This window comes from Daucus carota, chromosome 8 (assembly GCF_001625215.2).
Source record: "Daucus carota subsp. sativus chromosome 8, DH1 v3.0, whole genome shotgun sequence".
Taxonomy (NCBI): domain Eukaryota; kingdom Viridiplantae; phylum Streptophyta; class Magnoliopsida; order Apiales; family Apiaceae; genus Daucus; species Daucus carota.
The window spans coordinates 2,929,024-3,073,202 of NC_030388.2; the positions used below are offsets into that span (position 1 = coordinate 2,929,024).

General features: G+C 33.9%; 15 protein-coding genes across 19 annotated transcripts; 10 read left to right on the plus strand and 5 right to left on the minus strand.

The window, feature by feature from the left end:
- The first annotated feature begins 6,926 nt into the window (after nt 1-6,926).
- LOC108197943 (nuclear transcription factor Y subunit C-2-like) lies at nt 6,927-7,715 on the plus strand. The gene is made up of 2 exons (XM_017365681.2): nt 6,927-7,313; nt 7,434-7,715. The coding sequence occupies exons 1-2, from the start codon at nt 6,927-6,929 to the stop codon at nt 7,713-7,715; spliced, it is 669 nt and encodes a 222-aa protein (XP_017221170.2).
- A 1,786-nt stretch (nt 7,716-9,501) lies between these two features.
- LOC108197944 (uncharacterized) lies at nt 9,502-10,289 on the plus strand. The gene is made up of 2 exons (XM_064083017.1): nt 9,502-9,891; nt 9,954-10,289. Exons 1-2 carry the CDS (start codon nt 9,502-9,504, stop codon nt 10,287-10,289), a joined length of 726 nt encoding a protein of 241 aa, XP_063939087.1.
- Nucleotides 10,290-12,093: 1,804 nt separating this feature from the next.
- On the plus strand, nt 12,094-12,881 carry LOC108197945 (nuclear transcription factor Y subunit C-2-like). Its single transcript, XM_064083018.1, has 2 exons — nt 12,094-12,483; nt 12,546-12,881. Exons 1-2 carry the CDS (start codon nt 12,094-12,096, stop codon nt 12,879-12,881), a joined length of 726 nt encoding a protein of 241 aa, XP_063939088.1.
- Nucleotides 12,882-16,518: 3,637 nt separating this feature from the next.
- On the plus strand, nt 16,519-19,975 carry LOC108214306 (uncharacterized). 3 transcript variants are annotated; one of them, XM_064082458.1, is made up of 7 exons: nt 16,519-17,190; nt 17,353-17,386; nt 17,464-17,539; nt 18,645-18,892; nt 18,973-19,065; nt 19,147-19,263; nt 19,363-19,975. In XM_064082458.1, exons 5-7 carry the CDS (start codon nt 19,063-19,065, stop codon nt 19,738-19,740), a joined length of 498 nt encoding a protein of 165 aa, XP_063938528.1. In that variant the 5' UTR covers nt 16,519-17,190; nt 17,353-17,386; nt 17,464-17,539; nt 18,645-18,892; nt 18,973-19,062; the 3' UTR covers nt 19,741-19,975. The 3 variants fall into 3 exon arrangements, with proteins under 3 accessions (XP_063938528.1, XP_063938526.1, XP_063938527.1); XM_064082456.1 differs by having other exon boundaries at nt 16,519-17,386; nt 18,406-18,892; XM_064082457.1 differs by having other exon boundaries at nt 16,519-17,386.
- A 6,812-nt stretch (nt 19,976-26,787) lies between these two features.
- On the plus strand, nt 26,788-27,575 carry LOC108197947 (uncharacterized). Its single transcript, XM_017365685.1, has 2 exons — nt 26,788-27,153; nt 27,240-27,575. Exons 1-2 carry the CDS (start codon nt 26,788-26,790, stop codon nt 27,573-27,575), a joined length of 702 nt encoding a protein of 233 aa, XP_017221174.1.
- Nucleotides 27,576-29,381: 1,806 nt separating this feature from the next.
- Nucleotides 29,382-30,169, plus strand: LOC108197948 (uncharacterized). The gene is made up of 2 exons (XM_017365686.2): nt 29,382-29,747; nt 29,834-30,169. Exons 1-2 carry the CDS (start codon nt 29,382-29,384, stop codon nt 30,167-30,169), a joined length of 702 nt encoding a protein of 233 aa, XP_017221175.2.
- Nucleotides 30,170-32,564: 2,395 nt separating this feature from the next.
- LOC108197950 (uncharacterized) lies at nt 32,565-33,352 on the plus strand. Its single transcript, XM_064083019.1, has 2 exons — nt 32,565-32,870; nt 32,927-33,352. The coding sequence occupies exons 1-2, from the start codon at nt 32,565-32,567 to the stop codon at nt 33,350-33,352; spliced, it is 732 nt and encodes a 243-aa protein (XP_063939089.1).
- An 18,603-nt stretch (nt 33,353-51,955) lies between these two features.
- Nucleotides 51,956-54,353, plus strand: LOC108197952 (nuclear transcription factor Y subunit C-4-like). Its single transcript, XM_017365689.2, has 3 exons — nt 51,956-52,373; nt 54,038-54,136; nt 54,187-54,353. The coding sequence occupies exons 1-3, from the start codon at nt 51,956-51,958 to the stop codon at nt 54,351-54,353; spliced, it is 684 nt and encodes a 227-aa protein (XP_017221178.2).
- A 2,591-nt stretch (nt 54,354-56,944) lies between these two features.
- Nucleotides 56,945-59,978, minus strand: LOC108197953 (uncharacterized). The gene is made up of 5 exons (XM_064083020.1): nt 59,672-59,978; nt 58,585-58,867; nt 58,358-58,457; nt 58,175-58,303; nt 56,945-57,169 (listed from the first exon to the last, which is right to left on the minus strand). The coding sequence occupies exons 1-5, from the start codon at nt 59,976-59,978 to the stop codon at nt 56,945-56,947; spliced, it is 1,044 nt and encodes a 347-aa protein (XP_063939090.1).
- A 5,049-nt stretch (nt 59,979-65,027) lies between these two features.
- Nucleotides 65,028-67,812, plus strand: LOC108197954 (putative aldehyde oxidase Art an 7). Its single transcript, XM_017365690.2, has 3 exons — nt 65,028-65,785; nt 65,872-66,032; nt 66,376-67,812. Exons 1-3 carry the CDS (start codon nt 65,078-65,080, stop codon nt 67,562-67,564), a joined length of 2,058 nt encoding a protein of 685 aa, XP_017221179.1. The 5' UTR covers nt 65,028-65,077; the 3' UTR covers nt 67,565-67,812.
- Nucleotides 67,813-67,948: 136 nt separating this feature from the next.
- On the minus strand, nt 67,949-69,502 carry LOC108198746 (probable xyloglucan endotransglucosylase/hydrolase protein 26). Its single transcript, XM_017366525.2, has 3 exons — nt 69,184-69,502; nt 68,689-68,882; nt 67,949-68,542 (listed from the first exon to the last, which is right to left on the minus strand). Exons 1-3 carry the CDS (start codon nt 69,454-69,456, stop codon nt 68,134-68,136), a joined length of 876 nt encoding a protein of 291 aa, XP_017222014.1. The 5' UTR covers nt 69,457-69,502; the 3' UTR covers nt 67,949-68,133.
- Nucleotides 69,503-71,366: 1,864 nt separating this feature from the next.
- LOC108199024 (putative aldehyde oxidase Art an 7) lies at nt 71,367-73,746 on the minus strand. The gene is made up of 3 exons (XM_017366788.2): nt 73,132-73,746; nt 72,871-73,031; nt 71,367-72,790 (listed from the first exon to the last, which is right to left on the minus strand). The coding sequence occupies exons 1-3, from the start codon at nt 73,537-73,539 to the stop codon at nt 71,587-71,589; spliced, it is 1,773 nt and encodes a 590-aa protein (XP_017222277.1). The 5' UTR covers nt 73,540-73,746; the 3' UTR covers nt 71,367-71,586.
- A 133-nt stretch (nt 73,747-73,879) lies between these two features.
- LOC108197449 (probable RNA methyltransferase At5g51130) lies at nt 73,880-80,022 on the minus strand. Of its 3 annotated transcripts, XR_010286494.1 has the most exons (9): nt 79,773-80,022; nt 79,462-79,576; nt 77,967-78,014; nt 77,104-77,365; nt 75,719-75,806; nt 75,496-75,561; nt 74,850-74,919; nt 74,588-74,656; nt 74,420-74,463 (listed from the first exon to the last, which is right to left on the minus strand). XR_010286494.1 is itself a non-coding variant. In XM_017365074.2 (8 exons), the coding sequence occupies exons 1-8, from the start codon at nt 79,899-79,901 to the stop codon at nt 74,374-74,376; spliced, it is 867 nt and encodes a 288-aa protein (XP_017220563.1). In that variant the 5' UTR covers nt 79,902-80,021; the 3' UTR covers nt 73,880-74,373. The 3 variants fall into 3 exon arrangements, 2 of the variants coding, with proteins under 2 accessions (XP_017220563.1, XP_017220564.1); XM_017365074.2 differs by lacking the exon at nt 74,850-74,919 and having other exon boundaries at nt 73,880-74,463; nt 79,773-80,021; XM_017365075.2 differs by lacking the exons at nt 74,588-74,656; nt 74,850-74,919 and having other exon boundaries at nt 73,880-74,463.
- Nucleotides 80,023-82,124: 2,102 nt separating this feature from the next.
- LOC108197190 (probable lactoylglutathione lyase, chloroplastic) lies at nt 82,125-88,940 on the minus strand. The gene is made up of 9 exons (XM_017364734.2): nt 88,613-88,940; nt 85,155-85,356; nt 84,934-85,058; nt 84,732-84,796; nt 83,770-83,982; nt 83,551-83,598; nt 83,359-83,466; nt 83,127-83,267; nt 82,125-82,342 (listed from the first exon to the last, which is right to left on the minus strand). Exons 1-9 carry the CDS (start codon nt 88,731-88,733, stop codon nt 82,301-82,303), a joined length of 1,065 nt encoding a protein of 354 aa, XP_017220223.1. The 5' UTR covers nt 88,734-88,940; the 3' UTR covers nt 82,125-82,300.
- Nucleotides 88,941-112,327: 23,387 nt separating this feature from the next.
- Nucleotides 112,328-116,293, plus strand: LOC108197209 (sugar transport protein 14). Its single transcript, XM_017364760.2, has 4 exons — nt 112,328-112,654; nt 114,573-114,895; nt 114,985-115,611; nt 115,734-116,293. Exons 1-4 carry the CDS (start codon nt 112,516-112,518, stop codon nt 116,169-116,171), a joined length of 1,527 nt encoding a protein of 508 aa, XP_017220249.1. The 5' UTR covers nt 112,328-112,515; the 3' UTR covers nt 116,172-116,293.
- The last annotated feature ends 27,886 nt before the right edge of the window (nt 116,294-144,179 follow it).

The following is a 144,179-nucleotide window of genomic DNA, read 5'->3' on the forward strand; positions in this document are numbered from 1 at the left end:
GACGTGCACTATCGAAGATACTTAGAGAGTCAAAAGGGGTTGCAAAGCGAATACAGATAAAGTATAGCGAGATTGTCTAGAGGTTATGATATGCATAGATTTTCTAGAGGTTATGATATGCATAGATTGTGAGGATTGAAAGGATGAGATTGAGCTGTGAGTTTGGAATCAGATGTAAGGCAAGTATCCTGAACCCTTATTTTGGATATATTGCGAATATTCTCATCCATTCATTTTATATATGTTGCAATTGTTTTGATCAGTGCATGTATATCTTTTGTTGTTTAAACTTAAACCTTGAAACCATGATTTCTATCTTCTAAACACATTTTGATAACCATTGGATACCCCTGATTCTTGAGAATTCCAGATACTGTTTTCATCTCATACCTATACTATACCAATTACAATTTCATTCAATGAGAATACATGATCTATGATCATTCAAATGACCTACAATACAATACCAATTTGAATTTGCCAACTATCTTTCATTTGATAATCCATATAGCTATTATATCCTTGAATTCTTCCTTGACTACCAAACCATTATCATTACTGATTGAATCTCTATTCATATCAGACTTGATTATCATGTACAGATATATATATTGATTGGACTTTTGTTATTTCAAGAATTAATTATCATGTTCAAATGTTGATTCAGAATAAATGTTGTACGTTATCATTGATTATTGCGATTCTGTTTTGTTGATTTATATTGGCTTGTTAAATTGAATTATAAAATTGGATGGTTGTTTTCATAAAAATATGTGGACCAGATTCGTGGTCAGACCATACGAGTTGTCATATTAGGCCAATTTGTGCCTTCGATCCAGTATTAGAGCATGTGAGGGCCTGTTCGAGGTTAGTGCGTGAGTACTGATCAACACCCTAACCTTTGTATTTTAATTAAAATGTGTAGTCAAATTCAATAATTATTTTGAAGGATTGAATTTCCAAATTTTCCATTGCTGCAAAGCATTGTGGATCCTTTCGTGTAGTATCTTGATCTTGCGAACTCGGGTTGAATCCTTTGATAAGGTATCTTGAACCTGTGAATTTCTGTTATATCATTTCAAGATTGTCATTTCTTATCGATACATGCTGAGCATTGTTGCTCACCCTTGCTGTTCCCTTTTAACCATTTCAGAAAGGCTTAAAGATGAATGGCTTAATTGTGATCGCGAGTGACGGGAATGTTAGGAGAGGAGTCAGAATTGCTGAGGAGTAGTGGTAAAGGAGTATCCAGAGAGATTGATATTGAGGTTGGTTCTAGATAGAGTTGTATTATTGAGATTCAGTTGTAAGTCATAGTTATGATAGATTGATAGTGATTCTTCACATCGAAGAAGATCTGAGATTGTAAAGATATTGTCTAATAATGATAGTGGTTGTTTCTAATTTCAATACTGTAACCTGGATGCGATCCTGTTTTAAGGGGGTTAAACTATTCTCTTTTAAATATTTTATTAAAGTTTTCAGATTTTAAATTCTTTGGTTTTTATTATATTTTCAGAAATAAAGGTTTTCAAAAGTGTTTTAAAAAGGTTTTTGTGTGTTGGCATCAAATTCAGACCCCCCGGATTTGAGAGGCATCACATTAACTGGTGGAGCTATATCATGGAAGAGTGCTAAGCAGACACTCATAACTCAATCTATCATGGAAGCAGAATTTATAGCTTTCTATGAGGAAATCAATCATGTTATATGGCGGAATTTTGTCACATGAGCGGGTTGTTGATGGAATTGAAAGGCCATTGAAAGTTACTGTGATCATCGAGCAGCAACCGAGTTTTCAAATAACAATGGAAGTTTCTCAGCTTCTAAACATATAGATATTAAATATTTATTTGTTATAGAGAGTGTAAAAAATCATATAGTGTCTATTGAACAAAGAGGAACAAATTTTATGCTAGCAGACCCACTTACAAAAGCTTTGACACCTAAAGTCTTTCAAGGACATATTGCTCAAATGGGTGTTGTCTCGTTGGAGGATGTTTAGTTCTAGTGGGAGTTTGTTTTGTTCTTATAATTATTCGGTATTTAGTTCATATGTTGACGCTATTGTGACACATTATGTATTTTGAATTTTCTGTAGAATAAAGTTCATATTTTATTCTCTTTAGTTTGCTCCTTATGAGTTATCTTTTAATTGTGCTTTGACATTAAGTTTGAAAGAATAAAGTTTTGATCTCACTAAGGTATTTAGGATCAATTAGAAATAGGCATGATCAATATCACATTGCATGTAATTTCCAGTTACACATCCATTCTTGATCTATGTCATCGAATATACTAATGTGGTGATCATTAGGATCCAGTATGATAATGTGATAAATGTTGCTTTGGTTTCATGTTTTTATATGAGATGGACCAGATTGACTCAAAACGATGTATTTAAAAATAAACAATTTTGTGCGCACCTTTGGTTATTGAATATAATTGTTGTTTGGTATAATTTGTAGCCAAGTGGGAGATTGTGATCAGATTATATTTAATAATCTACTAATAATATGTGTGGCATACAAATTAAAGATAATCATATTTATTATGTTTATTCTAATTATTGGGCTAATTAAGTGGTCTAAAATAGAGATCACTTAGATCATCTTATTTCGTATGTGTTTTGTAATGTGTAATACCTAATAGTAGTTCTTAGTAGGGTTAAAAGGGTCTCATAGGGCTACTATATAAAGAGTAATATAGGGTTTGGTCCCAAGATTGTTCCAACCTCTACTCCTCTATTCTCATCAATTTGAGCGAGATACAGTTAGAGGCGAATCAACGCAGTGTAAGATGAAGTCCCACAATCCGGGTTATAAATATCTATAGCTATGGAATCGTGTAAGATTCCCATATAGAGTTTTATAGGATTTGCTACTTGTGTTGTATTTGCTCCTCTAAATTCAAACGGCAGCAAAGGTAGATTGATTGAAGTTTCTTACTGCGTGCAGACCTTGAATGATGTTATCCTATATGGGACGGGTATTGAAACTCAGTTCTTTCCCAATGAAACAAGATGCTATGAGTCGGATCAGGTCTGGTTAAGTTATATGGTACCTACACCAGACTGGGAAATGAGATGCGAAATAGAAAAGGATGATATTGAAGTTGAACTTCCTATGACATGAAGGAGTGTGATGTAAGACTTATATACGACGATGATGAATTTAAAAGGAGTTGAAGAATAATTGAATGGCTACCTCATTCTGATGAAAATAATGATAAAATTAGTAGTGTTGTCCATTCAGATCATGATGATACTAATATTGATGCTGAATTGCCATGATCCCTCTTGAAACAGACCTTTTGCACAATCAACAAAAGGTTGGAGATAGTTGTAATGATTATATACAACATGAATGATGCATATACTCCCAACTATTATCTTGATATTTGAGCATTTTGCCCACTCCTAACACTTCAACTTCTTATCCTGCAGAAGTGTTATTTGTAGATCACCTGATCTCCACCTAAATTGCTCTTTGTAGAGGATCTTCCAGAGTCTTGGGCTTTATATGTGCTGACTATTCTGTTTTGTAAATTTCGTAAAATTGGTGCATTTAGAATGCCTGGACTGGTTAGCCATGAAGTCGAAGTACAACCAGTTGAAGAAAATCTAAATAATATTGACAAACAACTATTTACGGTGTTCCTCAGTCTAGAAGGAGAAACATCTTAGCTAGGGAATGGGATGTAGATTGTTGGGTGTAGAGCTGTAAACGAACCGAACTCGGACGAAGTATTACCGAACTCGAACAAAATCTTAATGAACCGAACAATGTTCGATAACTTTATCGAACAAATTCTTTTGTCCGAACTCGAGTTCAGTAATGGACGAACCGAACACGAACTATTCACGAACATGTCGAACCGAACCGAACAAGAACAGTTCGCGAACAATGTATATTTTTAAATAATATTTATACTATTTTTAAATTAATTTAATGAAAAAATTAACCCAGATATTTTATTTATATATTTTCCACATATAAAATACCAATTTTAAATAATTCTACAATTATAAAATAAAATTAATACTTAAATTATGGATATTATATATTATTATATTTACATATAGTATTATAAATATATTAATTTATTGTCGAACGAAAAAGAGCTTACCGAACTCGAGCCGAACACCAGCTTAATGAACCGAACACGAATTCCGGTGTTTGGATGAGGATGTACAACTTTGGATTTCTTGGGGTGCAGGCCTCTGAGTTTTAAGTGCTTTAAGAATGGTTAAATATTTTTTACAACCGACAATTAAAATAAGTTGTTTATCTACAACTTGGAAAGCAGAGAAGTTAATACTCTTATAGACACAGAAGGTCGGGACATGCTTTATATTCCAATGAATTACACGCTTTATCATCTGTTGTCCCAGGTCATTGGTTCGACTCTAGCTCACCTGGAGAATGTCTGAGAACAAATACTCAATTTTAATGCTATAAGCCACATTAGTCAAAAAAAGGTCTTGCTTCTATTGAGGGGATGGTGAGTTTTGGAGAAGGAGCTGCAAAATAAGAGAGACAGGAGGCAGCTGCACTCGCTACAACTAATAGCTACTTCATTTTCTCACACAATACAACATCTTATCTCTCTCTTTTATTTGTTAAGTTACACAAATGACAGGTTCCTCATACAACTTAAAATTAACCTCTTGGAAAGTTAACATCAGGTTGAGTTATTTGATAGAGAAATTAAATGCCAATCCTCAAAAAGATAAGTTAAAGGTATATAGCAACATTCCTTACCTTATCTTCATTGTCAGGGAGTAGGAATGAAGTTAAATTAGTCTTGTTGACAATTTCAAAACCGGCCACGAGTTCTATTTCTAACATGTTTTATATCTTGGTTAAAGTTTATATGGTATTTTATACCCTGAAAATAGCATAAGTTGTGAGTCGCGAATAAGTAGGTAATTATATCAAAGTATTAACCGTTTCTAAATTCTATCTAAAAATTAATATCAATGATTTTCTTAAGAATCTATACTGTGTTGTGAATTCTTATTTATAGGGGTAAATATGAGCATTCTCTTGATGTATTGGCAAATGGTAATACTGAGTATGTGCGTTAAAGTAGAGACATATATGACACAATCACTTAGTTAATTGTCATTTTTAATAATTATGTATGATTTTAGAAAATAAATATAGATAATAAGCGGTCCATAATATCGGATTGAAGTTCTCAACTATCCACCGTAAATTAGTATTTTCTCAAATTTTATTTATATCTACAGTTTTGGTGTTTGGCTAATGAGAAAGAATGAAGCATTTTTATAAGGAAAATGGAGAGAATCAAAATCCTTACTTTTTGTCATTATTTTTTTTAAATATCTCAGCTACTAGATACATAATTAGGTCTATAGTTAGTTTCATGGGATGAAGTTGAATTAAAGTTTACTAGGAATGTTCGTATGTGAAATCTAAATTTTCAATCCATGACTTGTACATTCATCTCAAAAATATGTTCCATATTACTTGTATTTATTTATTTAATTAACCAATATATATTTCATTTATTTTGAATATTTTAAAATTTGGATTCTTACTTAGTTAATGAGAAAAGGGTTTCTAAACAAAATATATAGCGCATTAATTTCCTTTAATTTTACCGTGCAGCGTCACATGTGCACTTCACATGATTTCATCCATTGATGCATGTGCACTCCTCGTAATTTCATCCTCGACCTTATGATTTCATCGAGGTTCAACTGTAGTTAAATGAGGGTCATGGTTGTTTCTGTGTACTGGTGTGGTGTAGTGGTGTAACTTGCATCTATAAGTTAAGTAAATGAAACTTCAGTTTGTGTTGCCATTTAGTCATTTCTAATGCAGCAATACAAGATTATGCATATTTATTTATTTTTGATGTTTAATAGTTTCGGAAATTTCGTGAACCGTGTTACGCTAAGCTAAAATGTCATTCTGTAATAAATATAGGAGAGGTATGTTTTTGTAAGTTTTTGCATGCAAAAAATACGTGTCATTCATATATTGCATACGTTTTTATTTGTATGTAATACGTGTCGCCTCAATTTAACGCGTATTCGGTATATCTTTTATTTAAGAAACTCATCTCATCTCCAAAAATCCCACCTCATCTCTGGTTCATCCCCAGCATCTCTACTTCATCGATAACTTCTATTAGCTCTTCAATGGAAACATTTTTTGGTTATAATTCCTTCCTACCTTGATTGTTTCAAATTGTGGCAGTTCTTATTATCTTTTCAATCAAAACATATGTACGTTACAGTTTTTTCTATATAGATTGTGTTCAATTGTTTCCGATTGAGTTTTTCTACATCAATTCAAACACTTGTATAAGGTAATACTATCGTACTCTTCTTCTTTTTTTTCCTTTTATTATATTTGTTGTTCGATGCATTTCATTCGGCGTTTATATTTGCCTAATTTACCGTGTTATATATTAAATTCTTCAGCTCTCCTCTCGGGAAAAGACTTATCAACTGCAATTCTTCAACTCTCAGAAATCCGCAAGTTAGAATACCCGGAAACTAGTGGCTGGTTCACTGTTTATCCGTTTTCAGATTTCGGTAATATCAGTTCTTTCCTAAGCAATCCTTTATGCCCGTGCTTCAGGCTCAGTCCCAGCATTTTACAAGGTTCCTATATCCATTCTTCAATTTTTTGAATTTTATAAGGTTCACGTAGTCCTATAACTTATTTTTAAAAATAAAATATTGATTTATTTATCAGTATTTCCACAGGTTGAAATCAGAAATGAAGAATATATATCAGATTATCAAACATATAAGAAAGACTGTTTTATAAAGGCTTAATGACCTTTTAGCCCTCGAAGTTTGGGTGGAAGTTCCGATGCGGCCTCGATGTTTAAAGTCGTTCGATCGATGTTTAAAGTCGTTCGATTCGACCCTCCAAGTTTTCCGAATGTACCTCAACAAGCACAGCCTCCCGCTTGCTCCTATTAAGAGGATTATGAAAGCGGATAACGATATTAGGATGATCGCGCAGGAAGCTAATTTACCGTTATTTGCTAAAACATGTGAGATGTTCATAGGTGATATGACATCACAAGCCTGGATTGTCACAGAAGAGGACAAGAGAAGGACTGTCCAGAAAAATGATATCGTTGAAGCAGTTTTGAAAAGAAATATGTTTGATTTTCTTGACAACATAATTCCAAGAGATGAATTGAAGGAAAGAATTCTCAAAGCCAAAAATGCGAGACAATTGGCAAGTTCATCTACTGATAGTGGAACTCATGGCAACAATGCATCAAATGTGACAGGAGCAGTTGTTCAGGAAACCCCCACCGTTTGTCCCTAGCCACAAGCCAAGCAGCATCTGTACCACCAGCCCCCGTTTATTCCCTAGCCACAGATTCAGCAGATCCCGGAGCAGCATCTGTCATTTATTCCCTGGCGACAAACTCAGCACCATCTCGACCAGCAGCCGTCGTTATTTCCCTCGCCACAGACTCAGCAGATCCCGGAACAGCATATGTCATTTAATTTCTGGCCACAAGCTCAGCAGCTTCTGGACCAGCAGACCCCGGAGCAGACTCTTATTTCTTGTACTCAAGCTGAGAACACTACTGACCAGCATACCTCACAGCACTATCCTGTATCTTGTATTCTACCTGAGCAGAGTCCGGGACAGCAAAATTTAGAGCAGTCATCGCTTCAACCTGAGCTGCAGCAGGACCAGCAGAATTAGTAGCAGCAAGGATTTAATAGTTCTACTTGCCGCAGAAGTAGAGAGCTAGATGGAAACTGTGTTTGTAGAATGGTTTTTCTAAGTCTGCAAGTTATTAATGTAATTTTAATTTGTTTCTTAGAGTCATAGTTAAATGAAGGTCATCATCGTTACTCTGTACTGGTGTGGTACTTGTAACTTGCATAAACAAGTTAAGTAGATGAAACTTCAGTTTGTGTTGCCATTTAGTCATTTCTAATGCGGCTTAAATCTCAAAGTGCTCACTGAAGTGAAGGACTAGTATCAAATTAGTCATTAAACTTAACCGGGTCCCCCTTGAATCACTATAAAGTCAAAGTAAATATCAAATAGATACCTCGAATATGTGCTCGAAAACTACAAATTATTGAAAAGTTATGAATTTTAGTATTTTGAATAATACAATGGGATTTTAAAAATTTTATCTATTATTTAATTTTAATTTTGTAGTTGTAGTTGTTTTTTTATTTAAATGAAAACAATTAGTACATAATATTTTAAAAATCACACTATATTATCTAAAATACTAGAATTCATAACCTTTCATTTGGTTGTAGTTGCATTCAAGAAAAATGTATAGAACTCCGTAGGTATAATTAATTTTTAGTTCTCGAGCACATATATGAGGTATCTATTTGATCATTAGTTTGACTTTAGTGATTCAAGTGATACCCCGTTAACTTTGATGACTAATTTGATACCAGCCCTTCACGCAATACAAGATTATGCAGTATTATTTATTCTTTGATTTTTAATAGTTTCGGAAATTTCATGAACCGTGTTACGCTAAGCTAAATTGTCATTATGTAATAAATTTAGGAGACGTATATCTTTGTAAGTTTTTGCATGCTAAGAATACGTGTCATTCATATATTGCATGCGTTTTTATTTGTATGTAATACGTGTCATCTTAAATTTAACGCGTATTCGGTATATCTTTTATTTAAGAAACTCATCTCCTCTCCAAAAATCCCATCTAATCTCTGGTTCATCCCCAGCATCTCTACTTCATCCATAACTTCTATTAGCTCTTCAATAGAAACATCTGTTGGTTATAATTCCTTTCTACCTTGATTGTTTCAAATTGTGGCAGTTCTTATTATCTTTTCAATCAAAACATCTGTACGTTACAGTTTTTTCTATATAGATTGTGTTCAATTGTTTCCGATTGAGTTTTTCTACATCAATTCAAACACTTGTATAAGGTAATAATATCGTACTCTTCTTCTTTTTTTTCCTTTTATTATAATTGTTGTTCGATGCATTTCATTCGGCGTTTATATTTGCCTAATTTACCGTGTTATATATTAAATTCTTCAGCTCTCCTCTCGAGAAAAGACTTATCAACTGCAATTCTTCAACTCTCAGAAATCGGCAAGTTAGAATACCAGGAAACTAGTGGCTGGTTCACTGTTTATCCGTTTTCAGATTTTAAAAAAAATCAGTTCTTTCCTAAGCAATCCTTTATGCCCGTGCTTCAGGCTCAGTCCCAGCATTTTACAAAGTTCCTATATTCATTCTTCAATATTTTGAATTTTATAAGGTTCACGTAGTTCTATAACTTATTTTCAAACTAAAATATTGATTTATTTAGCATTATTTCCACAGATTGAAATCAGAAATGAAGAATATATATTAGATTATCAAACGTAGAAGAAAGACTGTTTTATAAAAGCTTAATGACCTTTTAGCCCTCGAAGTTTGGGTGGAAGTTCCAATGCGGCATCGATGTTTAAAGTCGTTCGATTCGACCCTCCAAGTTTTCCGAATGTACCTCAAGAAGCACAGCCTCCCGCTTGCTCCTATTAAGAGGATTATGAAAGCGGATAACAATATTAGGATGATCGCGCAGGAAGCTAATTTACCGTTATTTGCTAAAACATGTGAGATGTTCATGGTTGATATGACATCACAAGCCTGGATTGTCACAGAAGAGGACAAGAGAAGGACTGTCCAAAAAAATGATATCGTTGAAGCAGTTTTGAAAACAAATATGTTTGATTTTCTTGACAACATAATTCCAAGACATGAATTGAAGGAAAGAATTCTCAAAGCCAAAAATGCGAGACAACGGGCAAGTTCATCTACTGACAGTGGAACTCATGGCAACAATGCATCAAATGTGACAGGAGCAGTTGTTCAGAAACCCCCACCGTTTGTCCCTGGCCACAAGCCCAGCAGCATCTGTATCACCAGCCCCCGTTTATTCCCTGGCCACAGATTCAGCATATCCCGGAGCAGCATCTGTCATTTATTCCCTGGCGACAAACTCAGCACCATCTGGACCAGCAGCCGTCGTTATATCCCTGGCCACAGACTCAGCAGATCCCGGAACAGCATATGTCATTTAATATCTGGCCACAAGCTCAGCAGCTTCTGGACCAGCAGACCCCGGAGCAGACTCTTATTTCTTGTACTCAAGCTGAGAACACTACTGACCAGCATACCTCACAGCACTATCCTGTATCTTGTATTCTACCTGAGCAGAGTCCGGGACAGCAAAATTTAGAGCAGTCATCGCTTCAACCTGAGCAGCAGCAGGACCAGCAGAATTAGCAGCAGCAAGTATTTAATAGTTCTACTTGCCGCAGAAGTAGAGAGCTTGATGGAAACTGTGTTTGTAGAATGGTTTTTCTAAGTTTGCAAGTTATTAATGTAATTTAATTTGTTTCTTAGAGTCATAGTTAAATGAAGGTCATCATCGTTACTCTGTAGTGGTGTGGTACTGGTGTAACTTGCATAAACAAGTTAAGTAGATGAAACTTCAGTTTGTGTTGCCATTTAGTCATTTCTAATGCGGCTTAAATCTCAAAGTGCTCACTGAAGTGAAGGACTAGTATCAAATTAGTCATTAAACTTAACTGGGTCCCCCTTGAATCACTAAAGTCAAAGTAAATATCAAATAGATACCTCGAATATATGCTCGAAAACTAAAAATTATTGAAAAGTTATGAATTTAGTATTTTGAATAATACAATGGGATTTTAAAATTTTTATCTATTATTTAATTTTAATTTTGTAGTTGTAGTTGTTTTTTTATTTAAATGAAAACAATTAGTACTTAATATTTTAAAAATCACACTATATTATCTAAAATACTAGAATTCATAACCTTTCATTTGGTTGTAGTTGCATTCAAGAAAAATGTATAGAACTCCGTAGGTATAATTAATTTTTAGTTCTCGAGCACATATATGAGGTATCTATTTGATATTTAGTTTGACTTTAGTGATTCAAATGATACCCCGTTAACTTTGATGACTAATTTGATACCAGCCCTTCACGCAATACAAGATTATGCAGTATTATTTATTCCTTGATTTTTAATAGTTTCGGAAATTTCATGAACCGTGTTACGCTAAGCTAAATTGTCATTATGTAATAAATTTAGGAGACGTATATCTTTGTAAGTTTTTGCATGCTAAGAATACGTGTCATTCATATATTGCATGCGTTTTTATTTGTATGTAATACGTGTCATCTCAAATTTAACGCGTATTCGGTATATCTTTTATTTAAGAAACTCATCTCCTCTCCAAAAATCCCATCTAATCTCTGGTTCATCCCCAGCATCTCTACTTCATCCATAACTTCTTTAGCTCTTCAATATAAACATTTGTTGGTTATAATTCCTTTCTACCTTGATTGTTTCAAATTGTGGCAGTTCTTATTATCTTTTCAATCAAAACATCTGTACGTTACAGTTTTTTCTATATAGATTGTGTTCAATTGTTTCCGATTGAGTTTTTCTACATCAATTTAAACACTTGTATAAGGTAATACTATCGTACTCTTCTTCTTTTTTTTCCTTTTATTATATTTGTTGTTCGATGCATTTCATTCGGCGTTTATATTTGCCTAATTTACCGTGTTATATATTAAATTCTTCAGCTCTCCTCTCGGGAAAAGACTTATCAACTGCAATTCTTCAACTCTCAGAAATCGTCAAGTTGGAATACCAGGAAACTAGTGGCTGGTTCACTGTTTATCCGTTTTCAGATTTTAATAATATCAGTTCTTTCCTAAGCAATCCTTTATGCCCGTGCTTCAGGCTCAGTCCCAGCATTTTACAAGGTTCCTATATCCATTCTTCAATATTTTGAATTTTATAAGGTTCACGTAGTTCTATAACTTATTTTCAAAACTAAAATATTGATTTATTTAGCAATATTTCCACAGATTGAAATCAGAAATGAAGAATATATATTAGATTATCAAACGTAGAAGAAAGACTGTTTTATAAAAGCTTAATGACCTTTTAGCCCTCGAAGTTTGGGTGGAAGTTCCGATGCGGCCTCGATGTTTAAAGTCGTTCGATCGATGTTTAAAGTCGTTCGATTCGACCCTCCAAGTTTTCCAAATGTACCTCAAGAAGCACAGCCTCCCGCTTGCTCCTATTAAGAGGATTATGAAAGCGGATAACAATATTAGGATGATCGCGCAGGAAGCTAATTTACCGTTATTTGCTAAAACATGTGAGATGTTCATAGTTGATATGACATCACAAGCCTGGATTGTCACAGAAGAGGGCAAGAGAAGGACTGTCCAGAAAAATGATATCGTTGAAGCAGTTTTGAAAACAAATATGTTTGATCATCTTGACAACATAATTCCAAGACATGAATTGAAGGAAAGAATTCTCAAAGCCAAAAATGCGAGACAACGGGCAAGTTCATCTCCTGATGGTGGAACTCATGGCAACAATGCATCAAATGTGACAGGAGCAGTTGTTCAGAAACCCCCACCGTTTGTCCCTGGCCACAAGCCCAGCAGCATCTGTACCACCAGCCCCCGTTTATTCCCTGGCCACAGATTCAGCAGATCCCGGATCAGCATCTGTCATTTATTCCCTGGCGACAAACTCAGCACCATCTGGACCAGCAGCCGTCGTTATTTCCCTGGCCACAGACTCAGCAGATCCCGGAACAGCATATGTCATTTAATTTCTGGCCACAAGCTCAGCAGCTTCTGGACCAGCAGACCCCGGAGCAGGCTCTTATTTCTTGTACTCAAGCTGAGAACACTACTGACCAGCATACCTCACAGCACTTTCCTGTATCTTGTATTCTACCTGAGCAGAGTCCGGGACAGCAAAATTTAGAGCAGTCATCGCTTCAACCTGAGCAGCAGCAGGACCAGCAGAATTAGCAGCAGCAAGGATTTAATAGTTCTACTTGGCGCAGAAGAAGAGAGCTTGATGGAAACTGTGTTTGTAGAATGGTTTTTCTAAGTCTGCAAGTTATTAATGTAATTTTAATTTGTTTCTTAGAGTCATAGTTAAATGAAGGTCATCATCGTTACTCTGTACTGGTGTGGTACTGGTGTAACTTGCATAAACAAGTTAAGTAGATGAAACTTCAGTTTGTGTTGCCATTTAGTCATTTCTAATGCGGCTTAAATCTCAAAGTAGTATCAAATTAGTCATTAAACTTAACCGGGTCCCCCTTGAATCACTAAAGTCAAAGTAAATATCAAATAGATACCTCGAATATGTGCTCGAAAACTACAAATTATTGAAAAGTTATGAATTTTAGTATTTTGAATAATACAATGGGATTTTAAAAATTTTATCTATTATTTAATTTTAATTTTGTAGTTGTAGTTGTTTTTTTATTTAAATGAAAATAATTAGTACATAATATTTTTAAAATCACACTATATTATCTAAAATACTAGAATTCATAACCTTTCATTTGGTTGTAGTTGCATTCAAGAAAAATGTATAGAACTCCGTAGGTATAATTAATTTTTAGTTCTCGAGCACATATATGAGGTATCTATTTGATATTTAGTTTGACTTTAGTGATTCAAGTGATACCCCGTTAACTTTGATGACTAATTTGATACCAGCCCTTCACGCAATACAAGATTATGCAGTATTATTTATTCTTTGATTTTTAATAGTTTCGGAAATTTCATGAACCGTGTTACGCTAAGCTAAATTGTCATTATGTAATAAATTTAGGAGACGTATATCTTTGTAAGTTTTTGCATGCTAAGAATACGTGTCATTCATATATTGCATGCGTTTTTATTTGTATGTAATATGTGTCATCTCAAATTTAACGCGTATTCGGTATATCTTTTATTTAAGAAACTCATCTCCTCTCCAAAAATCCCATCTAATCTCTGGTTCATCCCCAGCATCTCTGCTTCATCCATAACTTCTATTAGCTCTTCAATAGAAACATTTGTTGGTTATAATTCCTTTCTACCTTGATTGTTTCAAATTGTGGCAGTTCTTATTATCTTTTCAATCAAAACATCTGTACGTTACAGTTTTTTCTATATAGATTGTGTTCAATTGTTTCCGATTGAGTTTTTCTACATCAATTCAAACACTTGTATAAGGTAATACTATCGTACTCTTCTTCTATTTTTTCCTTTTATTATATTTTTTGTTCGATGCATTTCATTCGGCGTTTATATTTGCCTAATTTACCGTGTTATATATTAAATTCTTCAGCTCTCCTCTCGGGAAAAGACTTATCAACTGCAATTCTTCAACTCTCAGAAATCGGCAAGTTAGAATACCAGGAAACTAGTGGCTGGTTCACTGTTTATCCATTTTCAGATTTTAATAATATCAGTTCTTTCCTAAGCAATCCTTTATGCCCGTGCTTCAGGCTCAGTCCCAGCATTTTACAAGGTTCCTATATCCATTCTTCAATATTTTGAATTTTATAAGGTTCACGTAGTTTTATAACTTATTTTCAAAACTAAAATATTGATTTATTTAGCATTATTTCCACAGATTGAAATCAGAAATGAAGAATATATATTAGATTATCAAACGTAGAAGAAAGACTGTTTTATAAAAACTTAATGACCTTTTAGACCTCGAAGTTTGGGTGGAAGTTCCGATGCGGCATCGATATTTAAAGTCGTTCAATCGGTGTTTAAAGTCGTTCGATTCGACCCTCCAAGTTTTCCGAATGTACCTCAAGAAGCACAGCCTGCCGCTTGCTCCTATTAAGAGGATTATGAAAGCGGATAACAATATTAGGATGATCGCGCAGGAAGCTAATTTACCGTTATTTGCTAAAACATGTGAGATGTTCATGGTTGATATGACATCACAAGCCTGGATTGTCACAGAAGAGGACAAAAGAAGGACTGTCCAGAAAAATGATATCGTTGAAGCAGTTTTGAAAACAAATATGTTTGATTTTCTTGACAACATAATTCCAAGACATGAATTGAAGGAAAGAATTCTCAAAGCCAAAAATGCGAGACAACGGGCAAGTTCATCTACTGATAGTGGAACTCATGGCAACAATGCATCAAATGTGACAGGAGCAGTTGTTCAGAAACCCCCACCGTTTGTCCCTGGCCACAAGCCCAGCAGCATCTGTATCACCAGCCCCCGTTTATTCCCTGGCCACAGATTCAGCAGATCCCGGAGCAGCATCTGTCATTTATTCCCTGGCGACAAACTCAGCACCATCTGGACCAGCAGCCGTCGTTATTTCCCTGGCCACAGACTTAGCAGATCCCGGAACAGCATATGTCATTTAATATCTGGCCACAAGCTCAGCAGCTTCTGGACCAGCAGACCCCGGAGCAGACTCTTATTTCTTGTACTCAAGCTGAGAACACTACTGACCAGCATACCTCACAGCACTATCCTGTATCTTGTATTCTACCTGAGCAGAGTCCGGGACAGCAAAATTTAGAGCAGTCATCGCTTCAACCTGAGCAGCAGCAGGACCAGCAGAATTAGCAGCAGCAAGTATTTAATAGTTCTACTTGCCGCAGAAGTAGAGAGCTTGATGGAAACTGTGTTTGTAGAATGGTTTTTCTAAGTGTGCAAGTTATTAATTTAATTTAATTTGTTTCTTAGAGTCATAGTTAAATGAAGGTCATCATCGTTACTCTGTATTGGTGTGGTACTGGTGTAACTTGCATAAACAAGTTAAGTAGATGAAACTTCAGTTTGTGTTGCCATTTAGTCATTTCTAATGCGGCTTAAATCTCAAAGAGCTCACTGAAGTGAAGGACTGGTATCAAATTAGTCATTAAACTTAACCGGGTCCCCCTTGAATCACTAAAGTCAAAGTAAATATCAAATAGATACCTCGAATATGTGCTCGAAAACTAAAAATTATTGAAAAGTTATGAATTTTAGTATTTTGAATAATGCAATGGGATTTTAAAAAATTTATCTATTATTTAATTTTAATTTTGTAGTTGTAGTTGTTTTTTTATTTAAATTAAAACAATTAGTACATAATATTTTAAAAATCACACTATATTATCTAAAATACTAGAATTCATAACCTTTCATTTGGTTGTAGTTGCATTCAAGAAAAATGTATAGAACTCCGTAGGTATAATTAATTTTTAGTTCTCGAGCACATATATGAGGTATCTATTTGATATTTAGTTTGACTTTAGTGATTCAAGTGATACCCCGTTAACTTTGATGACTAATTTGATACCAGCCCTTCACGCAATACAAGATTATGCAGTATTATTTATTCTTTGATTTTTAATAGTTTCGGAAATTTCGTGAACCGTGTTACGCTAAGCTAAATTGTCATTATGTAATAAATTTAAGAGACGTATATCTTTGTAAGTTTTTGCATGCGAAGAATACGTGTCATTCATATATTGCATACGTTTTTATTTGTATGTAATACGTGTCATCTCAAATTTAACGCGTATTCGGTATATCTTTTATTTAAGAAACTCATCTCATCTCCAAAAATCCCATCTAATCTCTGGTTCATCCCCAGCATCTCTACTTCATCCCACTACGCCATAAAAGGCCTATCGCAACGCGACCTTTGTAAATGTTGCTAAAAAATGTTACCTTAGCTACACTACTTTCACCCTTCCGCAACATAATATTTTTCATGTTAGCTTAGCCAAAAAGGGGATGTTGCCTTTGTTAGAAAGTGTTTAAGGGTGCAACATGGAGACAAATATGTTAGCTTAAGCTATTAAAATGTGAAAATAATATTTTAACTTAAAATTAAAGAAAAAAGTAATTACTTGTATTAAAAATAAAAATAGAAGTTATGTAATAATATAAACTAAAAATATAAAAAATTATATAAAATATTAAATAATTTAATAGGTGAATGATTTTATTTTAAATAATAAATATATGTTTATTTATTTAAAAAGTAAAATAAAATGTAAACAAAAAAATAAAATATAAACTAAATATATGTATATATGTTTATTTGAACAAGCGGGCGTGGTTCCCGGTGAAATCAGACAAGCAGCGGGACTTTGTTTCACTAACACCCCGCCCCATTTTTTCACTTCCTTTTCCACTCACACTCAGTCATCTCTCATTTTCCACACAGTCCTCTCTCGCTCTTCACCCCCACATCTCGTCTCTCTCTCTCTCTTTTCACCCCCACAGTCGCCTCTCTCTCTTTTCACCGTGTCTCTCTCGTCGCTCTGGTCTCTCTGGTCTCTCATCAGCACATCTCTCTCATCTCAGGTTTGGATTTCAAGTTAGGGCATGGTTTGAGGGCTCGATGCTTTGATACTCCTAACTAGGGGTTTCTCTCTTTAAATCAGGGCTTCATTTCTTTATTTTCTTCCATTTACAGGTCTTTCTTCTTTTAAACTACATCTAATCGTACTTTATCTTTGATTTCAGGTATTTTCAGCGGAGGCTTTGCATTTGGAATTAGGTATGGTGGCTTTGATTTAATTTTTTTCATTTGTATATAGTGGGGGCTGTTAATCTAACTTTATTTTCTATTTTCAGGGCTTCTTCGGTTGATTTTAAGGATTTCATTTAAAGGATTTAAAATTAGGGTTTCAGTTTAAAGATTTTGCTACAGGTATCTCCCTCTCTGCTTCAACATTTTTGAGTTTTTGGGTTTGTTTTTGTTGTTATTTGTTTTTATTAGGGAAGTTATCTGATTTTTGTTTTTATTAGGGGTTTGGAATTGCATTTTATGAATCTTTGTTGTTTTCATTTTGTGGCATTTGTTATTTGTTGCATTTTGTAGTTAATATTTGTTACTAGTTAACATTTGATTTATATTTTGTGGTAAGTGTATGTGTCCAGGACTTGTTATTAAATATTTATGCTTGAAATAGGTTGTTCTGGTGACCAGTTATGACTCTGTTTTGTGGTTTCTATATGTATGCTCTGTTTATAACTTAAAAAATTTGACAATTAAGAGTAGCTGGTGTTGATTCTCTGTTGAACATTTGTATATTTTTGTGCTCTGCTGCCATACATGTAAGATTCCATTGTAGATATTGTGAGCTAGTTGGTTAGATGCCATAACATATTATCTTGGCTCATAAACTCTATGTATACTCTATATATAACTTAAGGGAATTGCGATAAATTTCTATGTATGACTTACCTGATTAAAAGAATATTGTTGTTAATGATTTGTATGATTAATAATATGCATGTGTTTGGTCTTATATTTGAAAGTGAAACTATAAATTATGACATATATGTATATTCTGTTTATCTTAACCCCTGGGATGAGGTAGTACATGGCAGATATGTTAACCCCTGTATAGGTTACCATAATAAACATATAGGTTTTGAATGTTTTATTTTAAGTATAATCCATATATGATCTTCAATATATAAAGTAAAATAATGGTCTTGTCTAGGAAAGGCATTGAAATCGTTTGTTTATGTGACCTAAATAATAAATAAACTGAATTGTCTTAATTGTAGCCATGGACGATGTGGATAATACTTGGATAAACCTTCCAAAGTATAGTGTCGAGTACATCAGAGGAATAAAATCCTTTATTCGGAATGCATTCCCTAACGTAGCCGTAGGTGATGAAATGACATGCCCCTGTAGAATATGTAAAAACATAAAGTGGCATAGTCAGGACCTTATATACGATCATCTCATCTGCAATGGCCATTCGCCTTTGTGCTCTGAATGGATTGTGGGAATTGCACAGATTCCTCTCCAGCCAGTTAACGACGAGGATCTTGATTTAGGGGATAAAGAGAATAATTTAAATTTCGAAGATAACCTAGATGAGATGTTTCATCAGCCTAATGGACCAAATGTCGATGCTAAAAAATTTTATGCCCATCTTGAAGAGGGAAAGCAACCCTTATATCCAGGCTCCAAAATAGGCCTGATGATATTCCACTTGAGAGGTTCAAATTGCTGTTGGAATATTGGAATGATGAAAGTATTCAGGTATACTTGTGATTTTAGGCACTAAATATTGTCTTGGGAACATAGTATAAGTTGCTCAACTTTCGTTTAATTTTTTGTAGGATAAAGCCAGGAAAAATTCAAATAGCCGCAAGTCATATACCGAGACTCACACTCTTGGTCCTAAAAGTATCGCACAGCTTCGACACAAAATGGTATATGGTCATCTAATTTAAATTAATGATTTCTGGCTTTCTTGTTCGATAATTTATGTCTCGTATAATCTATTTTTGTAGAAAAAGAATGCCCCAGATGAGTCTGAACCATGTGATGCAGAGGTTTTTGTGAAAACTCGGACTCGTGATGCAGGACGCGAGTACAAGACCAGTACTAAAACAATGAAAAAGAAAATTGTAAGTATTTAACTTAATCAGTTACACATAATATTTGCCCTTTCAGTTTTCTCTGTTTTGCATTTGCTCGTTTATGTTCATGTTATTGTACTTTTGTAGGATAAAATTAACAAAAAAATCAATTCCGGGGAGGCTGCTGATGAAATGCTTTTGGATAAAGAGCATGGCCCGACTTGGCTCTTAGGGAGATGCAAGAAGCCGCAAAAACTATCAGCTGCTGCTCCAACGGATACATATGTCAAAGAATTGACAACAAAAATTAAGGAAGGCCTTGCTGCTGAAGTCGAGGAAAAAGTGAAGAAAATCCAAGAAGAGGTAGATGAGCAGGTAAACAGGAAGGTGCAACAAAATTTGGCATCGGTCCTTAAGAAACTTGGTGAAGCAAACCCGTTCACAATTGATGTTACAGAGCTGTGTGCACATGTGGCCAGTGACAATGACGATGGCACACCAATGACTAAAGGCACCAGCTTCTAGTTTGCTAATAGTATGGTTGTTTAGACTTTGGTTCTTTGAAGTTATTTTGACTAGCTAATAGTATGGGGTTATATATCTAGACTTTTTGTTATTAAACTGTTAGTTTGCTGGTAGTTGGTCGATTCTGGATATTATGTTGGTTTAGCTGTGGATTTGATGTTGGAGTAAATTGGATTTGATGTTGGTTTTTGTATGTTTACAATGGTTTGTTGAAATGATGGACAAATTTTGGGAAGTATTGTATTTTAACAGTAGAATTGCAAATTTTTTTGGATAAAATGTTGCAGTAGCCTATTTAAATGTTGCAAAACTTGTATTTCAAAACTGTTGCAGTATAGGAAAAATATGTTGCCAATTTAGCTGCTGCCACCTGGCAACTTGATGGCCCCCACGTGGGCCCCACAGTGGCCCCCACGTGGGCCCCACAATGGCCCCCACGTGGGCCCCACTTTTTTAAAAAAATAAAATTACTCTAAGGTAACATAATTTTTTGTTGGAGTAGGAGAATAAAATGTTAGATTAAACACTCTTTGCTAACATATCTCGGTTGTTGCTGTAGGCAAACGATATGTTGCCTTAGACCCCCTAAGGCAACGGCAAAAATCCTATCATAAAATAAATGTTGCCTTAGCCCTTTTATGGGCCTTTAGCAACATATTGACCCCATTCTGCAACAATTTTTTTATGTTAGATAAGGCCTTTTATGGTGTAGTGTCCATAACTTCTATTAGCTCTTCAATAGAAACATTTGTTGGTTATAATTCCTTTCTACCTTGATTGTTTCAAATTGTGGCAGTTCATTTGTTGGTTATAATTCCTTTCTACCTTGATTGTTTCAAATTGTGGCAGTTCTTATTATCTTTTCAATCAAAACATCTGTACGTTACAGTTTTTTCTATATAGATTGTGTTCAATTGTTTCCGATTGAGTTTTTCTACATCAATTCAAACACTTGTATAAGGTAATACTATCGTACTCTTCTTCTTTTTTTTCCTTTTATTATATTTGTTGTTTGATGCATTTCATTCGGCGTTTATATTTGCCTAATTTACCGTGTTATTAAATTCTTCAGCTCTCCTCTCGGGAAAAGACTTATCAACTGCAATTCTTCAACTCTCAGAAATCGGCAAGTTAGAATACCAGGAAACTAGTGGCTGGTTCACTGTTTATCCGTTTTCAGATTTTAATAATATCAGTTCTTTCCTAAGCAATCCTTTATGCCCGTGCTTCAGGCTCAGTCCCAGCATTTTACAAGGTTCCTATATCCATTCTTCAATATTTTGAATTTTATAAGGTTCACGTAGTTCTATAACTTATTTTCAAAACTAAAATATTGATTTATTTAGCATTATTTCCACAGATTGAAATCAAAAATGAAGAATATATATTAGATTATCAAACGTAGAAGAAAGACTGTTTTATAAAAGCTTAATGACCTTTTAGCCCTCGAAGGTTGGGTGGAAGTTTCGATGCGGCATCGATGTTTAAAGTCGTTCGATCGATGTTTAAAGTCGTTCGATTCGACCCTCCAAGTTTTCCGAATGTACCTCAAGAAGCACAGCCTCCCGCTTGCTCCTATTAAGAGGATTATGAAAGCGGATAACAATATTAGGATGATCGCGCAGGAAGCTAATTTACCGTTATTTGCTAAAACATGTGAGATGTTCATGGTTGATATGACATCACAAGCCTGGATTGTCACAGAAGAGGACAAAAGAAGGACTGTCCAGAAAAATGATATCGTTGAAGCAGTTTTGAAAACAAATATGTTTGATTTTCTTGACAACATAATTCCAAGACATGAATTGAAGGAAAGAATTCTCAAAGCCAAAAATGCGAGACAACGGGCAAGTTCATCTACTGATAGTGGAACTCATGGCAACAATGCATTAAATGTGACAGGAGCAGTTGTTCAGAAACCCCCACCGTTTGTCCCTGGCCACAAGCCCAGCAGCATCTGTATCACCAGCCCCCGTTTATTCCCTGGCCACAGATTCAGCAGATCCCGGAGCAGCATCTGTCATTTATTCCCTGGCGACAAACTCAGCACTATCTGGACCAGCAGCCGTCGTTATTTCCCTGGCCACAGACTTAGCAGATCCCGGAACAGCATATGTCATTTAATATCTGGCCACAAGCTCAGCAGCTTCTGGACCAGCAGACCCCGGAGCAGACTCTTATTTCTTGTACTCAAGCTGAGAACACTACAGACCAGCATACCTCACAGCACTATCCTGTATCTTGTATTCTACCTGAGCAGAGTCCGGGACAGCAAAATTTAGAGCAGTCATCGCTTCAACCTGAGCAGCAGCAGGACCAGCAGAATTAGCAGCAGCAAGTATTTAATAGTTCTACTTGCCGCAGAAGTAGAGAGCTTGATGGAAACTGTGTTTGTAGAATGGTTTTTCTAAGTGTGCAAGTTATTAATGTAATTTAATTTGTTTCTTAGAGTCATAGTTAAATGAAGGTCATCATCGTTACTCTGTATTGGTGTGGTACTGGTGTAACTTGCATAAACAAGTTAAGTAGATGAAACTTCAGTTTGTGTTGCCATTTAGTCATTTCTAATGCGGCTTAAATCTCAAAGAGCTCACTGAAGTGAAGGACTGGTATCAAATTAGTCATTAAACTTAACCGGGTCCCCCTTGAATCACTAAAGTCAAAGTAAATATCAAATAGATACCTCGAATATGTGCTCGAAAACTAAAAATTATTGAAAAGTTATGAATTTTAGTATTTTGAATAATGCAATGGGATTTTAAAAATTTTATCTATTATTTAATTTTAATTTTGTAGTTGTAGTTGTTTTTTTATTTAAATTAAAACATTTAGTACATAATATTTTAAAAATCACACTATATTATCTAAAATACTAGAATTCATAACCTTTCATTTGGTTGTAGTTGCATTCAAGAAAAATGTATAGAACTCCGTAGGTATAATTAATTTTTAGTTCTCGAGCACATATATGAGGTATCTATTTGATATTTAGTTTGACTTTAGTGATTCAAGTGATACCCCGTTAACTTTGATGACTAATTTGATACCAGCCCTTCACGCAATACAAGATTATGCAGTATTATTTATTCTTTGATTTTTAATAGTTTCGGAAATTTCGTGAACCGTGTTACGCTAAGCTAAATTGTCATTATGTAATAAATTTAGGAGACGTATATCTTTGTAAGTTTTTGCATGCGAAGAATACGTGTCATTCATATATTGCATACGTTTTTATTTGTATGTAATACGTGTCATCTCAAATTTAACGCGTATTCGGTATATCTTTTATTTAAGAAACTCATCTCATCTCCAAAAATCCCATCTAATCTCTGGTTCATCCCCAGCATCTCTACTTCATCCATAACTTCTATTAGCTCTTCAATAGAAACATTTGTTGGTTATAATTCCTTTCTACCTTGATTGTTTCAAATTGTGGCAGTTCTTATTATCTTTTCAATCAAAACATCTGTACGTTACAGTTTTTTCTATATAGATTGTGTTCAATTGTTTCCGATTGAGTTTTTCTACATCAATTCAAACACTTGTATAAGGTAATACTATCGTACTCTTCTTCTTTTTTTTCCTTTTATTATATTTGTTGTTTGATGCATTTCATTCGGCGTTTATATTGGCCTAATTTACCGTGTTATATATTAAATTCTTCAGCTCTCCTCTCGGGAAAAGACTTGTCAACTGCAATTCTTCAACTCTCAGAAATCGGCAAGTTAGAATACTAGGAAACTAGTGGCTGGTTCACTGTTTATCCGTTTTCAGATTTTAATAATATCAGTTCTTTCCTAACCAATCCTTTATGCCCGTGCTTCAGGCTCAGTCCCAGCATTTTACAAGGTTCCTATATCCATTCTTCAATATTTTGAATTTTATAAGGTTCACGTAGTTCTATAACTTATTTTCAAAACTAAAATATTGATTTATTTAGCATTATTTCCACAGCTTGAAATCAGAAATGAAGAATATATATTAGATTATCAAACATAGAAGAAAGACTGTTTTATAAAAGCTTAATGACCTTTTAGCCCTCGAAGTTTGGGTGGAAGTTCCGATGCGGCCTCGATGTTTAAAGTCGTTCGATCGATGTTTAAAGTCGTTCGATTCGATCCTCCAAGTTTTCGGAATGTACCTCAAGAAGCACAGCCTCCCGCTTGCTCCTATTAAGAGGATTATGAAAGCGGATAACGATATTAGGATGATCGCGCAGGAAGCTAATTTACCGTTATTTGCTAAAACATGTGAGATGTTCATAGTTGATATGACATCACAAGCCTGGATTGTCACAGAAGAGGACAAGAGAAGGACTGTCCAGAAAAATGATATCGTTGAAGCAGTTTTGAAAACAAATATGTTTGATTTTCTTGACAACATAATTCCAAGACATGAATTGAAGGAAAGAATTCTCAAAGCCAAAAATGCGAGACAACGGGCAAGTTCATCTACTGATAGTGGAACTCATGGCAACAATGCATCAAATGTGACAGGAGCAGTTGTTCAGCAACCCCCGCCATTTGTCCCTGGCCACAAGCCCAGCAGCATTTGTACCACCAGCCCCCGTTTATTCCCTGGCCACAGATTCAGCAGATCCCGGACCAGCATCTGTCATTTATTCCCTGGCGACAAACTCAGCACCATCTGGACCAGCAGCCGTCGTTATTTCCCTGGCCACAGACTCCGCAGATCCCGGAACAGCATATGTCATTTAATTTCTGGCCACAAGCTCAGCAGCTTCTGGACCAGCAGACCCCGGAGCAGACTCTTATTTCTTGTACTCAAGCTGAGAACACTACTGACCAGCATACCTCACAGCACTTTCCTGTATCTTGTATTCTACCTGAGCAGAGTCCGGGACAGCAAAATTTAGAGCAGTCATCGCTTCAAGCTGAGCAGCAGCAGGACCAGCAGAATTAGCAGCAGCAAGGAATTAATAGTTCTACTTGGCGCAGATGTTGAGAGCTTGATGGAAACTGTGTTTGTAGAATGGTTTTCCTAAGTCTGCAAGTTATTAATGTAAGTTTAATTTGTTTCTTAGAGTCATAGTTAAATGAAGGTCATCATCGTTACTCTGTACTGGTGTGGTACTGGTGTAACTTGCCTAAACAAGTTAAGTAGATGAAACTTCAGTTTGTGTTGCCATTTAGTCATTTCTAATGCGGCTTAAATCTCAAAGAGCTCACTGAAGTGAAGGACTGGTATCAAATTAGTCATTAAACTTAACCGGGTCCCCCTTGAATCACTAAAGTCAAAGTAAATATCAACTAGATACCTCGATTGTGTGCTCGAAAACTAAAAATTATTGAAAAGTTATGAATTTAGTATTTTGAATAATACATTGGGATTTTAAAAATTTTATCTATTATTTAATTTTAATTTTGTTGTTGTAGTTGTTTTTTTATTTAAATTAAAACAATTAGTACATAATATTTTAAAAATCACACTATATTATCTAAAATACTAGAATTCATAACCTTTCATTTGGTTGTAGTTGAATTCAAGAAAAATGTATAGAACTCCGTAGGTATAATTAATTTTTAGTTCTCGAGCACATATATGAGGTATCTATTTGATATTTAGTTTGACTTTAGTGATTCAAGTGATACCCCGTTAACTTTGATGACTAATTTGATACCAGCCCTTCACGCAATACAAGATTATGCAGTATTATTTATTCTTTGATTTTTAATAGTTTCGGAAATTTCGTGAACCGTGTTACGCTAAGCTAAATTGTCATTATGTAATAAATTTAGGAGACGTATATCTTTGTAAGTTTTTGCATGCGAAGAATACGTGTCATTCATATATTGCATACGTTTTTATTTGTATGTAATACGTGTCATCTCAAATTTAACGCGTATTCGGTATATCTTTTATTTAAGAAACTCATCTCATCTCCAAAAATCCCATCTAATCTCTGGTTCATCCCCAGCATCTCTGCTTCATCCATAACTTCTATTAGCTCTTCAATAGAAACATTTGTTGGTTATAATTCCTTTCTACCTTGATTGTTTCAAATTGTGGCAGTTCTTATTATCTTTTCAATCAAAACATCTGTACGTTACAGTTTTTTCTATATAGATTGTGTTCAATTGTTTCCGATTGAGTTTTTCTACATCAATTCAAACACTTGTATAAGGTAATACTATCGTACTCTTCTTCTTTTTTTTCCTTTTATTATATTTGTTGTTTGATGCATTTCATTCGGCGTTTATATTTGCCTAATTTACCGTGTTATATATTAAATTCTTCAGCTCTCCTCTCGGGAAAAGACTTGTCAACTGCAATTCTTCAACTCTCAGAAATCGGCAAGTTAGAATACTAGGAAACTAGTGGCTGGTTCACTGTTTATCCGTTTTCAGATTTTAATAATATCAGTTCTTTCCTAACCAATCCTTTATGCCCGTGCTTCAGGCTCAGTCCCAGCATTTTACAAGGTTCCTATATCCATTCTTCAATATTTTGAATTTTATAAGGTTCACGTAGTTCTATAACTTATTTTCAAAACTAAAATATTGATTTATTTAGCATTATTTCCACAGGTTGAAATCTGAAATGAAGAATATATATTAGATTATCAAACATGGGTCGCGCTCAAGAGAGAACCAGTCCTTAAAATAGAACCATAGAACCACTAAGGTTCTGCTGCAGAACCCTAAATTTTAAATAGATTTTTAGGATCTAAATCTAAATACATATTTTTTTCATGTTTTTTCATCATTGTGTGTGTTCAAAAATAATTTTAAAATTAATACATAGATTTTGACATTTTTTTGCATGTGAAGTTCTGCTGCAGAACCCTAACTAATACTTAAGTTCTGTTGCAGAACCCTTTCTAATAAGGTAAGGGTTCTATGGTTCTCTCTCTAATGGTTCTCTCTGGAACATGACCCTATCAAACATAGCTGAAAGACTGTTTTATAAAGGCTTAATGACCTTTTAGCCCTCGAAGGTTGGGTGGAAGTTCCGATGCGGCCTCGATGTTTAAAGTCGTTCGATCGTTGTTTAAAGTCGTTCGATTCGACCCTCCAAGTTTTCGGAATGTACCTCAAGAAGCACAGCCTCCCGCTTGCTCCTATTAAGAGGATTATGAAAGCGGATAACGATATTAGGATGATCGCGCAGGAAGCTAATTTACCGTTATTTGCTAAAACATGTGAGATGTTCATAGTTGATATGACATCACAAGCCTGGATTGTCACAGAAGAGGACAAGAGAAGGACTGTCCAGAAAAATGATATCGTTGAAGCAGTTTTGAAAACAAATATGTTTGATTTTCTTGACAACATAATTCCAAGACATGAATTGAAGGAAAGAATTCTCAAAGCCAAAAATGCGAGACAACGGGCAAGTTCATCTACTGATAGTGGAACTCATGGCAACAATGCATCAAATGTGACAGGAGCAGTTGTTCAGCAACCCCCGCCATTTGTCCCTGGCCACAAGCCCAGCAGCATTTGTACCACCAGCCCCCGTTTATTCCCTGGCCACAGATTCAGCAGATCCCGGACCAGCATCTGTCATTTATTCCCTGGCGACAAACTCAGCACCATCTGGACCAGCAGCCGTCGTTATTTCCCTGGCCACAGACTCCGCAGATCCCGGAACAGCATATGTCATTTAATTTCTGGCCACAAGCTCAGCAGCTTCTGGACCAGCAGACCCCGGAGCAGACTCTTATTTCTTGTACTCAAGCTGAGAACACTACTGACCAGCATACCTCACAGCACTTTCCTGTATCTTGTATTCTACCTGAGCAGAGTCCGGGACAGCAAAATTTAGAGCAGTCATCGCTTCAAGCTGAGCAGCAGCAGGACCAGCAGAATTAGCAGCAGCAAGGAATTAATAGTTCTACTTGGCGCAGATGTTGAGAGCTTGATGGAAACTGTGTTTGTAGAATGGTTTTCCTAAGTCTGCAAGTTATTAATGTAAGTTTAATTTGTTTCTTAGAGTCATAGTTAAATGAAGGTCATCATCGTTACTCTGTACTGGTGTGGTACTGGTGTAACTTGCCTAAACAAGTTAAGTAGATGAAACTTCAGTTTGTGTTGCCATTTAGTCATTTCTAATGCGGCTTAAATCTCAAAGAGCTCACTGAAGTGAAGGACTGGTATCAAATTAGTCATTAAACTTAACCGGGTCCCCCTTGAATCACTAAAGTCAAAGTAAATATCAACTAGATACCTCGAATATGTGCTCGAAAACTAAAAATTATTGAAAAGTTATGAATTTAGTATTTTGAATAATACATTGGGATTTTAAAAATTTTATCTATTATTTAATTTTAATTTTGTTGTTGTAGTTGTTTTTTTATTTAAATTAAAACAATTAGTACATAATATTTTAAAAATCACACTATATTATCTAAAATACTAGAATTCATAACCTTTCATTTGGTTGTAGTTGAATTCAAGAAAAATGTATAGAACTCCGTAGGTATAATTAATTTTTAGTTCTCGAGCACATATATGAGGTATCTATTTGATATTTAGTTTGACTTTAGTGATTCAAGTGATACCCCGTTAACTTTGATGACTAATTTGATACCAGCCCTTCACGCAATACAAGATTATGCAGTATTATTTATTCTTTGATTTTTAATAGTTTCGGAAATTTCGTGAACCGTGTTACGCTAAGCTAAATTGTCATTATGTAATAAATTTAGGAGACGTATATCTTTGTAAGTTTTTGCATGCGAAGAATACGTGTCATTCATATATTGCATACGTTTTTATTTGTATGTAATACGTGTCATCTCAAATTTAACGCGTATTCGGTATATCTTTTATTTAAGAAACTCATCTCATCTCCAAAAATCCCATCTAATCTCTGGTTCATCCCCAGCATCTCTGCTTCATCCATAACTTCTATTAGCTCTTCAATAGAAACATTTGTTGGTTATAATTCCTTTCTACCTTGATTGTTTCAAATTGTGGCAGTTCTTATTATCTTTTCAATCAAAACATCTGTACGTTACAGTTTTTTCTATATAGATTGTGTTCAATTGTTTCCGATTGAGTTTTTCTACATCAATTCAAACACTTGTATAAGGTAATACTATCGTACTCTTCTTCTTTTTTTTCCTTTTATTATATTTGTTGTTTGATGCATTTCATTCGGCGTTTATATTTGCCTAATTTACCGTGTTATATATTAAATTCTTCAGCTCTCCTCTCGGGAAAAGACTTGTCAACTGCAATTCTTCAACTCTCAGAAATCGGCAAGTTAGAATACTAGGAAACTAGTGGTTGGTTCACTGTTTATCCGTTTTCAGATTTTAATAATATCAGTTCTTTCCTAACCAATCCTTTATGCCCGTGCTTCAGGCTCAGTCCGAGCATTTTACAAGGTTCCTATATCCATTCTTCAATATTTTGAATTTTATAAGGTTCACGTAGTTCTATAACTTATTTTCAAAACTAAAATATTGATTTATTTAGCATTATTTCCACAGGTTGAAATCTGAAATGAAGAATATATATTAGATTATCAAACATAGCTGAAAGACTGTTTTATAAAGGCTTAATGACCTTTTAGCCCTCGAAGGTTGGGTGGAAGTTCCGATGCGGCCTCGATGTTTAAAGTCGTTCGATCGTTGTTTAAAGTCGTTCGATTCGACCCTCCAAGTTTTCGGAATGTACCTCAAGAAGCACAGCCTCCCGCTTGCTCCTATTAAGAGGATTATGAAAGCGGATAACGATATTAGGATGATCGCGCAGGAAGCTAATTTACCGTTATTTGCTAAAACATGTGAGATGTTCATAGTTGATATGACATCACAAGCCTGGATTGTCACAGAAGAGGACAAGAGAAGGACTGTCCAGAAAAATGATATCGTTGAAGCAGTTTTGAAAACAAATATGTTTGATTTTCTTGACAACATAATTCCAAGACATGAATTGAAGGAAAGAATTCTCAAAGCCAAAAATGCGAGACAACGGGCAAGTTCATCTACTGATAGTGGAACTCATGGCAACAATGCATCAAATGTGACAGGAGCAGTTGTTCAGCAACCCCCGCCATTTGTCCCTGGCCACAAGCCCAGCAGCATTTGTACCACCAGCCCCCGTTTATTCCCTGGCCACAGATTCAGCAGATCCCGGACCAGCATCTGTCATTTATTCCCTGGCGACAAACTCAGCACCATCTGGACCAGCAGCCGTCGTTATTTCCCTGGCCACAGACTCCGCAGATCCCGGAACAGCATATGTCATTTAATTTCTGGCCACAAGCTCAGCAGCTTCTGGACCAGCAGACCCCGGAGCAGACTCTTATTTCTTGTACTCAAGCTGAGAACACTACTGACCAGCATACCTCACAACACTTTCCTGTATCTTGTATTCTACCTGAGCAGAGTCCGGGACAGCAAAATTTAGAGCAGTCATCGCTTCAAGCTGAGCAGCAGCAGGACCAGCAGAATTAGCAGCAGCAAGGAATTAATAGTTCTACTTGGCGCAGATGTTGAGAGCTTGATGGAAACTGTGTTTGTAGAATGGTTTTCCTAAGTCTGCAAGTTATTAATGTAATTTTAATTTGTTTCTTAGAGTCATAGTTAAATGAAGGTCATCATCGTTACTCTGTACTGGTGTGGTACTGGTGTAACTTGCCTAAACAAGTTAAGTAGATGAAACTTCAGTTTGTGTTGCCATTTAGTCATTTCTAATGCGGCTTAAATCTCAAAGAGCTCACTGAAGTGAAGGACTGGTATCAAATTAGTCATTAAACTTAACCGGGTCCCCCTTGAATCACTAAAGTCAAAGTAAATATCAACTAGATACCTCGAATATGTGCTCGAAAACTAAAAATTATTGAAAAGTTATGAATTTAGTATTTTGAATAATACATTGGGATTTTAAAAATTTTATCTATTATTTAATTTTAATTTTGTTGTTGTAGTTGTTTTTTTATTTAAATTAAAACAATTAGTACATAATATTTTAAAAATCACACTATATTATCTAAAATACTAGAATTCATAACCTTTCATTTGGTTGTAGTTGAATTCAAGAAAAATGTATAGAACTCCGTAGGTATAATTAATTTTTAGTTCTCGAGCACATATATGAGGTATCTATTTGATATTTAGTTTGACTTTAGTGATTCAAGTGATACCCCGTTAACTTTGATGACTAATTTGATACCAGCCCTTCACGCAATACAAGATTATGCAGTATTATTTATTCTTTGATTTTTAATAGTTTCGGAAATTTCGTGAACCGTGTTACGCTAAGCTAAATTGTCATTATGTAATAAATTTAGGAGACGTATATCTTTGTAAATTTTTGCATGCGAAGAATACGTGTCATTCATATATTGCATACGTTTTTATTTGTATGTAATACGTGTCATCTCAAATTTAACGCGTATTCGGTATATCTTTTATTTAAGAAACTCATCTCATCTCCAAAAATCCCATCTAATCTCTGGTTCATCCCCAGCATCTCTGCTTCATCCATAACTTCTATTAGCTCTTCAATAGAAACATTTGTTGGTTATAATTCCTTTCTACCTTGATTGTTTCAAATTGTGGCAGTTCTTATTATCTTTTCAATCAAAACATCTGTACGTTACAGTTTTTTCTATATAGATTGTGTTCAATTGTTTCCGATTGAGTTTTTCTACATCAATTCAAACACTTGTATAAGGTAATACTATCGTACTCTTCTTCTTTTTTTTCCTTTTATTATATTTGTTGTTTGATGCATTTCATTCGGCGTTTATATTTGCCTAATTTACCGTGTTATATATTAAATTCTTCAGCTCTCCTCTCGGGAAAAGACTTGTCAACTGCAATTCTTCAACTCTCAGAAATCGGCAAGTTAGAATACTAGGAAACTAGTGGTTGGTTCACTGTTTATCCGTTTTCAGATTTTAATAATATCAGTTCTTTCCTAACCAATCCTTTATGCCCGTGCTTCAGGCTCAGTCCGAGCATTTTACAAGGTTCCTATATCCATTCTTCAATATTTTGAATTTTATAAGGTTCACGTAGTTCTATAACTTATTTTCAAAACTAAAATATTGATTTATTTAGCATTATTTCCACAGGTTGAAATCTGAAATGAAGAATATATGGGGCCGTTTGGCTGAGCTTAAAAGAAGTGACTTATTGCTTAAAATAAAGAAGTGGATTAGAAGTGAGAAGTTGGTGTTAACTTATAAGCTACCAGAAGTGTTTGGATACTGTGACTTATAAGCTACGAGAAGTTTTATAAGTGTTTGGATAACTTAACTTTTAAGTTGGTATAGTTTCGTAATTTTATAATATAGTAATTTGTTTCTATTAAAAAATAAATTATAATAATATAAGACCTTTTATTATTAACACATGAAATATATTATAAATACAAAATTTTATTATTAAAATAAATTATGATAATAAATCTACGATTTATTATGCATCTTGAGTCATGAATTAATTAATTTTTTTAAAAAATTATCTCTGGTATAAATGATCTCGTGTGTAGATTTATTTATTTCAAATTTTACAAAGTTTCTTTAGCATGAGACTAAACAATTGTCTAGGATCCGGTACATTAAGCAACAGTGAAGAAGATCAGAAAGAAGCCAGAGTTCGGGAAAAAAGCCAGGTAACCTAGCTTTTTTCTTGGGCTTTTATTACAACATTTAAGCACCTCTGATAATTTGCCAAACGGTAGCTATATTAGATTATCAAACATAGCTGAAAGACTGTTTTATAAAGGCTTAATGACCTTTTAGCCCTCGAAGGTTGGGTGGAAGTTCCGATGCGGCCTCGATGTTTAAAGTCGTTCGATCGTTGTTTAAAGTCGTTCGATTCGACCCTCCAAGTTTTCGGAATGTACCTCAAGAAGCACAGCCTCCCGCTTGCTCCTATTATGAGGATTATGAAAGCGGATAACGATATTAGGATGATCGCGCAGGAAGCTAATTTACCGTTATTTGCTAAAACATGTGAGATGTTCATAGTTGATATGACATCACAAGCCTGGATTGTCACAGAAGAGGACAAGAGAAGGACTGTCCAGAAAAATGATATCGTTGAAGCAGTTTTGAAAACAAATATGTTTGATTTTCTTGACAACATAATTCCAAGACATGAATTGAAGGAAAGAATTCTCAAAGCCAAAAATGCGAGACAACGGGCAAGTTCATCTACTGATAGTGGAACTCATGGCAACAATGCATCAATTTGTGACAGGAGCAGTTGTTCAGCAACCCCCGCCATTTGTCCCTGGCCACAAGCCCAGCAGCATTTGTCCACCAGCCCCCGTTTATTCCCTGGCCACAGATTCAGCAGATCCCGGAGCAGCATCTGTCATTTATTCCCTGGCGACAAACTCAGCACCATCTCGACCAGCAGCCGTCGTTATTTCCCTGGCCACAGACTCAGCAGATCCCGGAACAGCATATGTCATTTAATTTCTGGCCACAAGCTCAGCAGCTTCTGGACCAGCAAACCCCGGAGCAGACTCTTATTTCTTGTACTCAAGCTGAGAACACTACTGACCAGCATACCTCACAGCACTTTCCTGTATCTTGTATTCTACCTGAGCAGAGTCCGGGATGGCAAAATTTAGAGCAGTCATCGCTTCAAGCTGAGCAGCAGCAGGACCAGCAGAATTAGCAGCAGCAAGGATTTAATAGTTGTACTTGGCGCAGAAGTAGAGAGCTTGATGGAAACTGTGTTTGTAGAATGGTTTTTCTAAGTCTGCAAGTTATTAATGTAATTTTAATTTGTATCTTAGAGTCATAGTTAAATGAAGGTCATCATCGTTACTCTGTACTGGTGTGGTACTGGTGTAACTTGCATAAACAAGTTAAGTAGATGAAACTTCAGTTTGTGTTGCCATTTAGTCATTTCTAATGCGGCTTAAATCTCAAAGAGCTCACTGAAGTGAAGGATCTGGTATCAAATTAGTCATTAAACTTAACCGGGTCTCCCTTGAATCACTAAAGTCAAAGTAAATATCAAATAGATACCTCGAATATGTGCTCGAAAACTAAAAATTATTGAAAAGTTATGAATTTTAGTATTTTGAATAATACAATGGGATTTTAAAAATTTTATCTATTATTTAATTTTAATTTTGTAGTTGTAGTTGTTTTTTTATTTAAATTAAAACAATTAGTACATAATATTTTAAAAATCACACTATATTATCTAAAATACTAGAATTCATAACCTTTCATTTGGTTGTAGTTGAATTCAAGAAAAATGTATAGAACTCCGTAGGTATAATTAATTTTTAGTTCTCGAGCACATATATGAGGTATCTATTTGATATTTAGTTTGACTTTAGTGATTCAAGTGATACCCCGTTAACTTTGATGACTAATTTGATACCAGCCCTTCACGCAATACAAGATTATGCAGTATTATTTATTCTTTGATTTTTAATAGTTTCGGAAATTTCATGAACCGTGTTACGCTAAGCTAAATTGTCATTATGTAATAAATTTAGGAGACGTATATCTTTGTAAGTTTTTGCATGCTAAGAATACGTGTCATTCATATATTGCATGCCTTTTTATTTGTATGTAATACGTGTCATCTCAAATTTAACGCGTATTCGGTATATCTTTTATTTAAGAAACTCATCTCCTCTCCAAAAATCCCATCTAATCTCTGGTTCATCCCCAGCATCTCTACTTCATCCATAACTTCTATTAGCTCTTCAATAGAAACATTTGTTGGTTATAATTCCTTTCTACCTTGATTGTTTCAAATTGTGGCAGTTCTTATTATCTTTTCAATCAAAACATCTGTACGTTACAGTTTTTTCTATATAGATTGTGTTTAATTGTTTCCGATTGAGTTTTTCTACATCAATTCAAACACTTGTATAAGGTAATACTATCGTACTCTTCTTCTTTTTTTTCCTTTTATTATATTTGTTGTTCGATGCATTTCATTCGGCGTTTATATTTGCCTAATTTACCGTGTTATATATTAAATTCTTCAGCTATCCTCTCGGGAAAAGACTCGTCAACTGCAATTCTTCAACTCTCAGAAATCGGCAAGTTAGAATACCAGGAAACTAGTGGCTGGTTCACTGTTTATCCGTTTTCAGATTTTAATAATATCAGTTCTTTCCTAAGCAATCCTTTATGCCCGTGCTTCAGGCTCAGTCCCAGCATTTTACAAGGTTCCTATATCCATTCTTCAATATTTTGAATTTTATAAGGTTCACGTAGTTCTATAACTTATTTTCAAAACTAAAATATTGATTTATTTAGCATTATTTCCACAGATTGAAATCAGAAATGAAGAATATATATTAGATTATCAAACGTAGAAGAAAGACTGTTTTATAAAAGCTTAATGACCTTTTAGCCCTCGAAGTTTGGGTGGAAGTTCCGATGCGGCCTCGATGTTTAAAGTCGTTCGATCGTTGTTTAAAGTCGTTCGATTCGACCCTCCAAGTTTTCCGAATGTACCTCAAGAAGCACAGCCTCCCGCTTGCTCCTATTAAGAGGATTATGAAAGCGGATAACCATATTAGGATGATCGCGCAGGAAGCTAATTTACCGCTATTTGCTAAAACATGTGAGATGTTCATGGTTGATATGACATCACAAGCCTGGATTGTCACAGAAGAGGACAAGAGAAGGACTGTCCAGAAAAATGATATCGTTGAAGCAGTTTTGAAAACAAATATGTTTGATTTTCTTGACAACATAATTCCCAGACATGAATTGAAGGAAAGAATTCTCAAAGCCAAAAATGCGAGACAACGGGCAAGTTCATCTACTGATAGTGGAACTCATGGCAACAATGCATCAAATGTGACAGGAGCAGTTGTTCAGAAACCCCCACCGTTTGTCCCTGGCCACAAGCCCAGCAGCATCTGTACCACCAGCCCCCGTTTATTCCCTGGCCACAGATTCAGCAGATCCCGGAGCAGCATCTGTCATTTATTCCCTGGCGACAAACTCAGCACCATCTGGACCAGCAGCCGTCGTTATTTCCCTGGCCACAGACTCAGCAGATCCCGGAACAGCAAGGATTTAATAGTTCTACTTGGCGCAGAAGTAGAGAGCTTGATCGAAACTGTGTTTGTAGAATGGTTTTTCTAAGTCTGCAAGTTATTAATGTAATTTTAATTTGTTTCTTAGAGTCATAGTTAAATGAAGGTCATAATCGTTACTCTGTACTGGTGTGGTATAGTGGTGTAACTTGCATAAACAAGTTAAGTAGATGAAACTTCAGTTTGTGTTGCCATTTAGTCATTTCTAATGCAGCAATACAAGATTATGCAGTATTATTTATTTTTTTATTTTTAATAGTTTCGGAAATTTCGTGAACCGTGTTACGCTAAGCTAAATTGTCATTATGTAACAAATTTAGGAGACGTACATCTTTGTAAGTTTTTGCATGCGAAGAATACGTGTCATTCATATATTGCATACGTTTTTATTTGTATGTGATACGTGTCATCTCAAATTTAACACGTATTCGGTATATCTTTTTTTTAAGAAACTCATTTCATCTCTGGTTCATCCATAGCATCTCTACTTCATCCATAGTTTCTATTAGCTCTTCAATCAAAACATTTGTTGGTTATAATTCCTTTCTACTTCCATTGTTTTCAATTGTTGACAGTTTCTATATCTCTGTTCAATCAAAACATCTGTTCGTTAGAGTTCTTTTTACATAGATTGTGTTCATCAGTTGTGGCAGATTCAGTTTTTCGACATTAATTTGAACACTTGTACAAGGTAATACTATTATTCTCTTGCATCAATTGAACACTTGTATAAGGTAATACTATCATTCTCTTTCTTTTTTTCATTATATTATATGTGTTGTTTGACGCATTTCATTCGCCCTTTATTTTTGCCTAGTTTGCCTTTTTCTATATAAAATTAGCATTTTTTCTAGCATTTAAATTTGCTAAAAATTGTAATGATAGCAAGCCTGTTGTCCATTTTTTGTGGCCTTGAGAATTTGTTCGCTCAATATATGCTTTGAAATTACGTGTTTGAGAAAATCAAAGGTATTTGTTTTATTGCAACAATATCTTCATTTGAACTGTTCCCCTTCCATCTTCCTCGTTGATCCAGGCTTGTGAAGTCATATCAAGGATAAACATCTCGCAAGTCCTGGCAAAGACGGTTACAGTTTCGTGAACGATCATCCTGATATCGTTATCTGCTTTCATTACCCTTTTAATTGGGGCAAGTGGGAGCCTTTGATTCTTTGAGGTCTGCTCGAGTCATTCTAGCATCTGGTTAGCCCAAAATCGCACATGGAAGCAATCTCGGGCTATCCAAATGCATGAAATGATGCCATCAGACCTCAAGAAGCACAGGCTCCCACTTGCTCCGGTTAAAAGGATAATGAGAGCGGAAAATGATATCAAAATGATTGCCCAGGAAACTGTAGTTGTATTTGCTAAAACTTGCGAGATGTTTATACTTGATATGACTTCACAAGCCTGGGTCAACACTGAAAATGATGGAAGAAGAACTGTTCAAAAGAAAAATATTGTTGTGACAAATGTTTGAAACAGATACATTTGATATTCTCGAACACGTGATTCCAAGAGATGAATCGATGAAACAAATTCTAGGGGCCACAAACAATGGACAACAGGCGAGCTCATCTGCTGGTACTAAATTTATTGCTACGATGTTGAGTATAACAAGTGTTGTTGATCAGCAACCTCATCCAATTGTGCCTTTGGTATCAGCGATGGCCAAAGATCCAGAAACTCTTTATGCCTGCCAGTTCCTCAGACTCATTACGAGCAGAGTCCAGAGCAGCAGCCGCCTCAAGCTGAGAAACAGTCCGACCAGCCTAACGACGAGGAGCTAGAGGAAAACTGATTGGATTGTTGGTTCCAATTCCTTTCTACATAAATTTTGTTTAATTGTGGTAGATAAAGTTTTCTTTATGTTGATTAGAACACTTGTATATGGTAGTACTTTCAATCTCTTTCTTCTTTTCCTTATATTGTTTCTTTTGTTTGATGCATCTCATTCAGCCGTTATGTTTGCCTATATCACTTTTTTTATTATAACAAAGCCATTTGCACTTTCAGGTGGACTTGCAAAACTGCCTATCCCTGAGGAAGTGGAGAAAAGATTTGTTTGGCGCCATCCTTACCTTTTAGAACTATAGAGAAGATTTCACAAGAAATGACAGGGGTTTGTAAATTCTACACTTCTTGTGTATTCTATATGCATTATTTTTTTTTATCTGTTGTAATTTGTAAACTCTGAATTATTAACTCAGGCATCAGAAGACTCATCAACCGCATTTATAATTTAACTCTCAGAAAACGGCGAGCTAGAATGTCAGGGAACTTGTGGCTGGTTCACTGTTCAACCACTTCTGCATTTCCTTAATATTGTTGAAATATAAGTATAAGATCCATAAAGGGACCTTCTCTAACACCTTAAAGTTTTAGATGGAATGGTTCACTACATGGTATGAGAGGGTTTTGGGAGAACCTCCTAACACCTTGAGGTTTTGAGAATTGGTTTAATATCAGTTCTTTCTTAAAAAATTCTTTATGCATGTGCCTCAGCAGGCTCAGTCCCAGCATAATCATATCAGCAGCCAAAAGTTGGTTCCTCTATCTCAATGCTGTAATTTTTTTGAATTTTATTATGGATCATATAGTTCGATGACTTATTTTCAAAATTTTAAAAATTGAGACGGGTGTAGTAGCAAAATATTGATTTATTTAGCATTATTTGCACAGGTTGAAATTAGAAGGGAAGGAAATATATCAGATTATAGAACATAGAAGAAAGATTTTTCTGCAACAGTTTTCGTCTCAAATCATGTCCCTGTTTTCTTGGTGGTTGTTCTGCGGCTTCTGCTTTTGCCTCTGTAACTGATAATTGGCCAAGGCACAAAAAGTGTCATGGTGTCATGCAGCTACTGCTGATATGATTAGGCTGCTGGGACATGCATTTATAATTGTTGTATCGCCCAAGTCGTTCTCGCACAATCTCCATGTTGAGGTTGAGGTTGAGCTTGTGCTTCTTGGTATGGGGGTTGGTGCTGTGATGTGGATTCCGGAAGAGGAGAATAGAGCTGAGATGTGGATACCGGAAGAGGAGGCTGCATTATTGTATATTGGTACTGAAACGTTGCTGGTAGCTACAACATCAGGGATGTCATGTTGGTTATTGACGGTTTTATATGTACCCTCTGCAATGTACTGTTGTTGACTCTCCATAATAAATTTTACAAGTTTTTAGTCCTTATAACTCTAGTGTGTCTCCTTGTTGGCTGTCATTCAATAAATCAATGAGTAATCATATCAATCAGTAAATTACTCTACAAGGATGATGAAAACTAACAAAATATTTGATTAAAGAGCTCACCAAACTTGTGAATGATCTAAAAATGAGATCGTTTAATCCCCCACTCGAATTTAATATGAAACCCCTGGATGTTGGTTACAAAAAGGAGAAAATATTTAGGGGAAATTATTGTTGACCAATCTGCGTTGAAACCAAACAATAAAACTATGGTTTTTGTGTGTAATGCAAAACAGTGATCGAGACAAATCAAAAGACAAGGAGATAAGAACAAGTATAACAATACCCGAGTCCACTGCGTGACTGTCTTCTTAAAGCGTATTCGCCCCCTCACCGTATGTGTAGAACGATACATTCCCAGGATAAAACGGGTTATGATGTCGTTGCATAAGAACGGCACCACAAGCGAGTTAAAACTGATGTTGTGACAATAACATTTTTAGCAATTGCTCCTTTTGGATGCAATTCCAAAATTATAACTTGTTGCAGTTGATATGCCCAAAATGTCTAGTTGGGTTAAATATTTTTTACAACCGGAAATCAGAATAAGAAACATGTACAACTTGGCAAGAAGAAAAGTTAATACTCTTATGCTCACAAAAGAGGTAGGGACATGCTTTATATTCCAATGAATTACACGGTTCATCCTCTGTTGTCCCAGGTCATTGGTTCGACTTTGGCTCACCTCGAGAATATTTGAGAACAGATACTCAATTGTAAGGCTATAAGCCATATTATTCAAAAAAAAAAGTCTTGCTTCTATTGAGGGGATGGTGAGTGTCGCAGAAGGAGCTGCAAAAGATGAGAGACATGAGGGAGCTGCACTCGCTACAACTAATAACTACTTCATCTTCTCACAAAATTCAACATCTTACCTCTCTCTTTTATTTGTTAAGTTACACAAATGACAGGTCCGCATACAACTTAAAACTAAACTCTTGGAAAGTTAATGTCTGGTTGAGTTATTTGATGAAAAAATAAATGCGAGTCTGCAAAAAGGTAAGCTATAGGTATATAGCAACATTCCTTACCTTATCTTTAATGTCAAGGAGTAGGAATGAAGTTAAATTCGTCTTGTTGACAATTTCAAAACCAGCGAGGAGTTTTATTTCTCATGTTATATTTTTTTGGTTAAAGTTAATATGGTATTTTCACATACCCTGCTTTAAATATACATTAATTTCCCAAACATTTCATATTGAATGTCATATATATTAAGTGTTTGTGCGTTTATATAATGTACATTTTCATTGTTTTGATATCTAAATGACTATGTTGTTGACTGTTTAAACTCTCGATCTACTTAATGACACATCTTAAAAAGATCACATTAAAGAAATTTATTCCCTTGTTGTATGATGTTAATGAATTATAATTGTTTCTTCGTGGATGCTTCGAATGTTATGGTGTCAGATAATGTGTACAGAATCTCTCAAAAAATTGTTGATGTGTGTGAGTCGATACTTACCTCGACTTCTTTAATTCTATAGGTAATTATTTATAGGGGTCTCTTTTTGTATATGTGTTGATGGCAGAGTTTGAAAATGCAGGTTTTTGGCTTTAAGTGAAAGTGAGGAAATATACAATGACGGAGAGAACAAAAACATCTGGTTATATGCACAACAGTTGATGTTTGTATAAAAATTTCGGAAAATTTGTATTGGAGCCGTCGGCTATTTTTATTGTTATTATAGTTCTGTTATCAATTCAGAATGTTGTTTGATACTTTTGGAGCTTAAGTTATATTTTAGAGTTATTTGAATTAAGAAACTTAAACTTTACATGGGTAATCTAGCTTACTTATATGATGGTGAAATGTGGTGACTTTGATTGGTTGAAACTTAGTAAGAATTTTAGTACAAAGAGCTGGTGGTGAAGTAAAAGACATAGTTGTAGATTGACTATAACTCTAACCAATCTTACATAAACGTGAATATTGTAGATTGACTATTGACAGTTTAGTGTCAGGTGTATAATTTTATGGTTTGTTTATTCTCTGTGTAATTTTCATTACTTTATGTATTTGTTTTGAGGGTAACAATGGTTATTCTATGTTATCTCCTAGTGAACTGCATAAATATTTTCTGATTAAGTCCTTGTTGAAGTGTCAAAGCACACATAAAACGAAACCTAAGATTTTAGCAATAATTTCGGGTTAATAGGCAAAAAGATCACTCAACTCATGACCAACTTGCAGTTGGGTCATTGAACTCAAAATGTTTGCAAACGGATAACAGAACTAAATTTAACTTGCAGTCAACTCACTGAACTAATAAAAACTTAACGGCGCAGTGACCTAAATGCAAATTTTTATTAGTTCACTGAGTTGACTGCAAGTTAAATCTTGTTCTGTGATTCATTTGCAGACTTTTTTAGTTCAGTGATCCAATTGCAAGTTGGCCATCAGTTCAATGACCTTTTTGCCTATTAACCTCAATAATTTCCGCGGTTAGAAAATTAAAGAATTTTTACAACTTGGAATGGAATGATTTGAGAAAAAGTAGAGGGAAATAAATTGGGATGGGAGCTATGGCAGAAGATGTTTACTTGAAAAATATATATGTTAATTGCAGTGTATGTGATATTATTAACCTATATAAATTTGATTATTAATTATTACTTGAAATTCCTCTGCATAAAAAAATTATGTGTTTCCATCAACTTGTTAGTGAATTCTTTTGTATGTATATTGTAGGGTAAGGCGGCACTGGGGATGATGGGGATGGGGATGATGTTGATAAAGGCTTAGGAGTGGTTATGAGAGTACCGTCTTGAAAGACAGTGACATGGGTCATCCCTATGTTGTTGTCTCTACTTTCTAGGGGAGGTCCAATTATTAAGGGTTAATGTTAAATTTTGTGACTCTAATTCAACTTCTTGTGGATGCTTATGAATGTTTGTATGATGACTTTAGCCTTTTGCTTGTGTACAAATATTTGTTAGGCTGTAATTTAATTAAATTGTGATATTGTGAATTGATGAACTATGGTATTGCTAGTTTATTTATTTGTTTAATTAAAAGGTTTGTTATAGTATTAACATTTATTGAGCAGGGATTGGATGTGTGGACAAGTGTTGGACCTATTTTGAATGTCAAAAAATGGCATGAATACAAAAGATAGAGTATGTTCTTGTAATATATAAATTTAAACTTATGACGGAAATATACTTTGTAAGTTTAAGTTTTATCCAAAACTTGCTACGAAAGTTCATAACAGATTCTTTTAGTAGTTACAAAAAGATGGAAAGTTCTCTCTAAACGAGTTATCTTACGACTACGACTAATTATGCGTCGTAAGTTTAGCTATTAGTATTATACAGAAATTGAGAGGTCCACTAGGTTAAACTTGCGACACTTTTTTTACTTACGACGCATGTGGAGAATTGTGATGTTCTTTTAAACTTATTACTCGAGCAAAAATGATTGAACTTTTTCATCATATATTCGGAACTTAAGACGGATTTAATCCTACATTTTCGTCATAAATAGGCTTGTTTCTTGTAGTGAATATAGAATACTATTATATATTTTTTGAAACAATTTAATACTTCAAATTTAAACGAGAGGACGATAAATCTTTAATTATGATTATGTTGTAGAATTATGTTAGAATATTTTATGATTTTTGAAAAAATTATACTCACTTCGTCCCTCTCATTACTTTACAGTTTTTTTCACTGCTCGACACGCATTTTAAGACTCCTATAAAACATGATTTCGTAACTTTTTTTTTTTGAGATTTTCTTTTTGTGTATAAAAATTCAAACATCAAATTTTTATTCAAAAGAAAAAAAAATTAAAAAATAAGTTAAAGAACTATGTTTTCTAGGAGCATTCGAATGCGTGCCAAACTCTCGTCCCCAAGGTAAACTACCTAGGGGGACAGAGGGAGTATGATTTTATTTTTGATTTTTTACTTAAAATTATTAATAAAATTTCATAAAAATATGATAAGTATATGTATTTGTATATTTTTATAATGATATTTTTTTCACAAACTATCGTCTCCTATATTTTTATTTAACTGCCCATTTTCTTGAAAATATGATTATTTTTGTTACATAGATTCATGTTGAGGTGTTGAAGAACTAAAAGCGTGAAAATAGCATTAGTTGTGAGTCGCGAATAAGTAGGTAATTATTTCAGAGTATTAACGGTTTCTCAATTTTATCTAAAAATTGATATAAGTGATTTCCTAAGAATCTACACTTTGTTGTGAATTTTTATTTTAAAAAAATATGAACAAACACTTGATGGATTGGAGAATTATATGGTAAGACTGAGTGTATGTGTTAAAGTCGAGACATATATGACACAATCACTTGATTAATCGTCATTTTCTCATAATTATGTATGATTTCAAAAAACAAATATAGATAATAAATGGTCCATCATACTGGATTGAAGTTCTCAACTATACACCCTAGGTTATTATTTTCTTAAATTTTATTTATATCTACCGTTTTGGTGTTCGGCGGATGAAAAAGAATGAAGCATTTTTATAAGGAAAATGAAGAGAACCAATTAATACGCGGAGAATTTGTCATTATTTTTAAAATATTTAACTGCTAGAAACATAATTAGTCTGTAGGTAATTTCTAGAGATGAAATTGAATTAAAATTTACTAGGAATTTTCGTCTCCAAAATCTTAATTTTACTCTATAACTTTTACATTCATCTCAAAAATATATTCCATATTACTTGTATTTATTTATTTAATATTTAATTAACCAAATAATTTATATATTCCATTCATTTTGGATATTTTAAAATTTGGATTCTTACTTAGTTGATGAGAAAAGAGTTTCTTATCAAAATATATACTGTATTAATTTCCTTTAATTTTGCCGTGCACCTTTACATGTGCACTTATCATGATTTCATCCATTGATGCACGTGCACTCCTCGTGATTTTGTAGCTACGCCTCTTTAAATATAGAAAATCCCTAGATATGTAAACACCAAATCCCCCCCCCCCCCCAAATCCCCAATCTATTGAAAAATCCAAAAAATGTTTCATCTGCGCGGAGTTCCCCGAATTTTTTAAATGTCTGGCGGTAAATCAAAATAAGTGGCTCGTTCCTCACCCCCAATTCACTCGGTTCTTTTTATGCACAAGGATTAAATTATGTAAAGCTAGAATGGTGATGATGGTGGCATATGATGATTTAAATCATAATCCAAACTTCGGAATTTCCGTATATAATAGAGGTTGAAGTAGCTTCATTCTTCACATACTAGAGCCCAATAAACATCTCGATCCCCTAAGTTTCAACCTTAACTTTAACCCGGAAATCATTTTGTTGATTACAAAAACACATCCAGTAAACTAATCATCAACCGGCTGGTACGTTCCTTTAGACCACCTCTCACACCTACTAATGTTGTTATTTGGTACCCTGCAACTAATAGATTTAAGAATATCTTGGTGCCGCATTTTGATATTAAAAATGTGCGTATGATCCTAGTTGATTTTGGATTCAATTGTGTTGTTAATGAGTATAAGATTGTGCGCATCTATGAATTTGAGCTTGAGCTCCCGAATCTTTCATATGAGTTTCGTATGTATTCATGTGAGGATAATTATCGGAAAGAATTGAACCTTTATTTTCTATTGTAATTGGGTTTTGTTGAGTGCAAGGGCGGATGCAAGCAAGGGCCTACGGGGGCACGTGCCCCCACGGAACCAAAAATTAGCGATATTTATTAAAATTTTATAGTATAAATATGTGTATTTGATGAAGTGCCCCCATTAAAAAAAGTTGAGTGCCCCTAGAATAATAGTTATCTTTCATAATTTGAGTCATGTTTATGTATAATTATATGATTATAATGTTCGAAATACTAATTTTTCATCACTTAAATATCAAAAAATTTGGAAAAATCTAATAAAAATGATAAAAAAATAATTAAATTTAGACTACTGACTCTTAACATATTTTCTTAAATACATAGTGCCCCCAGAGGCCCAGACCTCTGGATCCGCCACTGGTTGAGTGTGTGGCTATCAAGAGAAATCCTTACTGGATGTATTTTTTTAATCAACGAAAAGATTTCTGGGTGAAGGTTTAATGCGTGGAAACTGAGGGGATCCACATGCTTGATGGGCATCAGTATGTGAAGATGGGCATACTGGTATGTGAAGAACCAAACTACTTCAACCTCAATTATGGCGCTAGGTGATTTTATTACTCAAGCGAGTGTTTTCATGTGGCGCTGAGGTTGATGATTTGATTCACATGTACACCTTTGAGGAAAATTCCGGTGTTATGATGAGGATGTACAACTTTGGATTTCTTGGGGTGCAAGCCTCTGAGTTTTAAGTGCTTTAAGAATGGTTAAATAATTTTTACAACCGACAATTAAAATAAGTTGTTTATCTACAACTTGGAAAGCAGAGAAGTTAATACTCTTATAGACACGGAAGGTTGGGACATGCTTTATATTCCGATGAATTACACACTTTATCATCTGTTGTCCCAGGTCATTGGTTTGACTCTAGCTCACCTGGAGAATATCTGAGAACAGATACTCAATTTTAATGCTATAAGCCATATTAGTCAAAAAAAGGTCTTGTTTCTATTGAGGGGATGGTGAGTTTTGGAGAAGGAGCTGCAAAATAAGAGAGACAGGAGGCAGCTGCACTCGCTACAACTAATAGCTACTTCATTTTCTCACACAATACAACATCTTATCTCTCTCTTTTATTTGTTAAGTTACACAAATGACAGGTTCCTCATACAACTTAAAATTAACCTCTTGGAAAGTTAACTTCAGGTTGAGTTATTTGATAGAGAAATTAAATGCCCTCTTCAAAAAGATAAGTTAAAGGTATATAGCAACATTCCTTACCTTATCTTCATTGTCAGGGAGTAGGAATGAAGTTGAATTAGTCTTGTTGACAATTTCAAAACCGGCCACGAGTTCTATTTCTAACATGTTTTATATCTTGGTTAAAGTTTATATGGTATTTTGACATACTCTGCCTATAAACACATAATTAAATACAAATATACATTCGATTTACTAAACATTTCATATTCAATGTCATATTAAGTGTTTCTACGTCTATATAATGTACATTTTTATTGTTTTGATAGCTAAATGACTATGTTATTGAGTGTTTAAACTCTCCATCTACTTAATGTAATATCTTAAAAACATCACACAAAAGAATTTTATGCCCATGAATGTTAATGATTTATAATTGTTTCTTCAAGCTATGCTTCTACTGTTATGATGTTAGACAATGGGTACTGAGTCTCTCAAAAAATTGTTGTTGTGTGTGAGTTCGTACTTACCTCTATTTCCTTATTTCTATACGTAATTACTTCGCCGTCTCTTTCTGTATATATGTTGATGGTGGAGTTTTACAATGCAGGTCTTTGGCTTTCAATGAAAGTGAAGAAATATACATTGACGGAGAGAACAAGAATCTGTGGTTATATGCACAGCGGTTGATGGTTGTATAACAATTTTGGAGAATTTGTATTGGAGCTCTCGGCTATTTTTATTGTTATTATATATAGTTCTCTTATCAATTCAGATGTTGTTTGATACTTTTGGAGCTTAAGTTATATTTTAGTTATTTGAGTTACAAAACTTAAATTTTGCTTGGGTAATCTAGCTTACTTATATGATGGTGAAATATGTTGACTTTGATTGGTTGAAGCTCATTAAGAATTTTGGTACGAAGAGCTGGTGGTGAAGTAAAAGACATAGTTGTAGATTGGCTATAACTCCAAACAATATTACATAAACGTGAATACAGTAGATTGGCTATTGAGAGTTCAGGTGTATAATTTTAAGGATTGTTTAGTTTCTGGTATAATTTTCATTACTTTATGTATTTGTTTTGAGGGTGACAACAGCACTATTGACTATTTATTGCATACTATATAAGTATAATTAGGGCTGAGTATTCGGTAAAAACCGAACCGAATTACCGAATACCGAAATAACCGAAATACCGAATAAACTCAAAAACCATAACCGAATAGTGAACCGAAATTTTATAATAGTGAACAAAAATCACAAAAATAATGGATCAGAAACTGAAATCGGAGGTGAATCAACTGATTTCCCAAAAAATCGGAGGTGAAGTTTGATCGAATTGAGTCAATTGACAACAAACCTTAATCGATGATGATGATGAAGATGCAGGGTGAATCAGGAGGAGAAGAACACTGAAGGTGAAGATGCTGGGTTAAAGAAGAATCGAAGATGCTGGCGCCCGTGCTAGTGAATGGTAAATGGTGAGGTGCTCAGTTTGGCCGTCGGGTGTGAGCTTTAACTGATCTTGGTTAATCTGACTTTTAGTATGGTATATATATTCACATAAGATATTAAGATTCATTAATAAATAAACTTCTATGTGTATAATATAATATATAATTTTAAATAATTTGGTTATTCGGTTTTGTCTGTTAATTCGGTAAAAAAACCGAAAAAACCGAAATACCGAAATAGCCAGAAAACCATAACCGAATTAAAAACTGAAATATTTCGGTTTGGTTAACCGAACCGAAATATTAATATTTCGGTAATTTCGGTTCGGTATTCGGTTAACCGAACCGAATGCTCAGTCCTAAGTATAATGATACTTAGTGTCCACTGTATAAATTAACTAATTTATGTTCTTATTTTTAGGATGAAAACATAATTTGTAACTATTTGGGTTACATTCCAATTCTTCTGTCAAATTGAAATTCATAAACAACTCCACTAGATAATGATTTGTTGGTGTAGTTAGAATTTAACTAGCCATTTTCTTGTAAATAAGATTTTTTTTTTGTTAAATTCATGTTGAGGTGCTCAAGAACTAAGACCCTGAAAATAGCATAAGTTGTGAGTCGCGAATAAGTAGGTAATTATATCAAAGTATTAACCGTTTCTAAATTCTATATAAAAATTAATATCAATGATTTTCTTAAGAATCTATACTGTGTTGTGAATTCTTATTTATAGGGGTAAATATGAGCATTCTCTTGATGTATTGGCAAATGGTAATACTGAGTATGTGCGTTAAAGTAGAGACATATATGACACAATCACTTAGTTAATTGTCATTTTTTATAATTATGTATGATTTTAGAAAATAAGTATAGATAATAAGCGGTCCATAATATCGGATTGAAGTTCTCAACTATTCACCGTAAATTAGTATTTTCTTAAATTTTATTTATATCTACAGTTTTGGTGTTTGGCTAATGAGAAAGAATGAAGCATTTTTATAAGGAAAATGGAGAGAATTAAAATCCTTACATGTTGTCATTATTTTTTTAAATATCTCAGCTACTAGATACATAATTAGGTCTATAGGTAGTTTCATGGGATGAAGTTGAATTAAAGTTTACTAGGAATGTTCATATGTGAAATTTTAATTTTCAATCCATAACTTGTACATTCATCTCAAAAATATGTTCCATATTACTTGTATTTATTTATTTAATTAACCAATATATATTTCATTTATTTTGGATATTTTAAAATTTGGATCCTTACTTAGTTAATGAGAAAAGGGTTTCTAAACAAAATATATAGCGCATTAATTTCCTTTAATTTTACCGTGCACCGTTACATGTGCACTTCTCATGATTTCATCCATTGATGCATGTGCACTCCTCGTGATTTCATTCTCGACCTTATGATTTCATCGAGGTTCAACGGTAGTTAAATGAGGGTCATGGTTGTTTCTGGTGTGGTGTAGTGGTGTAACTTGCATCTATAAGTTAAGTAAATGAAACTTCAGTTTGTGTTGCCATTTAGTCATTTTAAATGCAGCAATAAACAAGATTATGCATATTTATTTATTTTTGATTTAATTTTAATAGTTTCGGAAATTTCGTGAACCGTGTTACGCTAAGCGCTAAAATGTCATTCTGTAATAAATATAGGAGAGGTATGTTTTTGTAAGTTTTTGCATGCGAAAAATACGTGTCATTCGTATATTGCATACGTTTTTATTTGTATGTAATACGTGTCATCTCAATTTAACGCGTATTCGGTAAGAAACTCATCTCATCTCCAAAAATCCCATCTCATCTCTGGTTCATCCCCAGCATCTCTACTTCATCTATAACTTCTATTAGCTCTTCAATAGAAATATTTTTTGGTTATAATTCATTTCTACCTTGATTGTTTCAAATTGTGGAAGTTCTTATTATCTTTTCAATCAAAACATTTGTACGTTACAGTTTTTTCTATATAGATTGTGTTCAATTGTTGCCGATTGAGTTTTTCTACATCAATTCAAACACTTGTATAATGTAATACTATCGTACTCTTCTTTTTTTTTTTCCTTTTATTATATTTGTTGTTTGATGCATTTCATTCGGCGTTTATATTTGCCTAATTTACCGTGTTATATATTAAATTCTTCAGCTCTCCTCTCGGGAAAAGACTTGTCAACTGCAATTCTTCAACTCTCAGAAATCGGCAAGTTAGAATACCAGGAAACTAGTGGCTGGTTCACTGTTTATCCGTTTTCAGATTTCGGTAATATCAGTTCTTTCCTAAGCAATCCTTTATGCCCGTGCTTCAGGCTCAGTCACAGCACTTTCCTGTATCTTGTATTCTACCTGAGCAGAGTCCGGGATAGCAAAATTTAGAGCAGTCATCGCTTCAAGCTGAGCAGCAGCAGGACCAGCAGAATTAGCAGCAGCAAGGATTTAATAGTTCTACTTGGCGCAGAAGTAGAGAGCTTGATGGAAACTGTGTTTGTAGAATGGTTTTTCTAAGTCTGCTAGTTATTAATGTAATTTTAATTTGTTTCTTAGAGTCATAGTTAAATGAAGGTCATAATCGTTACTCTGTACTGGTGTGGTACTGGTGTAACTTGCATAAACAAGTTAAGTAGATGAAACTTCAGTTTGTACTGTTGCCATTTAGTCATTTCTAATGCGGCTTAAATCTCAAAGTGCTCACTGAAGTGAAGGACTGGTATCAAATTAGTCATTAAACTTAACCGGGTCTCCCTTGAATCACTAAAGTCAAAGTAAATATCAAATAGATACCTCGAATATGTGCTAGAAAACTAAAAATTATATGTACGAAGTTCTATACATTTTTCTTGAATGCTACCACAACCAAATGAAAAGTTATGAATTTTAGTATTATGAATAATACAATGGGATTTTAAAAATTTTATCTATTATTTAATTTTAATTTTGTAGTTGTTTTTTTATTTAAATGAAAACAATTAGTACATAATATTTTAAAAATCACACTATATTATCTAAAATACTATAATTCATAACCTTTCATTTGGTTGTAGTTGCATTCAAAAAAATGTATAGAACTCTGTAGATATAATTAATTTTTTGTTCTCAAGCACATATATGAGGTATCTATTTGATATTTAGTTTGACTTGATTCAAGTGATACCCGGTTAACTTTGATGACTAATTTGATACCAGCCCTTCACGCAATACAAGATTATGCAGTATTATTTATTCTTTGATTTTTAATAGTTTCGGAAATTTCGTGAACCGTGTTACGTTAAGCTAAATTGTCATTATGTAATAAATTTAGGAGACGTATATCTTTGTAAGTTTTTGCATGCGAAGAATACGTGTCATTCATATATTGCATACGTTTTTATTTGTATGTAATATGTGTCATCTCAAATTTAACGCGTATTCGGTATATCTTTTATTTAAGAAACTCATCTCATCTCCAAAAATCACATCTAATCTCTAGTTCATCCCCACCATCTCTACTTCATCCATAACTTCTATTAGCTCTTCAGTAGAAACATTTGTTGGTTATAATTCCTTTCTACCTTGATTGTTTCAAATTGTGGCAGTTCTTATTATCTTTTCAATCAAAACATCTGTACGTTACAGTTTTTTCTATATAGATTGTGTTCAATTGTTGCCGATTGAGTTTTTCTACATCAATTCATACACTTGTATAAGGTAATACTATCGTACTCTTCGGGGTCATTTGTTAACCTCTGGACGAGACTAGATTAACTGAATGATGTTTCGTTCAGAATTCATCTCATTTGTTTAAGCTTGCAGATCTCTGATGACGCCTCCATATCCTCTGGACGACTGGGCTTTAATTTTGCAGCTGGATGGTTCAAAAGAACACGCACCATGTGCACACTTTCCAACCTTGCTTTTTGTTGGCTTTTATGTAATTTAAGTTTTATAATTTATAATATTTTTTATATGAATATAGTTTATAGTCTTTATTTGCATACTTACTAAATATTTTTGATTATATTATTTATTTATCCGGAAATTTTATTTTTCATCCAGAAATTCGATTCAGATTTAACAAATGACAAAATAAATTATTCGTCCAGAAATTTTACTCCTTCAGATTTTTTACTCATCCAGAAATTTGATTCAGATTTAACAAATGACCCCTTCTTCTTCTTTTTTTTCCTTTTATTATATTTGTTGTTCGATGCATTTCATTCGGCGTTTATATTTGCCTAATTTACCGTGTTATATATTAAATTCTTCAGCTCTCCTCTCGGGAAAAGACTTATTAACTGCAATTCTTCAACTCTCAGAAATCGGCAAGTTAGAATACCAGGAAACTAGTGGCTGGTTCACTGTTTATCCGTTTTCAGATTTTAATAATATCAGTTCTTTCCTAAGCAATCCTTTATGACCGTGCTTCAGGCTCAGTCCCAGCATTTTACAAGGTTCCTATATCCATTCTTCAATTTTTTGAATTTTATAAGGTTCACGTAGTTCTATAACTTATTTTCAAAACTAAAATATTGATTTATTTAGAATTATTTCCACAGGTTGAAATCAGAAATGAAGAATATATATTAGATTATCAAACATAGAAGAAAGACTGTTTTATAAAGGCTTAATGACCTTTTAGCCCTCGAAGTTTGGGTGAAAGTTCCGATGCGGCCTCGATGTTTAAAGTCGTTCGATCGATGTTTAAAGTCGTTCGATTCGACCCTCCAAGTTTTCCGAATGTACCTCAAGAAGCACAGCCTCCCGCTTGCTCCTATTAAGAGGATTATGAAAGCGGATAACGATATTAGGATGATCGCGCAGGAAGCTAATTTACCGTTATTTGCTAAACCATGTGAGATGTTCATAGTTGATATGACATCACAAGCCTGGATTGTCACAGAAGAGGACAAGAGAAGGACTGTCCAGAAAAATGATATCGTTGAAGCAGTTTTGAAAACAAATATGTTTGATTTTCTTGACAACATAATTCCAAGACATGAATTGAAGGAAAGAATTCTCAAAGCCAAAAATGCGAGACAACGGGCAAGTTCATCTACTGATAGTGGAACTCATGGCAACAATGCATCAAATGTGACAGGAGCAGTTGTTCAGCAACCCCCACCGTTTGTCCCTGGCCACAAGCCCAGCAGCATCTGTACCACCAGCCCCCGTTTATTCCCTGGCCACAGATTCAGCAGATCCCGGAGCAGCATCTGTCATTTATTCCCTGGCGACAAACTCAGCACCATCTGGACCAGCAGACGTCGTTATTTCCCTGGCCACAGACTCAGCAGATCCCGGAACAGCAAGGATTTAATAGTTCTACTTGGCGCAGAAGTAGAGAGCTTGATCGAAACTGTGTTTGTAGAATGGTTTTTCTAAGTCTGCAAGTTATTAATGTAATTTTAATTTGTTTCTTAGAGTCATAGTTAAATGAAGGTCATAATCGTTACTCTGTACTGGTGTGGTGTAGTGGTGTAACTTGCATAAACAAGTTAAGTAGATGAAACTTCAGTTTGTGTTGCCATTTAGTCATTTCTAATGCAGCAATACAAGATTATGCAGTATTATTTATTTTTTTATTTTTAATAGTTTCGGAAATTTCGTGAACCGTGTTACGCTAAGCTAAATTGTCATTATGTAACAAATTTAGGAGACGTACATCTTTGTAAGTTTTTGCATGCGAAGAATACGTGTCATTCATATATTGCATACGTTTTTATTTGTATGTGATACGTGTCATCTCAAATTTAACACGTATTCGGTATATCTTTTATTTAAGAAACTCATTTCATCTCTGGTTCATCCATAGCATCTCTACTTCATCCATAGTTTCTATTAGCTCTTCAATCAAAACATTTGTTGGTTATAATTCCTTTCTACTTCCATTGTTTTCAATTGTTGACAGTTTCTATATCTCTGTTCAATCAAAACATCTGTTCGTTAGAGTTCTTTTTACATAGATTGTGTTCATCAGTTGTGGCAGATTCAGTTTTTCGACATTAATTTGAACACTTGTACAAGGTAATACTATTATTCTCTTGCATCAATCGAACACTTGTACAAGGTAATACTATCATTCTCTTTCTTTTTTTCATTATATTATATGTGTTGTTTGACGCATTTCATTCGCCCTTTATTTTTGCCTAGTTTACCTTTTTTCTATATAAAATTAGCATTTTTTCTAGCATATAAATTTGCTAAAAATTGTAATGACAGCAAGCCTGTTGTCCATTTCTTGTGGCCTTGAGAATTTGTTCGCTCAATATATGCTTTGAAATTACGTGTTTGAGAAAATCAAAGGTATTTGTTTTATTGCAACAATATCTTCATTTGAACTGTTCCCCTTCCATCTTCCTCGTTGATCCAGGCTTGTGAAGTCATATCAAGGATAAACATCTCGCAAGTCCTGGCAAAGACGGTTACAGTTTCGTGAACGATCATCCTGATATCGTTATCTGCTTTCATTACCCTTTTAATTGGGGCAAGTGGGAGCCTTTGATTCTTTGAGGTCTGCTCGAGTCATTCTAGCATCTGGTTAGCCCAAAATCGCACATGGAGGCAATCTCGGGCTATCCAAATGCATGAAATGATGCCATCAGACCTCAAGAAGCACAGGCTCCCACTTGCTCCGGTTAAAAGGATAATGAGAGCGGAAAATGATATCAAAATGATTGCCCAGGAAACTGTAGTTGTATTTGCTAAAACTTGCGAGATGTTTATACTTGATATGACTTCACAAGCCTGGGTCAACACTGAAAATGATGGAAGAAGAACTGTTCAAAAGAAAAATATTGTTGTGACAAATGTTTGAAACAGATACATTTGATATTCTCGAACACGTGATTCCAAGAGATGAATCGATGAAACAAATTCTAGGGGCCACAAACAATGGACAACAGGCGAGCTCATCTGCTGGTACTAAATTTATTGCTACGATGTTGAGTATAACAAGTGTTGTTGATCAGCAACCTCGTCCAATTATGCCTTTGGTATCAGCGATGGCCAAAGATCCAGAAACTCTTTATGCCTGCCAGTTCCTCAGACTCATTACGAGCAGAGTCCAGAGCAGCAGCCGCCTCAAGCTGAGAAACAGTCCGACCAGCCTAACGACGAGGAGCTAGAGGAAAACTGATTGGATTGTTGGTTCCAATTCCTTTCTACATAAATTTTGTTTAATTGTGGTAGATAAAGTTTTCTTTATGTTGATTAGAACACTTGTATATGGTAGTACTTTCAATCTCTTTCTTCTTTTCCTTATATTGTTTCTTTTGTTTGATGCATCTCATTCAGCCGTTATGTTTGCCTATATCACTTTTTTTATTATAACAAAGCCATTTGCACTTTCAGGTGGACTTGCAAAACTGCCTATCCCTGAGGAAGTGGAGAAAAGATTTGTTTGGCGCCATCCTTACCTTTTAGAACTATAGAGAAGATTTCACAAGAAATGACAGGGGTTTGTAAATTCTACACTTCTTGTGTATTCTATATGCATTATTTTTTTTTATCTGTTGTAATTTGTAAACTCTGAATTATTAACTCAGGCATCAGAAGACTCATCAACCGCATTTATAATTTAACTCTCAGAAAACGGCGAGCTAGAATGTCAGGGAACTTGTGGCTGGTTCACTGTTCAACCACTTCTGCATTTCCTTAATATTGTTGAAATATAAGTATAAGATCCATAAAGGGACCTTCTCTAACACCTTAAAGTTTTAGATGGAATGGTTCACTACATGGTATGAGAGGGTTTTGGGAGAACCTCCTAACACCTTGAGGTTTTGAGAATTGGTTTAATATCAGTTCTTTCTTAAACAATTCTTTATGCATGTGCCTCAGCAGGCTCAGTCCCAACATAATCATATCAGCAGCCAAAAGTTGGTTCCTCTATCTCAATGCTGTAATTTTTTTGAATTTTATTATGGATCATATAGTTCGATGACTTATTTTCAAAATTTTAAAAATTGAGACGGGTGTAGTAGCAAAATATTGATTTATTTAGCATTATTTGCACAGGTTGAAATTAGAAGGGAAGGAAATATATCAGATTATAGAACATAGAAGAAAGATTTTTCTGCAACAGTTTTCGTCTCAAATCATGTCCCTGTTTTCTTGGTGGTTGTTCTGCGGCTTCTGCTTTTGCCTCTGTAACTGATAATTGGCCAAGGCACAAAAAGTGTCATGGTGTCATGCAGCTACTGCTGATATGATTAGGCTGCTGGGACATGCATTTATAATTGTTGTATCGCCCAAGTCGTTCTCGCACAATCTCCATGTTGAGGTTGAGGTTGAGCTTGTGCTTCTTGGTATGGGGGTTGGTGCTGTGATGTGGATTCCGGAAGAGGAGAATAGAGCTGAGATGTGGATACCGGAAGAGGAGGCTGCATTATTGTATATTGGTACTGAAACGTTGCTGGTAGCTACAACATCAGGGATGTCATGTTGGTTATTGACGGTTTTATATGTACCCTCTGCAATGTACTGTTGTTGACTCTCCATAATAAATTTTACAAGTTTTTAGTCCTTATAACTCTAGTGTGTCTCCTTGTTGGCTGTCATTCAATAAATCAATGAGTAATCATATCAATCAGTAAATTACTCTACAAGGATGATGAAAACTAACAAAATATTTGATTAAAGAGCTCACCAAACTTGTGAATGATCTAAAAATGAGATCGTTTAATCCCCCACTCGAATTTAATATGAAACCCCTGGATGTTGGTTACAAAAAGGAGAAAATATTTAGGGGAAATTATTGTTGACCAATCTGCGTTAAAACCAAACAATAAAACTATGGTTTTTGTGTGTAATGCAAAACAGTGATCGAGACAAATCAAAAGACAAGGAGATAAGAACAAGTATAACAATACCCGAGTCCACTGCGTGACTGTCTTCTTAAAGCGTATTCGCCCCCTCACCGTATGTGTAGAACGATACATTCCCAGGATAAAACGGGTTATGATGTCGTTGCATAAGAACGGCACCACAAGCGAGTTAGAACTGATGTTGTGACAATATATAACATTTTTAGCAATTGCTCCTTTTGGATGCAATTCCCAAATTATAACTTGTTGCAGTTGATATGCCCAAAATGTCTAGTTGGGATGCTATGACAAAACATTAACAAGGTATGTCAATATGAGGCTTTGTCATGCTGGAAATTGGTGAGCATGACAAACACTCATTTTGTCATACTAGAAATTTCGGTATGACAAAGAGCTTGTTTGTCTGTCAAGCTTCAGTTGGTATGACAAGCATATAACTCTTTAAATTATGGGTTCAAATATTTTTGTCTCCCCAAGGATTATGCAATATTTATCACAACTCGAATGAAGTGACAATAACACTTATTGTCACTTTGGGCATAAACTCCTGGAGTATCCTTCAGTATTTATGTTAATGTTTTCTGAAACCAAAGTCGTGTCGTGAGTGTTTAGTTCAAAGGTTTTTTCCCAAAGACCTGCTCCAATTCGAGTTTTAAACATAATGGATATACATAGTTTTCTAAATGAAGAGAGTACAATAACTCAGGAGTATAATGGATATCATTATACCTGAGGGGAGTACAATAACCCCGAATTCCAGACTTTGAACACAAAAACGGCCTATGAGCTGAGAGATGCTAATAATTTACGCTTACCCATGCAAGCAGTCATTTTTCCAGGTCTTTCGAAATAAGATATCGGAAATTATAATTGTAGGGAACCCATTGAATGATCTTCTTGACTACAATTGACATTTTTTTATGCTCTTCGGAACAGATTGAGGTAGAGACTTCTGGATCATCTCCACTGAGCCAGTTGTGCATAAATCAGAATCCTTGGCAAAAGATTCCACAATTTTTGGCAGCACGATTTTGTGGTCTTTACTCACACCAAAGGTAGCTCGAATGTACTCATCTTTTGCAGCTTCCAATTCCTTTGCTATTGACTTTGGTGTATAAAATCGAACCTGAAGAAAAAGAACCACCTTACTGAGAGACATTTCAATCAATTAGTCAGTAGTTATAAACAGAGAGCTAGGCACAGCAAACTTCTAGTTCTTGAGACCAACCAGTAATTAGCATACAAGTAGGCTATCTGGTACAAGTTAATTGTCATAAAGGAAGTCTTTATTTGCGTTTTTTCAGAAAGAAATGGAAACACCCAACAACAATAAAGAACCAACAGGGAAATCAGTGTAACAAAACTTGACAATATGAATATGTAACACACTGAATATTAAATATGGAAGCATCAGCCCTTGATCTATTTGTAACTGGATATTGCATCTACTGCCTTGCGAGCAGCCAAAGAAAACTTTTGCTGAATAATATACTTAGTAGCAAAACATGAATGACAATGAATGCAGCTAGCAGCTATGGTGAGTTCAAGCAATACAAGAGTCGGTTTTCTGACTTCTAGGATATTAAAGTATTGTTGCAAAATCTTATGATATAGTAGAGTAAACTTCAAAGTTGTGGCCAAAGTTTACGCCAATTTTCAAAAAGTTGGCTACAGTTCCAAATTCTCAAAAAGATGGCCAAATTTTGGCCTCCCTTTTTAAAAGTGCGACTCCCGTTAAATGTCACTAACGGGAGCCTAACGAGAGCCACATTTTTGAAAAGCAGACCAAAGTTTGGCCACTTTTCTGAGAATTTAGAACGAATAAAAGGGTAAAAATGAGTTTCAAATTCTCAAACAAGTGGCCAAACTTTGGTCCGCCTTTTAAAAATGTGGCTCCCGTTAATGACATTTAACGGGAGCCACAGTTTTAAAAAGCGAAGCCAAAGTTTGGTCATCTTTTTTAGAATTTTGAACTCTAGCCAACGTTTTGAAAATCGATGTAAACTTTGGCCACAACTCTGAAGTTTACTCGATATAGTATAACCAAAGCAAGAGAAGTTTAGGAGCAATTACATTCTTATTGCAATATCTTATGATAATAACCAAAGCAATACCAGTTTATGAACATTACCGCTGGATCAGAATGGCTTCCAGAACAAAGAACAAAATGCAAAAGTGGTTCTGGATGCTCGATTGAGTATGCCTGTCGTTCATCCCCCGATTTAAATTTTGACTTTGAAGATAGCAACAGCCGAAGCCACTGCAAACACAATGAAATGACTCGCACTACTTAAAAAGTAAATCAATGTCATACATGCATCATTAGAGCATTGTGTACGTTGATCCAGAAAGCTAGCTTCTCCGAGTGTGTCATCTTCTTAGGATCTATTTCTTCTAAACGAGATATAAGAAATCTACAATAAAGGAAACCCATTAAGCATCTGGAATTGCTAGAACTATGATAACTGAGAAGATATATAAGAAAGTACACAGCTAAAGCATGATATATTGCTAGAAGAATTATATTATACAAAAAATCACCTGAAGTTTTGTAGCATGTGTTCAACTTCATCCAACTTTTTATCATTTCTATATATATATTGCACCTCAACCATCGTGCTGTAAGGCCCACTGAATTCCTTAAGCCCTTGCACATGGAAAGGGTTATCCAAACGCTCATCAAGAGATGAATATTTCTTGAGCCCTGGACTCCACATTCCAGTATGATCCTTTGGAGAAAATGCACTCATTGATGACGATGATGATGTGGGTGATGAGAGTCCATGATCTAAAAGTGGAGGGTCAGCAAGCTTGCAATATATATCTGAAAGAGTAAATGACAAAGTCGTGGCCGTAGTTTTCTAAATTTTACAAGATGGTGGACTACATAATGGTGGCCGGAGTTTACTTTCGCCTTTTAATAAGGTGATGGCAATGAACCTCCGTTAACTCCAAAAAATAAAAGAGTAAACGACAAAGTAACACACAACTACAATACTTATAATTTTACTTCGATAATATTAAGATGCAAACACACAACTTGTATATTAATGTAACACACAGCTACAATACTTATAATTTTATTGACTATGTGTGTTGGAATAATCTTAAATTTATTTATTATTATTATTTGTTTAGTTATTTATTTTGAGGATTAATTTTAGATTGTAGTAGTTGGATGATTGTTGGAGTTCTAGAGAGTTTGTAGGAGGTATTGAGTCTATCTTATTTTAGGAGATTTATTAGAAGTAGTAGAGTATTGTTAGGAGTCAAGTACGTTTGTTTTAAATATGGATGTAATCTCTTTTTTAGAGGAACAAGAATTAATACAAATCGGTTTTATATTCAACAATGTGAAAGCTGTTGCCACGTATCCTTCTTTTCTTCTGCATGTGCCACCTTCTGTTATTAAGTTTACATCTGAGCCATGTATTGTATTTTGGATAGCCACCTTTTTTCCTGGCCTTTGTATCAGCACAGCTGCATGGTGATCACATGTACTTGTAATCTGCAATTCTTTAAATTCCCTGTCTGCTAGATATATATGACCACCAGTTTGAACTTACATATTCAACCTAGCTAGCTGTTCATATTTATTCAAATAAGGGTTTGAATTCTAACAAAACACCAGATTCTACTAGTCTATCCTCACCACCTAGATCATTCAAGTCCTTCTGTGGATTTATGCAAGTAGATCTAAGAGAAGGTTTCTCCACATTTGACATTATACCAACTCCAGACCATAGTTCAGATTTTTCTTTTGCAGAAGTTTTGGGTGATTTTGGTCCTCTTTCTTTCGTAGATGGAGATGTAGAGGTTACTTGTTGATCAAATGCTTGTTGATAGAGCGAGACAAGATACTGCTCCACATGCCCAACTTCAAGCTCTAGTACTGAAATTTCCTTGATCAGTTCAGTGGCTGGCTGAGACAACATAGATACAATTGAATTGTTTCAAAACAACCTCAAGAGATCTAATAAAATACACAGTTGCAGAGATAAAACATGGTAAACACACAAAGGAGAAACTGGTTGAGCAAACTTTAGCTGTTTCACAACAGTAAATTTTTAATCGAAGAAGCGTATCAGGTATATTAGAAATTAATTATCTCTACAAAGGCGAAAAATTGTGACGATTATAGTATTATTAGTCAACCAGCCTTGACATGAATGTTAAGTTCACTTTTGCTCGCGTGAGTGTTTACTTGCCATGTAATGCAATCATTATAATAATCAACATTCACTAGTTCTAGGTGTGGAATTTTTCTTTTTATATTTGTGAAATCATTTTAATAATCAACATTTCACGAGTTCAAGGTGAGAAATTTTTCTTTCATTTTTATATGGGAAAGACTCCTTGAATTCGAGTATCCTTTAGTATTTATGTTAATGTTTTTTGAACTAATATTCCATCATTTAAATTATGAGTCGACACGGAGTACGCCTCATTTTATACGGCCAGAGTAGGTGTCAAACGGATAAAACGGATACGGATTTGCCCATATCCGTATCCATATCCGCCTACTCAAAACCGGATCCGGATCCGTTTTTTCAAACATCACCAAAAATCAAATATATATTCTGAGATTAATTAAAAAACATATTTTGAACCATTCAACAACAAATTATTATCATACTTTAACATAAGTTTTGGCATTCACGCCAAATATTTTGAAGGAAAAAAACAATTTTAACAACTTAAAATCACAAAAATAACACTATCTGCGACAATTTTAAAAAGAAAAAACTTGATGAAGATAATTCCATTTTCTCCATTTACAAGATACTTAATGTTTTTTTTTCATTTTAAATATTAATTCTTGTTCCAAATTTATATGATAAAATAAAAAATGCAAATAAATAATAAATTTATATAAGTATTATTATATATATATAATAAATAAATAATTTCGGATACAGATATTTTCGGATACGGATACGCCTATATCCATATTTGTATCCGCAAACTCCGGATTCGAATACGGATAATATCCGTTTTATTCCAAATACGGATTATATCAGCTTTTTCCCGGATACGGTAACGGATTTTTCGGACGGATATCGGATTTTTCGGATTTTTTTGACAGCCCTAAGCCAGAGTATGTCTTTGTAGTGTTTTTGAATAATGTTTTTAATGAAACTTATGCACATTACGTTGAAGCATTAGTAACACAAAGGTTTGACAGCATGTTTTCATGACTGTGGATGGGTCATGAAAAGTTGTTGTCATGACTTAATTATTTAAATGTAAAATCCTTTAAATTTTCTTTGACAGTATCTTTGAAAGTTGCTGTCAGGCATACGACTGTTATGCATGAAATATATTAAATATATATATATTTTTATTTTATATATGTTATAATATATAAAAGAGTTTATTGCAAAACGCAACCCCCTGAAATTCCGAAAAAGCATTTATGATCAATATTTTACGTAATTGCACTTTGCACCCTGTTGGTTCGTTTGGCGCGTCACTTTGCACCCCTTCCGTTAATTTTGACTGTTAAGGTTAAAAGTCTCAGGGCTAGTTTGAGAAATTTTAAAAAATTAATTTTAACCAGATTTTATTTAATTTTATTCCAGCTTCAAAATAAATTTGAAAGTTATAGGCAATTGAAAGTGTTTTCCGAATCATCAAAAATCATCGAAATCCAAAATTAATTGAATTTATTACGAATTTTTACAAGATCTCCAATTTTTGTAATGTATTAAACAATTACATAAAAGATTTAAATGATTTTGAATTTTATTGTGTTAAAGGGATTTTTTCATTCTCTACAACTTTCGTTCTTTGAGGTTTTTCAAAAATTATCATTTAGAGGATCAAAAAAAATTAAATAAAATCTTTTTAAAATTAATTTTTTAAAATTTCTCAAACTATCCCTAAGACTTTTAATCTTAACCGTCAAAATTAACGAAAGGGGTGCAAAGTGAAGCGCCAAACGAACCAATAGGGTTCAAAGTGCAATTACGTAAAGTATTGGTCATAAATGCTTTTTCAGAAATCCAGGGGGTTGCGTTTTGCAATAAACTCTATATTAAATATATATGTATATGCATATGTAGGTATATATTATAAATACATTAACAAATTTGTACCGAATTGTATACGGGTACAAATATATCATTCACATTTAGTAAATTTATAAATAAAAATATATATTAAATCTACTTTTTGATAAAAAAAAATTATATTAATATTTTTATATATAATATACACGAAAAGTACACGAAAAATACACGAAACGTTTCGGATCGGATACGGGTTTCAAATTAGGTACACAAAATTAATAACGGGTGGATACGGGTTTCACCTTCGAGTACACGAAACACGAAAATACACGAAACGAAAGTATACGAAACGCACCTCTAGCGAGGACTCATTGAAGGCAATGATCTAGCATTAATTGACTTTCCTAATTATAGGACGAGATTTCAGCATTCAATAGCGAAGTCGATATTTGGGCATAAGATTATTGTTTATATTTTAAATTTTATTGAAATATAAACCGGACATATTAACGGCGCGAATTTAAAATATCTTAGATTAATTGATAATAAAAATGTTTATTACGTTACATATTACGGAGAATAATACTGACCGGCTGATAAAACTCGATCGACCAATAAAATTATTAATATTTCAGTCGTAATCGAATAATAATAATAATAATAATAATAATAATAATAATAATAATAATAATATAGTATATTATATTATAGATATATAGTATAGATCTACGTTATTGCTTTTAAATGTTATAACATATTTAGCAAAAAAAAATGTTATAACATGGGGTAATAAAAAATAACATTAATGTACCTTTTTTTTTACGAACAATAAGATTTTATTGAATATAAAACATTAGAACATAGTCGGGATAAACCCCAAAACTGATACTTACAACCTGATTGTGAAACAAAAACTGAGCTAAACAAATAGCCGCTTCGTTTTCAGTTGCTTAACAGATAGAATATAAATATTCTTGATAATAAAAATGATTACAAAAGTTTCTCGAGCAATCCAGTTGACACCAACATCATTGAAAATAGTAGAATCACAATTAACCTGCGCACATAAAAAACCGGTGATAGACCAGTGTTCATATCCATCAGTTACACCAACTGAGGTTGGGGGTACAGATGCCCCATATATTGAACAATACTCTGTTGTGCGAGGTGAGCTCTCGCGATAAGTACCACAATTCCCGATTTGAAGCGGGTTGCCTAGATCTCCCAATACACCGTAGAAATCATTCTTAACGCAACATGACAACGAATCAAAAACGTGGGGACAATCAACAACCCAAAAAGATGGGTACGGTAACAAAATCACACCCAAAAAGATTTAGATCTCGATTTTATTGAAAACTATTATAATAGAAATTAAAGATTTAGAAATGGAGGAAACGGGATGAGAGGATGGATGGGACCGATGTGAATTTGATGGAAGAAGGGGACGGTGAAGGATGGATGATAGTTATGAATGGCGGCCGACTCACATTAGGATTTTTCGAGATAAAAATATATCATCAGTTGTACTTGTATATTAATAAATATGTATGATAATATTATCTTTTTTATATATATCTTGCATGTGTTATTTTTAGAAAATCGGTTTCTTAGTTAGGAATCCGAAAAATATAGTGTGTTTTAATTAAAAAGGTAATTGCTATTTTGTCCAATGTTATATTTAGAAAATTGAGATTTTTTAGTTAAAAATATTAAAAGGATAATAGTTTAATTAAAAAGGATAATTGATTATATAAGCAGGCCCATAACTCGGCCCAAGTACCGACCGACCACACTTTTAATTTTTCAGCTTTAACGGTATAGTATAGATAATATGGTGTAAGAGACAATATTTATATACATATAGGGGATGGTTCAGGTACAAACTTACAAATTTTTCTAAATTTTTTTAATTTTTCATATGTGTTAATTATTAGTTATATAAGGTACCTTGTTAAATATGATTGAAAATTCATCATTATTACAATAGAAAACATATAAATAAACTATGTGTTCAACATTTGAGTTCAAAATTTCTTAACATATTTTGTTGAACAAGGTTAAAATTGTGTTGGAGAAGTACATAAACTAAGTTTCAAATATACGAACTAAGTTAAACGTATTATATAACCAATATTTATTTTTCTAGATTCTATCCAAACCCAGAGATATAATCTCTATGAATATATTCAACACAGTGATTATTAGGATTCTACACCTGATATTGAATGCCGGTTATATATATGCGTTAAATGCACGATTTATTTATGAGTAATTATTTTTAAAAATTGTAATGTTTTTTCAATAATTTTCAACATGGATACTTTCAATAACTACGGATTAACACGTTGGGAGTATCTCAAAATTTTAATTATTGTATTAAACTAAAATTTAGAATTCAAATTCTAATTTGATGTAAAAAATTTAGATAATATATTTATGTTTGAATATAATTATTTAAAATTCATGTGAAAAATCAAAAATCAAAATAGTTAAAGTTAAATGGGACCAGAGAGTAATTATTTCCTTTGTATTGAAATTTATATGAGATGTAGAAATTTAAAAATACATTAATTATTATTAAAATTCAGCAAATGACCTCTTAAATTATTCTAATTATAATAAAAAGTATTCCTAATTAATGATTGTTCTCTCGAATACATGGATGCAAAGACCGAAAATTTCGGACACATGAGGTAGAGATGGATTTGGTTTCGTAACACATGCATGCATGCATGAACTTGTTTATTAATTACCCGGTCTTCACGTTGCTTATTACATATTACCGATTCAACAGCTTTGAAATCTTATTTGTGTTTCAAAAACCACAGAGATTTTCAAGCTGTGGTGTACAAACGTCAAGAAATTATACTCTACTACGTGTACACGACACATACTCCACTGATCTCAAGGAATTGCGTCTAAAATTAGGATCTTGAGGGCTATATAGTTGGGGACAAAGAACTCGTCAAGAACTAGAAAGAAACAAATGATCTACTGAGAATTTGAGTAGGTCTTGTAAAATGCAGATGCGGAGAGAGATGAATTATACATGGCAGAGATTGTTGATGACCATGTTGCCGGTTTTCCTCGTTATGTTCTTGTCGGTTTCGGTTTCGGTTTCGGCTGATCATGATGATATTGAGGAAGTGTCACTTATGCAATCATTTGGGAAGAGTCCCTGGTTGTCATCTGATACCGTGATGAAACTGAAAAAACCGAAACTTAAAATGAAAGGCACGAAGGAGGAGGCCGCGAAAGACCCTGGTGCCGCGGCAGCAGGAGCAGTGCCAGGTGCCGCGGGACCAGGAGCAGGAGCTGTGCCAGGTGCTGCAGGACCTGGTGCTGCAGGGGCTGGTGCTGCAGGGGCCGCAGCAGGGGAGCCTGCTGGAGCCCCAGCAGGGGCAGCTGAGGGACCAACTGATGCACTAGCCGTCGAGGTTGCGGGGCCTGATGGTCAGCCTATAACCGGACCTGACAAGCCGAGATTCGAGTGTGAATCCCTCGGTAAATGGAGGATAACCACGCCTAATGTTGGAGTTTCGGCCATGCAATTGCAGACAATGCCTTTCGATAAGTTGGTCTGGTTTGACACAACTTTCCTCGGGCCTTCAGCGCTTCAGTGGACTCCTCCCGGGAACTGTCCTCCCAATTTTGAGACGAATCAACCGGATTGTTTTGTCCACAGCTTGGAGTATGATGCGATTAAAGACACCACAAGACCACTACATGTACGTGGATACAAATCTGTTTCCTCTGTTTTCAACAATATCTATTCAAATACTTAATAAATTATTTCGATTCAATGTATGCACAGATCAAGTCTGATCCGTGGTGCTCGACTGGAAGCTTGTCGGGCAGTGGAACTCTAGTTGGTTCAGGAGGCTATTACAAAGGAAGAGCTGCTGTGAGACTTCTCAAGCCAGGCGGCGACTGTGATTTCACCGAAAAATCAGAAGTCTTAGGTTCCGAAAGATGGTAAAGTTATATCGTTCTTTCTAATGTGTGCCCATGGGCATACAATAAGCACCAACTCTCATGAAAATGACTTATCTTTATTGGTGGAATTGGTGTGAATGCAGGAAGCCCATTAACATTTATTATTCATCCACCAATCAAAATTTTCCATTCTCATGAAAGTTAGTGACTATTGTGTGCCCTTGGGCACACCATAAAAAATTCGAAGTTAGATTGCTCCATGATATAGTTCATAGCGAAACAAGTAGGCCTATATGCATGAGAACAAATGTTCCGCACTCTTAAACAAGTGACGAGAATGATTGTACTCACGTATCCTTAATGTCTGTTGATGTTGTGACAGGTACGCTTCACAACACATATTGGACGATGACAATCTTATAATAGTTGGTGGTAGAAAATCGTTCAACTACGAAATCATCCCACCAGACACATTAGAGTTTCCGATCAAAAAATTTGATTTCCCCTTTCTGCAACAAACCACTGACCCTGTTGAAAACAACCTCTACCCTTTCTTGTACTTAACTCCAGAAGGAAATTGCTTTCTCTTTGCCAACAATCGCTCTATAGTCTTCGACTATAAAACCGCGAAAATCATCAAGGAACTGCCACCACTCCCTGGTGGCTCCAGGAATTACCCTGCCTCTGGAATGTCCGCAGTCCTTCCAATCAGAATCAATCCCAAGACCCCCGAACAAATATCCTTTGATATCATGGTATGCGGTGGAGCTTCACCGTACGCGTTTTGGCCAGTGGATAGTGTCACAATTAGGCCTAAACCGAAGAATGTATATTGGCCAGCTCTTGAAGATTGCAATAAGTTGAGGCTGATGGACCCGAATCCGCATTGGGAAAAAGACATGATGCTCTCTCCTAGAGTTATGGGAGATATGCTAATTCTTCCAACAGGAGATCTTTTGATACTGAATGGTGCTAAGAAAGGAGCTGCAGGGTGGTGGAATGGTGATGAACCAAACTTGACACCCGAAATTTACAATCCGAGAGCAAAGCTCGGAGGCAGGTTCAAACAACTAACACCTACAACTATTCCAAGAATGTACCATTCATCATCAGCAGTGCTATCCACTGGGGAGATCTTCGTAGCAGGAAGCAATGAAAACGATAGGTATGTCTTCGAAGGAGTGCCTTTTCCAACTGATCTCAGGGTGGAGAAGTTTACGCCTCCTTATCTCGACGCAAGTCTGGACAAATATAGGCCTAAAATAGTTGGTGAAATCAAGAAAATGACTCACAACCAGCCCTTTACTTTCACTATGGCTTTCGATGCTAAACCCGCAGATTTGGAAGCCTCGGACTTAAAGGTCACTATGTTGTACCCGCCATTTACAACTCATGGATATTCACAACAACAAAGAATGCTGGTGCTAGAGGTGCAGCTAGCTGGTGACTCTGTCACGGCTGTGGCGCCACCAAACAAGAAAATCGCTCCCACTGGCTATTACTTGCTGTTTCTGGTTTACCGCGGAGTACCTAGTACAGGGGTTTGGTCGAGACTTAGTATGGAACCCTGAGATTGCAATAAATCATCAACTTCTTAAGATGATGTTTCGACAGGGGCGGTTGATTCATTCAGCTCTCTGTTTTCTTCTAGTTCGTTTGCTTCCCTTTTATTTTCCATTTGAAAGTATTTCTTATGTACATTTGAGAGGGATCATGCAAGGAACTTATAAATAAGTCAAGAGCTTTGTATTGTGATTTTTATCAATTTTGTTACTCCAAAAAGGATAGTATGTATTCAACAAACGATTCATTGTTTCTCTTTTCTCTTCTTTCTTTGAGCAAGTTATGTTTTTGGGGGTGTTTAGCTGAGCTTAAAAGGCCAGCTTCTCGGCTATAAGTCAGAAGTAGCTTATTCATACAGTTTGTGTAAAAAAAACAATAAGCACTTATAAGAAGTTGAGAATGCTAGCAGTTTGTTTCACAGCTTAAACTTATTTTCCAAACACTTTGATAACTTATAAGTCTTAACAATTGTCAATTATAATTGTGAACACAGAAAAATTTTGAAAAAGAGAAGAGAAGAAACATATTCATATGTTCAAACTCTCACAGAAAAACAAAGAGGCGTACATGTCCTTCACTAGTATTGTGCCTTGCTACATTCTGAAGGCATCTGTCCATTAAATCGGTTCGTATCTCTGCAATAATCATAGATCATGTAATTATCCCTCGCCCACTTCATCTGACCCTGCTTCGCATAACTCAGCTCCTTGTACAAGTCTGAAGTCCACCAGTTTTCAGGTGAAGAGGCAGCACACTGAGAAATGCTTTTTTCGCCTTCCCAAGGGCAAGACCTCGCCTTAAAGTCGCGATATCTGGCTACAAAAGGCGCGCTGTTCCAGTCTATCTTCACAAGACCTCCTCTCGTTGCCCAATTATCAGCATTCCACAAACTGGAGTACACAACCATTCCTTGTTTATTCGGGTAGGCAATTCCCTCGTTTTCGTAGTTTCTGTAGACACGGATTGGAATGCTATCTATGTACCATCTGAAAAATTTTTAAAAAATTAAACAAACATCTTGATCAGCAAAAACGTTTTTAAAATGTTAAATAAATTTTTCCAGTCTAATTGCTTCAATTTTTGAAATTATTCGTCGATGATATCCGTCTGGAGAGATTCTAATTGAACTTACACAATTGCAGTAGGGTTCCAATGTATAGTGTAATTATGAAACTCTGCAGTGGGATCGAACCACAAGTAGAACTGCTGCTCCTTGTTTCCGACTCCTTGTGTAAATACATTTGTGTGGACAATGTAAGGCTCACCCGATGAATTTCCCAGGAACTCAAAGTCAATCTCGTCGTGCTGATCTCCAGAAGACGATAGCTGCCACATTTTCAAAAAAAAAACGTAAATATTGATCAGCTAGTTTCTTATTACAATCCACCACGCGGTAATGTACTCGCTCTGTCCCATTTTTATTATTTTACATTTTAATATACGCGTCAAGAAATAAAAAATCAGTTAAAATGAGACCGAGAGAGTATCTGGTACTCTGATTTTACTCCGTCCCTCAGTATTAGAATATAATGTGATCGTGGTAAGCCCTCCTCCCAACAACTCGAGGTTTTGGGAGAATTGCTCACTTAACATGATATCAGAGTTCAGACTCGCGGAAACCACTTACATAATAAGCTGTGACAGTACCAGCCGAATTCCCTGGAACCAACTTAATAAGCATTTCAGTGCTTCCAAACAGATACGGTGAATACGACTGAACACCGGAACCCGAAGATTGATCCAGGACAAGCTCTAGTTCTTCACCATTGCCGAGAATCGAAGAATGGTGAGCTCCCCAGTTGATGTACATGCTCTCGTAGAATTGAGCAGTTACCAAACATGGATGATATGCAACAAATGAAACAAAAAGCGCAATGACCAAAGCTTGCAAATTAGCCATAACAGAGGAGCAAAATAAACAATTTTTGTTGCTTTTGCTATGTTAAATTGTGAGTTGGAATGCTCTGCTCGAAGTTGTGTACGCCTTTATATAGCTTCTGATGCATTTTAGTTTTATGTTTTTTTAATATTCTGACTTTGGAAAATAGTAGTTTATTACCTGAATTACATAGAAAGATCATGTTGATGTATATGTCATTTGTATGGCACTTATAAGTTATAACATAACATTAGAAATTGTTTGATGAGTTAACGAGTCGGTTTGAACTTTTTTGTCGAAAATAAGCAACTCAAACTCAAACAAAAATATTATATTTGCATAATTTTTTATAAAAACTTCGATAGTTTGAAAATGTTCAATACTAATTTTGGTAAATAAATATTTATTTCTGAAAATAGATAAAACAAACGAGTCTAACGTTTAACTGACGAGTCGTCCTAGACTCCTAGTATATTTGTATAATTTACTAAATAATATCTATTGAATAACATGTAATATATTAAATTATATAAAACCCAGCATTCATCTTAATTAACTGAATGTGTGCCACTCTTTATTATTTTCTATTTTTTATTAATTTCTACAACAAGAAAATATTTTTATTGATAAAAATATCCAGAACACACCAAGTCCAACAATGGAACAAATTTTCTTTATTCAAAAGGTCTATTATCCAGTCGAAAGGAAGAAGTACTCCGAACACACATTTAGATAATAATATTTTTAATATTTGAAAAAATAATCCATCAAAATATCATCAGACCTCTGCAAGAATAAAATTTTACGGAAAAAAAATCGGTTGTCCTACAAAACAGAATTATATCATTAACAAAATCTATAAATAGAAATTAGTATCTTCTCGCAACTACGACTTAGTCTATTATGTAGTATCATCGTATTTTTGTAGTTAAATTTAGTTGTACATCAAATATTTCATTCCATCACTATATTCTGCTTTTAAGTTCTAACCATCCACAAATTGACACTTTATTATTGACTTGCTACGACAATAATTAAGAAAAAGTGAAGTCCACTTGCCCGCAAGGGTTGGTTCAACTGGTTAAAAGAAATGACATGTATCCTCTTGGTCACAGGTTCGACTGCCGAAAGGAGCAGAATTTGTTATTAAAAAAAAAAAAAGGGGGGGGTGAAGTCCACTTAACACGCGGTTTCTTAGAGTTAACGTGCATGACACTAAACCCTTTGTAAATGGCTCCAAAGCCAGCTATAACTCCATCATAATCACCAAACCAAACTTTCCAAAAGGACTCAGACGTGCACATACCTCATTTAATTAGTTGTGTTCCACTGTTCGGCGCCGAGCTGTATATTTCATCTCTATATAAACTGTAATAGCAGCTTCATTCGCACTTCACAAACAAGCATCGCAGATATCAAAGCCATAGCTAAATACTTGTTTCTGCTGATACCAGCGGAGTTTAGAATTTTACTTTAAACGGACAAAATAATATTTAAGTACTTTTATATTTAACCACATTTGGTCTATCTTATAAAAACTTTCTTCCATTTTAGTCCTCGCAACTTTAATTATCGACCCCCACGGGTGTCCCGGATGGTTGTGGTGCTTAAGGCTTGCCTCGTGACCTAGTTCGATTTCCTGGGCACTCGGAAATTAAATGGGCTACCATGCTCGGGGGTATTAGTGTGCTAGTAGCTTAACCGGATTAGTCGAGGTGTTATGCTCGGGGGTATGAGTGTGCTAGTAGCCTAACCGGATTAGTCGAGCTGCGCACAAGCTGGCCCGGAGACTGGTTTAACATGAAAAAAGAAAAAAAAAACTTTAATTATGTAGCTCGGCCAATGTTCCGTTTACCATGCTCGGTGTGTACGAATGTGCTAACAGTTTTGAGGATTAGTCGAGGTGTGAAAACTGGTCCGAACACCGGATAAAAAAAAAAATTGTTTCGTTACTTATAAATTTTTTGGAGAATTTTAATTTAGATAAATCTTGACGAAATTTCTTTTATGTGTTAACTAGTTCAAAACCAATTAACTGGCCATTTGTAATACTTGACTAATATAGGTGATAAATCCCCTTCCTTTATTTCCTCTTGAAAATACATAAGGTGGTTTTAGAACATTTAGCCATGAGAAAAAAGCCCTGAGATTCTAGTTCTTGATTTGAACCCAGACTCCCCTGCTAGGCACACCGCGATGAACCAGGAAGAGCATGTAATACCCCGGGGGAGCAATCCTACCGTTTTCGGGTGCTGCCACTGTAATGTAAGTGTCTGTCACCTGTACTGTCCCCAACACAAGCATCCTCTGCTGTTGAGAGTAGCCATGAGTAGTAAAAGGGGGTGACAACATGGTAACCTTCAAGTCCGTGTCACGCAGATCAGTGTTCGCGTCTGAATCAGCGTTGAAGTGGAAGGGCATTGTGAACCTCTGTCCATATCTGAGCTTAGAAGGGGTTATTTCTTCTGATATTATAGGCCTGTGTTGCTCCAGCTTTGGATCCAAATAAGGAGGGGTGAATTTCTCTACTCTGAGCTCGGTTGGGAACCTTTCGCCATCTCCAGGGAAAACATAGCGGTTGTTTTCGTTGCTTCCAGCAACCAAAACTTCTCCATTAGGCAAAAGGGCTGATGAAGAATGATACATTCTTGGAATTTTGGTTGCCTTCAAGCTCTTAAATCTGTGTCCATTTTCCTTGTGAGGCATGTAAAGCTCGGGTGTCAAATTAGGCACATCAGCGTCCCACCAGCCAGAGGTTCCTCTCTTGGCGCCGCTAAGCAGTATAAGGTCTCCGGTGGGGAGGATCAACATGTCTCCCATAACTCGAGGTGATTTCATCATTTCAGTTTCCCATTTAGGATTCTCTGCTGTGATACTAATTCTACCACAATCTTGCAATGCAGGAAGAAAAACGCCTTTGGGTTTCGGTTTCTGGACCTTATCCACATGATTAAAGGCATCCTTTGCGTTTCCTCCACAAATCAGGACCTCTGCATGCACATTTAGTGGATCTTGAGGATCGAGTTGTATGGGGAGAAGTGCTGACATTCCAGAAGCCGGGTAGTTTCTAGCACCACCTGGTAGCCTAGGCAATTCACGGATGATTTCTGCGGTGTCAGGGTTGAAGATGATTGCACGGTCATTGGCAAAAAGGAAGAGGTTTCCGTCTGGGGTGAGGTAGAGAAAAGGGTAGAGATTGTTCTCAACCGGATCAGTCGTTTCCTGGAGGAATGGGAAATCAAACTGTTTGACAGGAAAGTTCAATGTATCTGGGGGAATGATTTCATACGAGAATGATTTTCGACCTCCAACAATAACAAGCCTACCATCTTCCAAAATGTGCTGAGAAGCATACCTGTTGGAAACACATTAATGAAGTTCAGCTGCAGGCTTAATAATACTAACACCAGTAAAAATTGTAGGAGTTTATTATACCATCTGTCAGAACCAAGAAGGTCAGATCTCTCCTCGAAATCGCAGTCTTCGCATGGCCTGTGGATTCTTACGGCTCTTCTTCCTTTGAAATAACCTCCAACACCAATCAGGCTGCCTTCTGCTGAAAGGCTTCCGGTTGAACACCATGGATCGGATTTTATCTGCAAGTTATGTATTTTAAGAAAAAATAGAAAATAATAACCTGCAAATTTCTGCAGAGTATATGGACATGAACAAAGGTTCAAGCTAGCTTGGACATACATCTAAGGCTTTGGTTTCATCAGTATCAGCATCATAAGCGAGGGCATGAGCAAAACAATCAGGATAGCCCTTTTCAAAATTGATAGGACAGTTTCCTTCAGGAGTCAGCTTCCGAGCTGAATCGCCAAGAGCTGTTGTATCAAACCAAACCACCTTATTATTTGGCATCAGCTGCAGTTGCATTGCAGATACGCCCACATTCTCAACTGTCACCCTCCATTTTCCGTTCCACTCTGTCTTAAAATCTGCCCTTGCATCTTTACCAGCGTTTTTTGTTGCAGGCGCGAATCCAAAAAGTGGACCGAAAAGACCAAACAAGGCCCTTCCTTCCGTTTCTGATGAGTTCTTAGCAACCACCGAAACAAGTAATAGAGGAAAGAGGAGAAGGGGTTTCAACAGGGGAGCCATGGAGATGATTCCCCTGGTTTACTCAGCCCTTGGATTTTTTCTGCAATGAAGTCAGTTTATATACTTGATTCCTCAGGCTATTTTTAGCCATGTTATGGGGGTTGTATTCTTTCAGGATGCTAATTTAGGATTGACCTCCATCTTTTAAGGTCAGCCTGTTAACAAATAGCATCTTGCTCAAAATCTAGTTCTGGTAACTGGTTAAATATATATGTCTAATAGTTTATCATCAGCTAGCATATCAAGTGATCAGTTGTTTCTCTGTTATCAAATTACACAGCTCACATACTGAATATACATCAGGTTCATATATGTATGCCACAGAGCATTAGCAACTGAATTAAACAACAATAAAGCTAATTAGTTGATCATGAACAAATCTGCACTTTGTTAAATATATTACAATAAATTGATAGTGAAAAAATAACTGTTAATGAGCTTCAAGAAAGATATGACTATGAAACCCTTTTCTGAGTGCTAGTTTAATTACACCAGAGGAGAAAGCGTAGGTAGAGACAAGAATTCTGTTTACATAGAATCGTACCAACAGGTTTTCATATTTGTAGATAAAGAATAATCTGTTCTATGTCCAAAAAACAATCACTAGATCATCAAGAAGGGTGATCTCCATGCTTTTGCTAGCCAGCAATCAAGTAGGATACAGGAAGTACGGTAATCTTGAGAGCTTATACGTCTGATCATTAAGAAGGGCGGCCAAAATTGCAGAAAGAAGGTCAAAGCTTTGATGTGTAGTATTACAAACACTTTACATCCTCGATACTACAGAGTACTAGACAGACTAGAGCACATTACATGGAACAGGGACAGTTTGGTTTATTTCCAAAAAGCCAAAATTGGTCTTTGAAATCCAGATTTGCTACCAGACAAATTGCAGCTGATGTCTTCCACCAACCTAAAACCAATCTGCAATAGTTTGAAATTCAGACATTATAAAACTTACAAGAAAAAATTTCTTATTTTTAACGTTTCTAATATATATAGCGACAACCACAATGCCTCACTAATACGTGAAAGAAATGGTGTATACCTTGTCCAAAAGGATATCCTGAAAACTTTCGGGAAAGATTTCTATAGTGTTGTAATTATTTTTTGCTGTCTGTAGAAAACATAAAACATAATTTCCTCAATGTAAGAAAGACCTTAGTAGTAAAATAAAAAATTTCATAGCAACCACATAAAATGAGTACTTGAGGTTCCTACGAACAAAAAGAAAAAGAAAAACAGAAATTTTACATCCAAGTAATAGTTATATTAAAAAAAGTGTAAATTACACAGGATGCTTATGGTACCTATGTCCAACTACTGTATCAATAATGATAAAGATATAGAGGATATGTTTGATTGCAGAGATTGTAATCCCTGCACAATCAAAAATTGGCACTCAATTTTAAGATACTTGATCCATTTAAGTAATCATATAAATTATATTTTTTATCAATACGTATTTTATTTTGAGTGATCCACTATCTTTCTAGTTATTATTAATTCCATGAAATATGATCTAAAATTGATTAAAACATGGTCACATATATAGAAAAAAGGACTTAAATATTAAGTAAAGAAGCAGGCCAGTTGTCTGGGATTATCAACCCCGATTCCCAGGAAACAAGCATGACTTGTTGGGCTGATAAATTTACAAGTTGGTATAACTGATTTGGAGCTACGAGTTAAAACGAATATGCTGAAATTTAAAATATGTGGTATCTCGTACTTAATTATTTACAAATTTATGAGTTGGCTTGGACAAAAACCAATATCAGTATATCACCCTCCGGGTGAACTCCTAGTACTTGTGTATCATTATATTACTTTTGACAACTCATTATTCACAAATTAACTAACACTCAACTTCAACTATCAGCAACCATGTAAAAAACTTTTTATAAATAATAGAAACAACTCTAGGTGACAAGTATCTTTCCTTAAGCCATATACCTCAGATACTTTATGGTTTTTAGCATATGAGCTCCAAGGTTGTGGTTCCAAAATTAGCATGCCACCCTGCTCGTATGATTGGATGAAACACAGATCAGAAAGAGTTTCCTTATTAAACAAACATACTGCAGATATAATGAATGGAGACGGGATTTTGTAGGAAGAATCCTTCACAAAATAGAATACCATTCATCAGTTGAAACAAAAAGGAGACAGAACATACCGGTTGAAGCAGCTTCCAAATTTTTGTAAATAAATTTATCAATCCTTCATCACCCCAATTCAGATGAATCCATTTTGTCACACTCAAACTGCAGAGAAGTACGTTATATATCACATTAACAACAAGTCCGGTTTATGTTGTTAGTTGTTACTTTCCTCTTGAATCATACATGACAAGATAAAAACAGAAATATAATATATTAATATGTACTAATCATCTTATGTTTTAACTTATCTACTAGTTTAATAATAGGAAACAAGCATAAGAAAATGAGAAAGATGCTTAAAGCACACTCCAATATTTGTTTCCTATAAAGTTTACGGAACATACATAATCTTAAAGCCGAATTGTTCATACATTATTTGATCACTTCAACTTTACCCTCAGCCAACAGAATACAAGAATGATATTTACCAAGTTACCAACAGCCGTGAACTTTTTCTCTCTTGCATTAACAAAGGCAAAATAGTAACTCTCATATTTCACCACACTTTAAAAATATGAAACCCAATTTAATTTTCTTCACTTCTATGCATTGTTGTTTTCTATGGTCTTGTGTTTTAATCTGTATCACATATAAAGGACTTGAAACATTGCCAGCAGCTGAAAACAATTAAGTTTTTCAAGGTTAACTGACTTTAGGTCGGAAAGTTACGAGGATGATACACACTACATGGCCCAACATAAATTTTGAAGACTAATTCAACAAGTTCAATGGAAATGATACTTCCACATTTGTCAGGACACTAGGCATCTTAATCACTTGCTGATAATTTTTGTTCTCAAAAAACCCTGCAATATTCAAGGATAAGGTTTTAATAGACAAAAACAGATTACTTTTATAATGCGAAGCTGACCGGGCTGGGTTATCTGGACAAGTTTGATAGTAAAAGGAGACAATGCAGCAAGCCTTACTCGAGGAACACTGTCCCTCACTCAGGAGTCGGGGGTACATGAATTTTTAGCTATTTAATCACTGGCTGGTACTTCCCATTTGCAAATCCCTTTAATGTTCAAGAGTAAGTTTCGGAAGACAAACAAATTCCTTTTCTAAAGCGGAGTGGATTGTGCTGGGTTATATGAGAAAATTTGGTAGTAAAAGGAGAAGTTGCAGCAAGCCTCACTCAAGGATTTTGGCCCTCTTTTAGGCTACATGACCAGAATGTTCTGCTATCTAACCCTCACTCGGGTCATCTAACACTGATTCAGTGGTAGTCACAATTCTCAACTTAAATTCGACTCACAGAAGTTTGCAAAAAGAAAAAAATATCAACTCACAGTAACTAAACCGTTATTCCCTTGCCTAACAGGATTGCTAACATCTGTTTTAACTTGCAACAAACATACTTAAAATGAAGTGGATTCAAATAACATATCAATCTTACCACATAATTGTATGATATCGTTTATCATCAGAAATTCGACTTTGCACAAAATTCTCTCTTCGGAAAGAAACACGTTCTGAAAGATTACATGGAGATAGGCCTTCACCAGCCTTGCCTTTCTGTTCAGTAGGGGACTCAGTAACACAGTGATCAGAAACTTCTACTGCCTTGGCATCTTTCAAACGAGAAGCTTTTGCAGGTGGCTTACTGGTGCTTTCCCTCACAATCCTCCTAAGGTTCCAATATGCTTCCTCAATCCGATCTGTATGATGAAACAAACGTTAGTTATTCAATTTGTTATCAGTTAGATACTTGACTAAAAAGTGGCTCTTTTGAGCATTATAAACAGAATCAATATTATAACCCAGCTACTGCTTCCATTAGAAAGGGAACTTATTAAATTAGTTACACTATCAGGGATTTCTTCAATTTAATGCTAATTAGTGAATTTTTCATTTTTCTTTTAAAAAACTTGGTATTTAGTACAAGTGCAGCTTATTTTTTGTATAGAGACTTGGACCATATAACTATATTCAACAATGTATGTTATGCAGATATAAGAAATACCTACTTAAAGTGGATAAATATGCTGCTGGAGTAATAATTTGATATTATTTGGCTTTGCCAATAATAAGTACAGTGGTAAACAAGCCAAACACCTGAGACATCTGATTGTATAAACCATGGAACAATAATTGTTTATTCATGTAGCCTGTAGAGTGTAGAATGAAGCTTATACTGTATTTGCAGATGGTGTCTAAAGAACTAAAACAAAAGCAATATATAACAAACACACAAAACATTCAACAGAATCTTAACCCAAAGCCCAAAGGCACATATCCTTTTGTATATACAGAACTTACCGGTATCAATGTCAACTCCAAGGATGCTTCGGCAACTAAACTTTTTTGCTGCAGATGAAAAATCAACAGCGTAAGTATTAATACAAAATATTATGCAAATATTTGCACTGGGGTTTTCACAGCATGTGTTGTGTTAAACAAGTTATATAAGCAATTTAAAGCCAAACTAAGGTTAGGATAAACTTTCACCTATATAATCAGATAACAAATACATTTTTAAGGCATGCCTAATTCATGACATTGTATAGAACCAATGCATTACAATATGGAATTATCAACGATTCAAAGTAGCCACTGTGTGGTACCTCCCAGATGCCGGAATGCAAACCAAATTAAATGAAATAAGAAAAAGAACTTCAAGCTTTCACATGAAGCACTATGACAAAAAGTAACTCCAAAAATGTGCAGTTAATTTAAACTTTCCCTAAATGTGGTTCACAAAAAAAAAACAATCATTCTCGTTAAATTATAGGCCACAAAGTAGGTACGTTTCTAGATGCGAAATGATATTGAAGAACTCCTAAAAAAAATTAAAATAATATATTACTGATATTTATACTCATTATCTCCAAGGAAACAATAGCTACAAGACTTGCTTCTTCATAATTAACGACAGCATTGTAGCTCAAATTTCTAGACTATCTATCAAGTCAATAGCAAAAACAAGAATTATGTGCAAAAAATTTAAATACTAAAAGCAGAGATGATGAACTTCATAACATTACCACCGTTCAAATACAAAGTAAAAGCCAACAGAAACGAACATATGTTAATTATAAACACACATACGCACAGATATAAAATCGTTTTCATCAAAAACTACAAACCTATATTACCCTCATTTGGACATTGGACCAGGGACTCAACACGCAAGCTTAAGACTAGTGCAATACGTAGTCCCAATTTACTCCTTCCATCCCAAATTAGATGAGCCTGTTGACCTTAGACACATAATTTAAGGTGCATTGACTACCTAGTTCCGTAATTTATTTTTTCAGTTTTTCTTTGGTAAACATTTCATATTAAAAAAAATTATGTGAAAACATAAAATTTTAAAAACAAGTAGCAGCTATGCAGTCAAGAGGAAAAAAAAAATGTGTGCCCAAAGCCAACAAGTTCATCCAATATGGGATGGTGGGAGTACCATTCTTACTTTCTTTTTTGAGTGTCTACAATCAATATACCATACACACTTAATTATATGCACAAAAATTGCATCATAACATCGTAAATTTAAATAAATTAAAAAAAAGCTCTTTCATACACCTTTATCTCGGGAGACGAGCTATGAGAACAAAATTGGAAAGTCCGAGCAAGTAACACTGCTAAAACTAAACTACCCGCATCTCTCAAATAAATTTTAAAAACAGTTTGAAGTACTTCTCACTTACTAAAATCATTCACCAATCACCAGGCAGTTACACAGTTGCAAGTGCCTAACAGGAAACTAACCACCATTAATCATAGAATTATATACATTTCCGAGAGCGAGTACCTATATTAATAGTGATCAAGCCACTATTACATCCGATATCGAGACAATCCTTTCCTTCGAACCACTCCTTTCTAAACACCTTCACTCTAGGATCTTCCTCCAACTCCTGACCAATCTGATATCCAATTTCATTGTCAATACAATATCTTACTCAATTCAGCACTAAATACTCGCATAGAGAGAGGGGGAGGGAGGAGAGAAAGAGAGAGAGAGAGAGAGAGAGAGAGAGAGAGAGAGAGAGAGAGAGAGAGAGAGAGAGAGAGAGAGAGAGGTAGGGAGAGAGAGAGAGAGAGAGAGAGAGAGAGAGATACACGATAGCCGTAGTAATTTTTGTAGTTGCCGAAAAGAGCTACTTCTTTTGGTTTCCTCTTCTTTGAATTTGATTTATGAGGATTTTTGTTATTGTTGGGGACGGATGTTTGTTTAACGACGTCGTTCATTGTTACACCAAATCAATTGGAGAACGAAGAGGATTTCAGGAATTTGAAAATAGGGGTTTAGGGAAGGTGTGTTAGGGTTTAGCAGAGCAGTGAAGCTGGGACAAGACATACAGAGACACAGATGTATGAGATGCTATATATACGCAGCAACTTGCAAGTACTATTATTTCTTTGCTAAAAGAAATTGCAAAAATAAATAAGATAAAAGGAAAATAAATTTTTTTATCCCTAAACTATTTACCTTTTTAAAAACTTGCCATTGAACTAAATTTATTTTCAATATAGACACTAACGTTATATCTTCTAATTTCAAAAAAAAAAAAAAAACGTTATATCTTCTTTTCATTTTAGCCATTCCGTTAACTATTTAACGGAAAATTCAGTTTTTCTTTTAAAAAAAAGGAAAAAATCCAGAAAATTCAAAAAAACAAACAAAAATTGACAAAAATCAAGAGATATCTTCAAGAGGTCATTTTTTTTCCTTAAAAAAAAGCAAAAAATCTCATTTATGTGAAAAAAATTTAAAAAATCAAAAAATCTATAAGAAAATGAAAAAATAATCCCATTTATAGTGTAAAATTACTACTTCAAATTCTGAACATATTTTTCGACTATATATAAGAAAAAGACATAAATGATTGAAAATAAAAACTCTTAAATGAGTTTTTAGAAATCTATTATTAAAGAGACTGAAAGAGATGGTATGTAAATTCAATCAAAATTTTAAGATTTTAATCCGAACTGTGATTTTAAAATTTAGCCTAAAAAATTAAAATAAAATTCAAATTGGAAAGAAATTTGAAATTTTTGAAAAAAATTCAAAAAATCTGATTTTTTAAAAAAAAAACTTAATATTGTACACTATAAATGAGATATTTTGTTTTTTTAAAAAAAGTGATTTTTTAAGATTTTTGTCAAAAAAAAATTGTTTTTTTTATTTTTTTTTTAAATTATTGAATTTTCTGTTAAGTAATTAACAGAATGGCTAAAATGAACATGCAATTACAAATAATAAGAACAACGTGTAAATTCTACATGAACTAATTTGTAATTAAATAAAAGATTAAATTAACAATAAGAGATTCATTACTGTCACTTTGAATAAGAGATTAAGAGTAAAAGGTAGATTAAAAGTAATGATATGAAATGCAGAAATAACCACGTAATAATGGTTTTAATAAAGTTTTACCGCCTTAACTATTTTAATAACCAAGGTCTTCAAAATTTTATTTATGGTCAAGTACCGACCAATCAAATTTAATATAAAAAAAACATAATATAAACAATTTCAATTGTATTTTTTCTAAAATATTAGATTTATAAACTAAAACAAAATTAAAATAAAATTTAAGGCATACTCAATAAAATGTCTTTATTACATTTAAAACAAAATCAAAATTATAATGAGCAAAAAAGCCTAGTAATGATAGTTGCTCCGTTTTAGTACTTTGTGTACCAAACGGCCAACTCAACATCTGATTATTGTAAAGGATGAAAACATATATACCAACCATATCAGTTTGGTATTTTAAAAAATTAATCAAAGAAAAATCCATAACCTTTCTGTCTTGAATTGTCAAAACTTGAATAGCATTGTAAGAGCAAGTCCAATGCTAGATGCTATATATCTATTATTATTGCTATAATATAGCATCAAAAATTGTTTTTTGATGCTAAAATAAAACTTGCACTCCAATGCTAAGTTCTATAACTAGTTTCAAATTTAACCAACTCATCAACTTTTACCCAACTTCTATATAGAACCAACTCATTAACTTTTACCTAACTCATTAACTCATTAACTAGTTTCCAATTTCTAGTTATTGATGATGTGGCAACATGGATGGATTCATCCTTGGTTTCAAATATAGAACCAAGGATGCATTTAAGCATGGATGCATCCAAATATAGCACCCCTTTGGAGTTGAGTTTTTTTAATTTTGATGCTATAATATAGCAATAGAACCAAGTATAGCATTGCATTGGAGTTGCTCTAAGAAGCAATCTTTGTTTAGAACCTATACAGAGTTAAGAACTGACAGCGATTTTCATATTCCAACTTGAGGGCTGTATTATATATCTGCAGTTGGCTTAAAATGGTAATTCCACATTTATACTCTTGTACTATCCCTTGCCCTGTAACTTGCAGGTTCCATCAACGAAATAAAATGATAAATAAACTTCATATTGCTAGCTGCCATTTCGGGCTTACCATGACCAAGATGCGTAAAACTATTTTAACTTAATCTGCAAAAGGGTTATCATACAATCTACAGCAACGACTTCTGAAAAGAACATCTCATTTTGATCTTATAAACTATCAAGAAGCTTTACAAAGTTTTACATAAGTCTCGCACCACATGATTGTTACAAGAGCATTATGTAATGATATTCTAAGGTCATTCCAGTTCCTTCAAAAAGTCCAAATTATCAACAAATACCTGCAAATTTGAGAATAACAACTGCAACATTAGCAGAAATCAAGTATGCACACCATGTTTTCACCATGTAAAATTTCAAAATTAAGCAAAAAAGTTAGGACCATCATTCACCAATTAAGAAGAATACATAAATGAATTCTCCCATAAAGAATGGCCGAGGCAGAAAATTTTCTAAGCATATAAGCATTATAGAAAATAAGTTGCATTTTTTTAAATTTAAACAATATATCATAAGGCTATTAAGCCTGTTATGTTTAAGGTTAAATCTACAAAATTACACGCTTAATAGATATTAATATATTTTACTCATCAACTAATGGTGTGCATATATATTCCATATGGTTATTTTAAGACCTCCCAAATATAGAAACACCAGGCTGCCGGATGGTACCTCTCCGTGCATATATCATTCCACTTTATTGTTTAGACATAAAACTGTATGAAATATATCCTCATTTGATAACAAATACTAAGAGTCGATTAAATTTAGAATTAAAGTATATCTAGAAGCTTGTTCCTGGTATTCCAATCATATCCTAGGCAAAAGCACGCTTGACTTTGTACGTAGTATCGAGGCTTGAATAATTACTTGAAAAGGACGTGTACACTTACGTTGAGCCTCATATATAGAAAACAGGGAATAACTGTTGAGGCGCTGATTTAATCAAGATCCAAGGTCAAAGATTTTATTTTATTTTTTTATAACCAAAGCAAGCAAACATCTCATTCAGATAACTAAATTTCAATAAATACTATCGTCAAACAAATTATGCCACAAACATACCGATTTCCAACCATCAGGATCCAGGCATGCAGTAATCTTTGTGCTAATTCCAGGTAGCGGTCCAGGTTCCCGTGTAATTTTCCCGCCACATAGTTTTATTGCTTCGGCAGTTCTATAGACATCATCTGTGCCTATTGCAATCTGTAATATAGGTAAAGAAATGCTAAACTTACCAAGCATCTTGAGAAAGGAATTAGTAGTGCAACTATAAGGAAATAAAGCAAGAATTGACCTGAGCATAGGCATTTCCTTTGTCATATTCAGTGACCCCATAATTGTATGTTAACTCTAGCACCGCGTTTTTGTCTTCAGGTCCATAACCCATCATTGCAATTGTATACTGTAAACATTTTTCATTCATAGGTGAATGCCAGGGCATTAAATAAATTGCTAATATTAATTATAAACAGATTAATGAAAGTACCTTGTATTCAGCATTATCACGCTTGCGAAGAAGCTCCATGCCAAAAGCCTAAGTAAATGGATAAGGTTCAAATTTCAAAACTTCATAGAGAATCTTCATTAAGTAAATTTATGATCAAAAAGCAACTATAAGAACACAAACAACACAAAGTATACACAAAGGAGTTAATCAGACATGAGGTGACAATATATATTCCTCATCTTTTCAAAGAAATGTTACCTTCTCATAAAAATTTATTGCTCGATCAAGATCTCCAACACGAAGCATTACTTGACATAAAGGCTCAGGAGTAGGGCCCCTCTCTAGAAGCTCAAATTTGTAACCATCTGGATCTTCGATAAATGCAATAACTGTTTTTCCACCTTTCACGGGACCAGGTTCCCTGGTCACTGTTCCACCCTTGGCCTTTACGAGTTCCACAGTCTTGGCAACCTGTGTACAAACTCAGTCTCATTTTATCTGTGTTGCAACCAAAGTACCACACCAAATTTACAAAAGAACATGAAGCTTCACATCAATGATAAACCTTTTGCATTGAAAAAAACGATATGTTCTATGGCCATCCAGTCATCTAATATATATATAGTTCGTTTATATATGGAAAAGGGAAATGTTATTACAGATCATAGTTGCACAGGATAGCATGATGGTGCATATACAGTAGTGGTATGAAAAAACCTACAAGAAACAGATTTAAAGAAGTTGTTATCCACCAGAATAGTGCTGTGAAAACGGTGTCTTGAGTGTGAATTGTACTACTTTTGATGAAAAGATTTGAATGTAATGTGGGTTCCATATTCATCCTATATATATATACTTGCACTTCAACATCCAGTAAGAGCGGGATAACCTAAAAGGACGTTTACTCCCACAAGATTATCAAATTTGTAACTAGTTAAGTATGTTTACCATCATGGGGATAATATAGGCAGTTACGCACTTGATGCATACAAAAAGTATGTACATATATTTTGTGTCTAAAACTTTGTCACCACAAACTGAGAACGTCTGGGGGCTAATGTGGGCTCAATGGCATTCTAAGAAGAAAAGGCATATTTAATATTAATAATCAGCTTCAAAAGGTGGATCGCATAGAAAAGCTTTTCTAACTTCTCACACAGCAATTAAATTTTTTAAGCACAGGAATGATACGAATAATAATAGTTGAACAGAAAGCTTACATCATCAACTGCTATGCCAAAGTGTCCAAACCCAGATCCGATATCATACTTATCAACTCCATAATCTGATAGAATAACAAATTTAAACAAAATAAAATAAGGTAATAATGGTAATCCAAAAAAAAGAATTAAAGCATCAATCAAAAAGAAATTCTTCAACTTCGAAAAACCTAAAGACTACAGAGGTTCTAAAATCACTTACTGTAAGTAAGTTCTACGACAAAATGAGAATCTTCTGGGCCATATCCAAGAAATGCATTTGTATATTTCTCTTCAGGTATGTCACGTTTCCGTAACAGCTTCATCCCCAGGCACTCTGTGTAAAATCTGCAGCCGCAATTGAAAGTTTAACCCAAATGCAAGACAGCTCTTATGGAAAAATGTAATACTCATAAAACAGACCATGATGACAAAGAATATTACTTTATTGTCCGATCCATATCACCAACACGATAAACAACATGGAGCATTCTCCGCTTGTCCTCCTTCACCCACTGCAGAATATTTTCATCGGTAGCAGTGCTTGCTTGAGTTGCATTCCCCATTGCAGTAACTATCATGCTTTTTTTATCTCCGTGTAGAAGCTTGGAAGATTTCAGGCTAAAAAGCTGCGACTGTGGAACCACTGAAAAAAATTTCAAACACATCACGTGTCATGACAAAGTTGTGTCATGAGTCTCGTTCTATCTACAATTACACAATAGTGCTATAAATTTTCGGAAGTGTAGAAAACTCCAGTCCATACTGTACTTGATTTTTTCAACTAATACTCCCTCCGTCCCACCAGATTCTTTACAGTTTCCTTTTTGGGATGTCCCATCCAATTCTTTACATTTCAAAACTTACCAAAAATAGTCGATGGGTCACACCACTACCCAACTTTTTCTCCCTTTTCACACTACTTTTTCTCCCTTTTCACACTACTTTTACTCCACTGTCTCCCTTTTATACATTAAAAATTAATGGGTCCCACCACTTTACCTACTTTTCCTTCTCTTTTTCACTACTTTATACATATTTCTTAACCTCCGTGCCCAAACCAAACGTAAAGAATTGGCTGGGACGGAGGGAGTATGCAATATCCATAAACATCGACGAAGCATGTCTGGAACTGAACTGGGGAAGAAAATAACAAATTATAACATACATAAAACTTCCTATATATATTACAATGGATGTAAATTTCAAGTGTGCAACATACAAATCAAGCATTTCCTAACAATATCCTATCCCTATTTAAAACTAATCATGCTTTTCGCAGAACTATGCCATAATATTCTACTCCCTAAACTCTGTTTTGTGGACATCATAAGTGACATCACCCAGAAAAGCTTAAATGTAGGTGTTACAAGTTCCTAGTTAACATGGACAATCCTCTAGATAATATTCCAGGTCATAGTTGTTCAGTTATAGTGCTATAGTGGAGTTCAGGTTGCCTAGGTAACTAGTAGCCACTTTTACCACAAGGCACAAGCTACATGATACTATTAGCATCAAAACAGTAAGTAAAACATTATGCACACAATAATGCGGCTTAATAATAATAACTGATAAGTGTTATACCCAATCGAATTACAATAACATCTAAATGACTGCATAACATGTTTCTTATATGCAGCCAGAAATCCAAATTAGAAGCCAACATATCATTTAACTACATCAAAGCAATCATTTACACCTAATTAAATAATTTAAGGTATACAAGCTAAAAGTCTTTTATGGCATACCAGGTTTACAACCCAGTAACTTTACTTGTCTAAGAAAACAGAACATAACATGTCTCCAACATTTCGAATCTGCATTAGAATCAATCATCGCACATAAATAAATAATTTAGCTAGAGAACACATTTTATACATCCTCAAACAAGCTCAAATGTGGGTTTGTGTGTGTAGGCTGAATTCCATCAAAAAGTGAATCACGCATACAACACTATTAGTCTAAAAGCACGTTCGGGAAGGCTTAAAATTATGAATTACGGCTTGTAGTGGCTTAATATGATAAGTGCTCAGCTTAAATTGTCTATTTGGGTAATTTTATATTATAGATGACTTATGATTTATTAGAATAATAATAATAATAATAATAATAATAATAATAATAATAATAATAATAATAATAATAATAATAATAATAATAATAATAATAATAATAATAATAATAATAATAATAATAATAATAATAATAATAATAATAAATTTGATGATTTATTTATTTTAGTTTTGAAATTGATTTTTACAAAAATAAAAATCATAAAACTAAAATAAGCTGATTAAAAAAATACATCCTACCAAATTTTGGCTTTAAGTCAGTTTCCGGGTTATTTCTCACTTTAAGCTGACTTCTGACTTATTACACAAACAAACATTTCAACTTAAAGTCGAAAATGGCTTACAGCCCGGGCTTTTATACCCGGACAAATAGGCTTAAGTATCTACAAAAGAAACACAAATAATATGCATATTGCCTAATGCCAAAGTTACAATCTCGAATTAAAAACCAGGGGAACTACATCTAATCTATTATTTACATTACACGGCTAATCGTATTAATTAAACAAATAAAAATAAGAAACATGTATTTGCCATCTTACTAAAGTGTGTGCACACATAAGCTATATCCCATCAATAGACAAAATACGTATACAACAGTGTAAGTCATGAAATCAATCACTTACACTTATTCTTACAAATTCAACAAATAAACGCAAATCGTGTGGTCACAAACTAGTTGCATCGTGTTTACACATGCTCAATTCCATTGCAAGGCGGATTACACAGACAATAGTATCAATTACTTACACAGTTACACTTCATCATACTAATTCAACAAATGAAAACTAATCATGTAGTCGCAAACTAGCCGCAATGTGTTCATACATAATCTCAATTTCACTAAAAGGCGAATCACGCAGCCAACAGTGTCAGTCTGGAGTCTGGACTATCTTAAAAACAGCTAAATAGTACTCCCTCCGTCCCTAAATACTTTTCTCATTTGTACTTATCACGTTTGCCAATACACAGTTTTGATCATTAATATCTTTAATTTTATATTTGTATTAAATATAAAACCTTCACCGTATTAAAGTACACATAAATATGAATCCAACAAGATCACTCATGACTATATTTTATCTTATAGATTAGACGTAAATTAGTAATTTGTCTCATGTTATGAACAGTGCCAACATTATAAACGGAAAACGTTTTTTGGGACGGAGGGAGTATATATTGGCGAAACTACCTACAAATCATAAACTTATATTGTCTCATTGTAACTACATTCAATCAATCACCTACAACTAACCAATAAGTACAAATGACACACTAGCCACATCATGTTCATACATAATCTCAATCCTACTGAAAGCCGAATTAGCAGACAACAGTGTCAGTCTAGAGTGCGCAGCTAAACAGTACATATCATCATAACTACATAAAAATAACATTGAATCAATCATTTACACCTGATTCAATAATTTCACCGAATCAATCACTTACACCTAACCTAACCGTACTAATTCAACAAATACTAATCATGTTCTCTCAAACTAACTGCTTCTTAATGCACAAGCTCAATTTCACTAAAACACGAATTAGGCAGACAACCGTGCCAGTTAAAAGTGTCTAGAAAACACCGAAACATTACATATCAGCAAACCACATCCAAGTTAGAAGCTCATAAAATTTATAAATACTCATTTTCACATCGAATCGTTCATTCAGACCTACCGAAATTCAACACACAATCAATCATAACTATACATCTCCACACATACTAGTGCCTCGAGTAAGCAAACAGCGAAACTAATCAAAATTTATAAAATCTCATCTTCACAACTTCGTCTTCTACCAATAATTTAAGCTCATAACAAAACTTACCACTGCCGAGAGTGTGGAAACTGAGGCGTTGCGGAGACGACAGAGAGACGCTGAAACGAGTGGCGCCGGAGAATCTCAAGGCGGAGATGCACGGCCGAATCGACGACGCCATCGGAACCATCGGAATCGCGAGATTTATGCGTGTATCTATAGGTTTAGGTGTGTGTGTATAGGTTTTAGTGGAAAGAGAGTGAATGAGAGATGGAATAGATAGATGATGCTATGGGTTTATTCTTTGCTCAGCTTCCTTCGTTGCGGTTCGGCTTTACGGAAGGCGATAGTCACGAGAGGGGTCTGTTTGTTTCTAAATTTACGTTATGTTATCCTTGTCCAGGGGGCAGGAATAATTATTTTTCTGATTTAATTATACGTGCACTGACTATATAATTTTAAAATTATTATTTTTGATTTAAAAAATTTTGAAATATTTTTAATTTAAATTTGAATATCATTTTATTCATATTTTGTTATTAATGAATTGAAGTTTCATTGAATTATATTAACTGAATGATAATATTCTATTATTCTCTCTTGAAAATTTAGATTTTATAATATTTTTTATATTGTCAATCATTAATATAAACAATAAAATATTTTTATTACCCATGTGATTGTTTTTTTAATATCAATATGTGATGATGTGTTTTTTAATTAATCTGAAATCATATTTATATTCTTTCATTTATAAACAAAATAACTATTTTAGAGTAAACAACAATTTTATTTTCGGAAAACAAATTCATTGATATAAGATAATTCTTCCTTAGGTATGAAGACTAAAGAAACAACGGCCCTAGCCCTAGGCCACACATATCTCCAGCTTATATCAAAGGGGAGCACCAGCTAAACGCCTAAACATAGAGATCCTAACCATACTAAACTGCTAAACAGAAGCCTACATACTACGCCGTAAAGAAAATTAGCAGAGCTAAACGAGACTAGGCCTGCATGACTACTACTCCATCCTCCACATCTAGGTAATCCTCATATACGAAGTCATGGATCTCCGGCTCTTGATTTTCTGGCGCGAAGGGAGCCAACTGAAATCCAGTCACTGTTAAAAATCAACAGCCAAGCCGACTACCATGGGACCTCCCTCAGCATTTGTCATCAAAGCCTCCAGTTGCCACCCTGTTCTTACGGCTATAAACAAATCGAATCGAATAATTCCAGGCTGGGTTGTCCTTCAATATCAGAATCTGTGGAACAATGCTAGAGATTTCAACCGGAGCGTTGGCGTTTTGAAATTTTATTGCTCCAAAAGCTTCCATGTTGTATGTTTCGACGATGACACGACGTGAATCGCCCAGGAAAGCTCGACATGTGCCAGTGAACACTGCCGAAAGTTGTTTACCAAGCAAGCTCTTCGTTTAATGTAACATTCTTCTAGTATCTTTGAGTTTGTGTACATTGTGTAAAAGCCCGAGATACTAGAGTTGGAGATGATACGGTGAAATAGAAATAGCAGGGCTTTCTTCTCTACACCAAGGGGATTGTGTGTGGCACAAGGACCTGAGGAAATGAAAAACATATTGCCCACCATATCCACTAGACATCCACATATTCCATAATGAACCTTCCCATTTAGTTCTTTCCAAAAATCATCATAAAATCCAATGAAATTACTGTTACTCCACGACACTCCAAGATTTATATTTCTGCATCCTCTCAGCAGAAATGCTCCCACAAGATTAACTCCCTAGAGAGATTTCATGCTTTCTTTTAGTTTATTCATTGCAACAAGCCACTTAAAAGATCTTAACTTGATTAACCATAGGAACATATCACTATTCCAAGACTGTATGGAGAACAACTTTTCATTCCTCCCCAACCAAATTTGTTCATAACCCAGCACAAATAGTGGCACATCAAGCATCTTATTTAGAGACACCCTTGTTTATTATCATGGCATCCCAAAAATCGTCAAGAGAAAGAAAATTATTATGATTCAGACCCCACCAAATAGCTAATCCTTTCCATACTTGTTGAGTATACCTACATTTCCAAAATAGATGACGGGAAGATTCTTCATGGATTTGACATAAGGTACAGCTTCTTGATGGATGAGAGGGAATTCTATTGCCCAAAACTTCATTTGTAGGCAGCACATCATGCCTGAGTTTCCAAATAAATATGGAAACGTTTCGAGGGATTTTCCATTTCCATAATTTTTTCTAGAAAGCATCCATTACTTCCATATGGCCTTCAATTTTAATATAGCCTTTTTTAGTAGTGTAGCTTGAGTTTCTAGGCTTCCACAAGACTTTGTCTTCTCCATGCTTCAAGCTGTAAGAAGCCACTAGACTAAATAGTTCTTTCTCCTCCTCCATTTCCCCAGCTCTTAATGGTCTAGACCATATTGATCATTACCTCCCATGAGGTCAATAAATTCCTTAACTAATATTGTCTTTCTACAAGATATTTTTTAGAGCCTAGGGTATACTTTTTCTAAAGGCTCCTGCATGATCCATGCATTTTCCAAAAAGAAAACAGTGTTGTCATTCCTAACCTTCCAAGTAAAACATTTTCCAGAGAACGGATCACACCACCATTCCTTTCTCTGAATTGAGCAAATGGCAGACACCATGGGGGATAAATCCCTCATACTATCACATTGCTCCAAACCTGCTATAGCTTTTAGGAAATATTTGGATTTAACAACATACCACCACATTGAGTTCCTATCTTTGTACCATTTCCACCACAACTTTAGGAGCAGAGCCTGATTTCTTCCTTCTAAATTACAGACCTGAGCCTCCTTTATCTTTTGGTAAAAAGGTTTGGTTAACTCATGGTTTACTTGTATAAGGTTTTTTTTTATAATTACTTGTAAGGTTAATACGTTGGTTGGAATTTGAAAACTGATTTTCAACGGGAGCCTCTCTTAACCATATTTCTCTCTAACCTCTCTCTTGTTGTAGCCGTATGGGGACCGGTGGTAAGCCTCAAACTAGTTAATTACTTTGTTTTATTCTTAGTTTTTGAATTCTTAGAAACCTATCGGGTATTCCATTGTCAATCTTCTTTGTTTCAAGCGGATGGATTTTTAGTCCTATTTCTCTTGTTTCGTGGTTTCGCTCCAAATCTAAGTTTTATTTATCTTTATTTATTTGGTTTGGTGGAGACTCTCCTTGTGAGAGTTAGGTTGTGTCTCTCCATGGTGAGAGTTTTGATTAGTTCTCTCCTTTGTTTGTGAGAGTATGATTTTTGATTTAGTGATAAAAGTTGTTAAGAGATTGTAAATTGTAATTATGATTGATGGCTCAAACAGGACTTACTCCAACTGGATGTGGAGAGGAGGATACTTGTAAATATCTCATCTTCAAAAAAACGCGTGATTCCAAGCAGAATTATTAATCAGCGATTGTTTTCGTTTTATATTTGTTCGACGCGACTATTTTTTAGATGCCGTATGGATTTTTAATATAGAATTGATATTCTACTAAAAAAAAAAATTGGTTAAAATTTAATAAAAATAAATTTGAATAATGAATGTTATTGGTATAAAATTTAGGAATGATATTTATTGGTCTTAAAATAAAAATATTTTTTTAATTGGTTAATAAACTCAGATATTATAATAGGAGATGGATAATTTTCAATTTATTATTATTTTAAATCATGAATCATTATTATTGATGATTAGAATAGTTTGTGAACGCTTGTTAATTCATTTGACAAGTTTTTTCTCGAATTCAATTTTAAATTTGATACCCTGTATGTTGATAGGACTTAAAACGGGACTTTGTACATGCTATTTGATGTTGCCTAAAGTAGCCCAAATGGATTTTGGGCTAGAAGTGCTGATGGACTGGTCTGGGCTCGTTACTCTTCAATGACAGTAAAAAAAAAGTGCTAATATTTCAGAAAAAACAAAAATTGTACTTTCCTCCGTTTCATCCAATTTTTTAGCTTGAATTTGGTCACAGAAGGTTAAAAATATGTATAAATCATCATATATACTTATATAAAGGAGAAGCGAGGGGCGTGTAGGTGGCGCCTCTCACATCGCTCCATTCTATTTTTCTAATTTTCTGGAATTTTTGGATGAAAAATATCAAAAATTAAAACTACCTTTTTTAGTTTCAAATATATTAGAAGCAAGTTTCAGAATCTGATTTTGTTTCAGATTATTTATGGAATATAGCAACTTAAAAGTTTTAATTTGATTTTGTTTCTATATAAAGGAGAGGCGAGGGGCGTGTAGGTGACGCCTCTCACATCGTTCCGTTCTATTTTTCTAATTTTCTAATTTTCTGGAATTTTCAGATGAAAAATATCAGAAACTAGAACTACCTTTTTTAGTTTCGGATATATTAGAAGCAAGTTTCATAATCTAATTTTGTTTCAGATTATTTATGGAATATAGCAGCTTGAAAGTTTTAATCTGATTTTGTTTCAAATTATTTAATTATGGGAAAGAGTAGCACACAAGTCTTTCTACACCTATAAATACCCCAATAGGTTATAGGATTTTGGATCATCTAAACACAACCTACCCTCTCTCAATACCACAACCCTACCTCTCTCTGGTGATAGTTCTCTTGCTCTATTTCTAACTCGGTGGTGCCGTTCTTCTGCAACGATAAGTGAATATTATTTTTACAATATTAAAAAAATTAAAGGTTGTTGCAAGCAAAGGTAGTTATAGACCGCTACGTGGGAGTCGACAAATCCAAACACGGGAGAAAAATATAGTCTTGACATGATATTGATGGATGATATCAATAAATTAACTATTAGTGATGTATGTTTGTTGCTTATTCTTTTATAATATTTGTTTTGTTAATCGTACATGTTTTTTGTTGTTAATTTTTATATGATTTACTTTGTACACAGAAGATATTATTCATGCATTATCTGTTTGCTCCGTTCAAGCAACTTTTAAGTAATACTGCTCATACAGTATTATTGTTACAAACAAAAGTAGTTATAGACCGCTACCTCACGGATTTAAGTTAGATATTTTTGTGCACAATCAATCCAAAAAAATTGGAGGAAGGTGACAATGTAAGAACATAATTACTTTAAAAAAAACACAAATAAAATTAAAATTCGTCGTGCTTTAAATTGTTAATCAAGTGTAGAAATTTATTTTCATTTTTTTCACCATGAATTATAGTCCAATTTTGCAATTTCATATATTAGTATTGGTATTACATCAAGATTTTTATAATATAAAAATTATTTTATCTTACAAATATTAATTTTGAATCATTAATATACTTTTTATTGACAACCACAAAATTATTGTATTCTACAAATATTAATATTGAATCATTAATATTATTTTTATAGGCCGCCGCAACGCGCGACTTCTCAACTAGTTAGTTGAAAAAAGAAAGAAAATAGTGAAGTGGTGGACTGTGGGATCCATTAATTTTTAATATATAAGAGCATCTCTAACCATCTAAAGCCCTTGGCTAAAAAATGATTTGGCATACCTAAAATAAAAAAATTTAGCCAACAGCTCCAAAAACTTAACTCCAACCATGCTCAGCTGTTGTCTATAAATTTAGCCAACCTCCTATGGATGGCTAAATTTGTCGAACCTCTACAGGTCTGTAAAAAAATCTGTAGGAAGATTTTACATCATTTATTACCATATTGAACTGATATATTCTATTTTAACAATTTAAAATATTAATAACATACTATTTTTAAATTATAACCAACCAATATAGCCAATACCATTGAAGCAAAATGTCTTACAGGTCCAACAAATTTTACCTAATGCACTACTAGAAATTTTGCATTAGACATCGCCTAAAAACCGATGTCCCGCTTTTTTTTAGGCGATGTCTTTGTCGGTGATGTCTATTGTACCATATTAGACATCGGCTAAAACGTGATGTCTTAAACAACATAGACATCATTATTTAACAAAAAACGGATGTCTAAATCACCATAGACATCAATATTTGACAAAAAATTGATGTTTAAACCACATTAAGACATCATTATTTAACAAATTAGTGATGTTAAAAAGTCATATGACATCATCTAGTATTATATAATCTATGTCAATAAGCTTATTTTACATCATTTTCTTTCAAGGTGGTGATGTTGAAAAAACTTTTAGACATCTGTTAGTTTCTTATTAGATGATGTTAAAGGCATTTTAGACATCATTTTATGGCGCTTTATCTGATGTAAATTATAGACATAGACATTAATATATGTAGAGTAGACGATGTGTAATTTGCACTTTAAACATAGTTTTTTTGCCCAACCAAGAAACTACCAAATCCAATTACTGCATAATATCAATTGTTCATATATTCAGCCAACCAATATCTAAATATCAAGAAGTACAACATTTTCATCTAATCCAAACATCAACTACTACAAATATTCATCCATCTGTTCCAATTTTGCACAAGCCACAATATTCGACAACATGCAATCAAACATACACAATTATACCAACTATGCCAAGATACAGAACCATGTCGTAAACCCAAAAAAAATCCAAAAAAAATCAGCTTCAAATTCTTCTCCACCGCCGTGCTGAAGCTTATGATTTGCCTGAGCTGCCATGTTTCCTTCTAATTGGACTCGTAATCTGAAGATTTTGTAGCAATAGAAATTTCATAAGATAGAGTTTTGATAACAACTTTACTAACTATATTATTTATTATCCTTTCAAAACTTAGGCTTTAGAATTAATGTTAAAACTAAGCAAGCTCAAAAGATCTCTTTTAAAGTAAAAGAGCAATGTAAATATGAATTACTAATCTGCATCAAAGCTTTTCCACCTCTCCGGTCCTTGGCAGATGGTCCGATGTCAACAGTTTTTTGTGTGGCTGAAATAAAAGGATACCATTATTTAATCACAACAACTAACAGCACAAGAATCATTAATTTTGAGAATTTGAAATAAAATGAAGAAAATTATAACTCCAACTATAGAATTTTGAGGTCCATAATAAAGATTTTGGGGAGTTTCTAAGTTCCGCACTGCCTGTTCTGTTAATAATAATCATTACCTACTATGAAATATATAGCTTTGGTATTTCTGAGTTCTAGAATAACCTGAATCATTGTTTATTTCTTAAAGAATTCGGGATGAAATGCATTGTTTAGTAGAATAATTTGTTAATTTGCAGTATTCTAAAAAAAACTGCAACTTAGTTGGTACATTATATGAACATGAGTCACCTCTTTTAATATAATAGGAAACTATACAAAACAGGCCCTCACATTATTAACAAATATTTCAAGAGAGAAAAAGAATCTCTGAAAGCAATCATACATCAAGTGGTTAAGAATTGTTTATAATAAAAACCGACAGTACCTTAAAAATTTTTTTTACCAGATTTGTTTGCCTGCCCTGCATCATTAGGAGCTGCAGAAAATTGGACTCGTCAATACAATTGGTTGGCATAATTCTATTAAGTGAATAATCTGTTCCTGCAGTAGTCAAATACTGGTCATTGACTATGCATTGTGTAACAATTCCACACTTGGCCAGATTCTTCCTTTTCCAGGGACCCAACACAACACTGTTTGCATCAGTTAACATTGATTGCATTTTGCACAAAGAAAGTATATTAGTATTAACAAATGTACCTGTTTGGTTGATAATGAAAACATGTAAAGTTTTTGGGGAACAGATGAGCAAACAGTTGAATAAATGTAGCAAGAATCATAGCTTTTCATCATATTCATGAAGTTACATTCAAGAAAAATTTTAGCTGACCAATTATAATAGTATTCAAATCCTTGATTCCTAAAACTGAAAAGAGAAGGGTGATGATAAGTACTAGATATCTCATAATGCAAATTAAGTGAAAAACTACACACCGGGAAACAATAGATCTCTAACTGAACTATCACTTATAATAAGAGCATTGTGGGCTTCTACAAAAACTTTAATTGTAGCATTATATTAAATATATGTTCAGAATAAGCAAATTAAATCAATTTCAGTTTGGAAATATTCAATAATGATATAAATATATCATTTCATATATAGCATCAAAGGTGATATTTTAGACGAGTTCCACACAGGATCAAAGTATTTCTGCTGCTGCGACTGAACTAAAAAAATGCTTTTCAGGATGGGTAAGAATCACCTTTTTTAATTTCATCTGGAAGATTATAGAAGTCGAAATTGTGAGGACCGTGTACATTGTGACAGAGTTCATGAATCACCTTTCCAATTCATTGTGTGGTCTCCGTAATCTAATTTTAACTTCAGCACCTCCACCTACATTAAGCCACAATAGACCAGGATTCGCAGGGCTGCAAATCAAAATTAATCTCTTATGTATTAAACATATGTATGTTCATGAACTTGATCAAATCAGAGTGTAATGATGCTTTGGCAAACTGAGTAAACAAAAACATTCAGTGCTCTACGTTTGTTTTACTTAAGAAAAAGTTCCAGCCACCACAACTTACTACAATAGATCCTCGAAAAGAGGCTATGACTAATCTTGATCAAATCCAATAAGTGATGGATCAACAAATCAACTACAACAAGTGAAAAGCTCTCCCATAGTAAATAGACTTAAACAATTTAAACTTACAAGTGATGCCCATTGAACAGAAAGAGTTGCCACTAGAAAATGGATTTCAGAACCAGGATTTCCATGATGTATCCTTATACGCTGTAATCTCTGACAAATACAAGAAACATATATGTTTTCAGCTATTAAGCAAGGAAATTTCCACCATACTTTTCACCAACAGTTGCCTAGAAAGTTCATTTACAAGTGTTAGTGTATAGCACAAGTGAAATATGTGGAAGAATATATGTACAAACGTTATTGCCTTGGCAGTAAAACTAAAAACACTGTTCTAGTTATATACCCAGATCGCTTCTTCTCCATCTGTTCTCTATCCAAACTCCGCAATACCCAAAATCGTAATTGCTAAAGTGTAAACCCTCGACTGATAACAAGCAACTAGAGGCCGAATGGCTGATTAAGGACAATAAGGAGCAAATTTAATTAAGATAAAAAAACATGATGTTTAATCAAATTTAATCATTCATAATCAAATTGTAACCAAATCAAGACATCTGCATAACAAAAATCACTGAGCCAGACAAATTAGAACCCCTAAATCAAAACCCCCAAATCAAAACCCCAATTTAAATCTATAACAAGCTAATGTACCCGACAGATATCCATAGACAAAGACCGAGTAGCTTACCTAACTGAGCTTTCGAACTTTATACACCGTAGAGCAGCTTTAATGTTGGGAGCTTTTGTAGAGAGGGTAGATTCAACCTCGATTAACCCTGTTGAAGAAAGGCTGAGTTTCACAGAGATAATTCTGAGCTTAAAAGAGATTGAGGTTAGTTAAGAGTTCAGGAGAGAGTGAGAGACTAAGAGCTCTAAAGTGTAGAGAGAAGTTAGGGTTCTTACAGTTGGGGGTTCTTGCAGTCGAGAGAGTCGAGAGAGATACATGTGATTTGAGAAAGTCGGGAATCGGGATGAAAGAGGGAGGTGAGTGTGTTATTTTGTTTTTATTATTTTGATGTGGCTGAAAAGATTTGGGATTGGGAAATAATCGTAAGGCGGGGGAATTATTTGGTAAATGGTGGGAACAATTGGTGAACGGGGGAAAGGGAAAAGAGAGTGTCGCGCATATTTTTGTTTTTAAGTGTATTTATGACATCGTTTGAATTGGAAAATGATGTCTAAACACCACAAAGACATCGTTATTATAAAAGATGATGTCATAAAACTTTTTTACATCGACCGTATCAGGAAGCGATGTTAAAAGGGTGATGTCTATTACAGTTTTTCTAGTAGTGATGTCTTACAGGTCCAATTTAGCCAACAATTATAGCCAACATCATTGGAGATGTGCCTGTGTACCTTCTTTGTCTGGAAACTTAATTTCAGTAGCTAAGTTGTGTACTACTAATCAAGTGTCCGTTGAATTTTTCCCTTCCACATTTCAGGTCAAGGATCTCAAAACAGGGGTGGTTCTAATGCAAGGGAAGAACAAAAATGATGTTTACTATGCATTAAATTCAAATTTGCCACAAATAAATTCTGTCAAAATCAAATCCCACTTACAGCCCATTAGAAAGACTTTTTGGTAGAACTCCGAACTATAAGCGTCTCAAAATATTTGGATGTCTGTGTTATCCCTGGTTACGCCCATATGCACCTTCAAAAATTCATCCTAAATCGACTCCATGTGTATTTCTTGGGTACTCATCAGCCAAGTCTGCATATAAATGTTTTGACACAAAGAATCAAAGGCTTTATTTTTCAAGACATTTCAGGTTTGTGGAGAATCATTTTCCTATGCAGGTTTCATCATTTTGTTCTTCTCAAACTGCATCACAGACTACCCGAGATCAACTTTCAGACACCTCAACACCTCCTGGCCAATTCCATAATATCATCCCACATCACAGAACTTTGCCACTGCAAACATCCTCCGCAACCAGCCCAACACACACTCCAAATATGTCTCCACCAGAATCACCATCTCACCAGAATCCATTATCACCTACTACATCATTAACCAGTTCATCATTATCAGTTACTCGTGATTTATCGGCTGTTGCTGATGAATTTATTGAGTCCTCGCCTCCTCCCTCCAAATCCACAAGACTCCGGAAGCCTAATCCAAAGTACTTCAACAGCTCCTTTGTTAACTACACCACAGCCCATCCTATTCCACCAACACTTGAACCTACATGTGTTAGTCAAGCCTTAAAAGATCCTAATTGGCGTCATGCCATGTCATCTGAGTATGATGCGCTGATCCGCAATGGCACTTGGGACTTGGTGCCCAGGACCAATCAAAATGTTATTGCTTCTAAGTGGGTTTTCCGCATTAAAAGAAATGCCGATGGTTCAGTCCAAAAATACAAAGCACGAGTGGTTGCAAAAGGGTTTCAACAGCGGCAAGGAATTGATTTCTTAGAAACTTTCAGTCCTGTCACAAAATCAGTCACAATTCGCATCATACTTACTCTTGCTTTGTCACGTGGTTGGGCTCTTCGTCAACTTGACATAAATAATGCATTTCTCAATGGCATACTTGATGATGAAGTGTACATGACACAACCTCCTGGCTATGTTCATCCTTCGTATCCCAAACATGTGTGCCGCCTACACAAGGCAATTTACGGCCTCAGACAAGCACCTCGTGTGTGGCACAAAGAGCTGAAAAGTTTTCTGCTTAAATTTGGTTTTTCCAACTCACTTGCTGATGCATCCTTGTTCATCTATAACTCTCATGACATTATTGTCTTCTTAATTGTGTACGTTGATGATATTGTAGTTACAGGTAACAACAATGACTTTCTGCAAAATTTCATTCAACAGCTAGATACAAAATTTTCTCTCAAGGATCTAGGCGAACTCAACACTTTTCTCGGAGTCGAAGTAATACCTACTCCTAAGGGACTTTTTCTCTCAAAAGCCAGGCATATATTGGACTTACTCTCTTTACACAAAATGGATGGTGCTAAAGATACGATTACACCTATGTGTTCCTCTACATATCTTACTCACACAGATGGAACCTCTCAAATTGATCCAACTCCTTATCGTCAACTTGTTGGAGGTTTACAGTATCTCTCTATTACACGTCCTGACATTTGCTTCGCTGTGAACCGTTTATCTCAGTACATGCATTCTCCAACTGAAACACACTGGACGGCACTTAAACGAGTTCTGAGATACCTAAAAGGTACAATCCATCATGGTCTTTACTTGAATAAAAACTCCAGCCTTACTCTTAATGCCTTTAGTGATTCAGATTGAGGTGGGGATAAGGATACAGGTCGCTCCACAACCGGATATGTTGTCTATTTAGGCTCAAATCCTATCTCTTGGAAGTCCACCAAACAAAAATCTGTGTCGCGGTCTTCTTCTGAGGCCGAATACAAAGCTGTTGCCAATGCCGCATCTGAAATTCTGTGGATTAAAAACCTACTCCATGAGCTTCATGTTCCACTTTCATCACCACCACAGATTTTTTGTGACAACACCGGTGCTGTATACTTAAGTTCAAATCCAGTCTTTCATTCTCGTATGAAGCATATCTGCTTAGATTACCATTTTGTTCGTGAACGTGTCTCTGAAGGAACTTTTCAAGTGAGACATGTACACACTAAAGATCAATGGGCAGACATCCTCACAAAGCCTCTCCCTCGCCAAGGATTTTTGCATATTCGTTCCAAGATAGGAGTCACCAACGGAGCCTCCCTCTTGAGGGGGGATAACAGATAACAATGCTACATCAATACACCATTGACTATTGTACCTCCTGATCCATTGACTATTGTACATACTCTACTGAGGATGTTAATGTTCAGCTGTAAAGTAGTTAGGCAATAGCAGGAAAGTAGCTCAGCATTTCTCAGTTAATAGCTTAGACTTTCTATACAAGTTCTCATGTATAAATAGACCCATCTGGTATTGTAATAAACAAGCAACAATTACATGTTCTTCTGCTCTCTATCAGACTCAACAATATTATTTTCTGTTATAGTTAGAGCTAGAGATGACTTAAAACCCGGTTCTAAGCCCAGACAAACATGCTCATATATGCTTTTCATACACAGAGTACTTAGAGCATCTCCAATGGGGGTGCCAAGAGAGGTGCCAAAATGCCATGTGGCATGACATGACATAACAATCTTTTGGCTACCCATTGGAGTGATAGGGGTGCCAAGCAAAGTTGCCAATTTTTGGCACCCTTTGGCACCCTCCCAAAATGGGAAAAATTCATTTATTGTCATAAAAACCTATAATATCCTATTTAGTTTTAGATAAACAAAATTATAGTATTTTTGACAACTTTAGTTGCCAACCATTGGAGTGAATATTGATAAGAGGGGTGCCAAAAGTAACTCAAAAGAAAGAGAAAATAAAATATTGATATTTTTTATGAATAAGCATGTTTAGCAACTTTGGTTGGCATCTCACATTGGAGATGCCCTTACAGTTTCATATTTACTCGCTTTTTATACCAAACACTTATTATCATAAATCAATGGAACATCCCCGCATTATTATCTTTGGAGGCGATCGGATGGGCAGTTTCCAACAGATCTGAGAATCATATCTCCTATATTCAGTATTATTCTCGATTTAGCTAAAAAGAGGAGTAAAACTAAACGTGGAGCATATAATTCTGGCTTATGCTCATATATGTAGCAGTAATAAAATACTTGTAATCAAGTTACACAACCAAGTTTAGTATTTCTTCCGACACTTGCCTAACAATTTCCAACTGCCACAGCTATATATGCACAGTTGCGTATGACCAACATAAGCAATATTTCTTGTTAACTAAATAATCACAACAGTTATTGCATGACTATGAGAGGTGGTAGCCTGGTATCCTCTAACTATACAAATAATATTATGGCATTTTTGGGAACATGATTTTATTTTGGAAATTTGGTTTTAGATTTTATTTTAAATTTAGACATTCAAATATTAGTATAAATTTGAGAATTTGAAGTGATAACTCAAATCCTGTCATTTGAAATCCATCATTTAAATGAAATGCATGCTTCCAAACGGTCAGTTATACTATACAAATGATACGGACTTTTATGAAGGTATTTTTCACCGAATATTTTGATGATGTGCATATTTTCAAATAAAATATTATGAAATATAACAATACCGGCTGGTTTATTCTAGCTTTTTTCAACAAAAATATAAGTTAAATTTTGATTTTAAAGTTAAATTTTGACTTAATAGTAAAAAGTAATATATTCAAATTGCCCTTTTTCTCATGAACTATGTGTATTAAATTCTGATATTACAAATATAAAATTTGAATATCGAGTCAAGAGGGGTGAAAGGAAAAAAAAAAGTTATACGACATATAAACTAAACTAGAAGAAGTAAGTTACAAATTTGTTAATAAATTTATACATACCGGTAAATTTAAAATCATTTATGAAATTCATATAATAGATAACTTCTTTAAATTAGACTAGAGTGCTTTATAATTTATGATATCTACAATAAATAGTGGCATTTAGAATTCTAAATATTTTGTTCATAATTTATTTTTTAAATTTATTGAGATATATATCATTTTTTCCTAAAAACAATCATATATTAAATATGTTATAATTTGATAAATATCTTAATGATCAATTTTTTTAATTTTTATACCGCCTTCCTGAACAATGTTAAAAAGAGTTCGATTCGGAGGTGCCGAACTCGGATTACATCATGAACCTTGTACCGGTTGACTATACAATTTGCTGTATACTAATAAAATAAAATTCACAAATTTTGAATAAAATAAATAAAAGTCACATTTTACATAATTTTAAAATCAAGACACTATTTGAAGTTGACTTAATAATTGAACGACCGTGATTCTTATTTACGTATGCCAAGTTGCCAACTGATTTTTTCTCACAAATATATTTTTAATCAAAACTTGTGTACGTCGAATCCTGAGGTTAGTACGGTATATTTTTAATTACGATTCTCTTGTTACTCCCTCCGTCTCTTAATACTTTTTCCATTTGTCATTTTCACGTTTGCCAACGCACACTTCTAATCATTAATATCTTTAGTTTCGTATTAGTATTAAATATAAAAATTTCACCGTATTAAAGTACTTATGAATACGAATCCAAGAAGATCACTCATGATTATATTTAGTCTTATAAATAAGACGTAAATTAGTAATTTGTCTCATGTTATGAACAGTCCCGATATTTCAAACGAAAAAAGTAAATAGAAACGGAGGGAGTAATTAATTACCGGTTGTTATCTTGTCACGATCTTTATCCAAATGCTAAGCATTTGATCTAATCCGTTATGTCTATTTTAACTTTTGGTCATCGTCGTATACTCACGCCACTCTTCTTGATCTGTCCAATGAATCACAAATATACCCATAAATCCTAATTATTACAATAAAAAAATCTGTAAATTATTTTGCCGCCAATTTTATATATCGACTCTCCTGTCATTCATTATGTACTCAATTTATATTATACTTGTTTATTATTCATATCTGATAAATTAAAAAATTGTATGTCAATTACTTTAGTATATAAAAATAATACAATTTTTATAATTCTTTAATGTGAGTATATAAAAGGTAAATTTATAATTATAGATTCAATAATTGGAGGAGATAAATTTCATGAACAACTAAAAGTTGAATTTGATTGACTACTTCAAAAAATAATTTGAGCAAAATAGACCTCAACTTCCGGGGTTCACCAGTTAATTATCATAATGAATACTCACTCTGTCCCACCATGTTTTTTACGTTGTTTTTTGGCACGCATTTTAAACATCCTGTAAAGTATACTTACGTTATATATTTATTTTTAAAAAAAATCCTGAAAAAAATTTTTGACATTTAAACTTTTATTCAAAAAAGAAAAAAGAAAAATAAATTATTGAACTATACTTTATGAGAACCTCAAAATGCGTGCAAATAGTGTACGTAAACAATATGACGGGACGGAGCGAGTACTAAATGACATGCATGTATTGGGTTCAGATTAGGATTAATAGTTACTTTCAGATAAGTTGACTAACTTTCAATTGAGAACTAAAATTTGTTGATTTGTACATTTTAGAAATTAAAAAGTAACACTTGAAACTAGATTTCATACATTTTCAAACATAAATTATTTTTCTTATACATATATTTCAGTTTAAATGTGATTACATTGTAAAAAGAATATTCAAGTGAATTACTAATTTAAGACAAAAATGATACTCTATACTAACAATAATCAGAAAGGAAAATAATATTTTATATGCATAATTTCAACTCTTAATAAAGAGAGATCAAATCGGATGATATAAAACAAGTGGATAAGATTAATGACCTAAGGAAAAAGAAATAATGGATAAGGCAAATGGCCTCCAAAAAAGAAAAGAATAATAAATGCAGTCGATGATTATCCGCGGCACATAACTATTTTACCAACAAGAGCACGTATAATTGATCAAATTTACTAAACTTATACTAAATCTCTTTTATTTTGTGTATAAAAAAGAAGAAAAACTTATACTAAATCAAATTTAGGGTAAAATGATTTTATTTTTTTTTGAAAGTAAGCTAACATTTCATTCAAAACAAAGCACCAACAGCAAGAGCCTCCAACAAACACGTAGGAGGAGACGTGTAGAGATTATGGGAATTTACTAAACAAGAGATTCTAGCGACTTGATGTGCTACCTTGTTAGCATTCTTCCGGATAAAAGTAACTGAAGTTAAAGGCAAACTAGATATCAAAGTCTTACAATCATCTAATATTCCTCCAACTTCCAGGAGATTGACCGAGTTGCCCCGTATATAATTAACAACCAGCTGAGCATTTGATTCAATTAGCACCCTGTCCCCTTGCTTTTGTAGTTCCTTGACCCATGAAAGAGCTTCACGCACCCCAATAGCCTCAGCCTCCATCACTGCCACCTGCCCCTCGAAACAACAAGTTTTCCCCCATGAACACTCCAGCATGATCCCTCAACACCATGCCCATTGAGAATTTATGCGCACCTGGAAAAACAGAGGCATCCACATTAATCTTCAAATTCCCTGCACCTGGAGGTTGCCATTTACCATTGGGTTGGTTGGTTGTAGTCTCTCGTGTTCGAACACCAGACTTGTTCGTCCCTTGACTGCGCTTTGCCTCAACCCAGTCCGAGTGAGTGGACAAATTATACTGCATGGCCGTTCCTGGAGTAATTGTTTTATCATCCCACACCTTTTTATTCCGCCAATACCAAATACCTCACAAAATCATGCAAATTTTTTGTAGCTCCTCGTTAGTGCCTGTACTGAGTTTCTGAAGAACCCAATCGGGTGCGTATTCTACATCACTCCAATCATATTGCAACCCAACATGGTTCCAACAACCTGTTGCAAAACTACAGTCATAGAACAAGTGTGCCATATGTTCTACGTCATTCAGGCACATAGGACAAGTAATAGGGACACTAATTCTTCTCGAAATCAAACGTCTACAGACTGGGATAACATCTCTGCAAAAACGCCACAGGAAAACTCTAACTTTATGAGGAACTTGTAAATGCCAGATTTTCTTCCACCCCAAACTTTGAGGGATTGAGCCATTACCAAATTTCGAGTCGAACCAATAATGATAAGCAGATTTAGCTGTGTATAACCCATTATTCGATTTCTCCCATGCAACTCTATCTGTCACATCTCTCTGAGGAATATACACTTTCAGAATTGCCTCTGCATCTACATGAAGAAAATGACTTCGGACTCTAGTGACATCCCATTTTCTCTCATTCGGACTAAACAAACTTGAGACTTTTTCATTCCTCCCTTCGTAATAAGGGCATTGCTCCACCTGAGAATCACTTTTATTTTGAAGCCATCGATCTTTGGTTGCAACTATCTCGTCCCCATTCCCTATAACCTATCTGAAGCCATTTTTAAGCTCTTCCTTCGCTGTCCAAATGCCAGTCCAGATATAACTCGAGTGTTGACCCTTTGCTGCCTTTAGAACATGATCAGAGGGGAAGTACCGCTCTTGAAAAATTCTGGCCACGAGAGAGTTTGGGTTCTGTAAAAAGTTCCAGATGTGCTTACCTAGCAAAGCAATATTGAACCCATAAAGAATACGAAAACTAATTCCCCCTTTACTTTTAGAGATACTCATATTATTCCAAGCTATCCAGTTCAGCACCTTCTCATTGTTACGTTGTTTCGATCGCCACCAATAGTTATTAAACATTTGCTGCAATTCTTCACACAACGATTTGGGCAGTAGGATACAAGACATACTGTATGAGGGTATGGCTTGGGCTACATTACGAATCAGAATAGTCTTGCCTCCTTGAGAGATTGGTTTCGTCTACTACGCTTAATACGTTTACAAGCTTCCTCTTTCAAATAGCTAAACACTCTGCGTTTCGATCTCCCCACCATAGAAGGTAGTCCAAGGTATTTGGAACTGGTAATGTCATTATTAACTCCCAATATCTCCGAAATCTCCAACTGCTTCTCCATACTAACATTGGCACTAAAGTGTATCCCTGATTTTTGGAAATTCACACATTGGCCTGAGCTTCTTTCATAATTAATCAGCAACTCTTTGATATTCGAAGCTTCCTCTGTAGTTCCTCGGAAAATCAGAAAACTATCATCTGCGAATAGTAAATGAGAGATAATCGGAGCTGTTGGGCTTATTTGGCAACCATGAACCTTACCATCCGAGGAAGCATCATCAATGGCGTTTGATAACCCTTCTACACATAGCAGAAATAGGTAAGGAGACAGGGGATCTCCTTGCCTCAACCCCTTTCTCGGAATTACAGGACCAACAACTGAGCCATTAACACAAAAGTTGTAAGTAACAGTTCTTACACACAGGAACATCCAATCAATAAACAGCTCATTGAACCCCATAACTCACATTCTTTTCTTTAAAAAGGACCAGCTGACCCTGTAGTACGCTTTGCTGATGTCTAATTTCAGAGCTACTTCACCCACATCTCTTTTGTGTTTCGTTTGATTCATATGATGAATCATTTCAAAGGCTATGAGAACATTGTCCGTTATACTCTTTTCTTTAACAAAAGCTGATTGGTTCTCTGAGATAAGGGAAGGAAGAATCAATTTCAATCTATTTGTTAACACTTTGGCAATGATTTTGTACAACACATTGCAAAGTGCTATAGGGCTGAGATCCTTCATACTTGTAGCGTTTTCCTTCTTGGGTAAGAGTACGACATTTGTGCTATTAAGTTCATCAGGGAAAGTTCTTGTTTGCAGCCATATTTTACATTGTTTGAAAATTTCTTGGCACATAACACTCCAAAAATTCTGATAGAATGCGGGATTAAGCCCATCTGGACCAGAAGCTTTGTCGGGATGCATTTCTTTAATTGCAGCAGTGAACTCCTCAAAAGTGAAATCCCCTGTCAAGAAATCATTTTGCTCATCCGATACTAGCCTCGGGCTTGAGCTGTTCATCAGGTTCGAGGTGACCTCATTTTCAGTGAATATTTTATAAAAATAATCAAGAACAATGGTGCTCATTCCCTCCTGGTCTTCACAGCTGACCCCATCATCATCAACTAACCTTTTAATTTTATTAGCTTTCTTTCGTGCCGTTGCTGATGCATGAAAAAACCTTGTGTTGTCATCTCCCTCCCTAAACCAAAATAATTTGGCTCGTTGTTTCCAATAAGATTCTTCCTGGGCTAACAGAACATTCAGCTTGTTTCGTTCATTGAGGTACTCCTGTACACCAGCTTCATCCTCTCGATCCACTAGGTTCTCCATGTTCAGTTTGTGCGCTTTCAATTTTTCACGGAATTTATGAAAAAAGAACGTCCCCACCTTGCCATGAATGTTGTGACTTCAGTAAGCTTTGGGATGATATGAGTAACTGGAATTGTATGCCATATATCAGTCACCTCTTTGGGTTCTGTAAAAAGTTCCAGATGTGCTTACCTAGCAAAGCAATATTGAACCCATAAAGAATACGAAAACTAATTCCCCCTTTACTTTTAGAGATACTCATATTATTCCAAGCTATCCAGTTCAGCACCTTCTCATTGTTACGTTGTTTCGATCGCCACCAATAGTTATTAAACATTTGCTGCAATTCTTCACACAACGATTTGGGCAGTAGGATACAAGACATACTGTATGAGGGTATGGCTTGGGCTACATTACGAATCAGAATAGTCTTGCCTCCTTGAGAGATTGGTTTCGTCTACTACGCTTAATACGTTTACAAGCTTCCTCTTTCAAATAGCTAAACACTCTGCGTTTCGATCTCCCCACCATAGAAGGTAGTCCAAGGTATTTGGAACTGGTAATGTCATTATTAACTCCCAATATCTCCGAAATCTCCAACTGCTTCTCCATACTAACATTGGCACTAAAGTGTATCCCTGATTTTTGGAAATTCACACATTGGCCTGAGCTTCTTTCATAATTAATCAGCAACTCTTTGATATTCGAAGCTTCCTCTGTAGTTCCTCGGAAAATCAGAAAACTATCATCTGCGAATAGTAAATGAGAGATAATCGGAGCTGTTGGGCTTATTTGGCAACCATGAACCTTACCATCCGAGGAAGCATCATCAATGGCGTTTGATAACCCTTCTACACATAGCAGAAATAGGTAAGGAGACAGGGGATCTCCTTGCCTCAACCCCTTTCTCGGAATTACAGGACCAACAACTGAGCCATTAACACAAAAGTTGTAAGTAACAGTTCTTACACACAGGAACATCCAATCAATAAACAGCTCATTGAACCCCATAACTCACATTCTTTTCTTTAAAAAGGACCAGCTGACCCTGTAGTACGCTTTGCTGATGTCTAATTTCAGAGCTACTTCACCCACATCTCTTTTGTGTTTCGTTTGATTCATATGATGAATCATTTCAAAGGCTATGAGAACATTGTCCGTTATACTCTTTTCTTTAACAAAAGCTGATTGGTTCTCTGAGATAAGGGAAGGAAGAATCAATTTCAATCTATTTGTTAACACTTTGGCAATGATTTTGTACAACACATTGCAAAGTGCTATAGGGCTGAGATCCTTCATACTTGTAGCGTTTTCCTTCTTGGGTAAGAGTACGACATTTGTGCTATTAAGTTCATCAGGGAAAGTTCTTGTTTGCAGCCATATTTTACATTGTTTGAAAATTTCTTGGCACATAACACTCCAAAAATTCTGATAGAATGCGGGATTAAGCCCATCTGGACCAGAAGCTTTGTCGGGATGCATTTCTTTAATTGCAGCAGTGAACTCCTCAAAAGTGAAATCCCCTGTCAAGAAATCATTTTGCTCATCCGATACTAGCCTCGGGCTTGAGCTGTTCATCAGGTTCGAGGTGACCTCATTTTCAGTGAATATTTTATAAAAATAATCAAGAACAATGGTGCTCATTCCCTCCTGGTCTTCACAGCTGACCCCATCATCATCAACTAACCTTTTAATTTTATTAGCTTTCTTTCGTGCCGTTGCTGATGCATGAAAAAACCTTGTGTTGTCATCTCCCTCCCTAAACCAAAATAATTTGGCTCGTTGTTTCCAATAAGATTCTTCCTGGGCTAACAGAACATTCAGCTTGTTTCGTTCATTGAGGTACTCCTGTACACCAGCTTCATCCTCTCGATCCACTAGGTTCTCCATGTTCAGTTTGTGCGCTTTCAATTTTTCACGGAATTTATGAAAAAAGAACGTCCCCACCTTGCCATGAATGTTGTGACTTCAGTAAGCTTTGGGATGATATGAGTAACTGGAATTGTATGCCATATATCAGTCACCTCTTGAATAAAACCCGGTTCTTTTAACCAAATGTTTTCAAAACGAAATCTAAACTTCATGTTTGATATATCAGTCTTCAAAAAATCGAGTTTCAGAGGTTCATGATCCGAAACCGGAACATGCATCATTTGAAGATTGTGTAATGGAAACTTTGCCCACCACCCATCTTTTGCAAAAGCTTGATCTAGTTTCTCTCTAACCCATTCATTCGTTCCTCTACCGCGCTCCCAAGTAAATTTGCCACCATTAAGAGCCAACTCAGAAACTTGACATTCCTCCAACACTCCTCTAAACCCATTGATCAAACATTGAGGGTGTCTATTCCTGCCTTTTTTATCAGACATAAATAGAAGATCGTTAAAATCCCCCCATATACACCAGGGATAAGAAGACACTGCTACAATCCTACGAATTAAATCCCATGATTCCTTTCTACGTGTACGTTCAGGGAAGCCATAAAAACACGTCATACGCCAAGCCACCAAGTTATATTCAAGAAACTCCATGTCAATATGATGTCTCGAGTACCCAGCCACCTAACAATTCATCGAACGATTCCAAAGAATAGCTAAACCTCCACCTCGCCAACTCTATCTACAGCAAAACAATTATCAAAACCAAACTTAACTCGCAACTCCTCAGTTTTATTAGCAAAAAAAATAGTTTCTATCAAGAAAATAAAGTTGCGTCTGTGATCCCGAACAAGATCACCAAGAACACGAACTGTACGAGGTTTCCCAAGCCCTCGACAGTTCCAGCTTAGGCAACTCATTGGCCCTGGCTAGCTTGCATTGCAAGCTTAGCCAATATATCATTAGAGGTCCCTACACAATCCACTATCGAAAGAGTAGAGTCCATGATTAATCACATAGATTGGTACAGGCACAGACTTGAGACTGTACTACCTCCATCTCCATGTTTCTTTTATACTCCCTCAGTCCCACCAGGTTCTTTACGTTACTTTTTGGCACGTTTTTTAAGGATCTTATAAGGTATATATTTACATTGTATATTTATTTCTAAAAAAAATTGTAGAAAAAAGTTTGACGTTTAAAGTTTTATTCGAAAAAAAATAATTAAAAAAACATTATTAAACTGTACTTTATAAGAGCCTCAAAATGCGTGCAAACAGTGAACGTAAACATCCTGGTGGGACGGAGGGAGTATTGAGGACAGGACTACGTGCACCTAGACAAAAAGATCTTAAAGTTTTTATATAATTTAATCTTATAGATTTGATAATTTTCAAAAAAAAAAAAAATCTTATAGATTTGATTGATTTTCATAAAATTAAAATATTTAAATTTTTATGAAAATTCCAAAGATAAATTACGATAAAAATTTTATAAATTTAAAATACGTGCTAAATAATAGAGAGAAATAATGAAAAATTGAGTGTGGAAAGGACTATATTTGTCTCAAATTAATTATTCCCCCGTCCCATTTAATTCTATACACTTTCCTTTTTGGGATGTCCTACTTAATTTATATATATTTTAAAACTTTTTCAAAATAGTAAAAATTTATTATATAAAAAATCCACAAACCCACTACTTTCAACTACTTTTTCATATATCTATTCAATTATATATTGATATATTGATAAGTCCCACTACTTTACCTACTTTTCTTTTATTTTCTCATTATTTTACATTACTTTATACACTATTCTTAGTCTCGTGTCCGATGCGTATATATACGTTACGGAGGGAGTAACTGTTATACCGACAAAGATCAAAGTGACTGAGTAGAAAAAGAATATTATACTAATATATGTCAGGACTGGAGACAGACATAGGGGCCGTTTGGGTGAGCTTAAAATAAGTGCTTCTTGCTTAAAATAAATAAGTGGAGTAGAAGTTAAAAGCAAGATAAGACTTATAAGTGATTAAAGTGTTTGGGAAATAAGTAGAAGCCCTGAAACAAAAGCTAGCATTCCTAGCTTTTTATAAGTACTTCTTGACTTATTACACAAACGGTACGAATAAGTGCTCATAACTTATAATCCAGAAGCTGGACTTATAAGTCCTAAACAAACACCCACATAATAATAAATATAACCCAATTTAAAAATGCAAGTAAATGAGCCAAGCAGACAAGTTGAAGAAGAAGACAAAACAAATACAAAAAGAAGTCGAAAATATAATTTAAAAAGGAGTATGTGATTGGTTGTAGACGAGAGAGAAAAGATAACAAACGTCATTATAATCCTCTCATTGACCAAACACTACAAACTGACGTAGCTTAAACTCCGCATGAGATGAGTCGAGTCAATCCACTTTTATCTATCTATCCAAATTATGGATATAATTAACTTCTTTTCCGGAAAAACATATAATTTAAAATTTAATAAAAATAACAAAAAGGTAGAGTATATTACAAAATAAGAATCTAATATTCATATTTATTTCTAATATATCCCTTTATCTTAAAATAAATACTTATTTTCGCGGAATAAAGTATCCCACAACACTTGCACTCCTTACATTACATAGAGACACTATACTGTACAAAGTACAAACTCTATATAAACTTCTTTCTTGTCATACCCTTTAAACTAAACCGAAATCTCTCTGGGTTGTTAATGTGTTCTCTGATCTAGAGAGACAGCGAGAGAGAGAGAGAGAGGGAGAGAGACAGACAGAGAGAGAGAGATGGCAGGGGGAGGATTTGCAGAGAGTGGAGGGCCAAGGGCTGAGCTGTATGAACATAAGGTTACATGGTATTTGATATTTACATGTATTGTTGCTGCTATGGGAGGATCTCTCTTTGGTTATGATCTTGGTGTTTCTGGTAATTTTTTATCCTCTGTTTTTTTTTTACATTATGATCTTTATTTATGATTTCTTGAAATCCCTTTATGTTTGTTCTGTGAGTGTCAGTGTAGATGAGTAGATGTAATTATCATGAATATGCATTGTTATGCTATGAGTTTTTGTGTGTTTCTTGGTTGATGGCTGTGTCTATTGAATCAATGTGAACAAGCAGAGGAGAAATTGTAGTTTTCTTCATAAAAGTCCCTTTTTTCTGGAGAAAAAGTCATACCCTTTCTCTCTCTTAGGGGTGAGCAAAACCGAACCGGAACTGAAAAACCGAACCGAACCGTGTAAATTCGGTTCGGTTCGGTCCTAATTTTCTGAAAATTCGGTCCATTCGGTCCGGACCGAATAGACCGAAATAAAGTTCGGTCCGGTCCGGTCCGTAAAAAAATATTTCGGTCCGGACCGAATAGACCGAAATATATATGATTTTAATTAATATTTATATTATATATCTTATATGTTATAATTATAATATCTAATTTGTAAATTTAATTATATCTATGTTTAATGAATTGGGGGTGATTAATTAATATGAAAATTTTAAAATAAAAGATGAATTTTAGTTTTATTTATAATATAATTTTTTATTTTAAAAATAATTTCGGTTCTTTCGGTCCGGACCGGACCGAACCGAATTATTTTGGTTCGGTCCGGTCCGGTCCATTATAAAACTTCGGTCCGGTTCGATCCGAAAAAAATTAAAACTTCGGTCCTCGGTCTATTCGGTTCGGTCCGGTTTTGGACCGGACCGACCGAATGCTCACCCCTACTCTCTCTTGTCACTCTCTCTGTTTTTTTGCTTAAAATTAGACAGCCCTTGAACAGATAATAAAAAAATTGGGAAGTAATTGACGAATTTTATATGAATATGTCAAAATTGTTCTTGGTTTGTGATAATTGGAGTTTTATGAGAACCTAGCCTATGCAAGTAAATAATTTAATAATAATGGAAATTTTTTTTACCATCCAAAAAATAATATCCATTCATTCCCAGTGTTACAATAATCGGGAATCGGACCTAATCGGTTGAGGTACCGATTCAGGGATTAATCGGAAATCGGGGATTAATCGGAAGGATTAATTGGAGTGAAAATCGGATTTATTTTAATATTAAAATATTATTTATCATTTAGTTATTATTATATTAGCTATTTAGTAACTAATATATTTACTCTATTCATAAACTCTATAACTATTCATATTTAAAGTAATATAGTATTTTAATATTAATAATTTATCATATATACTTCGATTAAAAAATATATATAAGGATTAATCGGATTTCAAAAATCGAATCGGTGGCCGACCTTGCAGAGGATTAATCGGTTAAATCGGGGATTTTTAGAACACTGTTCATTCCGAAATAACCTTTCATGTATTTCAATTTAGTAAAATCATTATTTTTTTACATATATATAAGCACCCCATGAATTTTTTTTTGTAGCACTTAAACTTATATTTGACATCGAGAACTATCAATATTTGAGATTTTTTTTTGTTAATTAAGCCCCGTTTATCAAATTCTGGATCCGCTCCCGATTGAGAGTGATGAATATATGCAAACATGTACATCTTACATTGTGTTTTATGCTTAGCTTTATAAGACAAAGTTGCATATGTAGTACAGTAGTAGTACTCTTGCATTGAAAATTTTCTTTGAAATACAGTACTAATATTCCAGATTTAAGATGGACATGTCATGCAATAAGGGAATTGTTATTAATATTGTCATGTTCTTGTTTTATCCAAACAATGATAGAAGAAGAAAGATCTTGAAATATAGTACTGTACTAGAATCTGTACCTAGTTGAAAATTTTATTCTGCTGCGAGCCTTTGGAAATTAGTCTGGCCCTGTAAAAGATTATATATCTGACAATGTTGGTTTTAGGTGGAGTGACATCCATGGATGATTTTCTGAAGGAATTCTTTCATAAAACTTACGCGAGGAAGCAAGCACATCTGAAGGAGACGGACTACTGCAAATATGATGATCAGATTCTTACTCTTTTCACGTCGTCTTTATACTACGCTGCACTACTCTCCACATTCGGGGCTTCATATATAACTAGGAACAAAGGTAGAAGATTTTCCATTCTTTGTGGAGCCGTTAGTTTCTTCCTAGGAGCTATCCTTAATGCAGCAGCACAGAACATCGCGATGCTCATCATTGGAAGATGCCTTCTCGGTATAGGCATTGGATTTGGGAATCAAGTAGGCTTACTCTAATAACTTCTCATAACATAAAGAAGATACTATAGTAGTTGTAATTCTGATTCTACTCTGATTTTATTGTTTTGTAGGCAGTTCCGCTGTACTTATCTGAAATGGCACCTCCTAAAGTCCGCGGTACTTTTAATCAGTTGTTTCAACTCACGACCTGTGTGGGGATCCTCATAGCTAACTTTGTAAACTATGGAGTCGAGAAGATCCATCCATGGGGTTGGAGATTGTCTCTTGGATTAGCCGTAGTTCCAGCCTTAATTATGTTTTTAGGTGGCCTTGCTCTTCCGGAGACACCAAATAGTCTTGTAGAACAGGGGAAGCTCAAAGAAGCAAGAGAGGTGTTGGAGAGAGTTAGAGGTACCAAGAATATTGATGCTGAATTTTCTGATCTTCTTGATGCAAGCAAAGCAGCACAAGCTGTTAAGAACCCGTTCAGAAATCTCCTTAAGAGAAGGAACCGTCCTCAATTGGTTCTTGGAATCTGTATCCCATCGTTTCAACAGCTCACTGGCATGAACTCGATACTCTTTTATGCCCCAGTCTTGTTCCAGAGCCTGGGTTTCGGAAATAATGCATCTTTATATTCATCTACCATAACCAATGGAGCTCTTGTCGTGGCTGCCCTGATTTCAATGCATTCAGTTGACAGGTTTGGTAGACGAAAGTTTTTCCTGGAAGCTGGTGTTGAAATGTTCATCTCCATGGTAATTAAGTTCATGTGAAATTTACTTATCCAATACAGTTGAGCTATACTTTCGTTCTTAGTAATTCCCACACACACACACATTTATATATCATTTATTTATAGTTGAGCTCTTGTTTGCAGTTGATTATAGGGATTGTTCTGGCTCTAAAATTTGGCAAAGGCGAACCACTTTCAAAAGGAGTTAGTGCTGTACTCGTTATTTTCATCTGTATTTTTGTGCTCGCGTATGGGCGTTCATGGGGACCGTTGGGATGGTTGGTTCCAAGCGAGATCTTCCCTCTGGAGACGAGGTCAGCTGGGCAAAGTATAGTGGTGTGCTGCAACATGTTCTTTACAGCCCTTGTCGCGCAGTGCTTCCTTGTATCGCTTTGTCACCTCAGATATGGGATATTCTTGCTGTTTGCAGGCATGGTTCTTATAATGAGCATATTTATATATTTTCTCTTGCCAGAGACGAAGCAAGTTCCGATAGAGGAGATACATTTTCTGTGGCAGGAGCACTGGTTCTGGAAAAGATACTGCCCTCCAGAAGAAAAACTTGGGCATACAGGAGTTTAAATGTAGAGAACATCTTCTATATTGAACCTATATATCTTTCAACTTATTGCTTTACCAGAACCTTTTTTAGTATATATTTTCAATTGCAAATAAGAAATAGCGTGATTGAAATTGTCTTCGTAGACTTGCATCCAGATCGTATGTTTATAATCAACAAAGGCGAGGAAGGGTAACAAGAAAATAGTACTACAGAAAAATGAGTTATGGTTAATTGTATATATCATCAGTATACAATACCTTAGCTTTTGTTTGGCTTCACGAAGGCTTTTAGCCAACCATTGTGAATTCATAACATAAGTGAAGGAGCTGATATGGCTTGCTTCTAGTGTTAGACCCTCTGGAACTCGCTTGACAGATCTCTGGTGAACTCCCATATTTAATCTGTTGTTCTGTTTTCATCTGATAGATCATGGAAGCTTTAGCGCAAGAAACTTTCGAATAATTCTTAATTTAAAACATACCTAGCTACTTAAAACAAATCTTGAGTCTCCTATGTACATGCCATTCAGAAGCTATTCAATGAATTACGAGTCCGTAGCTAGTTGGAAGATTTCACATTTCAAGAACAAAATATGAAATTTTAATTATAATATTGTATGGCAAGCTGAGCTCTTCATACATGTTTTGCAGTAGCTTCGAAATTTATGTATCTACTTGGTCTATGTTGTCAAACCCAAAAATATATCCAGACTCTTGATCTGCATATGGTATTAAAGTTCGTCTGTTAAAGTTTTGGTTGGTTTGACGATGGAGTTCATGAATCAAGTTAGTTTTGTAAAGAAACCGAGGCTGTTTTTAGAATATCATCTTCCATTTCACATCTTCCCATATGCAACTGTGGTTATACTAATAGTCTGAAACGTAGTCGTCTCACAACCTTCCAACAAAGTGTAAGTCCATGGTGAAAATTTGTTGGTTTTTCAAGACTCCTGACCAAACTTCAAGCAATTTGTTATTAACCTAGTATATATTTTTCGAGAGTACCAGGGGCAAACTTCACAAAGTTTGTTACAGTATTATAAGGAGTTGCAGGTGAAATGTTTGGCGAGTTAAACATTTTGCAAGTATGTGTAGGTATAACAGGACAGTAAGTGTTCAGCTTGAGAGGCTATGTCATATGAGAAAAGGCCCCAAAAGTCATTATTTTAAGATAAATGGGACTCAATGTCATTTACTTGAAAAATGGTCCCAACTGTCACTTCAAAACACGACTTTAAGTTGCATGTTGATTTTCTCAGTAAAACATGAGTTCAAGTTGCGTTTTCAGCTGAAAACACGACTTCAAGTTTCGTTTTTGTAAACATAACACGAAGTTGTGTTTTGAAGTGACAATTTGAGCCATTTTTTCAGAAAGTTACAATAGAGGCCTTTTGCTGCTAAATAGTGACATTTGAGACCGACACCGTCATCTAGGTCCAAAGATTGTTACCAGTCGTGGAAAGCACACTTATCACCAGTTGCATTCCAGTTTATGAATTTCTCTGTCTACGAAGTGCAAGCAACAATTTAAGTAGTTTAGAATTGACTGATCTCTTACTAGTTAAAATTCGTGAGGTGGCACTATGAGTCTGTAACTGCCTCTAGTCTGGACAAAGCCGCAGCTTAAGAGCGAAGCAGAAGGCGGGCGGGGACAAAGATAATGACTTCGCCTTGATGATGATTGGGAGATGGATCAGTTTTCCAAAACAAGAAAGATGAAGCAGGAACATTTTTTGACACTTGAGAGTGCTCTGATCTGAAATCCTCAGTAACAGATAAGCTATTGAAATTAACATTGTCACAATGATATGAGCACAAACATTTGCCACTGTCACTCTGCTTGTACTATTGAGCTCATTCTACATTACTCTCAGAAGATTGCAGCAACATATCGCATCTAAAATAGGACTGGCGCGACAGTTCACTTTAGTGCTACTTGCTATGCTTAGGCAAAGCTTTTTATTTGTCGCAATTATCATGATGATTACTGCATTGTGCTGGATCAATTGTTAGAGTTCATCTTTAGCTAAGACATGAGATTTAAATTTCTTCATTTATGCGAGAATTCTAAACCTATACATGGACTTGTTGGATCGTTCAATCATAAGTTTGTTTGAACTAGTTGCTGCAGAAATTTCTTTAGTTTGAGATTGAGAGTAGTTCAAGAACTTGAACCCGTTTCGGCCACTTGCAATGATTTTCAAGGAACTGGACCGGTAGCATGTTCACAAGTTGGGAACTTGAAAAGCAGCTACAAAACTAGAATCCGGGAACAACGGGGAATAAAATGTGTTATCTTCAGCCTTTGAATATCAGCAGTGGCTTGATATAAATTTATAATAATTTTTTACAAAAAGTCGAGATTCCAAAAGATTACATTGTGGGGGGTGTATTCGATTGTGATTTTGAAGGATATTTTTAATTCATGAAATCTGATGATATCATTTTTTAAAATCTATTAAAATCTAGAGACTAGAGATATTCAATTGAGATTTTAAATTAGGGTCATTTTCTAGAGAGAACCATTCGAAAGAGAACTCATAGAACCCTTGCCTTATTTAGTGAGGGTTCTGCAGCAGAGCTTCACATGCAAAAAATGTCAATATCAATATTTTATGTTTTAAAATTATTTTTGAACACATACAACAATGAAAAAACATGAAAAAAACATGTATTTAGATTTAAATCCTAAAAATTTATTTATAATTTGGGGTTCGGCAGCAGAACCTTAGTGGTTCTATATGGTTTCATTTTAAGAATTGGTTCTCTTTTGAGCGTGACCCTTTTAAATTATACTATAAAATCTTGTGGTATTAGATCATGATTTTAAACTATGCTTAAAAATCCGATGATATTCAATTGAGATTGTTTAAAATCGACTAAAATCTGATGGTATTCAAGTGATGATGAGCTTTTTTGAATTTCATAAAATGATACTCCCTCCGTCCCATTTTAACTGCTTTTGACTTTTTTACACGTATTTTAAGATGTTAAAAAAATCACATCTACACATAATTATTTTTTATAAAATTTATATCAAATAAAAGTTTAGAATCTATACTTTTATTTGATATAAGAATTTAATTTTTTTATTGGGTGTAGATATAATTTTTTACACCTCAAAATACGTGTTAAAAAGTCAAACATCAGTTAAAATGGGACAGAGGGAGTAGATTTTATGACATTGTTAATAAGATTTTTGAAATACCACCAAAATCCATAAGATTTTAAAATATTGTGTTTAAATTCTAAAAAATATATATAACAACTCTACGACATTTTATCAAGAATCCACGTAAAATCAAGGTTACATATAATTTATTATCCATAAATTTAAAAAATACACTAAAATCCATGATTTAAATTTTTTAGTTTAGCTGAGCCTTCATGTTTTGATTAGCCTCTTTTGAATTTTGATCCCGCCTCTCTTCCCCGATCCTGCCTTTTTTTAAAAATTGCAGAATGCATGCTACTAAGCTAGAAGCCTTTCTGAGAAGACATCAAATTGTTTGGCTAGGTTTATAACTCCAGATTTTGACTTATAATTCAGAAGCAACTTATTCGTATCATTTGTGTAACGAAATTGTAAGTTAATTTACGACTTACAAGTCAGAATCTGAGAAATTGAAGATCCTGACTATTTTTAGTCATTTATTTTATTTTTGAATTACATTTACATTGAAGATCACTTTAAAAGATAAACTATAATAATTATTATAATAATACTTTTTATACCATATAAGTTGTAAATATCAGAAAAATTATCCAAACACATGAAATAAAAGTTATATCTAATTTATAATTAACTTCTCATTAACAAAAAATAAGCACTTATTTAAAATTACAGGGTCATTATATAATTATAACTTGTGAAACGTAATCAAATTTTTTAGAAAATGCCCTAAATAACTAAAATTTTAGTACTTCGTGTTCGGAATACCCAGACTTAATAACAGCGTCCCTTTTTACGCAGTTCCACACACATTTTCTTACTGCACATACAAAGCTTAATTGAGTGTATTGAAAGGGCCACATCGTTTGGCTAGAGAGGATGGAGATGTGCTGGTTGTTGACTTGTTGGCCTGGAGGAGACGACGATAGTCTGGTGGAGGTTATGTGTATAATTCGGTTTTTTGACTATGTCGTTGAACTGGTGTGATGAGGAAGTTCGCGTTGCCACAGTGGTGTATAGAAAAGTTACAATGAGAGGTTGCAAGTCAAAGGGGTTTAGAGCAGGTCCAAGAGTTCTTTTAGATACTCTCTATAACAACTGTTATTATATTGACTCTCAGCCCTTTTAACACGCACATGTGGAGTCCAACTCCAACAGTTTCCTCATCTTTTATCCTTATATGATGTTTATCCTTTTTTTATTACAACGGCTATCTTCACAACGGCATTATTAAGAGGGAAAATAATATCTAGTAATATAAAATTAGTTTAGGAGAGAGTACAGACTCCTCGTCACTGAGGAACATTTTAAAGCTCCTAGTTTTATGAAGAGAGATTAGGAGACTGTTGGACACGCTTTTCCCTTTAATTTCTTTATTATTTGACTTAAGAGCACCACTAGGTTGCCTCTTGGTCTTGCTCTTAGATAGGGAGCTGGTAGAGGTGGGTCTACGGGGAGATTGTGTTATCTGATAAGTGTACAACTCCAAACAAATTGCATAAACGGAAGAAAAGCAGTAGTCACATGCGCATATGGTGTATGCGTATTTGAGGTATTCGCGCATCCGCCAGATGCGTGCACAGAACTCGATGGAAAGAGTTGTTGGTTGATTTCTAATACTCGCATATGAAAAAAAAAAATGTCTGTATAGTATACGCATGTCCAAAATACATGTTCGATTAGGTATTTAAGACACTCGTTCAGTCAGTTGTTATTTGGGCATTCTTTCTTTAAATTTAGTTAGACAAGACCTTCACCCCAAATTTCTAGTTCATTTGGGCCCGCCCAGCATTATGTCCAGAACTCCGGATCAAGCTATGCAGACTGTATATTTAAAACGTTGAGCAGCATATCAAAAAATCAAAAAAATAAAATCAATTCTTACCCTCCAAAAGCCAACAACGGTATATTAGAGGTGCCTGCAAGTTAGTTTTTTCCCTTCAAAAATAGAAGAATCATTAATATCTCGAATTAGAGTCGAACCGGAATCTTACAATTAAATACTAGATGTGTGCAGAATTCACCGTTAGTGAAACTTTTGGATTTAATCATAATGTGATTCACAGATGCTTAAGTAAATTATATTAATAATTAATGCATGGATCTAAAATACATTTCTCAATTTTAATTGACACACATCACACACGCAATAAAAATCGCATTAAAGCTTTAAAGAAATTTTTGCATACCCATAATTATCGGAATTTAGCTCAACTAAATACTATTGATCACTTTCGATTAAGAGTCTTAATTAAGAATTAAACTCATTTAAAAACCACTCTAATGATAGAGAAAGATCTCTCGTATAAGAAATGGGACCTTAGAAATCCTTGACAGATGCAAGACGAAGCTCTACAGTAGTACAAGTAATTGAATGCCCTTCAATGAAATGGGGTCCCCGGTTTTTTTTTTTCCTCTCGTTTTCCCTTTTTACTCTATTTCTCAATATTTTTCAAATAGATATTAAATATGAGTTAACTATATATTTATGATTGAAGTTAATTGTGTTTAGTATTTGAATAACCGAACTTTCAAATTTTTGATATGATGGTAAAATATTGTTTTTATTTTTACGAATGACTAAGAATCACTCTAAACAAAGTACGATTGGACAGGGCAAATGGTGGATGGTTGATGGTAAATCACTGTTATAGTCCGTTTGTCTTCCCAAGATCTTAGGTTCGATTGTCTTCCCAAGATCTTAGGTTCGATTATCACATATTTAAGTATTTTTAGGCTAATAAAAAAAATCACTCTAAATATTATTGTATCAGTTTTTCAAAAACGGGTTTTTAATCATCTTTTCAAAAAATTAAATTAATATTTTTATATCATAAAATTTGTAATTATATCATAAAATTTGTAATATACTTAACCAAATTATTGTAGTGACAAAATTGGCTCACTACTTCACAATTTATTCTATATATATTAATAATTTTTAATTGTTTTAAGAATTAACCTAAGGAAGGAAATACCAAACATATGGTAAAGTTGAAGTAAATACTTCAATTCATGATTGAATATTATTTTATAGAATTAAATAATTAAAAATGTAGCATTCGATTAGTTGATGATCATCTTATGAGACTTGCTACTTTTAAATTTTCATCCTATCCGTTTAATTCAAATAATATAATTATATTAAATATATAGTCATTTATTCACTCTTTCAGTCTTATTTTACATTTTTGAAACGTGTCAAATGACTCGAGCCTTACAGTACAGCTGCACAGTCTGCACCGCAAGCCTAGTAGTGGTATTGTACAGTTCTACGTGTTGGACATGTAATTTCAATGGAAACTGAACAATTTTGTGGCTATAATCATACATGCATGTACAAATATAATTAATGAAAGTAATTAGTGAAAGATAAATAATCATGGTGACACGAAATATATAGTTGTTGTACTATATATGTCTATATTGGCCCCTTTCGAGTACTACTGCCATTTATATTGCGGGTCACCTATGAATAAATAATTGATAAAATTAGATGTGTTGTAAATCTTGTAACATATACTATTAAACTATACAACGATAGAAAAGAAACTATCCTGGAAAGTATAAAGAGAATAGAAGATGGAGAGAGAAAGTAATTGTATTTCAGAATATTTCAGATTTCATTTCAACTGAACCAGCTATTTATAGAGGTTGGTTGATGAATCTTCCTAACTAAGATTTACAATACTTGTAGGTTAAGTATTACTATTCTTCTCGAGTAAGTATCGTAAGTCTTCCTCGATAAGCTATGCGAGTCTTCGTTAGTAAGTTTCGCCAGACTTCCTTGATAAGCTTTGCGAGTCTTCCTTAGTAAGTTTCGCCAGACTTACTTGATAAGTTTTGCGAGTCTTCTTGACTAAGCTTTTGACAATCACTTAATATATTATTTTATAACACTCCCCCTTGATTGTCAAATGCGAGTTATCATAGAGATCGACTGCCTCGTTAAAACCTTGCAAGGAAAAACCCAGTGGGATAAAAACCTTGTCGAAGGAAAAAGAGTACAGTCTCCCCCTGAATTAAATTACTCACATTTCGACATCTTGATCCAGTAGACTTTTTTAATCTCCGTATACCCATATTACTTCGTAACTTCTCAAATGTTGATGTTAGTAATGACTTTGCAGGTTTATCCACCAGGTTATCGGATGAACGAACTTGTTGTACATCAATATCACCATTTTCTTGAAACTCCTGAGTATAGAAGAATTCTGACAATATGTGTTTCTGTTCGATCTCCTTAGACATGTCTTTCCTTGAGTTGTCTTAACCAAATACATCATTTGCTTGCTTTATAAATTTCAAGTAACTTTGTTTGTCATCGCCCAAAGTGAAGATCTGACATGTATCCAGCATCTTTTAGTTGGGCCAGAATTGAATCTCGCCAACAGGTTCACAACAAATGCAATATAAGGGCTCCAATTGCACAAAGGTAGGAAAATTCAGGTCCGATTGCTTCTTCATCCTGTTTTCTAGGACGGAAGGGATCCTTTTCAACTTCGAGTGATCGAACAACCATTGGCGTGGTTAGTGGATGAGCTTTGTCCATGTAGAACCGATCAAGGACCTTTTCAGTGTAGTTTGATTGATAAACAAATATGCCTGAAGATAAGTGCTCCACCTGTATGCCTAAACAAAATCTTTTCTTTCCAAAATCTTTCATTTCAAAACTCATTTTTTTAAATAGTTAATAGCATTGGTAATATCTTCAGAAGTACCAACAATATTCAAATCATCCACATATATAGCAATAATAACGAAAACAGTTGGTGATCGTTCAATAAAAATGCAAGGACATACCTGGTTATTAACATATCCATCATTCAATAATTATTTCCTAAGCCTGTTGTACCACATAGGATCAAATTATTTCAACCATATAATGATAGTTGTGATATAACATAATATAAATGTCGAGGCTTAGTGTCCTCTATCTTTAATCCTTCAGGGATTTCCATATAAATATCACTATCAAGTGATCCATATAAGTATGCTATCACAATGTCCATCAGACGTGTTACCAAAGCCATACTCATTAGAAAATGAAAGTAACTCCATCCATTACAGGAGAGTATATAACCTGGTGATTAAAGTTACACCCATTAAGAAACAAAAGTAACTCTATCCCTTATAGGAGAGTATGTTTCCTAATAATCAAATCCAGGTCTCTGAGAGAATTCTTGGTCTACCAGCCAAGCTTTATATCTTATAATTTCATTTATCTCATTTCATTTTCGTACAAATACTCATCTATTCCCAACAGGGACTCCACCAGCTGGTGTTTGAACTATAGGTCCATTTACATTTCCCTTGCGCAAGGATTGCAATTCTTCCTGGATTGCAAATTGTCATTTTGGCCAATCATATCATTGTCGACAATCTTCCACAATTTGTGGTTCAGGATCGGAGTTCATGATAATATCACATACATATCATCAATCTCAATACTCCCACGATCCAATTATCTCATTGTCGACACTTCTCCACACTTTGTGGTTCAGGATTGGAGCTTATAATAATATCACATATCACGGGAAAACATACACATCATCAATCTTAGTACTCTCACGATCCAATAATTTCCCTTTATATACATAACTCATTGAGATCTCATAACTTTCAGGTACCTTTGCTTCTATGGAAGCATTTTCCACTTCTGGGGCATTTGCCACTTCCAGGGCATATGCCACTTCTGGGGTAATTTCCTCTTCAGGAGGATTTGTTACAGCCACTTCAGGGGCTTGAACCTCTTCAGGAGGCAATACCACTTCTGGGGTATGTATTTGTCACTTATGGGACAATATCATCTTTCAAAGAAAATCCCATTTCTAAGGATTTTGTTTCAGCCACTTCAGGGGCTCAAACCTCTTCAGGAGGTAATACCACTTCTGGGGTATTTTATGGAATGGTTGCCACTTCTTGGCAAGTCTAATTAATTTCCGTTGCTTAATATAATAACCTCTACAAGAGGTAATACCGCTTTTAGGGTATATATCAAAAAGCTTGCCGCTTCTGGGGCAAGTACAATCAATTTGTAATTTCACAGTACAGTATCATATGTACGAATAGATTTCTCACGCTTCCAGCGTGCTTATTATACTCTAACCAATTCTTCAAGAATTGCTTTATAAATCAGGATTTCAATCCTTACCAGAGTATTAATATCATGTATGTGCGATAATATTTCTAAAAATCACTAAAAGAATTCGGCATTTGATTATCAATATTTTGCATATGAATACCGCTTTGAAGTTCTGATCCATATTATTAGTACGTAGATCAATAGAATTCAAAACTGATGCATTCAATGATATCACATAATTTATGCAAAATATTTTCTCCCCCTGATTTAGGGAATATGGATTCACCAAAATGACAATCAGCATACCGAGCAGTAAAAATATCATCAATTAATGGTTCTAGATACCTTATTTTAAACGGAGAATCAAAACCAACATATATACTAATTGTGCCCTCAGTGTAGTTCTTTGTGACAATGCAATAAGGGCACATTTTTCAATTATCAAAAGTGCCCCACTAGTATCTCTAAAATCATTTTAGTGACCAGTTAACCAAAAGATATGACAATCATATGATTCGATTTTATTTTATTAATGAAGTACTATTTGACAAGATACTAAATAATTGTAGGTCACATATCTCTTTACTCTATTGATTATTTAGGCAAGTAATTTGGTAAAGGCATATAAGGGACCATCGAGTTGACACGTCAATTAAAACCATAAAGTACCTAAATGTGTCAGAAGATGGATGAGTAGGACCACAAATGTCACCTTGAATTCTTTCTAAGAATTTCGGGGATTCAATTTGAAGCTTAAAAGGGGATGATTAGACAATTAATTTTCTTAAGGAACATACTGAACAAGGAATTTCATCTTGGGGTATCACCTTTTGAGTTTTAAAAGGATGTCCAATAGAATCTTCAATAATACGACACATCATAGATATTCCTAGATGACCAAGCCTTTTGTGCCAAGGGAAAAGTAGTTTTGGTTTTGTGACTTTGGGAATGTTGACACTATGAGATTCAAATAACACTTATTCTTATAACATATAATCCTGAAGAAATTGAGTGAAATTTTTCAAAGACCTTTTTATTGTCAATGGTGTTTGAGGTGATGAGAAGATATTCTTTCTCATTCTCATTAGTAGTTTCAACATGAAACCCTATTACAAACGAGTATCTTTAAACCTCAGTAGGTTTCTAGTTGCCTTTCTAGAGTATAGAGCATCTTATGTGCGTCTTATTTGGCAGCTAGCTTCCCAGAAACCTATCTTATATATGATGTACCCGATACCGTCCAGACATGTAAGTTGGTTTTATTAGTCAACTGTGAAAGTATTTCTAACTTTGTAAAATAGTGTGTGTGATTGTGGAATCAATAATGCATATATCTTCCATCGCTATACATATATTAATGAAAAACATCTCTTAAAAACACACCGTGTATATTAAACAACAACATGAAACAAGCAGATAAAGAAAAAATGTAAAACATAAAGGAAATAGTAAAGCAAGACAATACATATAAAGTCTAGTCGTCTCAACCATAACAAAGGTTGGCACCAGTATCCATTTCATTTGAGACCTTATTCATTGGTTCATCAACTATATTATAATTAGCAAAGTTTGTTTCTACTCTCTTTCCATTAATCCTTTTGGATAATTCATAGAGATCAACAAGATGTTAGGTGTGCGATAGGTACATTGCCAAGGTCCCTCAGATCCGCACCAATGACATATGCCTCAGTTCTCTCCTTCTTGGGGTGCCTTTCTTTTGGCACTTCACGTTGCCATTTCTAGTGGCCTGAGTTGTAACCATCACGTTGCCACTTCAGGTGACCAGAATGATATATATTTCGAAACCGACTACGGAAATTTCCACGTCCACGATTCCGTCCATAACCTCATCCTTCTCTATGCCCTTTCCCACGTTCATTCTTCAGGAATGACGTGTTATGTACTTCAGGTAACTGGGCAGAGCCTATGGGACGTATCTGATGGTTTTTCAATAGCAACTCATTCTTTTCAGCCACAAGAAGGAGAGATACCAGTGTGCCATATTTTTGAAAACTCCGCTCTCTATATCGTTGTGCTAGAATCATAGAATTTTGGGTGAAAAGTCGATAGGGTCTTTTCAATTATTTCAGCATCAATAATATTTTCACCATACAAAATTAATATTTGAGCTTATCTTGAAAAGATCAGAATTATGTTCAACTACAGATTTGAAATCTTGTAACCTCAAATCAACCAGTCAGAACGGGCAGATGGTAAGTGAACAGGTTTCTGGTGATCAAATATATCCTTGAGATTATTCCAAAGGGTGAGGGGATTTCTAATAGTGAGATATTCAGATTTTAGGTCTTCATGGATGTGATGTCTAAGAAAGATAATTGGTTTGACATTTTGTTAAACAACGGGGATTATTTTCTAAATCAATAGTGTCTTTTAGGCTGTTAGCACTAAGGTTTAATATCACATCAAGGAACCAAGAAAGATAATTATACCCGAAAATATCCAAGGCAACAAACTCTAATTTTACAGGGTTCGTCATTCTGAATGTAAAATAAATATATAAAACATGACCAATCAATATTTCAAGTTAATACACAAACAATTTAATATCTATACAGTATGATATAACTAAAACGTTTTAACGGCATTGCCGCCATTAACAAATCAAGCAATAGTAAATTCATAAGCAATAACGATAGTAATAATTGTAAAACGAGTAGAGTTAGATCGTACCTTATTTCTGTGAAAATCGCACTTTCCAGAGTTGGTTAGATTATACCTGTTCATGATGTATCTTGTTTGGCTTATCTCAGTTTGGCAGAGTCCTTCTTTGACTTTTCTCAGTTCGGTAGAGTCTCGTGCTGATAACGTGTTGTAAATCTTGTAACATATACTATTAAACTATACAACGATAGAAAAGAAACTATCCTGGAAAGTATAAAGAGAATAGAAGATGGAGAGAGAAAGTAATTGTATTTCAGAATATTTCAGAATAGAATTCATTTCAACTGAACCAGCTATTTATAGAGGTTGGTTGATGAATCTTCCTAACTAAGATTTACAATACTTCTAGGTTAAGTATTACTATTCTTCTCGAGTAAGTATCGTAAGTCTTCCTCGATAAGCTATGCGAGTCTTCGTTAGTAAGTTTCGCCAGACTTCCTTGATAAGCTTTGCGAGTCTTCCTTAGTAAGTTTCGCCAGACTTACTTGATAAGTTTTGCGAGTCTTCTTGACTAAGCTTTTGGCAATCACTTAATATATTATTTTATAACAAGATGGTCGTTTTCTAAGCATCACATTTTTATTGCTGAGGTATATGCGTATAGCGTTTCCAAAAAGGATCCAAAAAATATATTCAAAATTTTCCCCAAATTTAATTTGCAGGGGCCATGTGTAGCCCCATGCCTTTTACGAGATCCATTCATGCGCATGATTGATTTTTTTTCACATTAATAATTAGTTGAGAAACCGCACGTTGCGGCGGTCTACAAAAATTATATTAATAATTTAATATTAATATTTGTAGGATTAAATAATTTTGTGGCTGTCTATAAAAAGTATATTAATAATTCAAAATTAATATTTGTCGGATAAAATAAATTTTATATTATTAAAATCTTGATGTAATACCAATAATAATATATAAAATTGCAAAACTGGACTATCATTCATGGTGAAAAAATGAAAATAAATTTATACACGTAATTAACAATTTAAAGTACGACGAATCTTAATTTTATTTGTGTTTTTTTAAAAGTAATGATGTTCTTACATCGTCACCTTCCTCCAATTTTTTTGGATTGATTGTGCACAAATACATCTAACTTCTTAAATCCGTGAGATAGTGGTCTATAACTACCCTTACTTGTAACAATCTTTATTTTTTAATACTGTATAAACAGCCTTCACTTAAAAGTTGCTTGAACGGAGCAAACAGATAATGCATGAATAATTTTTTCCCGTATACAAATTTTTATATAAAAATTAACAATAACAAACATGTCTGATGAACAAAACATATATTATAAAAAGGTTAATTATCAAACTCATCACTGAAGTAGACAAATGGTATCAACTTCATCACTGATTTCTCAGGGGATCTCAAGTTGCTCACTAAACTCGCTTAATGGTATCAAACTCATCACTGCCGTTAAAAAAAGTAACGGAGGTTAGACGGAGTGACAAATTGGCGGTTGACGTGACACATTAATAAAAAAAACTGAAGAAAAACAAATGAAAAAAATAAAAAAAAGTAGAAAATAGAAATGCCACATAATTTAAAGTTTATATGGAAATAAAGTATGCAAACTTTTTATTAAATTAATTTTAGGATATAATTATCTAAATAAACGTATCGAACTAAATTTTAATATATAATTAACTAAACAATTAAGATTAACTTTTATAGTTTTTGTTAGATTATAATTATTTCTGAATAATATTGAAATATTTTCTCTTTTAATAAATTTTATTTATGTGAATATTATTGTTGGCAAAAAAATAATTAAAATTTATTAAAAGAGAAAACATTTCAATATTATTCAAAAATTATTATAATCTAATAAAAAACATTAAAGTTAATCTTATTGTTTAGTTAATTATATATCAAAATTTAGCTCGATACGTTTATTTAGATAATTATATCCTAAAATCAATTTAATAAAAAGTTTGCATACTTTATTTCCATATAAACTTCAAATTATGTGGCATTTCTATTTTTTACTTTTTTTTATTTTCTTGCATTTGTTTTTTATTCAGTCTTTTTTATTAATGTGCCACGTCAACCGCCAATCTGTCACTCCGTCTAACCTCCGTTATTTTTTTTAACGGCACTTATGAGTTTGATATCATTAAGCAAGTTTAGTGAATAACTTGAGACCCCGTGGAGATCAGTGATAAAGTTGATACCATTTGTCCACTTCAGTGATGAGTCTGATAATTAACCCTATTATAAAAGAATAACCAATATAAAAAAAACCAACAAACATACATCACTAATAATTAACTTATTGATATCATCCATCAATATCATGTCAAAACTATATTCTTTTCTCATGTTTGGATTTGTCGACTCCCACATAGCGGAGAGAGGCAGGGTTGTGATATTGAGAGAGAGGAGGTTGTGTTTAGATGATCCAAAAACCTATAATTTATAAGGGTATTTATAGGTGCAGAGAGACTTGTGTGCTACTCTTTCCCATAATTAAATAATTTGAAACAAAATCAGATTAAAATTTTCAACCTACTATATTCCATAAATAATCTGAAACAAAATCAGATTCTAACACTTGCTTCTAATATACTCAAAACTAAAAAAAGGCAATTCTAATTTTTTGATATTTTTCATCTAAAAATTCCAGAAAATTAGAAAAATAGAACGGAGCGATGTGAGAGGCGCCACATACACGCCCCTCGCTTCTCCTTTATTTTATATAAGTATATTGATGATTGGATTCCCCATATACACATCAATTGTTATATTTGACTTGTATTTGTCAAATATAATTAAGAATAAAATATGTATTAATTATATGTTTGAACGTATAAATATTGATTAAGCGGTATTTTATACATAAAGTATATTTTATTATTATAATGATATTTATGCGTCCTTAAATGTGATAAGTGGGCAGTTATTTTTTGGGATGAAGGGGTTGATGAAACTCGTATGTAGTGGTCTAATTTCATTTGACAAGTGCATATGAAGAATATATAATCAACTTCACCGAATTCCCAAAAATATATAATATTATACTTCCTCTGTATCGCCTGATTATTTACGTATACTGTTTGCACGCATTTTGAAACTCTTGTAAATATAGTTCTATAACGTATATTTAATTATTTTTTTTTATTTTTTGAGTAAAAGTTTAAACGTCAAACTTTTTTTCAGGATTAATTTTAAAAAAAATAAATTTTGTAAGTATATATTATACGAGACTCAAAATGCGTGTCAAAAAGTAACGTAAGCCTATCTGAAGCTCAACAGCAAAGGTACTCAACATCAAATTATCAAGATCAACGAAGTGAGTTTCTAAATCTCTATAGAAAGGTGAACCTCCAGCAGACCATCCTACTTTCCCAGTGTTCTTGATGATCCTTTAAAATACAAGGGCATGAATGAAGAAACTCACATTAAAAGTCAACGAAAGCTGAAGACTCATATTGTGAGAGGAATGTACATTAGGGTGATTGGATCTTTAAACAATCTGGAAGCTCAGTTTGCTGAAGAATGTGAAGCTGTTCTGGCAAGCAGAGTGAATGAAGATTCAAAGCGGGTTGAAAAGAGAAGAGCAACCTTGTATATTATCCCTGGAAGGAAATTTCAAATAAATTGGAATGAAATGGAATTCAGATGTTGCAACAGTGTACACACACTATGGTTTACTCTCGATGGAGCAAGACAATTCGATTCTCATGCTCTTACGCTAAGAATCGAAGAAATTGAAGATTTTGTAGAAACTCCATTAAAAGCTGCTTTGCTTGCTGATCTCAATCTCTTAGTTGATGAACTGAAGACAGAAAAACAGAAAGCTAAAGAAGAAAAGAAAGCTCGAAAATGAGCAAAGTACAAAATTTTCCTATCTACTTATTCTAAAGAAGCATATTTCAATATCTGCTGTTTCATTTGTTCGATCAATTGCTATATCTCATACTCAAATGATTCACTACCCCATAACATTTTTCAGAAGTAGAGTTTTAACTGTTCTGATCTATGTTAGTTAAGTTGACAGCATGATTAGATTGTAAATTTGTTGTTATTGTCCATAAAAAAAAATTGGGGGAGATTGTTAGGATTTATGGGTGATAAACTATAGTCAACTTAATTTTTTCATGTATTTAGATTTATCTAAGTAGAACATACGGTCATAGTTAGAGTATGTCTTTGTAGTGTCTTTTTGTTTACTGTCAATTGTAATACAAGTATGCTTGGAAAAATTTCAATTATATTGTTCATGCCCCAAGATGTAAAGGAATGACGGCAAAAATGAAGGACTGCTACTGTCAGATGTTTGATAGCAATTCTATACAAGACAGATAGTTGCAAGGTCACGACCACAAGTTTGTATTTGACAGCAACATTGGTTGAAACTCCGTACACAGCAAGTTTCCGCTCGCATGATAGCTGTACATGCGTTCCACTCAAAAGCATTCTCAGAAAGCCACTGTCGTCTCAATCATTGTTTGACAGCAAGTTTTGGTGTCACTATGTCACTGTCATCGGAGAATATGGGATTAGATTTGATCTTTTTATCAAGTCAATCCTATGGCAGATAAAGATGTTCAAATCCCAAGAATGCTGTAAGAAAGCTGTTTTGTAGCACACCTGTAAAATCTACAACTGAAACTCAAGAGACACAAAAGTCGTGGATAACCCGCATACATAAGGTCAAGTCCCTATCCGCAGATATTTGATAATATCAAAGAGTCAAATATATTTATGTTTATAATATATTGTTTATTTATAATTTTATAATTTAATACATTTTATTATTTAAAAATGTCATTAATTTTTAAATTCTTTGAATCCTAAATTATATCAAAATTATTTTTAATATATAAAACTAAATTAAAGTTTATTTTTCATTTTCAAAAATATTTTTTTATTTTTATTTTAATTTTAATAATTTCTTAAAATAAATTATAATTAAAAATTTATATAGCTTTTAAACGGAGCTAATGTTAATATAATTATATTAGATTGAAAATTAAATTTGTTAATATAATTATATTAGATTGAAAATTAAGTTTATTTACATATAAGTATTATTATAAGCTCATTGAGCATGCCTGTGTATACAAGCTTACCATGTTCATTTTAAATATTTATGGTAGCGTCATTAATGCAGGAATCCTAATGGCAACCCATCCTATGTTTAGTAAATGAAGTTGTGTAATTTTAGCAACCTCACGCTCTAGTTAATACTCCCTCCGTCCCAGTCAATTGTATACGTTTCTTTTTCACTGCTCGACACGCTTTTTAAGACTCTTATAAAACATAGTTCTACAACTTATTTTTAAGATTTTCTTTTTTTGTATAAAAGTATAAATGTTATATTTTTATACAAAAAAAGAAAATCTTAAAAATAATTTATAGAACTATACTATATTGAAGCATTAAAGTCCGTGCCGCGCCCCCGTCCCCCAATGTATACTATTGACTGGGACGGAGGGAGTATTTGACTTCATTTATGTAGAGTGTGGAAACTGTCAGAACTGTTATCTTCGTTTTCGTTCGTAGAAAATGGAAAACAATTTGAACGGGAATAATGAAAGAATACGCTATTATTTATTCACAGGGCTGCATTTTTCTACTACGAGTACTATTTAGTGATTAGAAATAGAGATATCAACCTCAATGTTCCCAGATTGTTAATTTTTGATATGTACTCTCGACTACTCCTCTATTTGCGGGTCATATTCATATATGTTGGGATTCAAGAAAATACAAAAGTTATGCTAAATTCTTATAATTAAAATCTAGTTGGAATGATTAATTTTTAATATATTTTTTTGTGTTTTTTAATATTTTATTATATTATTATTCATATTTTCATATAGTTTATGGGATTCAAATTAATCATGAACATCTTAATTAAGTTAGATAATAAAATACATTAATTTGTTATAAAATCTGATTTCGTTACAGAATAAAATATCCAAAAAAGTATACAAACCAAAATTTTATCATCTAAAATCCACATTATAGTATATATCTATCGAAGATAATAAAAAGCATGAAAAATTACGTGTACATAATTAATACTTGTATTATTTTATAGTAATTGTAGTGAGGCTGAGGCATTCAAGAAGTTTCAGTTTCAGCTGTTTTCATGGGACAAGCATTAAAGGGTTTCATGTTATGGGGCATGCTTTTACTGCAAACTCCTTATTGTAATGCCCCATGCTTCGAGATTCATTTTATTAAAGATCTACCGATCAATAAAATATTAGTCACGTATGAATATGTAAATCAACATATTAATATGTACCAACCAGGAAAACAACATTGTAGTCAAAGTGTTTTAAAGTTGAAGAAACAATTATGGAGTCGTTTGGGTGAGTTTAAAATAAGTGCTTGTTGCTTAAAATAAAAAAATAGAGTAGAAGTTAGAAGCAAGTTAGGACTTATAAGTGATTAAAGTGTTTGGATAATAAGTAGAATTTCTGACACAAAATCTAGCATTCCTAGCTTTTTACAAGGGTTTCTTGACTTTTTACACAAACGGTGCTTCTTCTTATAGATCAGAAGTTGGGCTTTTAAGCCATACACAAACACCCACTATAAAAACTACCCTTCTGGATCACAAAATACGGTTAAAAGATAATGAAAATGGTTAAATTAACCGCTTTAGTTTATGAAGAAGGCCAATTGTTCGTGTGTATCTATCTATCTATCTATCTATATATATATATATATATATATATATATAGGGGTTTGTTCAAATACAAACCAACTTTATCATAAAAACCTAAAAACCAATTTCAAAACTAAACAAATATCCCCCCAAACTCTTAAAAACTAACAATTCCCCCCCCCCCCTAGCTTTGCCATCAACTTCCCCAAACTTACACTTTCCACCCCGCCACGTCACCACGCCACGTCAGCGCAGGGGTCCCCCACTGCTGACGTGGCACTGCCACGTCAGCACTGGGTCACACCCACTGATGACGTGGCACTGCCACGTCATCTGCCACGTCAGCACTGCTGACGTGGCACTGCCACGTCATCTGCCACGTCAGCAGTGGACTGACCCAGTGCTGACGTGGCAGCTGATGTGGCAGTGCCACGTCAGCACCTACTGACGTGGCAGATGATGTCAGCAGTGGGCCCCCCCCTGAAAATTAAAAAAAAATAAAAAATAAAAAGATTGGAGTGCTCATAGCAAAAATGGGAGTGGAAATAGTGGTTTTTAGGTTTGTATGAGAGTGTGGTTTGTAGTGGAATAAGCCCCTATATATATATAGGGGGAGGTTCAAAAGAGACCGAGGCATAGTGGGAGACTCGAGAGACCACATTTGCCACCGTTGGATGTCTTTTAATCCTGTGATCATAATTAATCTATTTTAAATTGTATATTAATTGAAGATTATGTATAAGGGTAGTATAGTGAACAATGTCAAGTATTTTTACATGAATACGTATTAAATTAGAATTAATTTTACAGGTTCCCTATTATAAGTAGATATTAATACATATTTATATCCCATGATTAACGCTGATCAACTATTAAGATTTCCTTATATTGAAAACGTATCTTTATCACTTCTATATTGTATTCTCATCTCTTTCAAGAATTAATTGAGACCAAAAATTCAATGAAGATACCCCGATCACTACTGGTTTGTTTTTTCATTTTTTTCGGAGCAACAATATTTTCGATGATCAAAGTCAAGCCAGAGATTTTGGAGTTTATATACAGAGCAGAGATTAGATAGTGTTGAGATAGCTTAAAACATTCTCTGGGTTGGTGTGGCGGCCAAAATCAATGTCAAAATATGCTAGGCTCAACTGATTTCTTATCCAACGGATATCATTTTCACCATTAGTCTATGAATTTTGTAGCTAGGCATAAACCGATCATACTTATCAAGTGTATTTTCTCATTGTCTCTTTATTATTTTTTGTTGTCATTATTGACTTTCAATAAAGTGTATATGAAAGAAAAGATGCAAATGTTTGTATGTAAGTTGTCGGGTGTTCTTATAATCTACATGTGCTTATTAAGTTCTGTCTTGGGTTCTTCATTATGTGTCAAATATATTGGATATTTGAATGTCACAGTTTACAAACAACTTATATTGAAACAACTTTTTCTATTTTTTTAAGCATATTATAGTATTATTTTATTTGTGCAAATTAAAATAAATAGTGATGGAAATAAGAAGATGTACATATCTATCCATATTTAAGAAAATCTTTACATTATGGCAATACATCTTGATTTAAAAATTGTAATACACAAGAATCTTTATATTTTTGGTAATGAATTGATAGCAATCTTTATATTTTTGTTTATATTTTTGGTGATGCAGTCATGCCAGCATATACTGCGCTTCGATTATATAAATATATTTTGCAACTCTTTTACGTACCAAATCTAAAATTCATAAATTATATTAAAATTCTTAAACCACTCACTCGATTAAAAAGTTTATACCTAAATTTAGTAGTATAAGCTTATATTAAATACTTATATTACTAGTGTTCTATTAAGTGTTCCAAGAAAATCAAAAAGTGTATATATCTATCTATATTTAAGAAAATCTTTACATTATGACAATATATGTTGTTTTAAAGATTTTAGTACACAAGAATCTTTATATTTTTGGTAATGAATTGATAGCAGTCTTTATATTTTTAGTGATGCATTCATGCCATCATATACTAAGTTTCAATTTTATAAATATTTTGTAACTCTTTAACTTACTAAATCTAAAATTCATTTGAGAAAAAAATCAGACAACAAAATTAATTAGTTCCCGGTTTTAATCTACTAAATCATATAATACTGATATATGTAGATCATTTAAAGAACTCAAAATAATTGTAATAAGTTTCGCTAGAATATAGAAAACAAAAATTATATTAAAATTCTTAAACCACTTACTCGATTAAAAATTTTATACTTTAGTAGAATAAGCTTATATATACTAAATACTTATATTATTAGTGTTCTATTAAGTGCTTTATTAAGTGTTTTACATAGTGATCTACTAAAATCTTGTATAATATAATTTAGTATATTAAATAACCTGATAATGTTTAGTATGTGTTTTAATATAAATTTCAGTTGTAATTAAAAAATTTATAAACACTAATTATTTTTTTGTTCTGCTAAGCGATCTACTAGATTCCGGTATAAATCTTTTAGTTTAGTACCGGTTTTACAAAATTTAATATATTGTTTTGTCTCTAATATTCTAACAAAATTCATTCTAGTATTTTGTTTTTGAATTTTACAAAATATCTACTAAATCTCAGTATAAATGTTTTAATCGAGTATGTGTTCTAAAAATTATAATTTATTATTTATAATGTTCTATCAAAATTTATTATAAGTCTTTTGAGTTCTTCAAGTGATCTACATATTATTAAAATGCAATATATGTTCTGCTAAGCGATCTACTAGATTCCGGTATAAAGTATTTTTATTTGTAATGTTCTATCAAAATTTATTATATGTCTTTTGAGTTCACTGATATATGTAGATCATTTAAAGAACTCAAAATGATTATAATAAGTTTCGCTAGAATATAGAAAACAAAAATTATATTAAAATTTTTAAACCACTTACTCGATTAAAAATTTTATACTTTAGTAGTATAAGCTTATGTATACTAAATACTTCTATTATTAGTGTTCTATTAAGTGCTCTATTAAGTGTTTTACATAGTGATCTACTAAAATCTCGTATAATATAATTTAGTATATTAAATAACCTGATAATGTTTAGTATATATTTTAATATAAATTTCAATTGTAATTAAAAAATTTATAAACACTAATTATTTTTTTATTCTGCTAAGCGATCTACTAGATTCCGGTATAAATCTTTTAGTTTAGTACCGGTTTTACAAAATTTAATATATTGTTTTGTCTCCAATATTCTAACAAAATTCATTCTAGTATTTTGTTTTTGAATTTTACAAAATATCTACTAAATGTCAGTATAAATGTTTTAATCAAGTATATGTTCTAAAAATTATAATTTATTATTTATAATGTTCTATCAAAATTTATTATAATTCTTTTGAGTTCTTTATTAAAACGCAATATATGTTCTGCTAAGCGATCTACTAGATTCTGGTATAAAGTCTTTTTATTTGTAATGTTCTATCAAAATTTATTATAAGTCTTTTGAGTTCTTCAAGTGATCTACATATTATTAAAAGGTAATATATGTTCTGCTAAGCGATCTACTGGATTCCAGTATAAAGGTTTTTTGTTCTGCTAAGCGATCTAGTACTGGATTCCGATATATAAGTCTTTTTGTTGGATTCCGGTATATAAGTCTTTTTGTTCTGCTAAGCGATCTACTTAGATTCCGGTATAAATCTTTTAGTTTAGTACCGGTTTTACAAAATTTAATATATTGTTTTGTCTCCAATATTCTAACAAAATTCATTCTAGTATTTTGTTTTTGAATTTTACAAAATGACAACTAAATCTCAGTATAAATGTTTTAATCGAGTATGTGTTCTAAATATTATTTATAATGTTCTATCAAAATTTATTATAAATCTTTTGAGTTCTTCGAGTGATCTACATATTATTAAAACGCAATATATATTATATAGTAAGTATTCTAATAAGAATTCAAGATTCTTTATGAATGTTAAATTAAATTACATGGTACTCAAGATGTCAAAGATCAAATACCCTAATAACATTTAAGATTTTTTGTGAATTAAATATTAAAGGTTGGAAAATAATTAATTATTTAAATTCTTATATTACACGTGTTTTATTAAGTGTTCTATGAAGTGTTTTATATGTTAAGAATCAATAATACAAAGGGGAATGCTAAAAATTCTTTCTGAATTATAAATTATTTGTGGATGAATATAAGAAATCTAGTTATAATTTATTGATGAATATACAAAATATTTTGAATGATAAATAATTTTTAAAGAGCACCTAATAATTTTTAAATCGAATAAAGTTCATGAACATATTCAATAATTTTTTAGCCCATAATATTATAACCAAAATTTATTATAATCTATTTGAGTTCTAGGTAGTGATCTACTAAATCTCGTATAATATAATTTAGTATATTAGATAACATGATAAATGTCTCATATGTGTTTTAATATAATTTTCAGTTGTCAATAAATATTTTATAAATTCTAATTATTATTTTGTTCTGCTAAATGGTCTGCTAAGTAATATAAGTATAAAATATAATATTTTATTTTGTCTCAATATTCTACCAAAATTCATTATAGTATATTTTTTTAATTCTACAAAGTGACTACTAAATTTCAGTATAAACATTTTAATCGAGTATGTGTTCTAAAAAGTCTAATTATAATTTTGTTGTTCAAAGAATCTAAATTATGAATCTTGTTGTCTAATATTTATGTAATTAAAACGAAATTTATGTTGGCATCAATGCATTGCCAAAAATATAAAAGATTGTTATCAATTCATTACCAAAAATAAAAAGATTCTTGTGTATTTAGAAAGCATGTAATGCCATAATGTAGAAATTTTATTAAATATGAATAGATATAAGTACGTTATTGATGTTAATTCATTATAACTCATAATAATAATAAATATAAATATGTATGTAAAATAATATGGAATTCTTTAAGTTGTTCAATTAATTTTTTAAATAATATATGTGTTCTTTTACGTTAAATTCTCTGAAATTCTTTAATGTGTTCTTCAACATAATTTGCCCTTCCAAGCCCGTCTACAACATGTTTTCTCTATCTCCAAGCCCGTCTACAGCATGTTTTTTCTATCTCTTTCAATACAATATCCCTCGTCAATACCCTGACCAAAATGAATACTACTGCATCAATGGATCTTTACCAAATTCCTCAACAACACATTGCTAAATGATCTGCTAAGTAATATAAGTATAAAATATAATATTTTATTTTGTCTCAATATTCTACCAAAATTCATTATAGTTTATTTTTTTAATTCTACAAAGTGACTACTAAATTTCAGTATAAACATTTTAATCGAGTATGTGTTCTAAAAAGTCTAATTATAATTTTGTTGTTCAAAGAATCTAAATTATGAATCTTGTTGTCTAATATTTATGTAATTAAAACGAAATTTATGTTGGCATCAATGCATTGCCAAAAATATAAAAGATTGTTATCAATTCATTACCAAAAATAAAAAGATTCTTGTGTATTTAGAAAGCATGTAATGCCATAATGTAGAAATTTTATTAAATATGAATAGATATAAGTACGTTATTGATGTTAATTCATTATAACTCATAATAATAATAAATATAAATATGTATGTAAAATAATATGGAATTCTTTAAGTTGTTCAATTAATTTTTTAAATAATATATGTGTTCTTTTACGTTAAATTCTCTGAAATTCTTTAATGTGTTCTTCAACATAATTTGCCCTTCCAAGCCCGTCTACAACATGTTTTCTCTATCTCCAAGCCCGTCTACAGCATGTTTTTTCTATCTCTTTCAATACAATATCCCTCGTCAATACCCTGACCAAAATGAATGAGATTGCTCTCTGATATGCTGCTAGTATTCTGAACGTGTAATGAATAAAATTGTTTAAAATGAACACTACTGCATCAATGGATCTTTACCAAATTCCTCAACAACACATTGCTACAATCGTGAAGCAAGTTCCAAATAGTCCCATGATTCAGAACCAAAAAATTCTCCACTTTAGCAACAAGAAGAATATTAAAATGAAAGCCTAAACTAGTTGGAATAATTTCCAAACACTCTTGAGAAAACCTGTAGCCCCATTCACAGTAACCGCAATATTCATGATGTCCAAGGCAAAAAACAGACATGTACATAACACTTCATATTTTAAGTAAAAACCAAAAGTAAGCCACCAGGCATAACTTATCAACAATCAGACCATATACCATCACCTAAACCCAGATTAATAGCAAGCCAGCACGGAGAACAGAAAGACATGTAGAACCATAACCTCTTGAACCTCCAGAAATTCCATGACTCAGCCAAAAGCACAAAACCGGGACAACAAACCAGCATAAATAAATTTCTCCAAACATGAAGCAGACTCAAATTTATAGCAATAAAACCCTTGGGCACAACGGAGGCATCCAAAATTTGACTTGCAGTCCATCCAAGCAACTACAAATACATACCCCAAGAAATAATTATCAAATGATAATAAAATAGTTATTCAACTATACATAAAAGACCTAAAATTGATATATACACTTTTGTAGAACACTTGTTAGATCAAACATAGGTAGGAGAACATTTAAAGATAGAAAATAGAATACTTATGACACTCATATATTTGGTAGAACACTTACTAGATCAAACAAGAAGAACACTAATACAATGCTTACGGGACCTCTGGTGTCCCATCAGGATCATCTTGAAACTCCTTCTGAATCTCTTCACAAACACCACTTGTAACCATGGATGCCAATTTCTCATTAAATGACCATCCCTCCGCTTAGCCATGTCAATTGAATTGAAATCAGATAAAAGAATACCAAAAACCACATCAGAGGTCCATCTAAGAACATCATTAAAAACGTACGTACCATTGTTGCGTCTTCTTCACCACCATTACTGACCTTGATAAAGATTTCTCAAACTTACATCGGGTTTTTTGTTATTGTATTGTTATAGAATAATGTATAAATCGATGATTACTAGTTTTACTTTTATTTGCAGCAGTTTCCTTAATTGAAAGATTCTTGATTGATGATAGAAAGAAGGATGATATATTGTTTTCCTTTTTTGAATTTATACGCATCGTATGTGCTTGATATGTACAGTATTTTATAAATTTTTGCCCAGCTTGCCCTTATGATACATGGTATAATCTTTTGTTAATCAACGGTCTAGAGAGAGTCTCTTAGGTCTCTTCATAGTGCTGGTCTCCCTGGAACTCAACCCATATATATATATATATATATATATATATATATATATATATATATATATATATATATATATATATATATATATATATATGTATATGTATATATAATGGCTCATGATCAAATAGAAACCACTCTTAAAATAAAAACTAGAAACCAATTTTCCTACCACTATTTATAACTACGGGTATCACTAATTTATACTGCACTAATCACTATTTTTATACAGTATGTAAACAACGATTTTTATTATCAAAATTGAGAAAATCTACTTATGATAATCGATTATAGATGATCAAATTCATCCTTGAGAAGGTTCTTGGCGGTAGGAAGCCGCAAGAGAAGTTGTATGATGATGGTAAGTAGTCGTTAGTTTTGTAAGTTATGATGGAAAGTGTATGTGACTATTGGTGATGATTGACCATGGTGGCAAGTCATAGAAATGTCTGGTAATGGTGGTAAGAGGTCCATTATTACGATTTGGGTGAAGATGATGGTCATATACGTTGCATATATGTGTGTATATATATTTATATCCGCGAGATATGCTATATATAAATTAGTGATATGTTATGTACAAATTAGTGATTTCTGTAGTTAAAAATAGTGATAAAAAACTGTCCAGAAACTGGTTTTTAGTTTTTAGGCTAATTTGGTTTCTATTGGAGTAGGACTCTATATATATATATATATATATATATATATATATATATATATATATATATATATATATATATATATATATATATATATAGGCTTATGATCAAATAGAAACCACTCTTAATATAAAAACTAGAAACCAATACAAGTTAGTGATATTCTCAGTACAATTTAGTGATATTCTCTTTAGGATTTAGTGATCTGTGTTGCAAAAATTAGTGAAAACTTGCAAAAACCGTCCAGAATCTTCATATATGTTTCAAAAACTACTCAAATCTCCAGATCTGTTCACGCTTTCGATTCAGATGGCGGTGACGGTGGTGGAGATGGTGGAGGTGGAGGTGGAGGTGGAGATGGAGGAAGGATGATTGTAGCGAAGGTGTGGGCGGCTTGAAGTAGGGGGTTGGAGCGTTACCGGAATAGTGGTGGCTCCGCCGCGTTTTGAAGTTGAGCCGAGATGGAGAAAGAAGTATGAACGTGGCTGAATGAGGTTGAAGCAGCGACCAAGATTGGGTTGGTGAAGATGAAGTGGAGATTGTGTTGTTAGAGAAATAATGGAGGTGGAGGTGGAGATGGTGGGGGCGGGCGGCATAGAGGTGGTGGTGGTTATGGAGGAGGTGACGACGGAGGTGGTGGCAGTGGCGGATGTGGAGGTGGGGTTGGTGAAGATGGAGGTGGAGATGAGGTTGTTTAAGAATTTAGTGGTATTTGTTTTAGGATTTAGTGATATTTCGGCTTGGTTTTTAGTTTCTAGAATAAGGAGGTTTCTATTGGAGTATGACTCTATATATAATATTTATGATTAATATCGGCCAGTATAAATTAAGATAGATAAAATTATTTATAATTAATTATCAAGAAATAATTTTGGTGCCTATATCAAGTGTAGTTTGTTTTGCATTTTGTTTCAATTTAACTAAAATTTTTAAATATTATATTATGTAAAATTAAGAATTAATTTTCTATCTTTTTTACACGAAGAACCCTTTTATTTTTACTCTTTAATCATTTTATCTCATCTTAACACAAACAATAATATATGTGATGTTTTTTTTTTGAGAATTTTAACAAAAAAGATTTAGCAAAAACAAAAATATACAAGAGATTTTCGTATAGGAAATTCCTTTCTCTTTGAATGAGGTTATGCCTAAGACGTCAGAAAATACTCCCTTCCGATTGTTTAGGAAAGGTTTTTGACACGTTTGTTTTAATGTAAAAGTTTTACATATTATTCCAGAAAAATAATTTAGAATAAAATTTTAATATTTAATTTGAACCTTTTCAAATTTTTAAAAATATAAATTATAACTCAATCTTGTGAATAGTGATGTAGGTACAAAATTTGTTAGAAGATGCACAACATATGATATATTGATATGTATTATTTTTTGCACCCCGTTTCTAAATAATTTTCTTTAAAATATTAAGAAATTTTTAAAAATAAATAAAATTATAATATTTTTCTAAAAATACGATCAAAATTATATTGAAGATTGTAAATCATGTCATAAAAAGAATTTGAAACTTAAATATTTTTGAGAGAAATCTGTTA

Bases quoted from the DNA above. Each gene is read 5' to 3' on its own strand.
- LOC108197953 (XM_064083020.1), bottom strand. From the start codon at position 59,978: ATGTTGTCTCAGCCAGCCACTGAACTGATCAAGGAAATTTCAGTACTA. The intron at 58,458-58,584 runs GTGATTTTTTGT...CCTTTATTGTAG, and splicing joins CACATGCTACAAAACTTCAG to ATTTCTTATATCTCGTTTAG. The intron at 57,170-58,174 runs GTAATGTTCATA...CTTTTTCTTCAG, and splicing joins GAAGCCATTCTGATCCAGCG to GTTCGATTTTATACACCAAA.
- LOC108197954 (XM_017365690.2), top strand. From the start codon at position 65,078: ATGCAGATGCGGAGAGAGATGAATTATACATGGCAGAGATTGTTGATG. The intron at 65,786-65,871 runs GTACGTGGATAC...ATGTATGCACAG, and splicing joins ACACCACAAGACCACTACAT to ATCAAGTCTGATCCGTGGTG. The intron at 66,033-66,375 runs GTAAAGTTATAT...ATGTTGTGACAG, and splicing joins GTCTTAGGTTCCGAAAGATG to GTACGCTTCACAACACATAT.
- LOC108198746 (XM_017366525.2), bottom strand. From the start codon at position 69,456: ATGGCTAATTTGCAAGCTTTGGTCATTGCGCTTTTTGTTTCATTTGTT. The intron at 68,883-69,183 runs GTAAGTGGTTTC...AAAATGTGGCAG, and splicing joins GTACTGTCACAGCTTATTAT to CTATCGTCTTCTGGAGATCA. The intron at 68,543-68,688 runs GTAAGTTCAATT...AAAATTTTTCAG, and splicing joins TGGAACCCTACTGCAATTGT to ATGGTACATAGATAGCATTC.
- LOC108199024 (XM_017366788.2), bottom strand. From the start codon at position 73,539: ATGGCTCCCCTGTTGAAACCCCTTCTCCTCTTTCCTCTATTACTTGTT. The intron at 73,032-73,131 runs GTATGTCCAAGC...CATAACTTGCAG, and splicing joins ATGAAACCAAAGCCTTAGAT to ATAAAATCCGATCCATGGTG. The intron at 72,791-72,870 runs GTATAATAAACT...TGTTTCCAACAG, and splicing joins CTTCTTGGTTCTGACAGATG to GTATGCTTCTCAGCACATTT.
- LOC108197943 (XM_017365681.2), top strand. From the start codon at position 6,927: ATGTACCTCAACAAGCACAGCCTCCCGCTTGCTCCTATTAAGAGGATT. The intron at 7,314-7,433 runs GTTTGTCCCTAG...CGACAAACTCAG, and splicing joins TTGTTCAGGAAACCCCCACC to CACCATCTCGACCAGCAGCC.
- LOC108197944 (XM_064083017.1), top strand. From the start codon at position 9,502: ATGTACCTCAAGAAGCACAGCCTCCCGCTTGCTCCTATTAAGAGGATT. The intron at 9,892-9,953 runs GTCCCTGGCCAC...CCCTGGCCACAG, and splicing joins TTCAGAAACCCCCACCGTTT to ATTCAGCATATCCCGGAGCA.
- LOC108197947 (XM_017365685.1), top strand. From the start codon at position 26,788: ATGTACCTCAAGAAGCACAGCCTCCCGCTTGCTCCTATTAAGAGGATT. The intron at 27,154-27,239 runs GTTGTTCAGCAA...CCCTGGCCACAG, and splicing joins CATCAAATGTGACAGGAGCA to ATTCAGCAGATCCCGGACCA.
- LOC108197449 (XM_017365074.2), bottom strand. From the start codon at position 79,901: ATGAACGACGTCGTTAAACAAACATCCGTCCCCAACAATAACAAAAAT. The intron at 79,577-79,772 runs GTATCTCTCTCT...ATTGGATATCAG, and splicing joins AAAATTACTACGGCTATCGT to ATTGGTCAGGAGTTGGAGGA. The intron at 74,464-74,587 runs GTATACACCATT...AAACTATTGCAG, and splicing joins AGGATATCCTTTTGGACAAG to ATTGGTTTTAGGTTGGTGGA.
- LOC108197945 (XM_064083018.1), top strand. From the start codon at position 12,094: ATGTACCTCAAGAAGCACAGCCTCCCGCTTGCTCCTATTAAGAGGATT. The intron at 12,484-12,545 runs GTCCCTGGCCAC...CCCTGGCCACAG, and splicing joins TTCAGAAACCCCCACCGTTT to ATTCAGCAGATCCCGGATCA.
- LOC108214306 (XM_064082456.1), top strand. The intron at 19,264-19,362 runs GTAAGTATTTAA...GTACTTTTGTAG, and splicing joins AAACAATGAAAAAGAAAATT to GATAAAATTAACAAAAAAAT.
- LOC108197190 (XM_017364734.2), bottom strand. From the start codon at position 88,733: ATGGTTCCGATGGCGTCGTCGATTCGGCCGTGCATCTCCGCCTTGAGA. The intron at 85,357-88,612 runs GTAAGTTTTGTT...AATTTTTTTCAG, and splicing joins TTTCCACACTCTCGGCAGTG to TGGTTCCACAGTCGCAGCTT. The intron at 84,797-84,933 runs GTAAGTGATTTT...TTATTCTATCAG, and splicing joins TGTCGTAGAACTTACTTACA to ATTATGGAGTTGATAAGTAT.
- LOC108197952 (XM_017365689.2), top strand. From the start codon at position 51,956: ATGTACCTCAAGAAGCACAGCCTCCCGCTTGCTCCTATTAAGAGGATT. The intron at 52,374-54,037 runs GTACCACCAGCC...TGTTTGAAACAG, and splicing joins CCACAAGCCCAGCAGCATCT to ATACATTTGATATTCTCGAA. The intron at 54,137-54,186 runs GTACTAAATTTA...GTTGTTGATCAG, and splicing joins ACAGGCGAGCTCATCTGCTG to CAACCTCGTCCAATTATGCC.
- LOC108197950 (XM_064083019.1), top strand. From the start codon at position 32,565: ATGTACCTCAAGAAGCACAGCCTCCCGCTTGCTCCTATTATGAGGATT. The intron at 32,871-32,926 runs GCAAGTTCATCT...AATTTGTGACAG, and splicing joins CCAAAAATGCGAGACAACGG to GAGCAGTTGTTCAGCAACCC.
- LOC108197948 (XM_017365686.2), top strand. From the start codon at position 29,382: ATGTACCTCAAGAAGCACAGCCTCCCGCTTGCTCCTATTAAGAGGATT. The intron at 29,748-29,833 runs GTTGTTCAGCAA...CCCTGGCCACAG, and splicing joins CATCAAATGTGACAGGAGCA to ATTCAGCAGATCCCGGACCA.
- LOC108197209 (XM_017364760.2), top strand. From the start codon at position 112,516: ATGGCAGGGGGAGGATTTGCAGAGAGTGGAGGGCCAAGGGCTGAGCTG. The intron at 114,896-114,984 runs GTAGGCTTACTC...ATTGTTTTGTAG, and splicing joins GCATTGGATTTGGGAATCAA to GCAGTTCCGCTGTACTTATC. The intron at 115,612-115,733 runs GTAATTAAGTTC...TCTTGTTTGCAG, and splicing joins TTGAAATGTTCATCTCCATG to TTGATTATAGGGATTGTTCT.